Source organism: Tetrao urogallus, assembly GCF_951394365.1.
Source record: "Tetrao urogallus genome assembly, chromosome: 2".
Taxonomy (NCBI): Eukaryota; Metazoa; Chordata; class Aves; order Galliformes; family Phasianidae; genus Tetrao; species Tetrao urogallus.
Window position 1 is genome coordinate 9,486,781 of NC_136814.1, and position 121,896 is coordinate 9,608,676.

The 121,896-nt window shown below is 40.6% G+C and overlaps 1 protein-coding gene across 1 annotated transcript; it reads left to right on the forward strand.

Moving 5' to 3' along the window:
* Positions 1 to 44,381: 44,381 nt before the first annotated feature.
* LCLAT1 (lysocardiolipin acyltransferase 1) lies at positions 44,382 to 116,233 on the forward strand (the record flags this gene model as incomplete). The annotated part of the gene is made up of 6 exons (XM_079550826.1): positions 44,382 to 44,425; positions 51,575 to 51,743; positions 52,802 to 53,000; positions 63,414 to 63,560; positions 72,114 to 72,230; positions 115,725 to 116,233. The coding sequence occupies exons 2-6, from the start codon at positions 51,579 to 51,581 to the stop codon at positions 116,231 to 116,233; spliced, it is 1,137 nt and encodes a 378-aa protein (XP_079406952.1). The 5' UTR covers positions 44,382 to 44,425; positions 51,575 to 51,578.
* Between the last annotated feature and the right edge of the window lie 5,663 nt (positions 116,234 to 121,896).

Sequence of the window (121,896 nt, forward strand, 5' to 3'; positions counted from 1 at the left end):
AGCCTGTGGAAAAAATTCCTGTCTATTTTCAGAAATAGATAAAAGCATTCAGATTACAGAGTGCAAATCTCAGCTCGAAACGACTGGAAAAATCCATTCAGTGCCACTGTCACTGACCCCCGTGACCCCTCCAAGTAATGAATTTCAGCCGCTTCTCCTCCTCCTGTGTCCCTTCTCCCATCACCGCCTCCACCGCTGCTCCCAGAGCTGCATCTGCAAAATGTCAGCCCAGCGCCCAGCTGTGTGTCCCGTGGGGATGTGAAAGGAGCTCTGCGAAACAGCGCCGTTTGTGGAAATTATTATCGATCTCACTGCTCAAGACTGCTAGCGGGGGCTCTGTATGCCAGCATTCCCGTGGCTGACAGACTCAGCTGAGTGCTCTTTGCCTCCAACATCACACTGGAATCGGCTCCTTTGGACGAGCTCATCTCAGAGCCGTGCTCACTGCTGCACCTGCACTCGGCCCCTCCAGCCCTGGGAGCTCCTGGAGCAAACCAGCCTTTAGCGTCGCTTCATGAGCTTGAAGATTCAGTGGAGGAGATTAGCGCTCACTGAAAGAGGTTGCGTGTTTTAGGCAGCCCCTGAGGCTAGATGAATTCCTGCTCGTGGTGGATTTAGCAAGCAAAATATTAAATGCAACTGCAGTGAGCTTACGTTTCACTCATATTTCACTTTTATGGATTGCAGGGCGAGTCTTCATAATTAATACTGAGGAGTAGGGCACCCAGCTGAACTAATGCTTTTGAAAGATTAACCTTGACAGGATTTCTTTTTTGTTTTTTTTTAATTTAGAACTTCGTTTTCCTTTCCGTAGTGCTCAGAGCAGATCTGGGATGCTGATTGCTTTGTGCCCTGCTCAACAAAGCCTCTCACAGAAACCTCATGGCCCTCTGCTGGGACTCACCCAGCTGCTGAACACCATGCTTGCTTCTCCTCTGACAAACAACCTACTTTAGTGTGGGTGCTTCAAGGCAACCTGTAGCACATGGCTACACCCACTGGCTGTGTGGTTCTTGAATGACTTCAAAATAGATTGAGATCTTTGACTGAAAATCTTCACCATGGCATCACATAGAGTACCAGCACAAACATTCTGTAATCATGAATTTAGGTCTGGATTTATGTATGCGTACAAGCCCATAGTCATGCATGTGTATTTGCATGCATGTCCTTCCAAGTCCAAACAGAATCATAGAATGGCTTGGGTTGGAAGGGAGCTTAAACATTACCTAGTTCCAACTCCAGATACAGTCCATCTGGACATATAGGTGAACAATATACCTTGTATGTTGAACACAGGGGCCAAAATATACTGGAAAATAAACACATACTATACTCTCCAAGCTAAGACTGGAGTTTGTTTTCTCTCACTGTCTTATTTTTAAGTCCTAAAGAAATACACACACACACAGCCAAAATAATCTTACTCTTGAGCTCACTTCAGTGGTTTTCATTCTCTGCAAGCAGCTGCCAGATGAGAATTGCAGCATTTGCAAGTGGCTGCTGAAATTTCAAAAAACTGTAGCATAGAATCATTTAAAAATACAAAATTGCTCTTGTACAATACTGCAGGCATTTTTTATCATCTTTTACACAGGCTATTTTGGTATTATAAATAGTCTATCTGAAACAAGGAATACAATGTCATTATTTAAGAGAATTGGTACTCCAATAGGAATACTATGGGAAAGGCCATAATTGTCTCTAAAAGTTGATTCACCTTAAAGAAGTGTGAGAGGATATGTATTGATTCAAGGTTACTGGTTCCACAGATGTGCAGTACAGGCTGAGTGCATGAGCCAAAATGATACCTGTACCTAAGAATGAAGGTGTTTGTTAGAAAGAGAGAATGAATTGCAGGCTGTAAAAAGTTCATGTTAAGTATCTTCAGAAGATCCAGAGGTGTTTGTGTGCTTGTGATGAGCCTGAGTATCATAGCAACGCTTCCTCTGAGTAAAAAGCTAACCTATTGTGAGAAAATGTGTGAAAATCCAGAGAAAGAATCAACTCCAACTCATCTGGAAGACGAAACAAGGCTGTGATATCCTGTTCATTCAACGGGGAGCCATACTTATCATTGGATTGTTACATATGCTGTATGATCCAAGTGCTTAAAATTGCTTTGGACTGTTGACATCAGCTGAGATGAATGAAAGCAATTCACAGGATTGAGGATCATCCCACAGTTTGTAATGACCCCAGGAATATCTCTCCTTTACAGAACTCTTGCTCATTCCAGGAGTTCCCACAGCATTACACAAACTTTGCACAGGAGAGCTCACGTCAGCTCCTCTCGCCAAGCTGCCCTGCTGCTCAGTGCAAACCTGCTATGCTGCAGATGGCCATGGGGATGGGCCTTCCGGAAAAAAAAGAGATGGAAAGAACTGGCAGGGGGAAAGAGAGCAAAGATCAGAACTAAATGGAATTGTTTCGATACAGATGGGAAAGATGAGTCTTCTCTGAAACTGTCCAGACAGCCCCTCTTGCCTCAGCCCACGTCACAAGATGTGTTTGGACAGCCAGGAGGATGGCTGGCTGCGTTATCCAAACACTGAGCAGCGCTCCGCACAGCCCTGCTGTTAGCACTGACTTGTCCCAGCTCTCCTCATCCGGGTGTACGGATGGAGGGATGAACGGATCTGTCTGGAGAACTGCCTGTGAACATCTCCTGTTGTCTCTTTGCTACCGGTTGGGCTATTTCTCAAGGGTGCCAGCTCTGTCTTTTCCCTGTTGTCTCCTTCCTTGGTCCTGACTGTTGTTCTGCTCCTTGTTTTCTGGAGTCAAGGCCTTTTATTGTTTTAGTGAGGGACTTAAGGAAAGGAGAAAGAGCATCCTCTTAACCTCATATCTGGGGAAGGTAATTTGAAAGGGTCTCAGAGTCACTTAGGTTGTTTGAATAAGTTTCTAGATTTAGAGCGGGCACAAAGTATACATTAGTCAGGCAAAAGTCTATCATGTGCAAAACCTGGAAAATAGACAAATCCTCCAAACATTTCCTATCATTTCTGACTCTCCGTCTTCATCCCTAAGAGTTATGCTCAGTTTTGAGCTTACCCGAATACAGTGAAGAATCCAACCTAGAGTGAACTGAATTCATATCCAGCCCCTGTGTATTTCAGACCCAGTAAGTGGGTAAGAGAATGGAAGGGGAGAGCAGTACATTTTGTAATTAAAAAGCCATCCATCTCTTATATGATTAAGTTTGACTAAATGAGTGAAATCCTTTAAGTCTTTCAGACTGAAGATCAATACTTTCATCATCCCAAATCATGCATAAGCAGCTGCAAATGGTGAAATGCATTTGGAAATACCTCCTACAGCTGGCCTTGGGCACCACTCAGCATGGAGCAGTAGCTTCCAAATAGGTTGAAACCCAGCTACTGGGCAGAGCAAGTCATAGCAATCCAGCTGGCAGAAAGGTGAAGGTCCCGTCTCCAAGCTGGGATGATGCAACCTCCCAGTCATGCACAACTTTTGGAAATCACAGCTACTGCTGTCCAGCCACCTGAGAGCAGGAAGCCTCAGAGACTCTTGTCCCCAGGGCATACCAATGCGGACACAACTTTTATGATAGTGACTCTAACGCTGACTCCGTTTCGCTGATAACTGAATGGGGGTTGATGGCGTTCTGCTGCCTAAACCCCCACTCTGCAGCTCTGCACCACGCAGAGACTGATGTGTCCCAGGGATGTTGTGGCATCTCAGTGTGTGTTGTCATTAAGTGGTTGAGCAGCCAGGTGGAAACTCATTTATCAGCAACACAGGCAGTGAAGTTGGGGTCCTCCACCACTGCCTGGGGTGAAACTGCTCACCAGTCCTGACCTTGGGCACGCTGCTGGAGCTACGGGGCTCTCCTGGGGCAACTTCACTAGAGGGAGGGAGTGGAGGCAGGTGGACCCCTGCCAACAAAACCAAGAAAGAGGGGTCTTCTACTCATTATCTGCATATATATTGCCATTGCTGGTTTTGCCTGGCTTTATGACTGTGCTCCCCTGAGCCTAATAAAAAGCTGGGAATGCATGAGTGGTGGAAATCCATCTCTTTAAGAGCTCTCAGGGAGGGTATGTTTGGTTTTCTCAGGTTTCTAAGTGAAGACTGGAATTCAGTCCTTTATCAAAGGGAGCCATGGGTATATTAAATCCAGACGTTTTCTCCGCTGTTAACCACCTGGCAGAAAGGTTACACTAATTACATCAGATGCATTTTGTCACATTTTCCTGCTTCCATTATGAGTTGTGAGGCTTATGTCAGAGGAACTATTCTGACCACAAGGAAACACAACTTCTCCTATCTATATCTTTGTTCTCAAACAAAATACGTGACAAAGAGACACTCATGGGAGATGAGGCACAGTGACAGAAACATGCAGATCTTGGCTTTACATAATGAAGGAATAGAGCAGGGCAGAATTGATCCAACTCTGTTGCTGCAGTGCTCAATGTCTGTGTGTGTGGGGTAGTGAGTTGAGAGGCACTGCGCTAGTAGACAGTGCTCTAGATTGGGCATGGACCTTGGCTTTGTAGGAACAATGAAAGTCTTTTCTGCGCTCTGCAAATGGCTTGCTATCTTTCCCCTAATGCTTAACAGACATGTTTTGGAGTTATTGGGAAAACGACGGAAGCAGTAAAGCAGATGTTGGCTTGATCAGGATAGAGAGGAAAAAAAATGAGAACGAGAAGTGGGAGAGAAGCCACGTTCATCATACTACAGATGAGCCTTCGCATCTCTAACAAATCTGTGCTCCTCCAGCAAATGCTGCAGTATTGCTAGCCATCATCTCAGACCTCGCATTATCACTCTTATGAGCTGAAGCGTCTGGTCTTTTACTGCCTTTCCTTGTTCAGTGTTTTGGGCTATTTTTTTTTTCTTTTTTCTAAGGGTGCCTCAAAATTTGGAGATGTTAAAATGTTGGCCAGCCTTTGGAGGAAATGAATGGTGCTAGGATTCTCCTGGAAAGCACCAGGGTTAACTTTTATCTCCACTCGAAAGAAAATTGCCCAGAGGTGGAAGTGGTAAAAGCTGTTTTTAGTAGAAGAGAAAATGGATGTCACATTTAAAAGAGAGAAGCACAACAAAAAGACACAGTTAAAAAGGGAGAAAACTAAAGTATGATTTGATTCTATTCTTTCAAGATGAGGCCCAGGCGTGAAACTGCATTGAGAGACAAAACTCTTAATGACAGATCTTCTGACACGCTCCCACCAGATGCTTATAGAGACTGGAAATGAGTAACAGGGAAGAAATATGGTATTTTCTTACATGATGCAATAAGATGTTGTGCTTCCTGGCCACATATAAAATTAATTTATAACAGAAACATACCAGAAATGCCTGAGGGTAACACTAGCCATAGCAGAACACTGGGGCTTTGCCTTATTTTTCTTTCTTTTTTTTCTTCTTTTTTTCCTCAGCATTGAATAATGGGGACAGCAAAGATCCATGTTTCCTAGGGTACACCGGGAGAAAGTTATTGCCTAATAAGATCTTGCACATACTCAGGTACACAGAAGTCCTCCATCTCACACACTAGAATAAATCTTGAAGTTATTTTTACCACTATAATAACAACATAATGAAATTAGTAGTATTAGTTTGGAATAATTATATTATTGTCTTTGATTTCAGTTGTTCTTTTCTTCTAATACATGCATGTTGGTGGTATCCATTGCTAGGTTGATTGGGAACATGTGAAATGGTTTGCAGTGGATAGATCTAATGTCCTGTGAGCAAAGGGGACAAATACTCTTTTTGGTCCTAAAACTATCCTGGGCTACCAGGTATCTGACAAGTTTACATTAAGCTATAAAAAGTCTCCCACTGATTTCAGTAAGCTTCACCTTTAGGAGAAAAGACCAGAGCAATCAGAGTTGTGTATCAGTACAAAGAATGGGAAAGATGGATAGCCAATCTTGTAATGCATTTTCAATAGTAAATTGACTTGAACCAAGACTTGTGTCTCAGAGGTTGGAATGACAGCACGGAGTGGTTGGTGGCGAAGATCCACATGGGGAGAGAAGCAGATTCAGGTGTTGGTTGCAGCAGTGCAAATGTGCCTTCCTGCAGAAGACATGCTTTTCCCCTGACAAAGCGAGCAGAAGAAACCACCATGGAGAGTAGGTTAAGAGGTCGTGAAGATGTAATTATTTAGTCAAGGGCTCTTTGCCTTAGCATCAGCTCTTCCACAGTGATGCACATACGCATTTCTAAGTGCAGGGCAACCCAAATGCTCCACCTTGGTTAACATTTCATCATTCACACTCTAAGAATTACCATTTCCTCTAGACATGCTGACAAAACTCATTGTTTATTGCTCACAGCATGTCAGAACTGCTGGTTTTGCTTTTTCTGCAAGATGTTTGGAGAGCCACATGCTTTTCCTGCAGCCAGCTTGGTCCCCTCTCTGCCAGCCTCAGCTGTTTGCAATGAGACAGAGCAGAGGAAAATAGCAGCTTGAGACAGACCACGGGCATTCCTGGGGTCTCGCCCTGGCAATAGTAATGCTCTGCAGGGATTATAACTGGGAGGAGGCCCGAATACAGCACCTGACTGTTGGCTTTGCTCTGCCCCTCCAAACAGTGAACAGGGTGGTTGGAAAGAGAAAACTGGGAGAAAATATGTGCAGCAAAATGAGAAATTGGGGTTGACTTGGGTGAGGGTTGTGTATATCATGAAATAAAGACACAGTCAGGCACCCCATTCTACCCAGAATGTCAGCAGGTAGCATAGATAGGAAGGTCAAAGTTGTACATATGAAAAATGAGGACAAAATGTATTGCACACTCCTCATATAAAAACAAGCAAGCTTTCGCAGCTTGCAACCTCTCCCAGAAGAAATGGGCTAATGCCTGGCTGGCCACTGAGCTGTTACCATAGCACACTCATTAATGGCTGCTAATGTTGAAGCCAGAGAAACACAGACGATTATTTATTAGTTACTGAATTTCATATGACTGGACAAATCTCTCTCTCTCTCTCTCCAAGGTGGGGAGAAAATTCCTGAAGGTCCCCAGCACCAATGGCAAGCAGCAGCTTGTGTGTGAAGACCATGGGCAGGAGCATGCCACTGGGAGAGCTGCTCCTCGTTCCCCTGCAGCAGCTCACTTTGCCTCAATTCACTGCCTTGGTCTAACAGGCCCCTGTAGATGAGAGCTGCCTCTTGCAGTTTGTTATCCCACATTTTATTTGCATAGTGCTGAATCTGGCCAGGTAGTTAAACAAAAAGCATCTTTTTTATTATTGTTGTTGTTTTTACTGTGCAATTGCTATGCTTTTTATTAGCCTAGTTTTCCTCTGAAGAATCAACTCTGGAAAGTTGGATGTGATCCTTTGGCTCACGTTAGAAAAAGATAATAAAATCCTGGGAATGTTTTCACTAAACATCTTTTCCCATCTTGAAAAATGTGCTTCTCTCCTCTGATTTGCTTCCTGATTTAGGGAAAATTTCTTCCTAACTTGCCGGTTTTACTTCTATCCAGCAGCCCCGAGCTCTCCGAGGGCTCCAGGAACATTACTTCTGCTCCCCACCACCCTTCTGACTCTCCTTCCACCTACAAGGAAGTCACCTGCTTCCGCATCGCTCCGGATTGTCCATCTGTCATCTTATGATATAATATTTACTTACCTTTTCAAAGCATTTTAAATCTCTGTAGGAATGCATTATAAAACTGCATTAGTATTATTCTCCATTGTGTAACTCTGAGAAATGACTTATGCAAGGCTGGCTCCTCTGCCCCCTTTCTGATCCCCATCCATTGTTCGGGTTCTGCTGTCTCCTCCAGGGACAGCATTAATCCACCCCCAGTTTCCCAGTTACACCCTTAGGCTCCTACCCTGACCCTAGGGAGCAACCGCCCAGTTCCCTGTATGTTGCTCCAGAAACAAGCAGCTTTGTATTCAAAAGTTGCTGCTTCTCTTTCTGCTCTGCTATTGAACATGCCTGCATGTGAGTCCCAGTATACGTTTTTAGAGGCTCCAAAATGACTTCTATGATCTTAAAGCAACCTTTTGTACGATGAAAAAACTGAAGAACGACTTAGCTGAATGCTGATGTGCTGCTTACTCTGATGCGTTTTCTCTGCCGCATCATTTTTCTCCTTAGTACCAAGCTATATCCTTTCATTCCTTTTGTCTCCTATCATGCCCAACTGCTTATTTTCAGTGAGACAAAAGGCCGTCAAAACAGCAAGTATCTGAACTGACAGCACGTGTAGTTGTCATAGAAGCTTCTACTAAACAGGCTGATGACAGGAATGCAAAAGTAGTGAGACTCTTCCATGTTCTTCCCCCTCTATCTCTTCCTTCGTTTCTGAAACATACTGGTCAACATCCTTACCATTTGACGTTAAACAGCTGCCATGTTTCAAGCCAGAGGTGGCTGCATTTCAGAGACAAGCAAATGTACTTCTGTACTGCTGCCAGACAGTGATCTCATGTACATTAGCTTTTTTCAAAAGGCTCCATTGGATGTCAGTGGTGCAGCTCCGGCCTGACCTCAACATAAAAGAGATCGGAGCCTGTTTGGCTAAGTTTTGGCATTCAAAAAATGTTAAGTATGTGTCTTATGATAACGGACCCATACATTCTGCCATCCTGTTAACTCCTGTCACACGAGCATGCTCTCTCTTCTAACCAGCTATTTTGACCAGAACCAGTGACTAATGGAAGGTATTTGTAGAAAGCATGCTGTTCCCAACTGACCAGCAGTAAATTGCCAGTGACTGACATCGGAGTGACTGTTTTCCAAAGAGGAGTAGTTGAAAGCCCACTGCACACAGCACCAATCACATTTAACATCAAAACAAACCACTAATACTGGCCCCTGCCATCTATCCTGGCTACTACTTGCCTTCTTTCTCTGGCTCATCTGTAAGACCACACTGAAACACTGCAAACATGTATTTGTTTACACAAACGTGAAATTTGATTCAAAACACCTTGGTAATGTGACCTTCTAAACTGATGGACAACATGTTCAAAATACAGATGCACTGCACAGAGCAGTTCTGCAGTGTTCAGGAGATGGATTGTAAGACTTAATAGATCATTTCCATCTCTGAAATTTCTGAGTCATGATGAATGGGATATTTTAGTATTTTAAACAAGAGGGAGGCATGTTTAAAAAGACTGAGAGGGATGCAGTGTAAAATCTTTGTACTGTAAAAAGGCAGTCTTGGTTTTTACTGCCCTTGTGGGAAGTCTCCTGTGAACCAAACAGCCAATAAATCAAACAAATATTTCTGAATTAAATCCATTTTCTCTTAGGCTTTGAGGAGTTAAAAAAAAATAATCACACACACACACACAGAAAGCCCACAAAACCAGCAATGTATTGAATTACCTTTCATGGTTATACCTGCAGATGGCTTTTGAATTTGAGAGCAAAAAGCACTTAAACTCATGGTGTTTCACAAATCACCTAAATTCATTATATCACCTGTGCCAGTTACTGTATTTGTAGGGCAGTAAATAGTGGCCTTTGTTGTTTGCTTTTCATGGGACTGTGCAAAAGAACAAGTTTAGTCTGTCTCCAGAGATACATGCCTACCTTACTGGCACCAGAAATATCGTACTAGCTTAAATCAGTGCAGTCTTTCCATGCTGTCACTGCCTCCCGTTTCGATGCACACTGCTGTGCTGATACCCTTTGAGTCACGGCCCCTTCTTGAAAAATTTAACAAGTGCAGCTTAGGCATGTTATGAGCAGCTAATGAATTTCCACACCTAAGAGGGTATGTGGGATCTGGTATCTGGTTTCCTTTATAAGCAGATGGAGAAGTGAAAGTCCTTATGTTGGCTTGTCAATTCCTTATCTCTAGCTCTCCAGAAAAGCAGGAAAACGAAGGCAAGGAGGTGAATGAACCAGATATCCTGTAACTCAGCTCTTCTTACAAGCAGTTAAATTTGCATAGAAGCTCAAGAGAGAGGAAAAATTCAGGTGGAGTACTGCAGTTTTTGCAAATGAGCCACATGAGTTGTGTTAGGGCACATCACAGGGATCAGCACTAAGCCGTTCTGAAGGGGTAACAGAGTACACAGAAGCCTTGATGGCAGTATCTCTACTGCTCTCTGGGGTGGAAGTCTTTGGGGAGAGCATCTCACAACCCCTCACCTGTTGCATTTATGATCCCTACTCATCCTTCCCTTTCAATCACACAGTCCTTTCCTCTTCCGATTCTTCTCACTTCTTCAATTTACCATTTTACAACATGAGTCTAACTGCAGTTGCTTACATGTGAAAGGATTTATTTAGGAGCTGGAAATAACCATGTGAATAGCAGGTTCTTGCCAGACACATAAGGTGCTTGCGGGTCACAATTTGAAGACATTTTGATGCAAGCATAGCCCAGAATATATACAGCATGAGCTGCTAGAGTGTTTTCTCAATCAAGTCACTGAGGATTTTGCAAGGAATGGGACAACATGAATTTTTTTACCTGCTGTTTATTGGCAGTTCTAGGGGGGGGGGGTGACTGGCTGCTTAAAGATATTTTCCACACTCCTTATCTTTTTTTTCTGTTTTTTTTTCTTGAGTGCCACATGGTCTGTCATTTCCCTGGGCACTGATAGAGGCCCCAAGGGGGCCTTATCTGCAAGTAAAAGACAGAGCTAAGCAATGGTGATTAAAATGCAAAATGTTAAAGGTGTGTTGCTGTTGTTAGAGAAGCCAGCTTCAAGCTTCTCCTCCTCTCTGTCATCACTTTCTTAGCGCTTTTTCATGAGCTCTATGATGCTACTTGTAAACCCCTGCCTACAGATGACAGATTGAAGAGGCACATAGCAAATCATATCACTGAAAACCTTTTACAAATCCTGCCCTGGGTATTGCCCCAAAATATTCTTTTGCTGTGTTAGTACTGAGGTCTTAAATTCTTAGCTCTTCATCTATACATTTCCAAGCCCTGTCAGTGGATGGACGATAGCTTGCCTCACCTCTTTTCTCTTTTCACTTTCTACTTTTCAGGTGTTGCCCAACTACAAAGTCTGAATCATTTTCTAATTCCAACCCCATCCAAAAAGATTCTCATTGATTCCACAGTTAATTTCTCTCTCTTTTTTTTTTCAGCCATGCTGGCTTTTAGCCTGGCTGCAAGTTCTCCTCCAATAGTTTGAGAGACAAATTTCTGTCAGGTGTGATGGAAGAGCAGTGGTTTCAGAAACAATTACCTTCCTAGAAGATTTGTTAATACCAACAGCATCTCAGAGGAGAAAGAAATAAACTTGTGCTCCCAGTGAGAAAACATCATTATTGTTCTTGGCAGCTGGTACACTCTGGCCAACCTGTACCTACCACTTTTTACCTAGCGGGGTTGATGATCACGGTGTGGGGAGGAGATGAAATCAATGTAGTAGGGAAGGAGGTGAGCCGAGGGATGCAGGGAATAAATATGTCATAAATCAGGCCTCCTTACTGCCAGCTCTCCACACAGGAACTGTTTTGGGCCTAAATTAAATCTAAGTTGTTTTATTTCAAACATGTCAAAAGCTTGACTGCAGCTTCAAACAGCATTATTTTTGCAGAGGTAAAACCGGTACCTAATATTATTTTAACAAGGCCTTTTAAAATGTGCATACATTTCCAGTCAGCCAGATTCTTTCTTTTTGCTGAATACTGAACATTCTTTTCTTCCCCTCACTGTTGTCTTTGGCTGTCGAAATCGTACTTTCCACTTTTACAAAAACTGTGGGGGCATTATGACTGCATGTATAGATTCAAGTAGACCATTTGCTTTCTAACAAAATGACTATGTTAACTCACCTCAGAGAAGTTCAAGGGCTTATATACAATGCCTGTGTAGCTGTGGCTGGAAATGCAATTCCGTGCATTTTCTAGTAGATTGCTGTGGTGAATAGCTGAAAAGAGCAATGTTCTTCCTTACAGGAGACTGCACTTCAATGACAAAATGATGCCTCCACAAACTACACAGAATGGGGTCCTTGAGGAAAACTGGAATGCAATTGCGTGTTATAATCTGTCTTAACAAACTGTTTTCTCCACAGGCATAAGTAAAATGTTCTGCCTGGAAGTTCGTATAGCTAAGTGTTTTCCACCATAACAAGCAAAGCTGCATAATGTTTCACATTTTCTTATCAAATTATGAATATTAATTAGTATCTTCTGATAGCACTTCCAGGAGAAAGTGTCATTATTCCTGCTTGTGCAAGAAGCAGAAGGAGCCATTTGTCCGGAGCCACAATGACAGAGCAAGATGGTAAGTGTCTGGGCTCCTTTTGCGCAAATAATTAAACGCTGGTGTGTGAAAAAGACTTGCTTAGCTACAAAATCTACTTCAACATTTTATTAACCCATTTTAGCATGGGTTTATTCACAGAGAACTTCATCCTATGACATTAAGTCATAGGCATTTTTACCCATTACTAGTTTATCAAGCTTATGAAGAGCCATGGTTTCCCTGAGCTACAAATACAAAGAGCCATACTTTGATTACAGGCTCAGGTTTTTTGCCCTGGCACTTGTGCTTTGTAGGTTTTCCAAGGGATTTGTTTGCTGTGCACACACAATGGCTGGGGGGGTCAGACGGAGAGCCCAGGTCACGTTGGTCCTAATGCAGCACATCCATGGAGTTGGACACGTTCCGTTTGGTCTAACACAGCATAAAACTTCACTTGAAAACTCCTGGAGTTTTCCTTTTTGGGTTGGGGAGGTTTCACCAGATCCGTTTACCTTATAAAAACACATATGTAGAAAGGGTATAAAATGACTAACTGAGCAGCAGTAAAGTTCGGTGCAATAGAAACTGAAATATTGCCAGTTTCAGAGAGAGTTCAGGGCAACCACCCCCAGCCCTGCTCTCCTAACGATGGAAATCATTCCGTGGCCCCTTGCTGCTGCTTTGGCTCTTGGCAGATTATTTGATGATAAAATCTGCCATTAGCAGTAGCACAGCTTTTTGCCCACCATACGGCACTCAGCGGCTGATTAGCCATCGTCCTTTTTAAAGCTAATAGCAAAATTAAGAGGAATGCTTGTTGTTTCTGTTTTGTTTATCGCCGTTCATTGCAGCCCTACACGCACTGACCAACCCGGCCCTGCTCAGAGTCCCAGCCGAGCTGCCCTGCTTTTGGGGGAAAGGCCTGGCAGCGGCAGGACAGATTTTGCAATGCGAATTCCTGTCATTTCGATCAAACCGTTGCTCACAAGGACGGCACACGGCTGAACTGTAAGCGCTGCGACGCGTCGCGTCTCTACGTTAAATCCCCCCTGCCCGAGCCCAGCAGCGGCCAGCAGGGCTTCGGGGGGCGCGCTGCCCCTTTAAGGCCGGCCGAGGCCGGGAGCGGCGCCATAACAACGGCTTGACGGCCGTGACCGGAAGCGATTGGGGGTCAGAGGTCGCCGCTGGCAGCGGGAACATGGCGGCCGTGGCCGCGGCGGCGCTGGGCGCCGTTGTGGCCGCGCTCGGCGGGGCGGCGGTTCCGTGAGCGAGGCGGGAGCCTCCCGCCGCTGCGCTGCCCCTTTTCAGGTGAGGGCGGGCTCCGGGGAGCTTTCGGTCGGCGCGAGCCGGGGCTCTGGGCCTTGGTTACTGGTCGAGCAGCGGGCAGGCCGACTCTTAAGGCCGACGTGCGGCGTGCCGGCCTGTCACCCTGTCACCTGCACCCCGCTGCTCCGCGGGCGGGGCCGCCTTGTGGGGGATGCCGGGCAGGGAGTGGCTGAAGTGAAGTGCTTGAGCTCGTCTGGGAATACGTTCTCTGTGTGAGAAGCCTTGCTTTAGGGGTTGTTACGTTTGTTACATAGATGAATAAACGGAGGGTTCCTGCTGTGGTCTGACCCTTGTTGCTTTTTCTTTCGGAGGCAGTGCGATCTCTTGCTGACTTGTATGTACGAAGAAATCAGTCAGGTTTTCCCAGCTGTAGCTGCGTGCTTTGCTGTAGTTACTTCACCTGTTGTTACTTCTGCCAGCATTGCTGGTTCGTGTGCTGCTATCTCAGCTTTGTTCACTCTGTAGCAAAGCTGAACTTTGACCTGAATGGTCCCTAACGTAGGATGGGGAGCTCCATCCCACTGGCAGTCAAAGGCTCTGGCAGTCAAACCACGTGGAACATAACTGCCTGCTGAGACCTGAGTGCTGGAGTTAAGCTGTGTGTGCTAGCTCATTTTGCTGCATATGTATATTGATGGTGATAAGTGGATGTAACTAGTCTATTTTTAAGCTGTACTTATGCTAATTCATGGAGTGGAGTAAGCTTATGTAATGGGCAGCTTATTGATTGCTAAGTGTCTCCGTAACTCATTTACTTTGTGGTAGGTGTTTCTCGTTTCAAAAACACTGCCTACACTCTGCTTTTGGACTATGGACTTTTCAGTAGTGATTATTACAGCCGCGTTCTAACCTTTATCAAAGCGCAAATTAATTCTGCTGTAGCATAGGTTGAGGTGGTTTTTCTTATGACTGTACAAACGGGGAAACATGGATTAAAAAGTGTCTTAAACTGAGCAGAGAAAGCTGAAACATGTTGGCTGCCTTTTTTATCAGGTTTCATTGTATTTTCTTAATGCTCTGAGTATAAGCTTTGGTGGCAGCCGTGCAATTTTAGCTTCTCAGCAAGTTAGGGTACAGTTAAGTGTGAATACATTGGTTGATATGTGGGCTGCATCTAAAAAGCAGTCTCTGTCCTTCACAAGCACAGGTTACAGGTTACTGCTGCTTTCTTTGTAATGGATCTGATGGTTGCAGGGACAGTTGATCCAACAATTCCAAGGGGGTGTTCTTCTGTCAGTAGGAAGTTATTCTATTGAGTGTTTGATACCGTATGAATGAGAACTTTCTCCTTTTGCACTAATGTGGGTTAAGGTGCAGTTGTACCTCAAAAAACCGAATCCCAAAATGCTCATTCAGTAGAGTAAGGACTATACTTTAAGCTGCTGAAGTTTGGATTAAAAAACAAAAAAAAAAAAAAAAAAGGCAGCCCCTATGTAGGAAATAAGTGGTAAGAAGGCAAGGATTAAAAATCTAAAGTGACTTTTAGTCCCACTAATTCTCTGTGTGTCAAAGAGCTCTTGTGCAAAAGAAGAGAAACCCCTTACAAAATGTTTTTTAGACTTTAAGGACAAGAGTCATGGGGGGAAACAGTATTGTGTCTTCCTGCAGAAGCCAAACTGAAGTTACACAGAGAACCCTTGATTCAGGTACATTCTGACTCCTCAGTCTTAGCAAATTTTAACTTCTGTGGAGTTCCCCAGTTTTTTCACAGAAGTAATCTGAAAAGAAAATTAAAGTGTTCACTAAAACATTCATGTGGAGTTTTAGCAGCATTAAGGTTACTTGATCCAGCAAATCTTTTTTCCAGTCTCACAAGTGGGAGACTGGCATGTATTTCATCTGTTTCTGCAGAGCCTCTGCTTCCTCAGCTGCTATTTCTAATGATGCCAAACTAAATTCTTAATCACCTGAGCTGCCCTAAGCACAAACCCTGTGCTTCTGCTGGCTTCTGCTGTCCAAGTCTTCTCCCGGTGGAATTTCACTTCCTAGTTTTTGCTTTATGGGTCTTAATTTATTTTCTTTCTTCCCAGTCTTGCCTTTGGCTGGCGGGCTGTCATCTCCCCTGCCCCACACATCGCCCTGCTTTGCCAGAACATGCACCTCATTGCTTTTGCTGTCTTCCACTGCAACTCCTTGGGACACACAGGATACCTGTCTGGGCTTGTGCTGATTGTGTACAGGTGATGTTTGTTTTCCTTTCTCCTTTTTTCTTCTCTTAATTCATACTCTTCACTGACCCATTGTTCATTTGTTTCTTCAGGTTGTGGTGTTGAGAACAGGCAGGTAAGATTCCCCACTGTCTGTATCTGATATTGAGTTGCGAAATTTGGTTTGATGTTTTATTAGTTATGGATTGGTGGCAGCTGACTTGTTTGTGCTATGTGTGTTGGTCAACACTTGGAGCTATTGGAGGGGAAAATGGAACCTTTAGAGAATTGACTTTTGAAACAAATCCCTTCTGAGTGTGTGAGAAGGCCTGCAGTTTGTTTTCGTGTGCCTTTTTGTTGATCTGTTTGGAAAGCTGACCACCACTGAAGACAGTTCTGCTTTGTAACGGCCCTTGTTGCTGCTGCAAGCACAGTGAGTCGCTAGAGGAAAATGTTAGCAGACTTCTTTAAGCCTAGACATCATCTCTCTCTTTTCTTCTAGATATTTTTTTCTTTCAAGTTGAGCTTGTTTGCTTGTGAACTTGTTCTGCTATTAAAAAAGTATATATCCCTAATTCAGTTTGTGTTTATTGGGGTTTCTTATATGCTTAGAAGTACAGAATGGGGGGAAGCTTTCTGATCAATATAAAAACAGTTATTCTGCTTAGTTCACTCACTGTCTTTTAATTCATTTTCTCAAACTTGTTTACTTTTAATCTGACAATGGATTTATTCTTTTCTGGGATTTAATTGATGCAACTGTGGTGTTGTTTTTTTTTGTTTTTTTTTTTTTTCCTAAATTTTACTGCTTTTAAACATGCTTTTCCAAGGCTGCTACTTTGTGGTCCTGAGACTTCTCCACTGTTGAGTGCTGCTGTCTTTTGTCACCTGTTGATATAAGCCTGCTATTGATGTCCTTTTGAGTAACAAGAGAGCAAGTAATGCTTTAGTTCCAGCAATTCTTGATGGTACAGCATAATCTTGAGTGCTTTGAGCTTGTAGCATCTGAGCTCTTCTTAAGACATTCACTGTTCTTCATGATTAAAATCAATGTGTATCTGTTTGATTGAATGAATAGACAGCCCAGTGAATCTATATGAGGCAGTTAGAAGGCTTTCCATGTTTTGCTTGTAGAAAGGGATTCAACTTTTCTGAGGACTGTTCTAATTTCTTACACAAATTAGTCTTTGAATTGTGGCAACGTCCTACAAACTGCTGTGTCCCCAGATGTGCTCACAGACTGTTTTGTGCTCCTTCACCAAGTCAGTGTAGCAGCTGATGTGGTTGTAACTACAAGAGTCAAAAAGCAACAGAACACCCAGGAAAACAAGAAATAAAACCAAGCACTTCGTTTCTCTTGCTCATCCAAACAGAAGCAGTAGTAAGCAGTGCAGGTTCTGGCAGGTCCGTGTAGTCCTGATCAGTTCTAAGTAGGTGGGGAGTTACTTTCATCACCTGGGATCTGGATTGAGAATCAGTCTAGTGATGGTTGTCTCAGACCAAGATTTAGGTAACTGTTCAAGGTACTTGGAATTGTGATTGTACATAAAATAAACATACAGATCTGAGGTTAGTGTGTGGAGTGTTGTTTTTTTATTATTTTCTTCTTGTGTGGATGGTATGATAATGAATTCACCCAGATACAAGTGTGAATTGGAAGTTAGAAAAGTATGTCATCTTTCAAATATGTTAGGAAGACCCTCCCTGGTATTGAAAGGTGAAAACATTACTGTCCTGCTTCACGTGGGAGTTTGCATGAAACACTTCATACAACACTGATACAGTTTTAAAGGTGGGGAAAACAATCACAGAACAGCCAGGGTTGGAAGGGACCTCAAGGATCATGGATCTCCAACCCCCCTGCCACAGGCAGGGCCACCAACCTTTCAAACATTTGATGCTAGACCAGGCTGCCCAGGGCCCCATCCAACCCGGCCTTGAACACCTCCAGGGATGGGGCATCCACAGCCTCTCTGGACAGCTGTTCCAGCACCTCACCACCTCATAGTAAAGAATTTCCCCCTGACATCCAACCTCAATCTTCCTTTCTTCAAAAACCTGAGAAGCCTTTATTCAGTTTGTTGAGCTCTCAGAGGGACAGAAGCAGTAGATGAAGAATCACAGAATCACCCGGGTTGGAAGGGACCTCAAGGATCATGTAGTTCCAACCCCCCTGCCTAGCAGGGCCACCAAACATACACAGAAGAGTTGAAAAACTCCTTTCCCTTCCTTTAAACAGTATTTTTTTTTTTATGTCTGAGTAATTAATTCCACATCACTTGGTAATTTTGCTCTTAGGTTTCATTATGGTTTCTCTTAATCTAGTGCTGTTATTGATTTTTAACATCGATTTGCTCATTTTCCTTACAAACTGCATTTGTTCGGATCAAGCATTAGCATTATGTGTTTGAATTCAGCAGATAATTGGATATCTTGCAAATTACTCAATGGGTGTTTCATCTTGAAACATTTAAAAATCCATTTTAGTTTCTTGTAATGTTTTAGTTAGACAGCAATCCAAACTTAGGACGGCGCTTTGGCAGCGATATGCTTATTTTTCTAAACTAAGCACAGTTTCTGTGGTTAAATTTTCCTTTCATTTAAATATAAGTTTTAATCAGCGTAGGCCAAACTTTTCCAACCATGCTTAAAATTAGCTTGAGCCATATTTCAAAAGATGTGTTCTCCTAATGTGATTGAACATATGTAGAGAGATGTACGCGGCAATGAATGTTTTTAAGCTGATTAATGCTTTTGAAGTGCTTTTATAACTTAAAAACATTTATAGACTGCCTAAATATGACTCGATACCAGTACTCTTTATGTAATTAATACCACTGAAAGCACTTCATGCTGTGTTTCTGAAGGTTGAAAGGTGGCTGTTTGGAAATGCGTTGTAAATTCTACCGGCACGCAGCCAAGTTACAACATGAGAACAAAGTAAAATGCAGGTGGTTTTGGAGATGGGTCGTGTTGTACCTCAGGCGAGGTGTCACTGCCATGTTCTGGCGGTGTGCTGAAGGTGCAAATGGGTCTGTAGCAGATGTTAAGCTTTGTGTGGGAAGTGCTCAACATTGCTGCTGTTTCTGAGGACATACAGAAAGAGTCTGATGCCAAAATTGACTCTCGGGTGGTTATTACAGCTCCATGAATTGCTGCCAGAAATTTGGTAGGCTCAATCTCTAGAGAAGTATTTAAAACCAAACCTGTTGCCAACCTTATAGCCCTTAGCATTTACCCAAATGTAGCTTAAAAAAGTGATGTGGGGGATGTCCAGAAGGAGGCATGTATGGAGGTGAAGGGCGCTGCTCTGCCGGCAGCCATCTTTTCAGGTTGCCCCTTGTTAGCACTTGCACTCAGGGTGATGTGCTCTCACAGAGAGTGGTGAAGGCAAATGTCGTGACAGGGAGATGTGAGTGGCATGGATGTCCATTACAGGCAACACAGTGGGCTTTTCTGAGACTTGTGGGTAACTTTGACCCGCTGGTCCTTTGGTGAGAATGATTTAGAAGTGAAGCACTGGCCGGGTTTGGACGTGGAAATGTAAAACTTTGTCAGATGTTTCACTTTATGGGCTTCAGTTTGCTTCTACTTCCTAATAGTTAATTTTAGAGTAAGTGTAGGTTTGCTCAGATGGTTAATTCCATTTGCTGTCACATCACTTTTGTTACTGCTATTTACGCTCTACTAGAATGTAATGAATGTGCTTTTTGAGGAAGCTGATAATATTACAGCAATAGTAAGCAATAGCAACTTTTTCATGATTATTTGTGGCTGCATCTTACACTGAATCCTATTAAACTTAGATGGAATAAATATTTTTGGATTTTGCTCCATGGTTTTTCTCATAACCAGGACTGTTACCTGGAATGGAGCATTGTGTGGAGCCTGGTAAAGTAAGGCGAGTTGTTTCCTTTTAGTGCCCTGCCTTGACAGGACCTTTCTTTCAGATTTCCCTCTTCAGTGTGAGAACATCAGTAAATCTGTCAACTTGAGCAGTGGTTTGCTTTAAAGAGAAAACAGTTTTAGGCATTTCTTCCAAGGTTTCTTGCCCGGGTTTGTCTTTGCAACAAGTAAATATATCGCCACGGAACTTATGTGTAAGCCATCATTAGACACTGGAAACAGTTAATGTTTTGGGAATTGACATACACCTCATATTTGGAAAGAGGGTGTTAGAACTGGTTTAATCTCTCTTAAATAACTGGAAGATGGAGTGTGGCGCTCTGGGAGTGTGTGATCTTTCTGCAGTTTGGGATGGACTGCTCCAGGAAAAGAAAATACAAAGTGATCAGACTTGCTGCAGTTTGTGCTGTCTCCAGGAGATGGATGGGTTTTGCACTGTAGCTTCCTCAGAAAAATCCTCATGTGTCACTGTGATTTACAGAAAGTGTTCTGCAGGCTCATCCATCTGTTTCTGACCGCTGGCAGTGACAGTGTCTCCCAGAGTTACGGCTTTGCTCAGAGAAATGGGTTCTTTTATTGGGAACATCAGGTTTAAATTTTCTCACTCAAATACCGAGTTTAAAATAAAACCCTGTCAGTTTCCACTATTTCCAGTGTTTGCATTGGTCTGCTGTACGCTACAAGATGAATACTTCATTATTTTGTTATGTATGGTTGTATCTTTGAGATCCATTTCCGTGATTTACTTTGGGCTGTCATTTGTGTGACTTTGTTCACTAAAAAGTTTTTCTGCTTTTGTTACATTGCAGGTTGTTGTACTTTGTGTATCTCAGTGCTACTCCGAAGGAAGGATCTTGGTCTCTTAAATGTTGAGAAGCAGTTGGTTTTGCACCTCTCCATTGGATATAGCACTATGTGTTGAGCAGTATTGGCTGTAATAAGCAAGAAAAACATCCCAAATTTAAGTCAGTGCTTTAAGTAAATGATGTATCTCATTTAGAATGTGGCAGTATTTATGTTATCTCTTCCCTACAGGACAAATAAATAGAATTCTTTTCTTGTTAAAGTAGTTGCAGTAGGTTATTCTGCTGCAGAACAGCACCATGTGAGACAGCCCCTTGTGCTGCACACCATGTCTGAAAATACACTAATAGCAGGTGTTTTGAATCAGTGAAAGTAATGTCATGAAAAGTTTAGAGGATTTAGTAAGCTTTGATTGCATCAGTCACATGTTAGCATGATTTCCTTAGGGCCTGTCCTCTCTTTGTGCCTTCAGCTTTGCCAAGTGTTGCCCTTGTGTAACGGCACTAAGCCTCTGAAGTGGCTGTAGCAAATACTTTCATAAGAATAAAAGCTAAAAGCTCTAAGCTATTCAATGATTCCTTTGTTTCCTGTGGCCCCAAAGTGTTCAGATTCTTGTCCTTTTTCATGTAGGTGGTGGCAGAGAGAAGTGGTAAGTTTGGCTTTTTCTTCTTGCTTTAGCTTTGCATAAGGCATCCATAAACTCAGTTAATATCTGCAGTGCTCGTTTGCTTGTCCATGGCTTTGATGTGAGTGCTAAGGCATGCAGGATGAATCTTGCTTTCAGAACTAAAGGTATTACTTTTGTGAGCTGGGTGCTAAAATGAGTTGGCCTGTTAGAAAGGAAGAACGTTTCCTGCATCCATCTTCTCTCACTGTGACTTGAAATGTAGAATTAGTTGAGGAGGGCATATTTTGGATGGGCTTTTGCTGAAGTTTAGAAATGTGCCAATTCATGAAGCAAAGATAAGCAAACCTGAACTTGTAGAGAAGCTTTCTGGTAACTGACTTTCACTATTGTGTGTGTGCAGTTATTAACAAAGATAATCACAAAAGGGCACGTTGGCTAGGAGATACCCCACCTCAAATGGAGAGTAGCTGCAAAAATACCATTGTGCATCAATTTGTATAGGCTGCAGAATACTGAAGACTGGAAATTTCGTGCAGTACTGACAATGGTCTGATCTGTCAGAGTTGTATTGTGATTTATAGCAATATATGGCTTTATAGCATGACGGAGGAAGGAAATTATCAAGACGTATTGCTTAATCAATTAAAGACTTGGAGAGCTACAGCAGTGACAGGCATTTGGCTAAGTTTTACAACCTTTCAATGGTGCAGGCACTGACTTTAGACTGAATGCCTCTGTTTGTGTGCAGTATCCTGTAAGGAGCCTTTCCAGGGGTCTGTGCATGTGAGACCTTAGTTCTCCTACATGCAGCTCTTGCAAGTCTCCCAGTGCTTCAGGGCAGTGGATCTGTTGTTAATGTAGAGGAGCGGCCCACCCATGGCAGTTGCATCTTCTTTTGTCAGGCTGTAGTGTCTGTCCTTCTCTTGAGAAAGACTGTGGTGTGCTTTTCTTCTCATTTCAGTGGCTTGAATGATTTGAATGTTTAGAGCTTAGTTATTGAGAGCTTCTTTTTCTGGTTAGGAAGCTATTTGATATGGAACTATCAGTCTCTTGCCTCTGAACAAGACAATTGTTTTCTTCTTACCTCTTTCCCCTAAGATACTGTCAGACTTCCACTGGGCTTGTACTGAAGAGCTAGAACATAAGAATGAAGTTCATGTTGGAATGTGATCTGGAAAGAAGCAAAGTTGTGGGCAAGTATTTTTCCTTTTTCCAAATGTTAAGCTACAGCCACATTAATAATGTTTCTACCAAGAAAAAGCTATTGGGCTAATTTAAAGCAAAACTCTAGAACTGTTATATCCCACATGGCATGAAACATTCCTGCTTTTTTTTCCTGCTGTATTAACGTCTTACACAGAAAGGAAATGAATTTTAGAAGGAATGTTATACATAAGCCATTTGAGACATTCTCTGTTAAGGAAATACCAGCTGTCAGGAAAGATGCAGCCAATGTTGAGTTATATTAGAAACATTGTGAAGGAACTATTTGTCAAGGAAAAGTGGATTAATTAAAACATTTTAAACTATTTTTGCTCTGGAATAGAGTTAGGGAAGTTCCATATGTGCCTATTCTAAACTAAACCTCTTTTTAAAAGCCACATTTGTTTTTTCAGAAGCAAGCTCCCTTAGGTAGGTAAGTCGTTCCCTAATGTAGAATAAGGAAGTTTTCTAACTGAAATGTAACTCATGCAGGAGGGAAAAAGGTTTAGAGTCATTTTGCTTTATCTTTATTATCTTCAAATTCTAAAAGTTTGCTTTCAGTGATACTCCTTAATGGACAGAATTTATATGGAAAAAAAATAGGCTGCATTTCAGAATTATCATATTAAGTTTTTATTCAAAGAAGTGTTTTTTTTATGAGCAGTTAATAGCAGCAGGAGGCATTGTTTTGCTTCTCCACAGGGAAATAGAGAAGCACGTGTAAAAGAAACCTGAACCAGGCTTGTGGAATATTAAATGGGATAGGATTTACTCTTTAATCCAGGGTAGCCTGCTGGCTTTAAGGAGTTGTACAGTGAATACACAGTCTTACTGTAATGGTTTGAATTGTAAGTGGTAATTAAACCCAAAGCTTTGTTCTTACTCTCATTGATCTGTTGATAACAGATTTTCCCTTGCAGAAAAACTTATGCCTTTACCTCTTCAGATTATGCTTCAGTCATTTATTTACATGAAGACCTTGCAGAGGATGCTTAGGTGTTACAGTTGTGTGCCCTCATTAAGTGTTGAGTTGGGATTTTTAATAAAGCATAAATATTGCACAAGGAAATGGCCGGCCTTCTTGCTGAAGCTGTCCAACTTCTTCATTATGACTGTTGGAAATCCAGGAAGAACAAAATGCTTTCTTCCATCCTGTGGAAGTAATGAAATTAAATTTCTCAAGCTGGTTGTTTTGACAAATTCTCTTTGCATTAGATTTGTGAATTCAGCCTGCATTATGGTATCATCAAAACATAGGTGTTAAATGACATTTTTTTTTAACTTTTTTTGTTTTTTTTACATCTCGTACAAATTAACTGCCTCTAACTCCATCAGTGTGTTATCTTTCTGCCTAATAGACTTACTGTTGCGAATGGCTTGTATTTTAGGAATGCCTTAAGCATCTATGAGCATATGATCTATAGAACCCATTGTGCTAGTTGTATGTGCTTGATGTTGTATATTGAATTGGATGAGGGATTGATGATGGTCACCTGGAAGTTCTTTTTAGTTGAATGCTGCTCTTAAGAATTGGATTTTGCTGTTTACATGATAGAGACTCTTAGCTACTGTCAGAGCAGTGCTAATTGTGATCTATTGAATGCTAAGATTTCAAATTGGACATCTATAAAATGAGCCACGTAAAGCTTCTACAGCTGAAGCTAAGAGTAACTTTAAATTTATGCACAGTGATAAACACTCTGAAAAATTAGACTGAGAACATTCCAGATCAGGCACACACAATTTGTATGCTCTGTGCTATGGATCTTGAGTTGCAAAAGCATAATCTGTTGTGAAAAAAATGGTGACATGTAACACATTCAGATTGTAATATCTTGAGCATAACATAGAGGGAGAAAAATAGCTTATTCTTTTTTTTTTTTTTTTTTTTTTTTTTTTTTCCTCTTAAGATTTGAGTAGTTTAGGCTAATTTTAACACTATACTACGAGAAGAGAAAATGAAGTTAAAAATAATGTGTCCCTGCTAACTGGTCTCAAACAGTGTGCTTTGGATGTGGCAGACACACCAGCTGGGAAGGAACAGCCTTAATTTTGGTGTTAGGTAATTTCTCTGCATTCGGTTGAATGATGGTGGTGATTCTGCCACTGGACGGTCGGAGGGCTTGGTGTCCCACATCACTGCGTGCAGCCTTGGCCTGATGATAGGATGCTTGATGGTAGGAATGTTAAGCATTTGCTTCTACCTGAACTTGGCTTCCCCATTGCAGCATGGTACCAAATTCAGTTGTCTCCTTGGTGATCCAGCCACGTGGCCATGAAGGCAGGTTTATTTTAAGGAGACCAGGTAGCAGCTAATAGGTGATGGAAATCACCTGGCATTCCCAAAACAGGCCCTTGTGGCACTTAGGGATGTGGCTTTTTGGGCAGTATGGCTGACACGTGGGTGGTGGATTGGATGGTCTTAGTGGTCTTTTTCAACCTTAACGATTCTATGATCATGTAGCTTCAATATCCCAGATGTTCACTGAATGTTTTGTAAAGGTAACAGTTCAGTAATGGGATGCTGATGAGTGCTGAACACCTCACACCCTTTAAGCTGACTTTAAAACTGACAACATTCCAGTTTGTTTCTCTAAAGCAGTTAATGATCATAAATGATCCTGCAGTTTGAATTGTACAGCTTTCTCTTCAAATTTTGCTTTTGTCCAGAGTGAAATAGTCTTTTATATGCATGATTGGGCATGTGGTTTGTTTTCCAAGGAGGAGTAACAGGAAAACAGCTTTTGTAATCGATCAGTTAATATTTTGAATTCTCCTTTGCAAAATTCCATGTTAAAATTGTATTGGCTATCTAGGAAAAAGCTATTTGCAGTTTCAATCTGATGCCTCTGCAGTCAAGATAAAGGGTGTTGGTTGAGATGCCTTTCCATTGGGAAATCAGTGCTAAACCACTATGCACTGATGGGCTTTTACTGCTTAATTAGTGAGCCACTTTGTTGGCTTTCACCGTGAAGTTTATACGGTGAAAATATACTTTGATTTACTTGATCTAAATACAGCTTCGTCTTTTGTGATATTTAGAACGAGACAGAGCTTACTTGATGAACTAGCTGATATCTCTGCAGTTGGGTAAGTTGGAGATGTGTGCTATGAGAGATGTGTGAGATGAGCGAGGCATGAAGTTGGGATTTTTAGTTTCATTCTAGCTTCTCTTATTTGATAACAGGTTGAATCTTTTCTTCAGCTGTTGGATGCAGTAATCATCTTTACACATATAGATGACTACAAGTTACAGTTTCTCTTAAATTCCTTGCTAATGAAAAATATTACTCTTCTATGCCTTCTGAAGAGCTTCAGAAAAAAACATTATCATTGCAGAGTAAACTCTGTCCTGCACAGTAAGAATTGACTAAAATAAACGATCAAAATGTGTAACATTACCAACGTTGCAGGTTGTAGATGCTTTTCTTTAATAGAGCATCTTGCGGCCATGTTGAAGTAATTGGAATTGGAGGTTTGGTTCTTATACGTAACGTACAGCAAAACCTACTTTCAGCTTATAAGGGTTAGTTATGATATATCGTGATGTAATTTTCCATGTATGTGCTTGATATCTTAATCTGAGAATCTGCAGATGGAAAGTTGTAAAGAGAAATGATTCGTCTACATTGAGTATTGTGGGACAATTGATAGATGATTCCCAGCTGCGTTGTTTTGAATTGCAGCCAGAAAATTTAAAGTATTTTCAATGTATACTGTGCCTGAAGAACTGTTAGAGAATTCTTTCAGAGCATTCTTTCTAAAAAGGATTGTAATTTATTTTTGTTATAGATGGGTTGAGGAATTTCAATGAAGTATCAGGAAACATTGCATTTTTTCTCAGTGACGAATACAGTCAAACATGACTTGAAGCTTAGAATCTGTTAGCAGTACAAAAGGCTTGCAGTGATGGTGGTAGATGTTTTAGATCACTTCAATTTTCCTTTTTCCCGTATAATACCTAAGATTCCGCCTGTTTCACTCATAAGCCATCAGTCTGTACACCTTCACTGTGTTCTGTTACTTTCTGCAAGAGTTTTTTTTAATAGGCTGTATTACGTGCAAAGCTGGTTTTGCAAGCCTTTTCTTTGTTCGGTTCATTAAGGCTTATTAAAGCTTTGCCATTCCCATAACCTGCAGTGTTGCTGGTTTACCAGCATGTTAGCTAGAGACATATTATTTTTTTTTTTTTTTTGAGATTCAGAGTGGTTTGAATGTCTTTGCAGTGTACAGGTTGAAATTTGTAGCAGCTGCTTGACTAAATTCTGAAACAATGCCAGGATGTATAGGCTGAGTTTCCTAGAGTAACTTTTCTACTTGATTTCTTGCTTTGTCACCGCTGATCGCTTTCTTTTTTGCCATGTTAGATATTAAACATGTTGACATCTGAAGAAATGATGTCATCAGATGGTCATTATGCCCAATCTTTTTCATCATCTTTGTCAGTGACCTGGATGAAGGAATAGAGTCTGCTAACAGCAAGTTTGCTGATGGTATGAAACTGGGAGGAGTGGCTGATGCGCCGGAAGGCCACACTGCCTGGACAGACTGTAGAATTGGGCAGAGAGAAATGTCACAAAATTCAGCAAGAGTAAGTGTAGAGTCTTGCACAAGGGAAGGAATAACTGCACGCATCAATACAGGTTAGGGGATGACCTGATGGGGAAGAGCTGTGTGGAGAAGGATCAGGAGGTTCTGGTGGACAACAGGTTGGCCATGAGCCAGCAGTGTGGCCAAGGCCGTGGTGTCCTAGGATGCATTAAGAAGAGCACAGGCAGCAAGTAAAGGGATGCGATCCTCCCCCCTCTGCTCTGCCCTCGTATGGAGTACTGTGTCCAATTCTGGGCTCACCTACTCAAAAAAAAAGCAGGGATGTGCTAGAAAGAGTGTGGTGGAGGGCCACAAAGATGATAAAGGGCCTGGAGCATCTCCCTGATGAGGAGAGGCCGAGAGACCTGAGACTTTTCACTTTGGAGAAGAGAAGGCTGAGAGTGGATCTCATCGCTGTTTATAAACATCTGAAGTGAGGGAGTCATGCTGATGGGGTTGGCTCTCTTTGATGGTGAGCAACAATAAAACAAGGGGCAGTGAGCAGAAACCAAAACAGGGGAAGTTCCATAGTAACACAAGGAAGCAATTCTTCACTGTCAGTGCTGGAGCACTGGAACGGGCTGCCCAGAGAAGCGGTGGAGTCATCTTCTATGGACATACTCAAGACCTGTCTGGAGGCTTAGTGACCTACTGTATGGAACTGCTTTAGCAGAGGGACTGGACTCCATCTCTTAGATGTCCCTTGCAAACTCTGATAATTCTGTGAAATCAATCTCGTTTTCTTTGCTGTATTATATCCTTTATGCATGCTGCAGGTAACTTTGTGCACGTGATATACAGGCTTTATTGATTTGAGATCACCCACAGGTGCTTCTTGAGGGAAGATGATTCTCTTTAAAATAAAAGATAACTTTAATTCCTTTAAAGCTTTCATCCACTTCGGAGGAGTTAAATACTTGGCTTAAAATAAGTCAGGGATGTTGTTCTGGAAGAAGGTTTCTTTCCTCTTTTAAGTCTTAGGAAGGGTGTGAATTGAGAACCAAAGTGGTGTTTTTAAACCTGCTGCTGTTAGAGCAGTTTCTGTGTGTTGTAACAGTGCTGCCAGAGGAAATAATTTTCCTTCCTGGGGGAGGAAGGAAAGAGAAACACTTGCTATGTACTCTTGTTTGTGTAATGGTTTTGCACTGTAAAAAAGGACAGAAGCACTTTTAACACAGGAAAATGTGGTTGTTAAACCCCCACCAACAGAAAAAAATAAGTTTCAGGAGCATGTGTGGTATCAGAAACAATTTATTGTTCCTGATTTTGCTTTCGTTTTGGGAGTGACAGTTCTAAACACTATGAAAGCGTGACTTTCTATTAGTTGAAGGAAACCTTCATGCCTTTTTGTAATGACAAATGCTCCCCTTTTTCAGCTGCTCACTTATTTTCACAATTTTGTTGTGCCTGTAAATTCAATGACTTCAAAACGTGCCTGTATACTTTATTTAACTGTCTTGGCACGCTTCTGTGGTTAAATGAGATTTCTTTTGGCACAAAAGCACTTTCCTCACCTGTTTCCATTTGTTAGTGGTGGGATCAGTAACGTTACAGGCTTTGTAAAATATGTGAAGTCATTTCCCAGCTGTTGTTTATATTGATTTATGCAAGAATAGTGGAAATCAGTTATGTTGGTTAACTTCTGGCATCTAAGTATTGAGTTTGAAGGCTGACATGAGTAAGCGTGCTGCAAGATGCAGATTTAGGCAGCTTACACATCAACAAGTTTGGCTTCCTCAGGCAAAAATTGGGTCTTGGATAATGACAGAGAGTGTTGGCAATAAAGGTCACATTTAGATTAAAGTAACCTGGAATACATTGTACTGAATTATGGAACAAAGGAATGTAAATACAGAAAATCTTCTCTCCTCTTCTTTTCAAAGTGTCCTGACCTTTATTGAGTTCCACTAGCTGACATTTTTAGAAGACTTTTAGTTCTAGTTTCTTTCATTATGAACGGCTTATTTAGGTATTTTCTTCCACACATTTCATTGTCATCTTCTTTGCCATTTGCTTTTCTTCAGCTACAATGGCACCTACGTTTCATATCAGCATGCTTATTGCGGTAGTGATGCAGCCCTATTTTGTATAAAGTTCTAGAAACACATTTGTCTGTAGTCTTCTTACTTTAGTAAACAACAGAAAAATAAAGCAAGCATGAGTGGAAAAGAATGGAGCAGCAAAATTGGTAAGCACCTACAAAAACGCTTTCTCTGGGCAGCCTGTTCTAGGGGTTGGCAACCCAACCATGGCAGGGGGTTGAAACAAGTGATCATTATGGTCCTTTTCAACCCAGGCCGTTCTATGATTGTATGAAAGGTAAAATAGGAGAAAATCACACAGTCGGTACATCATATCCACATATTTCTATTTCTAGTTTTAAATCATTGCATGCATTTTCTGTTTAAAGGTAGTGATATATTTAGTCAGACTTGGTGCAAGTGAATCATGGTATGTACGTTGTTCTTGTATAAAATAATGACTGATAGTTGCATTTACTATTTCTGTGTTTTGGTTGGAAGCTTCTTCCAGCAGTTCAAGGATGATTAAGTCTTAGTTGGCATGTTTTGTTGCTGGCAAGTTCAGCAAGATCTTCCTGGCTTGGAGAGGCACCCATTGCTCTATTATAACTATCCAATCCTAGAAGCAAGATCTAATTTTTTCCTTCCTACTTTCCTCTTCTTTAATAGTTTGTTCCCTGAAGCCTTTAAGTTGTTTTATGTAATCTGAGGTGCTGTTCACAGCTAACAACATGGCTCTCTCCTCACTTCTTCCTACCTGTTTGTTAGTGGTAGCTGAGTGAAGCTGGGTGGGATTTGTACCTTTGTTGCCCTGAATGGGCAAGTTGTCTGCTTGCTGTCAGTCACTCATGTTTGTAGATTTGGATGCTCAGCAACAGTGAAAAAGGCTTCAAAGTATGTTGCTTAAGCAGGCATAATCCCTTTGTTCTTATGGAAAACAAGATCCATCTGTTAATGAATGAGTGATGTTGGGAAGGATATAAGAACATGTATTTTATGGTTACAGATTAATGTCAACAGACTAAGAATAAAAGTGCCATAACTGCCTACTGCAGGCTTTCTTCCTGCCCCTTCTTCTGAAGGTTCAAGACATGGGCAGGCATACCACTGGGTGGGCTACTGTTATTACAGTTCCTCAGTTGGGCAGTTTTTATGCTTCTTCCACTGGTAATTTTTTTTTCCCAGCATCATATACAAGATACAAGGTATCTTAGGTCAAGACACTGTAAATACTCATTCTCTATAAATGTTATTCTGTTAAACACAGATTAGATCAGGATTTACAGAATCCGTCCTTTCTTTAGCCCGGGCAATCTTCCAATTTACTGAAGGCAGGAAGCCCAGCAAACACTCCCTCAGACAATTCCTCATCTTTATCCTTTTTCCAGAATAAAAATCCACAAATATCAGCAGTGGGGGCCAAAATAACAAATGAAGAGAGGGTGTTGCCACTTCTTGCCAGGTTTTGTGTAAATGTTGCTCTACTTCCTTGTCCCAGGATAACAACAAAGCTTCCCAAAGAATATGAAACAAACCAGACTCTTTTTCAGATCTGATTTAATTCACAGTAGGTGCAGCGACAAAAATGCCAGGGAACAAGAACAATGAAGGAGACTTGATCTCTCTATTAAGGTTGCAGGAAATATTAAGGCATATGCTTGCTCTTTGATACCATCCATTACTCTTGCAGCTGGAGCATCAGTTAGCTGCTTGGTGCTTTTTTTCTAATTGGTTGAGATGAACCTTAAATGGGGCATGGATGAATAGACCCTGTAATTTAGAACAGACTGGGGTGAAATACTGTGGTGAAGAGCTGGAAAACAGTGATGTACAAGGAGCCTCTGTCTAGAGAGCCTGTGATCTACACCTGCTTGTTTCTCCTCTGGCTTCAGTGATGTGATCAGAAGAAGCTGGAGTGAACTGGATGTGGTGTGGAGTGAGATGTAGGGGGTGGTGTTGAGTAGCAGACCAGAGACAGGGTGAGAGCAGAAGGCATGCAGGCAGGAGGAGGTGATAGGACTGGAGTGCCAAGGGCCACTGCTGAGGAGCAGGGTCAGAAACCAAGGCTGAACAATGTTCAGAGGGACAGGAAGCAGATTTTTAGAGCAATAATTCAGATATTTTCTGCAACTACAAAATAGCTGTTTGGGTTGTGTGTGTGGCAACCACTAATGGCAGTCACAAAGACAGCTGACTCTGGGAATGTTGGTGACTGACTGCTGTTTCACTGTCTTGAATTGAACATGTTGCTGTTTTCTGCAGGTCATTCTTTTTTTACATTCTTGGAGTCACAATGAATTCACTATTATGAGAGTTCAGAGAGAGGAAACTTTTTCTTTTCCCCAAAGGCATTCTATATCAACAAGTCATTGCTTCTTGTCTTGTTTGGGCACTACTGAGAAGAGCCTTGTTCCGTACCCTCTGCACCTTTCCTTAAGGTACTCATAGATACTGATGAGATTCTCCCAAGCCATCTCTTCTCTAGGCTACAGGATTTCAACTTTCTCAGCCTTTCCTCACTGAGAAGTTGCTCCAGTCCTGTCATCACTTCCATGGCTGTTCACTGAACCCTCTCCAGTATGTCTGTGCAGCAGTACTCCAGGTGCAGCAGTACTGCTGTTGAACAGAGAAGGACCATCTCTCTTCACCTGCTGTCAATAATTTTGCTTAATGTGTACTAGGATACTGTTAGAATTCTTTGTGGCAAGGGCACAGCTGGCTCGTTTTCAGTTTTGAAACTCTTGAAACTCAGAGTTCCTTTTCTTCAGAGCTGTTTTCCAGATCCATCAAGCTGGTCATTTTTATTATAGAAGCTTACATGATAGGTTAAGTGTGACTTCCTGCTCCTGATGATTTTCTTGTCCATCAGCTTGTGCCTGGAAATAGTGTCCTGGATTAGCTGCCCCTTCACCTTCCCAGAGTTTGAGGAGAGTCTGACCTGTCTGTAGTTCCCTAGGACCTCCTTACCCAGTCTCAAAAATAGGAGTGGCCTTTGCTTTTCTCTCATCTTTGGGAAATTCTCCTGGTCACCGTGTTTGGTCAAAGATTGTAGGTTGCCTTGCTATCGCATCTGCCAACTCCCTCAGCACTTGTGGGTGCATCCTGTCAGAGCCCACATGGGCTTACAAATGCTCAGCTTGTGTAAATATTCCCTAAGCTGATCTTTTTCCATCAGGTGTGGATCTTCCATGCTGCAGCCTTTCAGTTTGCTCTCTCAGCCCTTCACATCCTGAAGGCCTTTCTCGTAAAGACTGAGGCAAAGCAGGTGTTCGCAGTACCTCATTGTTTTCCCTGTCTCCCATTTAATAATGATCACAGATCATAGAACGGCCAGGGTTGGAAGGGACCTCAAAATTCATGATTCTCCAACTCCTCTGCCGCATGCAGGGCCACCAACCTCCCCATTTAATACTAGACCAGGCTGCCCAGGGCCCCATCCAACCTGGCCTTGACCTCCTCCAAGGATGGGGCATCCACAACCTCTCTGGGCAGCCTGTTCCAGCACCTCACCACTCTCTCTGTGTATGAGATACACCGTGACACATTCAAAGAGTCAGTAATTGATTCTGTGAAACCATTTCACTCAGTGTAAGTCATGGTGGGACTTGCAGCCTCTTTGAGATGTTTTTTTGAGGAGCTCACTGATTTTCAGACTGGAATTCCCAAACCAGGAGGAGCAGCCACCCAAACTGAGACAGTCTGGAATCTGAGGATCATTGTCTGTCAAAAAAGCTCTTTTCAATTCCTGTGCTGCTGCTTCTATTTAGCTTTCTTATACGGTTTCTGCTTTTTTTGCTTTTTGAAGAGAGCAAAAGCTAAAAATCTGGTTCAGGTCCATGGAAGGTCTCAGTGGAAGGCTTTTGGAAAACATGCTTGTTTTAGAGACAAACATGATATCATTTTAGTAGCAGAATCCTTTTGTGAGCCTACTGGAAACAGATGTTTTGCATGAGAACTCCATTTTTCTTGTTCTGAACACATTCAGACAAATTACCCTGCAAACTGTGTTAAACTTTATTCAGAAATGCAACCCTATTCAGAATCCAGACCAAATCTAACTGGATGTTTAGAAGCTGCGGAGGCTGGAAGTGTATAAGCAGGGAATTGTATCAAGCAGAGCACCGTGACCTGTGTGCTGAGAAGTTCCAATGTGCTGTGCTTTCTGTAAAAATAAAGGGAAAAAAAAAAAAAAGGAAAAAGCTATGCTGACCTAGAACAGTAAAGCACTTTGCTTTTCTCTTTCTCTAATTAAGTGATGACATAAGGTACTGACAGCAGAAAGGCAGAAAGAAGCAAATTTGCTTGAATAAAGCCTGTTAGACCTCTGTTCATGTATAGGGCTTTCCCCCCCCCCCCCCCCCCCCCCCAATTTTTGGTTTCTCTGTGTTTTACCCAGCAAGTGGCTCAGCACCACACTGTCATTAGCTCACTTCTTCCCCCTCCCACCCCCCCCACTCCAGTCCCAGTGGGATGGGAGAAAGAACTGGGGAAGAAAAGCTAAAAGTAGAACTCATGGGTTGAGATAAAACTGTTTGCTAAGAGAAAAAGAAAAGGATGATAATTATGCCAAGTATATACATATGTATATATGGCATGTGATACACGAGGAATTGCTCACTGCCTCCTGACCAATGCCCAGCTAGCCCCCAAGCAGTGGAAGAGAGCCAGATGAACTCCCATCCCCTTCAAAACACCTTCTGCTCGATGTCATACAGCATAGAATATCCCTACTATCCCTATGGCCATTCTAAGGGCTGTGCTACTTCTGTTCCCTCCCAGCTCCTTGGGTCCTGAGTAGTGCAATGGCCTTGGCTCTGTACAACTCTGCTTAGCAGGCAACTCTAAACATTGGTGTGTTATCAGATTGTTTTTCTCCTAGAACCAAGCCATAGCATCATACCAGATGATCTGAAGATGACGGTTCTGTCCCAGCTGAAGCTAAGACACTCTAAAACAGGAGCAAAGGTAGGAGGCTGACTCAAAGTTTCAGGGAGTGACCTGACATCAATTCCAAATGACCTTATGGGGACTTTGACATGTTTGCTTTACAGCTGATTGGAAACACAGCTGCAAGACAAATGTGCTTGGGAATTTTTCACCTGCCTGCTTATGTAGGATGAGAAAAGATACACGTGCAAGCTGGACATTCATTTCTCGGCAGCGCGTCTGAAAACTGAAAGTAGAATGGTTATCTAATGTGTTTAGAATTTTGGTAATCTGAATCATGGCTCTTGAATGCTTGTCACAGCTAGTTTGTGAAACATTATGAGTGTTTCGTTACTTTTTTTTTTTAGTTCCTTGAATGAAAAGATGCAACCAACATCAGGACATCAGAGCGTAACATGGTCTATTTTCTATTTCACTCTCTCTTTAGCAGCAGGAAAAATAAAAGCATTTCAAGGCCTATCCTCTGCCGTCAACCCTCTGGGAAGGAGGAGGAAAGAAAAAAAGCAGGGTGTGGGGGGAGGGCAGTGAGCATGGAAAATTCTACGAAATTGCTTGTGGGTTTCCTTTTCATGTGAAATTTCCCTGAAATCTTCCCCATGACTCATATCCTTCATGATCCCTTTTAAGTCCGTAGTTTGGGCTGATTTTAGACAAGAAGGTAGCTTTTTTTCCTGCCCAGTATTCCATGGATTTTGCAGAGGTGGATATTTGGTGTTATTCTGTGTTGTCTAAGTAATCAGGCCTTGTAGTCTGTTCTCCATAGGGACTGACTGCCACTTTTTTTTATAACCCTTCTTCTCATCCTGTAGACAAAGATCGGAAGTAAGGAATTTACTTCAGAAGAAAACTGTTATTAATCAGAGGTGTATTGTGTGAGGGAATAGCTGGGGGGAAGTGGGAGGCTTTATTTTAGCAGGTGTTTTTGATGGTTGCAAAGACCTGGCATTGACAGAAGGCAGTGAGTGTACTTGTTAGGATTTTGTGGCTTCTAACTCAAGTTTTCGTTTCTGATTTACGTTTCTGTTGGGATACAGCCTCTAGAACTCATTCCCTGAAGTGCCAGCTGATGTCTTTTACAAAGGTGAGGGTAGCTGTCTTCTGCCTTGACCACTGCATGACTAATTTCTTCTTATGGGAGAAAGAGAAATGAATACACCCCAGTGTGATAGATGTGAAAGTTTGATAGAAGGTGATCGCCGTGCAAGCCTGATACTTCTCTCACCTCCTCCACAGTTCAGATATGCTGTATTATTTACAAAACCCTCTAGTATTTTGAAAAACCCTGTGGTCTCCCTAATGAAAAGAATGAAATGATTTAATTTCTAAATGATTCATTTGTCAGAATGAACAAAACTTAAATGCTAGAAGTAAAATTCCATGCACAGATTAATTCAGTTCAGATATGGACTCCTAGCATCTTTGATTCGTATGAACACATACTAGTTTTTCTGTATCTTGCTGCTTGCTTTCTCTAAAGTTGTAAGTGACTGACTGAAAGGCCTGGAATCAGGAATGTTGCTTACTCTTTCATTAGAAACATACCTGTTTTACTCGTAAGCAACACAGGCCTATAATATTGAGAGTTTCATGGTTGGACTTCTTCAGTCTCCATGAAAGCTGGGCTTGTTTTGTCAAGAAATTATGCTGGCTGCTTAGTTTAGTTGGATCAGCTACTGCATCTGAGCCATGTTTGGGATATTTCAAAAGCAAATTATCTTGAGAACAAACTAAACACTGAAACTCAAAAAAAAAAATAAAAAAAAAATCAAAAAACAAACCCTAAATTAAACCAACAGCAACATGGACTATAACTGGAGCGATCTTCTCTTTGTTAACTTACAGCTATTATGTCATAGGTAACTTTTCAATAGTAGTTGGAGGAAGTGACCATTTCCTCAGCTGTGACAATGCTCACTTGGTTCCCCTTTCAGAGATGGAGGGAATTTTCCATGCAGGATTAGGTAGATGTGCAGCTCATCTTCTGTGTAAGCATGTTGTGCGTCTCCATATATGAAGTGTAAATGCTCAGCTTGTTTTGGAGTTCAGATATTCTGGATATGAGATATTTCACAGTTTGTTAGCCAGGTAGGAATCCTGAGCAAGAACTTGTTACCATGTTTGATTGTTACAATCCTGTTTTTGTATTCTTGTCTCTGAACGTAGACATAATGATAAGTAGTTGTTGGAGGGCCAAGTTCTTGTAAGTTAGATATGCGCTTGGAAAGTCCCCAGATAAACTAGAAAAGTTCCCAGTTAGGTTGCTGTTTATTCTTTTGAGTTACAAGTAATTTGCCTGGAGATAGATTGTACTGAATTGGGGGGGGGGGGGGAGGGGGGGATAATCTAGTGAATAAGTTTAACAAAAGAAAATTACTGAACTCAAAGTCTTACTGGACAGTGTCAGTGCTGTAGTGACTGGCAGTACTGCATAGTCTGTTATTAAGGCTGCCCAGAGCCGTATTCAGCCTGGCCTTGAGTGCCCCATCCCTGGAGGAGGGGGATAGTTTGCAAAAGCACGTTTCTAAACAGGTTTTTAAATTGCTGATGCCTTTTATTATTCATCATTATGTGTAGGCACTTCTGATATGTAAAAAGAAACAGCAGTTTTCATTGTCATTATTCATATATGTGTCTGCAGATCAAGACCAAAATTGTATCAGAACTGATCTCAAAACCAACTTGTCAGAGCCAAGTTTTGTATTTTGCAGCCTTTTAAGACAACAGTCTGTATGGGATAGCAGCAGTGATGTATTTTGTAGGAAAAGCTTTATTCATTAGTGGGAGCTCTTCCAGGGCATCCTGTACACCTCTCCTTTCTTCCCTTTTCTCAGAAGAAATGTGGAAGGATGTTGTGTCTCGTGAAGCATAAGGAGAGTTCCTGAGGCCAAGTGTCTGTTTAGATTTCCCTATTGTGCTCACCTGTTTTGCTCAGAAGATCTTAATATTAAACCCCTGTAGGTCAGGCGACCGTGAAAATAAGCTGTGTATGTATTTGGTGCTTCACAGGAAGGGAAAGTGGAGATTTCTTTTCTCAGGCTAGATTATAGGAACAGTCTAATGAGAGGAGAGACTTGAGACAGGAGAATGAGGAGGAAAAAAAAAAAAAGCAGCTGAACTGCTAGTCCAGAACCATAGCAATGTAATTGTAATGTATGTGCAAGGAGGTGATTTAGGGGATGATTCTTAAAATTACTTCTTTGACTTTTTAAGATAAAAATTGCAGGAAACGTGCTCCTTTCCATAAGAATGCCTTGAGCTGGGAGCTGCTTGTGGTGTGATGTTTCATCACAGTAATGGCAGCTTGTGTGTGCTGCCAAGAGTCCGTAGCTTCTTCCTCTTGTGCTCACACTGTTCCAGCGAAATATCTTTAAGGTGAGAACATGCGTATTTAACAAGCCATGTAATCATCTTCTCCTTGATGAGCGTGCTTTGTGTGTGAACTTCTTACTGCATCCCACCAGGAAAATTGCTGATGATTCTATGAGGCAAAGTGGTGGTTTCTGTTATTGGTTTTGAACTAAAAAGAATAAAAAGGAGCTAAATGTTCTGATGTTCTCATCAATATGTCAAAATTAGCAATGATATTTAAGTGCTCTGGAATTCTTGACATCACAAAATCCAGTCATTGATTCCTGCTATTAGCACTGGAGGAGCATAGGTAAGAGAAGCCTGAGAGGGAAACTCAGGGATGCTTGTAAGTATCTGCAGGCTGAGTGTCAGGAGGACAGGGCAGGCTCTTTCCAGAGGTGCCCAGTGACAGGACAGGGGGCACCAGCTGGAGTAACTTTACTGTGAGGGTGATGGAACACTGGATCTGGTTGCCCACTGCAGTTGTGTGTTCCCTTTCACAGACACTCAGAACCCATCTGGATGCTTTCCTGTGTCCTTGCTGTGGGGAACTGCTGTTGGGGGTTGAATTTCATGATCTCCAGAGGTCCCTTTCAACCGCTACAGTTTTGTGATTACTTCACTAATACATTTGTTTGATTCTAAAAGATCTTTTAAAAGTTGTTGTGGAAGCGTTTTTTGCACAGCAGTGGTTGAGTAAAACTGGTAGGGAAACACATTGTTATACCTTGTATTTTCTGCTGGAGGAAGAAAAAAAATCAATATAATAAATCTTAACTGTTGTTGAGAACTCAGTGCTTGTTGAGAACTCAGGAATCCATGTTCCTGACGTTGTTTTCAGATGTTATCCTTAATGCACCATTGAAAATTTCTTAGAACCAACTTTACCCCCTCCTTCAGTGATGAGTGATGAAAAACTCACTTGTATAATTTTGCTTGGCCTCTATTGTAACTGGCTTCTAATTGTCCATGTTAGAAAGCGTGCTGTTTTGTCTTGCTTAGCTGTAAGGCAGTACTTTCAAGTAGCTACGAGCTATCACTGTAACAGAACGTGTTCCATCGTTCCCACTGTTGCATTGTTTTGGTGCCTTCTGTCCTCTCTGTGACAGCAGCAGGAGCAAGCGAAAATGATTTGGGTGTGAGAAGAAAGTTTTGGATATTAGGCAGATTTACATAAAACTAAAAGTGATGTTTCTTACCATCCTCACATCAATCACTTATTTCATCCCACATGACATCCTTGTCTTAAAGATGGAGATATGTGGATTTCAAGGATGTGCCATTTGGTGGGTAAAGAATTAGCTGAATGATCATAAAGAGTTGTGGTCAGTGTTAATTCCAGTGATGAGTGGTATCCCTCGGGTTAGTTTTGGAGCCAGCACTATTTAACATCTTTGGTAGTGACACAGAATGAGGGGTTGAGTATGCATTCAGCAACTTGGTGGATGACACTATACAGTGGGGATGCCATCCAGGGGACGTGGATAGACTTGAAACGTGGGCCTGAGGTTTCAACAAGGCTGACTTCAAGGTGCTGCACTGGGATTAGGGCGGTCTTAGAAATGAATATTGGCTGGGTGATGAGTGAGTTGAGAACGTGCCTGTGGAGAAGGACTTGGGAGTGGTGGTGGCTGAAAAGCTGAAGTGAGCTTAATACAGGAAGACTGGGGATGACTCCTGGTAAGGAAAGGTAGGGATAGGACAAGGGGGAGTGGCTTTAAAATTAAAAGAGGGGAGATTTAGGTTAGATGTTAGGAAGAAAATCTTCACTCAGGTTGGTGAGGCCCTGGCACTGCTGCCCAGAGCTGTGGTGCCCCATCCCTGGAGGTGCTCAAGGCCAGGTTGGATGGGCCCTGGGCAGCCTGAGCTGGTGGGGGCAGCCCTGCCCATGGTTGGGGTTGGGGCTGGGTGGGCTTTAGGGTCCCTTCCAACTCAAGCCATCCTGTGGTTCTGTTCAGAGCATATGGCTGATGCTGTAACAGCCTGGAGTTTTTCCACATTGTTCTTCTAGAGATATCATAGTATAATTTGCATTTAGCTTGTATTTCAACTATGAAAAATAAATTGTTATTCTTTAAATAAAAGTCTAATTCTGCATTTCTGTGTAGCACTCCTAAGGCCATAAACATATAAAGAACTGCCCCCATGGAATGGACAGCTCTCTTGGGTAAATTAAGATCAAAATACATCCAAGAAAAAAATCAGTGTTAAGCGTGGAAGCACTCAACAGAAACCTCCAGAATGGTTAAAGGCCAGAACTGGGAGTTTTCAATTTAAGAACTGCAGTGTAACCTCTATGGAGGCATTAGTGCTTCAGTTGTTGCTCAGGCTAAAACTTCTGAGCGGAGAAGGCAGCGTTGCTTGTTGCTGAATTTGATCAGCAGCATCCTGTGTGTCTTTCTGGTTTTTTATGCACCTGGGAAAGATACCAGAAGAGAAGACCCAGATTCCACTTAGTTAATTTGTTGCATTTTAGTTGAAATGATTTTACCAGCCCTTGTTTAATGAAAGTCTGGCAACTTGAGTCGCTTGAAATAACTTTTGTTAGTGTTTATTTTGCTGACATAAACAAATAGTTTTAACAAACTCCGAGTAGTAGTGTGTGTGTTACCAAGTTTTTGTATTGCATCACTTGCCATCGCTATGCTTGCTTCTGTTTACCAAGCTGTTTACTTGAGGGGTCATTCTTGGCAACAGAAATGATGTCAAGGCTGTAGATCTCAGCAGAGGGGAACGTAGCTGTCTGTTCCACGCTCATCTGAGAAATGTCACTTAGCTCTGGGATATAAGAATATTTCACTGTCACTTCTGTTATTTTTAATTTTCTTGCTTTTGTATTCTGGTTTGCAGCTGTGCTTGTGATGTTTTTTTCTTAACATAGCAGCCCTTGCAGTATGGACTGATTTCTATATCGTCTCTCTGCGGGCCATTATATGTAAAAGGAAAATGTCTCAGTATATAAAGATGTACCCTGCTTTGGTTGTTTGGGAGTAGCAAGTGTTTTAGCAGTGTGTTCACTTTCATTATATGCAGGGAGAAGCATCAAAGTGACGAGGAAGAGAGGGAAATGGAATGTCATTAGTGTCTGTTTTTGACAAGTCCAGAAATTCTAATTTCCCAAACAAAAGTGTCACCTCTATAGCGCTTATTGGAGGCATCTCAAGCTCTTAAAGGGATCCATGACTGCATTTAGGAATTCTGCACACACAACTCGAAAAATGTGCATGTTTTTCCATGCATATCCTTATTAATGAGCTTATTTTGTAGCTTCAAGATAAGCTCTTCTGTGTTCTGTTTCAGAGGTATTACTGTGCTAATTGAAAAGAGCAGATCCTTTCCAGGAATTCCATGTTCTTTGTGTAAACATTTTAATGAAAGGTCAGGGCTCTTGCTCAAAATTGAAGCCAAATTGTGTCAGATTGCGTTCCCGCTTGGAAATAACTAAGAATTCTAGATTTTCTTGGAAGAGAAACTCTTCTAAAGAAAATAATGAATTGCTAGGTCATTAAATGTAGGTGCTCTACTCCAAGTACAGCTGATATTAGCCATGTTCCACAACTACAGAGGCTGTTAGGAGAATATCCATAGCTTAAATATTTCTGGTAGCATGATCTGCACTGTCAAATCTGGATGGTATCTTCGTTCTCTGGATATGATTTATCTAATACAAAGATGAACTCATAACCTTCCCTGTACAATGTATGCCTTGTTTCATGTGGGAGACATGCAACTGATGGTGTAGGTCTGGGTATTTTGCATTTCCAGACCAAGTTACAAGCAGCATACTTTTCTTTACCATCCAAACAGTTTTTGCTTCAGCAGTTGCTGCCTTTTAAAAGTTGTCCTTTCATTTTGTTCCTTTCCCAATTACTTTGAAGCTTTTAAGGCACTTTCATGGCAACATCAACAGTGCTGTGACAAAGGCTGGAAGCTGTTCTGTAGCAGCACCCAGTGTGTGTGTGTTGGGAGGCTCTTCATCTGCAGCTCTTGTGAGGCTTTCCTTCTTTCCTCCCCTTATTTTTCTTATTACCTCTTGTTAATTTGGAGCCTTCCTCAAGTATAAAATGTAGTAGTCCCCAAGTAGCTGTTATGGGTTATTACCCTGACTAGGTCACTCGCTGTTCTGTGATTATTTCATGGATACTTTAGTCTTGGATTGCTTAGCACCTATGTGTCAGCCATGGCATGTATATCTAATGAATTTGCAGCTGCCAAGTCAATTTGCAGCTGGCTTGAAACTCACTGTAATTTTGACCTGGTCTTTGTAATGGGAAATGCAATACCTATGAAAACCCTTTTAATTTTTTTTTATGATCTCTCTTCGGTTCTGGCAAATGTTATTAGAAGTGGAGGTTCTTTTTCATTCTGGCTATTACTTTACATAAGGCTAAAAATCTTAGTCTTACATGTTGTTTTTTTTCCATTTGCCTTCTGGATGCTTAGTAAAATATTGCATAAGCACTGGCAGTTAACTTCCCCAGTTGCTTCAGCAGTGAATTCTGTGATCAGCATCCTGTACTGGTAATTTGTTATGGGACAGAATGACCTTGTTAAGTGTTCATGCAAAACATCCTGTCCTTTGCATCAAAATGCAAACTACTTTTTAGAAATAAGGACCAAATGTTAGCTCCTATCTTCCTGTGCTTTTGAGGGACCAAATCCATTCAGCTTTAACAGGAAACAGCAGTTGCTTTATTATATTATCTTGGTAGAACACTTTTTTTACTTTGCCAACACTGAAAGTTTGAAGAAAAAAAAGTGTGTATTTTATAGAACCAGATTCAGTAGCCCTGGAACCAGGAGCAAAAGTATCAACATGGGCTAGAAATCCCTGCTGAGACATGGAGCTTTGTGAGCTTAAGTAGAGCTCATCTAACTCAGCTGTGCATCTTCCTGAGCAAACCTAGCATCTGTGCTAGCTGAATGGGGTTGAACTAGATGATCTCCAGAGGGCCCTTTCAAACCCTGCTCTCTGTGCTCTCCTAAGAGCTCTGGAAAGCACTGCAGAACTTTGCCTCTTGCTCTCGAGTCCTGAATCAGAAACAGCATTAATTACTAGTGGGGCAGTAGTTTGGCATCCTGTGTATTTTGGCTATGCGTTTTTTGGATATTTCATCTTCACCAAAACGTAGCAGATGGAGTACAGGATTTCATGTCCAGAAATCGCTCAAATGTAAATGAGCAGTTTGTAGTGATGCTGGTGGGGATTAAATGGTATTTTTTTTTCTGCAGAACCACTGCATTTTTCCTCTTTTTGCTTTCAAGCCTGCCAGGTAACTGATCTGTTTTTTCTGTTGTGCTTACCTTGAAAAGCAGCCAGCCTGCAAGCAAACTGAACAGAAAATTACAATTTTCGTGGATTTTAAAGTTATTAGAAACATGTAATATTTGCTCATGCTTAAGTACGCTTCCATGTGCTACGTATTCTTGATACAAAGGTGGCACTGCTAAATTTTAAGTTCTCTGTTGCATGGAATTTTCCATTTATGTGGCTAGAACATGATTAACATTGGTTATGAATGTGTTTTTTTGTTGATATTTGTCTTGGAAATATATTTAATAAAAAAAAAAAAGCCTGAGGCAGTAGCACAGACTGAAAGATTTGGCAGAGTTCTATGTGATTGATAATAGCAATTTATTATTCAAAAAAAAAAAAAAGAGAGAGGAAGGCATAAATCTGTCTGTAGGCACAGTTCTTCATCTCTTACATAAGGGCTAAACGTCCTTAAAGTATTTAATAGGTGTTTATAAGCAGGAGGAGAGCAATAGGGAATATAGTGGTAGGACAAGGAAGAATGGCTTTAAAATTAAGAGGGGAAACTTAGGTTAGATGTTAGGAAGAAATTCTTCACTCAGAGGGTGGTGAGGCCCTGGCACTGCTGCCCAGAGCTGTGGTGCCCCATCCCTGGAGGTGCCCAAGGCCAGGTTGGATGGGCCCTGGGCAGCCTGAGCTGGTGGGAGCAGCCCTGCCCATGGTTGGGGCTGGGGCTGGGTGGGCTTTAGGGTCCTTTCCAACGCAAACCATCTTCTGTGATTGTACTGTTTAGTCAGGATGCCTTAAAGCAAAGGGAAATGAAGGTAAGTCTTCAGTGGAGCTGACTTCACTGCTGAGTCTGGGTGAGGCCTTGGTGTTTGCCATTGGGATGGCTGGGGCTGGCCCTGCTGAAGTTTTATAGCCTGTAACATGCTGCCAGGAAATGAAGGAGTTTGGCAGTTGAAGTTGTTTTATAGGTGGTGGCTCTCATAGCATAAATAATGCTAAGTATACATCAGAGTCAAGTTCACTTTTTGCAACTTGTATTTGTAGCATACACAGTAACTGGAAAAGCAGGAATTATTTGAGTTAATACGTTCTGTTCTAAAGCAGAAAGATTTTACGGAGGATGACTACATTCCCCCTTTGTTTCCAGAACCGATCTGTTCAGAACAGTGTGAATTGGTGTGGGTTTTTTGTCACGCTGTTACTGACCTTGTGATGGCTGGTAGTTTATACAGCTTGTGAAAGAGGCTCTTTGGATTTTGTTCACATATTTGTCTCCTGTTTTTCTTCATGTTCTTAACCCAATGAGAAAGTTCTGTTTGAGTTAAGGATGTATCCTTAGAGAGAAGGAAGTGGTGCCTTAGTCTTCTGTAATCAGACTGAGCTAACAGTTGGAAATGGTGGGCACAGCAAAGGTTTTAGAGCCTTGGAAATGCAAATTCTTGTGAGTGTGTGTTGAGGCTCTGTTGCAGCAGATATGAATAACCCTGAAGTGCTTTTACTGTTCTCAGGGGGTGATGTTGGTTAATTCCAGTGGCAGTTTCGGATCCCCCATGGAATGCGCTGCCAGTTTTATCTTTATAAGTCTTATCTTATAAGTTTTATCTTATTCTCTCCTTTCTATTGCTTGCAGAACTTGATTTCTGTTCCCCAGTTGGTGGTTTTACTGCTGAACAGCTACTTCTGAAATTAAGAATGCCTTTTGCTAAGAGTAGCTGTGAACTGGAGTGTTGAGATGCTGTTACACAGGGAAGATCATTTGATTTAACACTTTGATTGTAGCATCTCCAGTCTCACAGAGGAACACTTTTTTCAACATTTTCACATGGATTTCTTATCTATCAAAATTGGCCAGCTTGGTTATTCCTGCAGCAGCCCAACCTGTCAATTATACTTGATTTTCTGAATATAGTAAAGATTTAAAGTCATTTCTTTTCCATAATTTTTTTTTCTTTCCTGGAAATAGCCATAGCTGTCACTTGATACCCTCTTACAAAGTATTTATAAGTACTTTTGTTGGTGTTCTCGTTCAAGCTTTGCTGGCTTCGTGGTTGTCTAGAGCAACAGTGGAAATAGTGCTACAGTGAACTACAGTGAAAAATCATCAGCCCGATTTGATGTCTGTACCTTGAGTGAATTATCTGCTTGCAGCATCTAAGGGCTGTGCTGCTGAGAATCTCAGCCAGGTTTTTTGCATTTGGAAAGACACGATTACTTGGAAGAGCAAATCAAATACTCCATTACATCTTTTATTGAAGTGTAATAGTCAGATTAAGTCTGGGCAAATAAAAGAGATAATAAATGGTAAGGTGCACACCAGCAGTCATATTTTATCAATAGTACTTATGGAAATTACTGATTAATTATTGTGCTTTTGATTTGTGCGTGTTATTGTTGGAGAGAGTCAGGGATGTGGTTTGTGATCGTAATTATCTTTTATTGTCCTCTTCTATATCATTTTATGGTGCATATATTAAATCTCCTGAAGGTTTTTTATAGGCAGGAACTGAGTAAAAGGGAAATAGTTTTAACAGTCAAGTGCCCATTTCCTCACATATGGTGTTGATCTGTGCCATATGCGTATGTTCCTTATGACACTGAAGACACGAGAGGCATGAGAAATAAAATGTAGTTCATAAATGGATGTGTGGAAACTGATGGGGCTTCTTGCGTGTATCTTATGTGCTACTAATTAGAGGGGATATCTATAATAATTACTATTATAAATATACGTAATATAATAATTCAGCTTCTTCAAACTTCTGTTGTTTCTGAAGTTCTTTTAACAGAGGGACAAGTGAGAAGTTATGTGATCGGAGACGGGGTGAGTTGTGGATCTGAAAAATAAGACCGAGTCAGTCTACAACAGATAACTGTAAGCAACTTTCTTTTTAAAATAGCACTATATAGAAACTCATTTCTTGCTCTGAGTGCAAGAATTGGTGAAAATTTCCACTGAACTGTTACGAGAAAAGCTGTAAAACGCTGTAATAGAAAAGGCAATCTGTTGGGCAGGAGGCATTCTGCTAGGACGTGTCATTTCCATTCCAGTTTCTCTGCCTACCCGGTGGTCTGTCACTTGGCCCACCTGGGCAGGGGCTGCTGGGACCCCTGTGTTGTTTGCCTTGCAAGCTGGGAAGGGTTTTCTCTCAGCATGCTCTCCTTTCCAGGCTGTTCTGTTTATGTGTTCACTGGTTTAAGGATATGAACAAATTGCATCATTAAGACGACCAATTCACTTTACTTAGGTGAAAGGTTTTAAAAACCTATCTTCTGACTTGGGAGCATTTTTCTTTGTGAGTGCATTGGAGAAAGACTGTATGAGTTTCTGCTCAATTTTAATTGAAAGTCGTGTTTACGTTTTCCACTGGTAATTGACTGAAAAAAAAAAAATTAAACTGAGTGCCTGGTATTCCTCATTCAGCTCATAAAGACTACTGAACAAGCAATTTTATTGCCTGTGGCTATTGAAGGGGACCATACCGACTAGAAACCACGCAGCATTGTTTTATTTGCCATTTATTTTGGTGCTGTAATAAACCCTGATTTGTTGACCGCATAATGCTAAACACTTGAAAATTGCTCTCGTTATCAGGAAGCTGGCTCTGTCAGGTAGTATTTTGTTTAAGGGGATTGCAGTGAGGTGGGAGTCGGCCTTTTCTCCCAGTAGCAGTGATAGGGTAAGAGGGAATGGCCTTAAGTTAAGTTTTGCCAGGGAAGATTCGGGTTGGATATTAGGAAAAACTTCTCAGAAGGAGCAGTGAGGCGGTGGTACAGGCTGCCTGGTGAGGAGGTGAAGTCACGGCCCTTGGAGGTGTTCAATAACCATGGAGACGTGGCACTGAGGGACAATGTCAGGGTGTGATGGGGATGGGATGGGGTTGGACTTGGTGGTCTTAGTGGTCTTTTCCAGCCTTAATGACTCTATGATTCCAGTTCAGTAGTGTAGGCTAAATCTTGTTCATTTGTTTGTTTTTTAATTGGATTTGGAAGACAACTAAACTGTACAAGAAACTCAAATTGTCCTGAAACTGTTCAGGAAATGTGAAGCACGTGTTGAGTCTACTACTGTGAGACTTCAAGCTTTAACTTTAGAGGAACCTTCTTGTTTCTAACCAAATATACTTGTGTGCATCTTTTGCACACTTCTAAGCCATAGGAAGAGTTGGGAAGAAAAACTTAAAAGCGTGATCTCTACAGCAAATTCACAGATGCTATTTAAGGCCTTCTGAAAACATCATAACAAGCCATGGTTTGTCTTTCCAGCTATATCTTAAATAAAATCATAAAGATGATAAATGAACTGAACCAGAATACGATCACAGGAAGATGCCTCTACTTTATGTTACTATGCAAAAACTGCATGGAATTGTGGAATAACTTCAAGAAAATATTTTAATAAAGATGAGCTTGACAGAAATGCAGCTGCTTTGGGAAATAATTTATCCCATCGTAGCCAAGAATTTTTAGAATTAACTAAAATGTAAAACAAAAACTGTATTTTAAGAATTACTGTTTCCTGTTACCTGGAGACAGAGCGTGTTTTCCTTCTGCTATGGCGACAAGAACACGAAGAGTATCTCGATAACTTGGAGTTCTGCCACAAAACAGATGAAGAGCTCTAAAGCCAGAACGTGGATGCTGTCTTTCTGTTTGCAGCTTTAAGCCTGAGTCTCAAAATAGTTTTGACCATCTTCCCACAGCTCTGATAGAGCTCCAACAGAGAGTGGCTCTAAAATGGACAGAAGTCTTTACGTATTCCAAATCCAGGGCTAACTACTGCTATAGGAAGAGAGAGTTGTCAACAGCAATAAGGAAGTACTTTTGTACTTTGAAAATGCTTTGTTTCTGTTGCTCAGACTTTCCATGTAATTGTTTGATTGATTTCTTGGGTATCTCATCTCTCGAATGAATCAGCTCTGGGTTTTCTTTGTTTTCAGATTTTCACTTTTGCATTAAGCCATTTGTACAAGCTCTCATGAGGTACCTTTCCAGTGTGGTTGCTTTTGCAATCATGTTTTGAAACTCTTGGTGTGTACTTTTGCATTTTTCATTAAATGCATATGCTAGACTTAGGGTAGGTGATGTGTGTGTACAAGAACACTCTGGTTCCAAGCTAGGTGTGAGATAGGAGGAGAGTTATCATACTCCTGGGTCGGGGCAGTCCCAAGCACTGATGTAGACTGAATGGAGAACGGCATGAGGGAAGCCCTCAGGGGAAGGATTTGAGGGTGCTGGTTGATGAAAGACTCGGTGTGAGCCAGCAGTGTGCACTCACAGCCCAGGCCAACCGTGTTCTTGGTCACATGAAGAGAATCGTGACCAGCAGGTTGAGGGAGGTCATTCTGAAGGAGCATTTTTAATCACATAACCTGTTGTCCAGGCTGTAATTCCATCGTGTGCACCCACAAACAAGAGCAAATGAATTGGGAGTGTTAACAATGTCACCTGGTTACAAAAATGGTCTTGCTGACTGCTGCGTGCAGGAGGCCAGCTGGATGGTTACGCTCTGCTGTTCTTCACCTTAGCACAGGGTTCTTTCTTTGCAGTTCTGCTTGAATTCATTAGGAGCCGTTTTTCTGTTTCTCATGTGTACTTTCATGGTATGTACTTCATTGTGCTGGAAGTTAGTCAGTGGCAAGCTCTATCCATTATTCTACATGAATGCATGTGTGCAAGTGTGAAGGTAATATGTTTTATTTACATACGTAATGAACAAAATGCAGTATGTATCACACTTTCAAAATGTACCTGCAAGAGATGAATGATAAAAACACATGGTATCTTTCTTCTAGCTGTGGGCATCCCTGTTCATTTCAGGGGGAGTTGCACTAGATGATATTTAAAGGTTCCTTCTAACTGAAATGATTCTGTGGTTTCTATGATCTTCTGTGTTTAGGAATAAGCATGGCAGTGTTCATCCCAGTGGGATGCAGTATATATTTATATACTGTTACAATGAACAAAATGCTGCTGGAGTGCAGGTGAAAGAAGGGAAACTTCAGAACTTCCCCAAGTCTTTACCGTAGCTCACATACTTCAATCTTGAAAAAAAAAAAAAAATTATGTTTACAAGACAGTCTTCTATATAAAATACAGAAAGGATTTTTCTTAAATATTTGGCTCCGTGCTATAATTTGAGGGAAGGAATAATGTAAACTGAAAAGCTCAGTCTGCAAGCAAGTGACCTAGATTGCTTTCGAAAAGACTTTGGGAGGATGGCAGAGCAGTGCCTTCTCTTAGGAAAACTGTGGGTATCTGGGTGCTGTCAGCTGTGTCCTGGGGCCGGGGTGCCAGACAGATGTGTGCGTGCCTGCTGTGCTGAGCCGTGGCTCTGAGCAGCCTCCAAGAGAACCTCTGCAGCTGGCTGAAGCTGACCAAGTGCTGTGCTTGTGCTGCTAGTGGGTTGGAAAGCTGTTTTCAGTTGTTTTGCTGTGTTTGTTCCTCAAAAAGTGCATGTGCCTGATCAGATCAATGATATTCAATTTTAATGCTATCTGTTCCCTTTTGCAGGACTCAAATCTGGGTATTTTAGGAAGAGTGTTTCTAGACCTGCTACAATTAGTGCTTTCCTTTGCCTGCTGCTATTTCTTTTATTCTCTGGGTTTCTTTTGCCCTTAGCTGTTTGTTTCAGCCTTCCTTCCTTCACTGCTGTACCACATACAAGAAAGCCTGTAGAACAGTTGGCACAGTGCTCTTCAAGGACCCTTTGATATGTTAAAATAGATCCTACTTAGTGTGTGCAGATGTGACCAGCTGGTTCTTCATGCCTTGCTTCTTGCAACAAAAAGAGGGCTGTGCACTCCAGAATGTAAACAATGTGTAGTTTTTTAAACAACTTCAAATTCTACTCTTTTCAAAATCTTTCTGATACAGCTATCAGCAGTTAACCTTTAGTGTTACTCTTCTTGCCATGCTGCAGAAATCAAGTTTGGTACCACTTTGTTTCCTTCATACGTTGACAAATCTGTATGGTCTCTTCTCTCAGCCTTCCTTCAAAAATGCACATGATGAAGCTGTTTAAACATAAAATTATCCCCAAATGCTGTTACTTTTTTGTGAGTTATCAGTGTCAAGTAGGAGAAGCAGGTTTCTGTGCTAGCGACAATCGGGATGCGATCTTTGACTTGGGAATACTTTGCTGTGGAAACAATATTGCTATGGACATGGCACAAAACAAGCTTGAGATAAATCATGAATGTACACAAGTCTTAATGGATTCAATCTTAGAGTACACAAGTCTTAATGGATTACTTTTCCATTGCTGACTTCCAATTAAGAACACCAGCTTCCTGTTTTTCTTCTTTTGAAGTCCTGTCCATCTGAGCTCTTACAATTTCTGAAATAGCCTGTCGAAACAAGAATTCAGTGAAGTGACTGGAAAGTGACTTCTACTTAACCTTTCATTTTATAAACAATTGGCTGGGCCGTAAATAGTTGAAAACAGTCTATATTTAGGCCCTAATTTAAAGAACTGATATCTCCACATCTGCTTTGTCATAACTGGTAGTAGTTGCTAAATTATGAAAGCTCACAGCTATTACAGTTGCTTGGAGGATCGCTGCGTGTTCTGCCATAATGCATTCAGAAGCTCTATGCGTTGTGCATGTATAATAAGGCAGTCTAGCAGCTAGCGTAGGCACTGAATTACTTCAAGTCTCAGTGACTTTCTCAAGCAAAAGCTATTGGCTTTTTGGAAAATAACTGAGAAGGACAGTGGAAGTACAGCAGACTTCAAAGAGTCAGAAATGCACTAAGAGTGAGCTGGGGGACTGCAGATGCTGCTTGCCTGCTCTGTTGCGTTGAAAAGGAAGATCTTGCTCAGAATGACTGATCAGTTGTAAGTTCAAATAGTTTCTGAAGGTTAGACATTGACCCTGGTTAGACAGTAAGGCAAACTTCTGTAATTATGGGCTTAGAAATAAGAAACAAGATGGAGAAGTAAAAAAGCAAAGTTCCTTATCTTTAGAAATTGCTAATGTTTGTACTTTACTAATGTCAAATACCTCATTGGTTGGTATTGGGACCTATATCATACAACATCTTTGGCGATGCAAACAGTGGGACAGGGTGCACCCACAGCAGGTTTGCTGACAGCACCAAGCTTTGTGGTGTAGACAACACAATGGAGAGAAGGAACCTGGCCAGGCTGGAGAGGTGGGCCCATATAAACTTCATGAAGTTCAGCTAGGCCAAGTGCAAAGTGCTGCATCTAGCTCAGGGCAATCCCAAGCACAGATATAGGCTGGATGGAGAATAAATTGAGAACATCTCTGAGGAGATGGGAGTTGGAGATGTTTATTGATGAAAAATGGCACATGGGCTGGCAGTGTGTGCTTGCAGCTCAGAAAGCCAACTGTATCCTGGGCTGCATCGAAAGAAGCGTGGCCAGCAGAGTGAGGGAGGTGATTGTCCTCCTCTGCTCCATTCCCTTGAGGCCCTACCTGCTGCACTGTGTTCAGCTCTGGGGTCCCCAGTACGGGAAGGACTGGGAACAGTTGGAACAGGGGCTCTGAAGATGATCGAAGAGCTGCAGTGCCTCTCTTGTGAAGAAAGGCTGAGGGAGCTGGCTTGTTCTGCCTGCAGAAGGCTCTGGGGAGCCCTCATTGCAGCCTTCCAGTACTTGAGGGAAACTTAGGAGCAAGAGGACTTTTTACATGGTCTGATAGTGATAGGAGAAGGGAGAATGGCTTTAAGCTAAAAGGGAAGATTTAGATTGGATGCGAGGTGGAAATTATTAAGAGGGTAGTGTTTGCCCAGAGAGCTGGGGGTGCCCCATTACTGGAGGTGCCCAAGACCAGGCTGGTTGGGCCCTGGTTGGGGGTAGCCCTGCCCTGGGCAGGAGTAGGGCTGGGTGGGCTTTAAGGGCCCTTCCAAGCTAAACTGTTTCACAGTAAGGCGCCTTCTGTGCCTTCCCATGTTAAAAATAGCCTTCTTAAGATTTCAGAATGGAACTGCATATTGCAGTAAGTGGTGGAAATTATGTTGTAGCTGGCACTTTTTGATCCCTATGTTAGTGTGTCTTACAGATTACTGTGTTTATGTAGTTGTTCTCCAAAAGCTACTTGTGAGGTAGAACGCTTTGTTTGCTTTTTGCTTTTACTGTCATTTTGTGGTGTTAGCTACGAAAAGAAGGAGGAATGCTACCTCAGACTGAACCTACAGGTCTGAAGAGTTCTATAATTACTTTGCCTCTCTAACATATTGCCGACTTTCTTTTTCAGAGCCATGGTGTCATGGAAAGGAATATACTTCGTAGTTGCACTGTTTTTGGGAAGTTTTTTTGGAAGTATTTTCATGCTTGGTCCTTTTCTACCTTTGATGTTTGTCTCCCCGGCCTGGTATCGCTGGATCACCGACCGCATTGTGGCCACGTGGCTCACACTTCCAGTGGTAAGTTACAGTGTGAACCAAGTTCTGAGTAACTGTTCATTTTGCTTACTAATGCTTTTTTTCAATAATTTGTTTTTCTAAACAGACTGTAACTTTATTAACCATCTATGAAGGGTAATACTTCAGCTCAGTGAATGTTGGCTGTATTCCTGTTTACAGTCCCTCTCTTCTACAGCTTAATGTATAGATAAATTACTGCTGTGTGTTGTTTGTACTCTTGAAAAGGCCTTTTCATGTTATCTTTATCCATTGTCAAATGCTGATCTGAGAAGGGTGGGTGAAACACTAACAAGCAAAAGGTTCTTTTAAATTGCAGAGATTCCTAAATGACTCTTCTTATAAACTTCTGCTTCCAACTGTGCTCCAGCTATCTAATTACAGAAATTACTTACTGTATGGTATGCTCTGCTGACCTTCGCTATTCTCTTACTTAATCCTCATAGAATTTAGTTCATCTAGTTATATTAGACAAATGGTCTCAGGTCGAAAAGAAGGAATTCCTTTAGAGATAAAGTTGTCCTCACAATGCATTAGCTTTGTAGCTGGGGGTCTCTTCTTTGAACTCTTCCTGTAGAAAGGTGATGTGCATAAGGTCTCTCCCTTCATCTCTTCTCCAGAAATCAAGGGACTTTGTTCCTCTCCTTTTAAGATTTGTTTTTCTGGAATAAGATACTGTATTAGTGCTCAGAAATGCATATCTTGTGACATAAATGAAGGTTTGTTACATATCAGATTGTTTTTTTTTTTTCTGTTCTGTTTGTTTTGAAGGGTTGTGAGGTTCATCTTCTAATATTGTACCCTTTTCTCCTTTACTAAATGCAATGAAATTAGGAGGTAAGCAATAATTATCAGTGAAGAGAACATAGGGACTGTAATTTCTTGCTGCGATGAAATATAGCTGAGTACTGATAGTGTCACAAGCTTGATCCTTGTTGAAAAGCTGTTTTTTTATTAGGAAACAAATTTGTTTACCAGTGATAGGGATTAATTTGCATTGATGATAGACTGTTGTTTTTCTTCGGTGAGTAAAGTCATAAAATTAGATGTATTATTTGTAGGCTTTGCTGGAGATGGTGTTTGGTGCCAAGGTGGTTGTCACTGGTGATGGATTTGTTCCTGGAGAAAGGAGTGTCATTATCATGAACCATCGCACACGAATGGACTGGATGTTCCTGTGGAACTGCCTGCTGCGATACAGCTACCTCAGACTTGAAAAAATCTGTCTCAAATCCAGTCTCAAAAGCATTCCGGGATTTGGTAGGTCTCTAAATGTTTTAATTGGAAGGGAAAATCTGTTCAGAAATTCTTTTGCACAGCATTGTTTATGCCCAAGTTTGAATTCTATTTCAGTTTAAAAAAAAAAATATATCTTCTCTTAAATATATGTAGTATACAAGATCCTTTGTCTTCAAAGAGATCCCTGGACTGCATGCTTAAGCATTTATTTGTAAAAATATTGCTACTTTATTCACTGAAAGTAAATTTCAAATTGTAAATTTGATAATTTCAGAGAAGATTTTAAAATTCTTCATGGTCTTTTTCAACACTTTAGCTTTGGTGGGACATGAAATAATCAGTATTTATAGTGGCGTAAGATGGGAACGGATCTGAGTTGCACATACTCAGAGAAACCATTTTAGATATGCCAAAAATTGCTGCCTAAGTGGTTTCTGAACAAATCAACAAACTTATCTGAAATAAAAGCATCCCTTTTGCATTATATTTATCTCTTAGATTTATTTGCTGTTTTATACAAAACCAGCTTGGGCAGAACATGAGTCAACTTTATCATGTTGAAAGAGTAACATTATTTATGGTTGCCTTTTGTCAGGTCATTTATCTGAGCAGATGATTCTGGCAGCATTCCATAAGGAGGAACTCTCATACTGTTGTGCTTATACTGCATTCACTTGCTGGGTATTTAGTCCTAAGTAAAAGCTGCAACTAGGTAACCCGCTTTTTTTCCTAATATTCAAACATGGTCAGTTTTGCTTGACAAAAGACATCTCCTCTAGCATTACAGGAAATGAGAAAATACGTATTTAGATAAATGTTTTCAGAACACAGTGGAGATGTTTTGAAGTCTTGGAATTGGCTGCACATGCAACTTTTAAAGGAAATATTGGAAGATGGAATCCAGGATAACGCTCTGCAAGTCTGATAGGTTAATCTTCAAAAGAAGCGTGTTTTTGGGTTTTTTTTTTTTTTTTTTTTTTTTTTTTTTTTTTTTTTTTGTAACTAAGCATGTGTGTGCCTGCTTAGTATTAAAATGCCTTTAATAAAACTCAAAGGTCAGCTCAAGAGTCTGGGATGTTATGTGTGCCTGGCAAAAGTTTGCTCCTGAAAATGCCTCTAGCTGCTCAGAAGTTTTTCAGTCCGCAGAACATAAACTTAGCATATCTAAGAGATGTGATGAATGAGCTCTGGCAAACACGGTTGCAGCAGTCTTACCTGCTCACAATAACATCTTGGTTCAAAGTTCTGACTTAGGTGCGTAAGCTACTGCTGGCATTCTGGATTTGTACTCCATATTGTTAACTGCGATGGTGGAGGTGGTACAAACAGACACTTCTTTTGTTCTTGTTGTGGGATGACGGTTCTTGGCAGTAGAGTGGATGCCTGGATCTGTAGTGTTATGAACTGCTAGTTACGTGCCAAATCCTTAAATATCCTCTGCAGTATATGTGCTTTGAGTAATTTTGATTGCAGCGTTGATATTTTAGCTTAATTTTTAGTAAACTATTAATCTAATTTATCACAGGAGGAAATTCAGCCAAACCACATCCTTAACTCAAGCCATAATTTGATAGTCTAAGTCATGAATGATAAGCATCTATTCAACTGCAGTATATCTAAAAAGAGGCCTTAGAAATTCAAGTCTCCCTGTTCAGTCAGCCTGTATTTTGGGTAGCAGATTCTTGCAAAAATGAAGTATTCCCAATAGATGGCAACTGAATGGTGAGACTCTGGGATTAAATGAAATTTGGCAAAAGATTTCATTATGAAATTACGTTTGGGATGGATGTTGATGCAGAGAATGGTGTCCATAAAGAACAACCCTGCAGTAAAAGTAGAGTTTCTTCTATTTACCTCTAGTGGCACTGCTGCGTTACGTGATAGACCTTCAGTAGGCATTTGCCAGATGTTGTTTGTTGAAGTGTGTTCTGTGGTTTTTACATTAACATTTTGCTCATTTTATAAGTTTTAAGGCCAGAACATAGCTTAAAAATCAGGTGGACAGTTTCAGTGCACTGCAGCTATGGTTCAATACATTATGTATTGATCATTAAGGTATGTATGAGATTCTCCTGCTCCAAGTGATATAAATGGTAGGTAGAGCAAGGCTGTGAATGGAAATAGATCCAGAGTCCTTGTCACCTCCTTTGTAGGTGAAAAGTGTAAAGGTATCGTATTTAATAAGTCTATATTGCAAGTAGGCAATTATTTCCAGTTAGTTATAATTAAAATCAGGAGAGAGTATTTCAAGGAGAAGCATAGAGTCACTTATCTAGTTGTTAAGTTATTAATTCTTTGCATTCCAATATATCCAAAAACTTTAACTTGATTAAATGTGAGCCTTAAATAAAGAAACCCAGCAGAAAAACAGATGGACCTTCTTTCCTGGAACCGTACCTTTGGCTTGATGAATTGTGTGCAGTAAAGTTTTTGAAAAGGGGTATTAAATTTCAGAAACATTCTTGCAGCGTTTCAGTACAACTTGCCCAGGCTGGAGTCTCAGGAGAGCGCTGCTCTGCTCTGAGCTGTTGCTGCAGTTTCTCATATGACATCATCGGCAATTACTGACATACTCTGCAATGTCAGTTTTCAAGGAGAATTTCTAATAGCGTTGTCAGTTTCCTGCACAGCTCACAAGATAGGACTTTTCTACAATTATAGATACGCACAATTTATATTTTCCATTAAAAAAGTAGCAGAGGAAGTGATAGAGGTGGTGATGCTCTTGTGTTCAACATACGCTGTGGAATACATAATGTCCAGATTGGTTCCAAGGAGCATACACAGTAATGTCAGATGACCAGGTAATGACTAAGTGATGAGTTAGTTGCATCTTTTCATGTTTTCTTCATAGTTTCATTTGTACAAGCCTTGATTTGACATGAATTTCAAAGGAACTGGAACTAGAGATGTATTTCAGTGATTGGCAATTTGGATGTGCTTGTTGTTGTAGGTTTCTAACTCCTGGTGGGCTTGCAGTCATACATCGATTTTAGTGCCTAAATGTGCCTCAGCATTTGTCCAACAAAAATCAATTAGTTTTTCATTACATTTGATCGCTCTCAGAGAAATGGGTGGAAAAATGAGAGGGTAACTAGGGGTAACACAACAATTCACGGCTGCTGTGTGAGATAATGTTCGTTCTGGTTTTGCTTAACGGAATGGAAAAGATAACATAGTATCTGAGTGCACAAATGGAAAGTATGAAGGTGCTTTAAGCACCGCTGATGGACAGATCTTGAAGACTTAACATTTTAAAAACTGTTTGCTAAGCCTGGAGCGTATTGTGGCAGAAAACGTCAAGGCGATAAAGGAAAAAAAACCCAACCAATAAAATAAGCAAAACTGGCAAACCTAGAGTAGTTAAGATCTGAGTTAACTGACTAACTCTGCCCAGATCTTCATCTGTGTATGCAAGTAATTGTATGACTAATATTGCTCTTACATAGACTGTAGGATGAAGGAGCTTTTTGGTTATTTACCACTTGTCTATTCACTCAAGTTTGTAACTCTCAAAGGGCCAAATCTAACTTGAGCCTTGTTTTGTAAAGTACCAGGGAAGAAGAGGATTTGCGATTTCTTTCAGCTCTAGGCTTAGCCCCACCAGTATTCTCCTTCACATTGTTGGATCTATTATAGCTGTCCATGTGTGTGAGCTTAGCCTGAAGCAAATTCAAAGAATTTGAGCCATCTGAGTTTTCCATGAAGCAGGACAAAACAGCTCCAATTATCCTGCCTTTGCCATGGGCTAAGAGCGTACATACAGTCAGTTGTATGTATGTGATGGATCAGCTATCTTGAAGTAAAATATTGGTGTAGCTAACCTTCCAAAATACTATCAGTTAACTCAACCAAAGTACAGTTACAGTGGAACACTGCAAGGAATCTGTACACATTCATATTGGCAAAGTGCTTGTGCTACTTGCAGCTGCTTCTATAGGTGAGATTGTAAATACTTCAGCGTAAAGCATCTTTGTTCAGGTTACAGTGGATTGGCATTCACATTCTTATCAACAGAGCATACTGGTTTTAAAAATTAAAACTATAACCTATTGAACTTCCTAGTATAGCTCATGTTTCAGGTATCTTTGTTATGATAATATAGTCTGAAATTAGAGTTTTCAGATGTGACATCTTGTCTTGTGGAAATTCAATTATGAGCTGCCAGACTTAATTACTTTCTAGTTTTTATCCTAGGTGATTTTGATAGTGGAATTTAGAGAGTATGCTCTCTAATGGAAAGCACAGTTATTATTCACGGGTGTGTATGGCAGTGGGAGATCCTCTTGCATTCATCTGGAGATCGCTGCAACCTCTACTCTCTTTTCTTCTCTGAAGTGACTGGATACCAATGCATGTAGCAGGAAGAATGGTCAGAAAGAATTAGAGCTCAGTGTGTAGCCGGAGGATCACGATCTCACTGCAGTCACGGAGACGTGGTGGGACATGGTAGTGGAGTTGCTCATTATGATGACCTGATGGAGATGAGGACCTGGGAGTTGTGGCGGACAACAGGTTGGCATGAGCTAGCAGTGTGCCCTGGTGGCCAAGAAGGCCCATTGAATCCTGGGGCGCGTTAAAAAGAGCGTAGCCAGCAGGTTGAGGGAGGTGATCCTGCCCATCCTATAGTGCCCTGGTGAGACCACATCTGGAGTACTGTGTCCACTTCTGGTCTCCCCAGGTCAAGAAAAACAAGGAATTCTAGAGAAAGTCTGGTGGAGGGCCACCAAATGGCTAGGGGCCTGGAGCATCTCCCTCATGAGGAAAGCCTGGGAGACTTGGTTTGTTCAGCCTGAAATAGACTGGGAGGAGATCTTATAAATGCTCATAAATACTTAATGGACAGGAGTCAAGAAAATGGGGCCAGGCTCTTTTTGGTAGTGCTCAGTGACAGGGCAGTAGGCACAAACTGGAGCAGAGGAAGTTCTGTGTAAACGTGAGGAAACACTTCTTTCCTGTGAAGTTGGCAGAGCACTGGAACAGGCTGTCCAGAGGGGCTGTGGAGTCTCCTTCTATGAGGATACTCAAAACCTGCCTGGATGCTTCCCTGTGCAACCCACTGTAGGGAGCTGCTGTAGCAGATGTTGGACTTGATAATCTGTAGAGGTCCCTGCCAAGCTCTACGATTCTATGATTTATTTACAAAAAGACATGTGGAAGACTTTCTTGGAGAAGCAGCATTAGGAGTGAGGGAACGATTATACCTGGTAGCAAAAATGTAACTTAATTTGCTCGCAATTCTGCATGCCTTTTTCGTGTTGGAAGAAAAAAGTCTTAGGTTCCCTATCCCCAGTTTGATCTGGTTTTTACTGGATTACTCAGTGAACAAATCATAGGAATGTTTTCAGATGTATGCAGCAGAAATTCTCCCAACTCTATCAGGAAAAATATATGCTGTTGTATTTCCATTAAAACTTTCCTTATCCTTTATCTATAATAAAAATTCCAGTCTCTCTTTGCCACCTTTGCCTCTCCCAGACAAACATCAAAAGAGTGAGATCAGATTATAACCTTTCTCATTCTCTCCGTTGTACAAATAGCAGTTGGTGAAGAGAGTGTTTACTTTGTCTGAGCTCACCTAATAAATACAGCACAATTTGCATGGCATGTTTTTCCAATTTACATTCCTTTGCTGTTATCACTAGGTTATGCTGCTGGACCTCTATGGATCAACTCTTCAGGCCCTGTTACTTAGGGGTAAGGTCTTTCTCTGCCCATCTCAGCTTGGCTGGTCCTACTCTCACCTGGCAGCACTGGACACCAGCTTGACTGAGAATGTGGGTTGAGAAAGCTCACCTTTGTGGAACCCAGTGCAGAGATGCAGCTTGAAAAGTTAATTATGCCCTCTTCTGCTTTCAGGTTAGGCAGCCAGTACTTTCTGTAGTCTTTACTTGTGCAGTCTTCCCTTAAGGAAGTAGAGCATCTGAAGAAGATGCCAGCCAATGGAAAAAGTATTGAATTGTGAAGAGAAAAACATCTCTGTCATCCTTTTGAATACTTAAGTTTACATGCACGATTTGACTGTGTTGCTGTATTTTTATAAAGCATTACAAAAAGCAGCCTTTCTGCCAGTCTAGCTGCTAACCCTTTGCTTTAGTTGCAAATTATGTTATTAACGATTTCATACAGAACATCAAATCACATTTGAAATGTTATTTTAAGATAGATGTTGTAACTGAATAGGTTTAATGTTCCTTCACAGTAACTAAAGCATTTTAGTGCAAGGTTTATTTGGAAATAGCACTAATATAGTTGTAGATTTAATAGGTCATCTGATTGTCTGTATTAAGTAAAAATAATACAATTTAGAATGAATATTTGAGTGCTAAGTGTCCAAATAGGATATTTCGGAACCATGATTAAGGGATTGAATATTGAAAGAAACCTTTGTATTTACTGTGATAGATACTGTGCATCTATTTGGATCCTGTCTTATGATTCTGTGTTTCTAGCATCGCCATTTGTTCACTCAGTCGTTGAAGAAAAAAAGGTTTGTTTCTCCTGTGTTGTAATAGACTGTTATTTGGTCCAAGTAATAAGCAGGCTGTGAAGTAAATACCTGTGTAAAATCTGAGTGTAAACTGAATGTGACTACAAACATAACCAAAAAACCAGATGCAGATTAAAGTAATATACAAAATCTGAAAGGGCAAGGTAATAGCGAAAGCATACCAGTGTTAAATAGATACTTTAACACAACTGAATCAGCTTTTTCACTATGGAGCTGGGAGTGCTAGAATGGATATCCGTGAATTTTATCTCTTAGCTAGTTTTATAGTTCTAATTTGCTCAAAGAATGCATCAAATCAGATGGTCGTTCAATTCACACCACTATTAACTATGTTATTGTTAATGAGTGTTGTTAAAAACAATTGCAAGGAGTGGAAATTGTGCATTGCAAGGCTATTTCAAGAAGCATTTCTTTAATTACTTTCCTAGTTTATGCGCTTAAACCATTATGTGGAAAAAAAACTTTTAATTTTTAATTTGCTTTCAGCTATTAGACATAAAACTATCCAGAAAAGTGCAGTAAAATGAATGAGTCTGATTGAACTTTCAGAAATCTGTTCAGCACACTATAAAGATCGAAACTTAACCCTGTATATATAATAACACTAACCCTGTTTTCCAATGTAATTTGCTGCGTGCTGACATGTTTTCCACACCTACAAAATCTGCAAAATAAGGAGTACTTAGAAGGTGTGCTAGTTGCCTTGTATTTTATGCAGTGAAACACTTGGAGTACCAAACTCTGATTGGACCTGTGATTTGTATGCATGATCATGAGCTTCCAAGTGGTTTCTCTTACTAACCCTGGACATGTGGTTCACTGTTATGTCAGAAGCCTGAGCAAGGCTATGTCCCTATTGAATATACTCACTGAATAATGCTTTTATTTGACCAAGAGAACCCTTGATATGAAAAGCAGTGAAAAATCTGATGGAAGAAAAGAGGGAAGATGAATGGGTAGAGTGAGGAGGCCCCATAGCTAGTAGGCCTTACACTTTCCTTCTTAGTTTTATAGTTCTGAATCATTTATTGGATGTGCGTGTGTGATTTAGTTTAGCAGTTGTAGGAAATACATGGATACTATTGCTGGTTACCATGAAGTGCATTGGAAATGTTATTACACCAATGTACTCAGCATGAGGAACACGCAAGAGCAGCTAGAAGTCTTGGCTCAGTCCCAGAGCTGCTACATCCTTGGCATAAGTGAAACCTACTGGGAAGAGTTCTCCTGTGACTGGTGTGTCATGTGGATGGTTCTTGTTGGTGGCAAGTGTCCCTTGGCAGACCAAAGGTTTGGGGGAGATAGAAGTGTAGTCTTAAAATAAAGATTTGTAGTTGCTGTTAGCATTTTTAATACAGTGCTGCAAACACTCAACCTGTATAAGCTGTAATTTTCTTTATCCCCAAGGTAGTAAGGAAACTCTTAAGTACATCTTACTTCTCTCGTTCAGAGATTTGAAGGTGCATCTTTTATTTATTTATTTTTTTTCCAGCTAAAAAAAAATGGTTTAAATGTCACTGTGGCTAGGTATTCTACCTAGTAAAACTTTTGTGCTGCTAACCATTTTGCAGGTTTCATTAAGAGATCTACTGTTGTATGCTTTTCCAAGCTGTACTGGTTAGCGTAAACGTTGAATGTTACAAGATGTTTTTCTAATCCAATATTTCTCAAAAATCTGCAAACAGAGAATGGTTTTTCCCCGTTCAAGTAAATGCTGCCTTTGGTTGGAAAATTCTTCTTGCCCAGCACCTTCTGGATGACCAAAACCACTGTGCAAGCAAGCACAATGTAATTACTTTTGTCAGACAATATCTTGTCCTAAACTTAATCAGCTGAACAGCATCTCTCCCTGCAGGCAGCACATGAGAAGGTACTTCCTTCTGCTTATTTTTAGATCTTGCTTATTGGCAAAATCTTTCCTTTTACTCAATGCTATATTGAATTCCTCCACCTTCCTTTGTCCTCCCGTTTGGACCTCACATCATGTCTCAGACTGGTTCTGCGTTGTTTTTCCAGCAGCATGATGCAGACAGACTGTGGCATGGAAATCAAAGCAGGAGCCTGTTTTCATTCTGTTTAAAGACATATGTCGGCCAGCTTGTGCCACGTTTCCTCTCTTGAATCTAATAGAACGGTGAGCCATGCAAACGGCAGACATCGCCGTCACTGGTTGTATGGACCAGGACTGTGACTGAAAGCAGGAATTCACATTCATGTCACACTCCACTGGAGGCTTTAGTGCTGAACAAATGTGGAGGATTGTTCAACTTTCATAGAAGTCAGAATAGTTTGGCCTGGTGTGCTGTGCTGGAGGGAAACCAGGATCCTTTGCTATCTGTCATCTGACTGTTAGATAATCTGCTCTTGTAGGAGCAGTCAAGGCTTTTTTATCTAATTATATACACATTTAAATATAGAAAAAACCTTCCAGTACACTGAATGTTATATTTAGATTATAAAATCAAACCTGTGGTTATTTGTGAAGACTAGATGCCTCCCAACTCATTTCTGTCTTTTGTCCTTCTTCCTTGACACTGTCATTATATCACTGCCTGTTTAATTTTTCATGGCCTGTATATAACACCACCACTTAGGATAGCAACGAGGAAATGTTGGATATCTTCTGCTTTAAGGGATGTTAAGCAAGTAAAATACAAGTCACCCAAGCAGCTTTCTTGTTAGCTACAAGTGTTGTGTAATTTGATGTTCTTGGTGATGTTGAAGAAGGATCACTGGAAAGAGTTTACTATGGAAGCTTTCATGTAATTTAAAGCCTCGTGCTCCTTGCGGAGATCCAAGGGAGAGGATGGAATCTGACAGGTTTGTTTTTTTTTTTTCCATGGTCCCTCTCTATTGTGGACCAAAATCACGTTTCCTGAGGAGCTGCTGACCTGGGACGATATCAGCGTGCTTCCCGACTGATCACTTATTCTGCTTCTTGCTTCCCTTCCTTCCACCCACAAGCTGTGCTGAGAACTTGAGGACTAAGTTATTTAGATCTGATGTGTGATACCAAACAATGAAATGGCTTAGCACAGTACAGTTTTTGCATAAAGCAATTCAAGGGGACTGACTTGAGTACATAAAACATACAGAAAGTTTAGACAGTATGGTAAGAATGAGTGGAAGGAACATACCAAAATGGCTGTAGAACTTTCCTAAAATGTGTTTTGCACTCTGTCTGATGGAGCTTGCTGTGTCCTTACAGTTGTGCCTGGGAGAAGGCATTTCTGTTACAGCTTAGAGGGCTTTTTTTCTTTGCTGTTTTAAAGAATTTAATTTCAGTTGGGGTGCCCCCTAGAATAACTGAATGCTGTGGTACCGTTTGGTATTTGACATAATTTTGTATGAAAAGATCTCCTCTTTGCACTATTGTAGTAAAACATGTTGTAATAATAGAAGGTGGTTAAATGCCAGAACAGAGCATATTTCAACTGTGGAAGTCGCATTTTAATTATTTCAAAATTGATCTTTATTTTTCCCTGCAAATGATTTGTTCAAATATGGATGGCCTATACTGAAAAAGCTGTATGGGCAGCTACTTAAAGATGTGGGCTCACGGTATGTGCAGGGATGCACATCAGATCTGGTGGTGAACATATTGGGTTGTGTACAAAGGTTTTTTAACAAGACGCAGTTTAGAAATTTGCCAGGATTTGCTGAGACTGCATCCCAAGCATTTCCCTTCTTAATTCACGTAACCCTTTCCAGGATTCAGCTCTCTGGATATCGTTCATAATCTGAGTATCTGAGACTCATTAGGTCCAGATTGCAGAAGGCATGTTGGCTGTGTGGGCTCCATCTGCTTAGCTGATTTTAGATAAAATGTTGCGTCTGACACAATCTGTACAGTATTTAGGAATAACAGACACTGTGGCAGTATGACCATGAAACATTACTAAAGGTGTATTTTTAAACTACAGGCTGGGCGATGCAGGTTGCTGCCTTTATTTTCATTCAGAGAAAATGGGAAGATGACAAGGGTCACTTTGAAAAAATGCTGCATTATTTCTGTGACATTCATGAGCCACTACAACTCCTCATCTTTCCGGAAGGAACTGATCTCACAGGTAGGATAAATTTGTTGTATTGTGTAGTTATTGATATGGAAATTCCTCGTTGTTTGTGGAAATAATTGAAAAAGCATCCAAGCTAGGAGCAATACTGCATTCTCTCAGACAGTAGAAAATGTAGTTAACGATCTTGATGTGCTAATATACCCAAGAAACACAGGCATGGTTTCACTAAGGGGTTTACCAGACTTCCAGAAATAACTGTTAAGTTTCAAAAGCATACCGTAATTGAAAGAGCTTAACATTGGTTAATTCTACCTTTGTACTGTATTGGAAAAATAGTTTACAAGACCTGGAATAAATTACTTTTATGTTCCTATTTTCCATGTGACTGGGATGAACAGTGCAAAATTATGAAAGGTGATTGAAGATGAGAGCTAATGATTCTATTAGATTTCTTGCTTCATGTTTTAAGAGGAGAAAATGGATATGCTTCTTCATTAGGCCATGTTAGTTGCCTGCATCTGCATCTAAAAGAAGAAATGTTTCCTGAAAACAAATGTCAGTGTTATTGTTGTAATCAATTTAATGAGTTAAATGTTTGCTTAATTCTTAGTAAAAATATCTGTGTTAATGCAGGTGTATTTTACAGCAGCGATAGCAAGCTGCTAACTGCTGTTGAAAAAGACTCAAATGCCAATAAAAGAAAGCATTTTATGAATGTTCTGTGGTTCTTCATGCCTGCAGCACTATTTGATAAGCATCAATTTTAAAACAGAAAACCAATTACAACTAGACTTTTACCTTTTAGCTTATTTTAGATCTTTACTATACATTCCTTTGCAGCTATTCTCAAATCATGCCTTATCGCAATGTCAGATCAGTAAATACTAGTATTTACTGGTGTGAAAATCCATAATGGAAACTGCTATTTTCTTCTTCATGTTCCCAGTATCCTTAAACACGGATATGTAATGTTCAGATGGCATCACACTGCGGGCAGTTGTTGTCACTCTATCCTTCTTCCTAAAGGAGGATAGATCATTAAACATTCTTGGGCTGCATCACGTGATATCTCTTGCTGAATTAGTAATTGTATCTAAAATTAGGAAGGGGGATGGAAATTATCTTTTTTTTTTTTTTTTTTTTTTTTTTTTTTTTTTTTTTTTTGAATTAATGACTACCTGTCTTCTGGTTGTTCTGAGTTAGGACAAATTCTTAATCTCACTCAGTGTCAGAAAATGTCTCCTTGGGTCACCCAAGTGTTTCCATTCCAAGACGGTTAAAGAGAATTGGGTTGTTCATAATTTACCCACAAATTATGTATGCCTTCCAATCTCTCCAAGTATTGCTCAGAGACAACAGATTTTAAAGGACTGAAGAAGTTCCTTATTACAATTTTAAACAAGAACTACCTGAGGACTAAGGCAGCGGCAGAATGTTAGCAGTTGTGCTGTGGAGTCCCAGAGGCGCTGGTGGGAATGTTTCCCACCCAAACGTGGAGTTCCATAAGGCAGCAGAGGGTTGTCTCTTCTCCACTGTAATTGGTTATAAACAACTCTGCCTAAATTTAGGTATATGCCATCAACTCGGAAGTTGATGCAGGTGGGATTCTTCTTTTGCTCTAGTTGTCACTTCTTATGCTCACGTAATGCATGTTCCTCTCACCTTGCAGTATCAAATAGATGTCTGTGCTGTGTTTCCTCCATTCTCCTGATAGCTTCAGCTACCACTAATTGATGGTGCTAATTTCCCCCCAGTCCACTGGGCAGCCCAGGGAGGAAGCAGTGTGGTACTTGTACTTCAAGGGAAAGGAGTATTGCTGGGTGGCCCTTTGCTACTGTAATTCTTATCCTCTCAAGCCACCTGGCAGTGATAGATTTACTCTTCTTGTATAATGTTTTCAAATATTCAAGAATGAAAGATCTAAAAGAAACACAAAGTATATGTGGTCTGCTGCCTGAGCTCAAGTTGAGGTACTTTGTGTTGGAAGATGATGCTTAAGTAAGTTTAAAAAGTAGTAATTGAACCCTGAACAATGTGTTTGCAATCTGTGTATAAAGTTGATGATTATTTCTGGTCGGTTGGTCATCTTTTCACTCTGGAGTGCTTGAAGCTTAAAGCTAAATACACCAAAGGCATTTTATTGTAATTGTTTAAGAAGTCAGACTTTCTGAAGACTTGAAGAAAACAAACAACTCGTGCAGCCCACCATTTTGCTCATTTTTTTTTTTGTTGATGATCTGTGTGAGGCTCTCGTAGTAACTTTAAACAAAGTAGTAAGAGAATAAAAAAAGTTGCTGTACTGTTCTGGGTCTGTTCCATAGGATCCATTGCCTGTGGATTTGTCTGCATCCCTAAACGTGGTTTCTTCTTTACTTCAGTTTTCCCTTTTTTTTGGGTTTCCTTTCACGTGACATTCCCACAAATCTTTCTTGCTGCTGTTTCTGCAGGAGGCATTATGTGCTGTGGTTCTCCTCTCCAGCAGCCGTGTTAACTGCTGCACGCTGTGCTGAAAGCCCCATCAGGCCCACTGCCTGCGGAGGATATGCCAGCTTTTCCCATTACTAAGATCTCTACTGCTGGCAGTTCCCCTTTGTTCTGCCATTCGTTTTTCTGAAAACTCTTAGGGCTTAACTATCGATGAATCTCTTCTCTATGCCAAACTGTGATTCCACAGACTTTTTTTTTTTTTTTTCATAAGAAATAGCTTAAAAACCAAACAAAAGTTGGAAAGTTTGTTGATGCCAAAATTTAGGCAGTTGTGATGTGGAACTATTTTATCTAGAAGATAGCATAGTACTGTAGTACTTATCTCCTTTGTAGTAAATGTCATGTGCTGGAGTAATGCACAAACAGTTACTCAAGACACGCTGGTAGAGTTTAAGAGGTAATAGTTTGAAAACAGTACGAGCAAGAACTGCTTAATTTTTTGTTAAAATGATAACTGTGAGCCAATATAGCTATTATGCTCTCTATGCAAACTTCTGATAAACAGATGAATGAGAAATTGTTTAAAAAAGAGACTTTTGGACTATCCACTTCTTCTTTCCCTGTCTGGTACCGGTGGCATTTGGGAGTACTTGACACCATGGGAATACGTGTGTGCTTCTATCATAAGCCTGATTAAAGAAAAGGAAGTGCATGATATCCAAATTTCAGTGCTAATGAAAAAGGAAGAAAAGAGTTGAGAGTTGTAATGAAGATGTCTGACTTAGCATTGCAGTAGGATGATGAGGGTAATGTATCGTTCTTTTGAGTGATGTCCAGCAAAATGCATCAGCTGGAAAATGCTGGACGTAAATGCACGTGAGCTTGTTCTTTTGAGGTGATTTCATGCTGCTTACGTGTTTTTTGGGAGGCACGGACATACCTCCTTCTTTGGCACAGATTATGGAGCTGTAGTTCCAAATCTTTACATTAGCAAGTGCAGCTCATTACTGTGTTATGGCTCCCTTCAGAGTCAAATTCTGGAGGTTTTTGTTTTAATTCAAAACTGCAGTATAAATTATAATGGTTTTAAAAGATTAGGAGTTTGTTCACTTTTCCTTCTCTGGATTTCATGGGTATAAAGCAATTCTAAGTTCCTGAAGTTTTATAGCTTGAAGACAAAGGAAACAGATTAGCGTAACGTCATCTTCCAGTTCACTTCAAATGAGATTCTGAGATATGGTGCCTCCGTGATGCTGCTGACATCTGAGCTTTTCCAGCAGTAATGCAGTTAATGGGACTTCCCAACATAAATTTTGAGATAAGTGGAGGAAAAATTGCATAATTTGACAAGTGCCCTGCAGCAGTGTGTAAAGGCCTCAGGTAAATGGGTCGTCTTGTGCTTGCCACCTGCCCTCCAAGTAGTTGCATGGATCAGCTGAGACACTGGAACAGAAACAAGCACAACTATTAAATGTTACCTTGTGAAATAATTGTTAGCCTATATGACAGGACTTAAATGAGGATGTAGGGAGGTTTTATGTTTGAATATAGCTATTCTAATAGGGGTTACATCTGGCTGATAGAAGATCTGTTTGTGAAAACCAACATTGTTTGCCATTATTTACCTACATCATCTGAAGTTCTTTCTTCAACAGTGTAGGGTTTGATACAGTCCTAGTTGGGTGTCTCTTAAAGGTGCACATAGCATAACCTTACCATGAGAATGAATACCTTACTGGACATTTATTGCCTTTATAATTTGTACTCCTTTTGAAATCCATATATGAAGTTTTTTCATAAGAATAGATCATTTAACCTATTCCTTCTTATTGGAACCAAGGCGTTAAAATAAAATGTAAAATTCATCTAATAGGAATGATGAGTGAAAGCTTAGGAGGTTGATTTGCTTTGTCTTAATTCTTAATTGCAGAGGAAAAAAACGGAAATATTTGTTTATAGAAAGCAATATGTTTTGTGTGTGTGTGTGAGTGAGCAAGAGGGAGCGTTACCTTTTTCCAGATTATGTGAGTGGCGTTTTGGGACTGGGAAGACCTGAACCAAGTTCAGTTCCGGTCCCTGCTCCAAGTGTTCCTTTATGCAGCTCGCATTACACTTGCATTTCCCCTTTTTAAGGAAGTGTCTTCATTAACAGGCTTGCGAAGGCATCCTACAGTTTTATTTCTTCTTCTTGCTTCCACCTACAAATATTACAAGTTTGCCTGCAGAATAATGAATCACCCACGCAAGTTCTGCAGTGTTGAGTGCTGACTAAGGGGTTTTATAGGAGGTGACTGTTGTGTAAATTCACTTAGGCTGGAGAGGATATAAAATAAATGTATTTTTAATTTCCTGCATCATTTTTTTTTTAACCTCTAAGTTTCATGTAATATGGAACATCCAATTTTCTGGCTTTTGTTGAACTTTGTACTAAGCAGATTTGTTCTGACTTTTACTCAGAAGGTTTAAGCACGGGTGTCTCATGCAGGGATTGCAAGCAGCAGCATGCACTGAGATGCTTGCATCAGATAATGTAGCAGTCAGTTCATTTATGCAGAAATAATATCAAAATAACATACTGTTTTTTTTTGTTCTTTTTTGTTTAAAAAAAAAAATGCCAGGTGAGGCAGGATGGGGAGGAAGAGTGTGATGCTTACTTTTTGGTATAGTGGAAGTCTATCCTGCGCTTTCAGGATAGCATCAAAACCCCTTTGACCTCCTTAACTTGTTGTATTACAGTATTGTAATAATAAATATAATGCAAAAAGGCCCGTGGCTTGATAGATGTTACAAATTGCAGAGGAAAATATTTCTTCTAGAAGAGAATGATCATTGTGTTAGCTGTGTCACTTTGCTTCTAAAATCCCATTACACTAGGCTCATGAGAAGGAGGATGGAACAATCCATTATATAAATCTTACAGTCCAGAGACAAGAGGGGCACAAACAAATGGAATATAAGGAAATAGCTGATGAGTGTTGGCTGGAGCACCAGTGTCCAGCTGTTCACATTTTTAGAAAGGCATTGTAGTAAATGGAAATTAAGAAGATGCTTTGCAGATGTTTACAGTGAAATCTCTCCAAGTACAAGGAGGTGAGTGTGAGTTTTATTTCAACGCAGTGAGCAGCAGAGGTTCTGACTTTTTTGACAGGGTAAAGAAAAATAAGCTGCCTATTTACTCATTGTTTTGTATGTTGTACAAGTAGAAGTGTTCAGCAGACAGAACTTGTTTTCGTGCTGCCCTTTGTAACAGAAGTGCTAGTGAGCAGGCATATAGAGGAGTAGTTTCTGGGTGCACACAAACACTGTGCAGTTTAAGATGCTTAAGGTTTTGATTGTTTTAAACTGCTCAGCTAATGTGGAATTGCATAGCACTTTTGTCTCAAAGCTTTGACCCGATTTGCAGATTTGAAAGCTTAATTTGCATATGCAGAAAATGAAGTAGAAGCTTATAGTGTCTTTTGGAAGAAATAGCACAGTAGCTTAAGAACTTTGTGATAAACTGTTTTTAAGCACATTACTTGAATCATCACAGAATTTGGAAAAGAGCTTTAGAGCTTTTGACTTGTGTATTTTTTAGAGGAAACCTAGTGGTCATTGTCCTAATAGTACAATACAGTTATGGCTGTAAGATAGAACCCAGCTTTTCAGATGAACATTTAATACTTAGGGGATTATTCTTTCCTTCGCTGCCATTCCAAGCCTTGCTCATGACTCATTTTTCAAGTTTTGCCACAACAGAGGCAAGGATCCTACAGGCAAGTTCCCTTCACTGATTCACAATAGTCTATTTTCAACACTGAAATAGCAGTCTAGCAGTCAAAAATAGGTACTCCAGTCACGAGAGCCATCATACATATGCTCAGGGGAAGATGAGTTTAAGTTATGTAGCCAAATGTAATTTTAGAATTTCAGACATTCTATGATTTTTACAACACTGCTGTAAGATGTAATATTTTCAAGTATCTGTAGGTTTTGACAACTTGGCAGGAAGTAAATCTTTGGCTGTTCCTTGTTGAACCATTTGGCTACTGTGCAGTAATAATTTCCTTTCCTCCAAGTCGCAAGGTCAGGAGATGTTGTGCAGTAAATCTTGAGGAGTACAGGTCTGTAAGGCGTGTAGGTAACATGTTACCTTATACAGGTAACAATAGGCCACAGTGGAAAAGTACCTTGTTACACTAATATGATATAGCACTTACTGATAAATAGCTGATAAATAGTGGAATACTGATAAATAGTGAAAGAGAGACCCACATTTGTTGATAAACGATGAGCTTGTGCAGTTTAGAAATTAGAAAGATGTATACATGCAAAAAAGGCATCTGTACTACTGTGCTGATTTGTCAGCATGTTCTGTTGCCCCTTTATAGGGTGAAGTTTTGAATGTAAGGCAGAGAACTTGCCTATATGTAGCAGTTCTGTTAAATTATTAAGCATTGGTATGATTTTCCAGTAGTTTATCTCTCATCTCTGGTAAGGTTAACTGTGGGCACTTAGAAAAATGAGCTGTTTCTGCTTGAGAAAGATTATGAATTGCTTAGGCAATGATTTTCTTCCATAGATGTGTGCTAGGATTTCATCTTCTAAAACACCATGTGGGACTCTATAAATACTAGTTCTTTAATATGTTAGTTATGTAAAATGATTTCTTGTTGCCATGGGGAAATTCTATGAGTCCTTTGCCTTTTGGCCCAAAGCGAGGTGCAGAAGTACCCACAGCAAAGGATAAGCACAGCCCCCAAGGCTGTTGGACTTCTGCTTTCAAGTTGCCTACGTGTGGGAGAGAACAAATTGCTGCTTCTCCACTTGTTTTGAGGAGTTTCCACGGTATCTACCTCTCTCTCCCTTAGTGGGCTCTGTTAGCAATTGGCTCTTAAAACTTCGGTTTGCTCTGGGTAGAATTCTTTCTGCCAGAGTTTTGATCTGGTGAAGCTGTACCAGTACTTGATATTGTGTTCAGTTTTGGGCCTGTCACTGCAAGAAAGACATTGAAGCCCTGGATAGTATCCGAAGAAGGGCAGCGAAGCTGTGAAGGGTCTGGAGCATAAGTCTTACAGGGAGCAACTGAGAGAGCTGGGATTGTTTGGTCTGGGGAAGAGGAGTCTCGGGGGAAATCTTATGGCTCTCTACATGCCTGAAGGGAGGTTGTGACAAGGTGGGAGTTGGCTCTTCTCCCAGGTAATAGAGGTAGGATGATAGGATGGCTTTGAGTTGCTCCAGGGGAGACTCAGATTGGATAAGAGGAAACATTTCTTCTCAAAAAGAGAAGCAAGGATCAGGCTGCCCTGGGAGGTGGTAGAGTCACTGTCCCCGGAGGTGTTCAGGAACCATGGAGATGTGGCACTGAGGGACGTGGTGAGTGAGCATGGTGAGGATGGGCTGGTGGTTGGAATTAATGGTCTTAATGGTGTTTTCCAACCTTAATGATTCTATGAAATCCATGTGTCCTGGGGTTTGGCCTGGTGGCCTTCCAGGTCCTAGCCAGTTCTGTGTCTGGCAACAACCTCGTGTTGTGATATTGGGCACTAGGTCAGAAAGTTTAAAATGGGGAATGTATGTGTAGAGCAGATTGATGAATAATGTGTACCATGTTCAAAATGAAGAACTAGAGTACTGCTTCAGTGTATTTGATTAACTATTTTTTTCTGCTTAATGTTTTCTTTACAAAATAAGTTTTACATGGTTAAGCTGATATAAAATCAAACCTGCGTTACTATACATCATGGTTGTTTTTTTTTTTTTATTTTAAAAAATGCTAGTGAACTCATTAATACATTTTACTTTAAAAATGGGTATTGAAGTATCTAAAGAACTACTAAACTTCAGTTTCTAGATTTCAGGTTGCATTTGATAAATATGAAGGATTTACTGAGTGTTTTCTTAGAAGAAATGAGCAAGTAGGAAGGCTGTTTTTGCAATAGACATTGTTCTTTATCATGCCACAACATACATACATACATACATACATATATATATATAATATATATATATGTATGTATGTATGTATACGTATATATGTATAACCAAAAGCATCTTGCAGTTGGCCCCCAACTGAAAAGCTGTTGTACATTTGTGCTGTGTGAATTGTTTTTCTACTTGTTTTCCTAACATATCATGATTATTCTTGCTCTGCATGCACACTCATAGAAAATTGTGCTTTTTTATTGTCTCCTCCAGCCAATACCAAAGCTCGCAGTAATGACTTTGCTGAAAAGAATGGACTTCGAAAATATGAGTATGTCTTACATCCAAGGACTACAGGATTCACTTTTGTGGTGGAATGTCTAAGGGAAGGTAATCCTGCTCTCCATTTCTACATACATTTTTGTCTTGAATATACCTACTCTCCCCAAAATGGTGGAAGTCAATCTTCACAAGCTTGAAGTGTTTCCAGAGATACTTTACATATGCTGATTACCAAAAAGGTCTTGCTTGCCGTTGTACTTAAAATGATTGTAACGTGGATAGATTTGAGAGTTGATATGGAATACTGAAGAGGCATAATGAATGACAACAACAACATTTTTGCTATTTTTTTTTTTTTTTTTTTTTTTTTCAAATACTGTAGCTTGCTTGTCAGTCTACTTCAAGAAATAGTGGAAAAGGTCCCAAGGAATTTCAGCCTTATTGTCCGTGCCAGTCCTTAACCTTCATGGGGTTGACACTGAACACACAGATGTGTATTTCAAAAGCTGCCGTGTTCAGCTGTGAAAAAATTGCTGTGTTCAGTGAACATGGGAAATGCTCAGCAACATGCAGATGCAGCAAATCAGCTGCCCAATGTTGTCAGCTTTTCCAGGCAGTGCTGATTTGGAGAAGCTGTGTAAAACATGAATTATGTTGCTTGGCATGGTCAGCGGGTGAGAGAACGTGTGATGCTCGCTTTTTAGCTAGAAATGATCTTCCATTCTTGTATTAATCTGGTGTTAAGAGACTGATTCCGTATTGTCAGGGGAACAGAGTATAGAGATGCGATTGCTTGTTAGAATGAAACATCTGGGGGATGTTTTGGAAATGGGCATTTTGATGAGATTTCTGCCAGGCTTTAGGCCATAATGGTGTAATCGCTGTAATAATACTGATATGGCAGTGATTCAGATGCAAATGAGTGAATGTTCTCAGGATGTATGAATGTATGATTGAAGAAAATAAACGTGTACAGTAAATGTAAAGTGACTTATTTATAGGCTAGTTCTTCTGGAATAAGCAATTCCAGATCTTTAACACATGTTGGTTATTCTGTCTGCCAAAGGGAGAAGTTTGAGATTATTAAAAAGAATGAGGTCCTGATGGTAGGTTTTTTTTTTTTTCCTTGCTGGAATCCTTGCTTGGATTTTAAAAGCAGAGCTGACTTGCATTTTGCCTGATTTCTACTTGAGCAGAAGCAATATAAACGCAGCTAATATTCAGTAATTTGTCTGACTGGATATCTTCATAAAGAATTGTGTATCTGTATGGCCATATATTTACCCAGCAGTTTGTGTTGGACATCTTAGATTTTCACATATCTTGAAAGTTTATTATTCATTTTGCTGTAGTGAAAAACGATACATGAAATTTCAAAACGTGTTTTACTGGGAACTTTTCAACATTAGGTTAACCTGGTTGTCAACAGTTTACGGGCTGGTTTGACCCTGTTCCGTGACCAGCGGGGCGGAGGGATTTCACAAAATCTGCGCCTCTGGAAAAAGGGGACCCCAAAATAATTAAAAACAGCAGCAATCTGAGGAGAAACAAACTAATTTACTAAATGTAGTATCAGCAAAATATAGTCTCACCACAACGCTGAGGTGAGAAGTGCAGTCCAGTTGAGCCGATGAAGAAGAGCCGATGCAGGCGAAGAAGAGAGCATCAGGTGACCTTGCCAGGAGTTGTGTCTCCTCGCTGACTGCAAAGCCCCTGGGGAATGTAGTTGTTCTTCTCCTGTGGACAGGCACCAGGAACTTGAGCATCAGCAGTCAAACCCCCAGTGCATTACATGATGTTATGGTGTGGAATACTGATAACCCAAATCATAAAACCATGACATAGTGCAGAATGGTAATTCTAGCCTGGAATAAATTTTCAGTTAAAGAAACGTTCTCAACCTGGAATGTTATCAACTTAACAAATAATAGATTCTGTAATTACCTCAGAAATGAGCTTCACACTTGTACGGTCATTTTCTAATTTTTTTCTCTGGTACTCTTTTATAAAAGGTCTATGCAAATTAGATAGATGTTGGGTTATAAAAATGGAAATATTTAAAGGCAATTAGCTAATTTTACACAGCACCAAGCTAGGGAAAATGCCAAAAACATTTCTAGATATTTTTTTTTAAGCTTTCAAATGCTTTAAGTCCTACTTTTATTTAAGTCAAGCAGATATTACGTGAAATATTAATGTCCCTCTAGCGTTTGGTACATTGCTAGGCTTTGTATGCTACATACACGATGACTGTGGGTTATTATGTAGTATTGTATGAGTGAGAAGGTAGTTCAACCAGCATTTTCAAATACTAAGTTATCACGTCCTCATGTAAGACTTTTTCTGTTGTTGCAAGTGTGCTAAGTATGGAACATCTGTGGGGAAATATTTTTATGGACAACCAACCTGTAGCTGCTTTACGAGAGCATTGCAGAGTATTACGTATCTGCATGCCTTCATCATTTTGTATGTGAAATATTGATGTCCAGGTGGATTTTCAGATCCAAATGGCACATTTGATACCAAACATTATCATGCAGTTCTGGTTTGACTCATCTGTACTGTTTTCTTACAATTCTAATTTCTGATACCAGCAATGATAAAGAAAACCAGGAGTGGTAAGGGTAGGGTGTTAACACTATATCTGTGTCTCAGGAATGTCACTGTGCTACAGTAGTACCAGTAATCATAAAAATAGTGTTGTTTCCTTTTTACTGGTTGTAATGGCCTGCAGAAGATGGTGTGTGTGACTTTAACACTGAGGAGGGAGTGGTGGAGACTTTAACATCATACTTACATGTTTGGAAGTATCTTTGTGCGTAGATGACAACCTTATTGCCCTACAGCTCTACTGTGAATACATTCTGGCTCGTGGCTGTTTTCCATTCCCAAAGCTCGGGTGTCTACTTCAGGCCTTCGCTCCCAAAATAGGCTGATGAAGTGAGGGGGAAAAATGTCATTAGTAGTTTAACTGCATTTTGAATGTTTAAAGAAACTGTAATTATGCAAGAACACTGATTAATATGCATCACGAGCTATAGCGTGAAAGAATTACCTGTTATTACATAAAATAAGTGACCCATCTGAATAGGAAATGAAAAAATAACCTTCAGCTAAACGTGGCTTCTATCTCTACGGGAAAGTTTCTTCCTGGAGGAGGCACTATCTGCATGCTGACAGTATAATCCTAGCAGTTACCAGTCCTTGGCTTTCCACGGGTAGCACAACCTACTGAACCACCTGAATGAATTTTTGCCAGTGATGACCAGCACACAAATTCCTGTGACCACCTTCTTGCTCTTGTACGGTCATTAGTTCAACTACTTGATCTCTTTTGCCCAGAGATGCTGCTAAGGTGTCATTTCTAAGATTAAAGAAGCTTAAAAAAAATAAATCTATTTAGCCTCCACCAAACAGGCTGGCAATAAAAATAGTTCAGGCAGTGCATTTCTTCCTTGGCTTTTGATTCCCTCTTTTTCATTTATTTGCTTCCCCCCCACCCCACCATATCCTAGCTCTCTGTAAGTGGTAGTGCTTATCTCCCTGCACTAAATCTTTTAAACAGAAACCCAGGTAAAAGCTGACTGTGTTTTCTTTTGGTTGTGCTCAGGTGCCACAATAGTGAAAGTACGTGCAGGTAAAGGTCATACTACAGGTTTTCACTGATACAAACCAAAGAACCACCCAAGAGTGAGCACAGAATGATGAACGTGCTTTAGATGGGTAATTAATAATGTACTGAGTAGAACAAGGACTACAGTTGCTGCTGTTTTTTAAGCAAGAGAAAGACATAATTTTGATTCAGCATTGATTATTTATTTATTTTTTTTTTAAGAAGTGTGTTCCTTTGGCTCAATAGTAAATTTAAATAGGATGATTTAGTATGGTGTTGTTTGTGTGGTAAGGGAAGATGCTGTATGGACATGTGAAGGTGAAAAGACCACGTGGTTGTTGCATAAGGACAGTTTGCCACCTGATAATGCAGTATAGTAGTGTGTTACCTACGATGTGGGAGTTGAGTAAGAGAGGAAAAGAAATTTCAGTAAGGACTACTGAAGATGGAGAGGCATTAAATATACCTAGGCTAAATATAGATTAACAAAATATATGCATTTTTCACCCATGTGAGCTGTTCCTTCATGGAAACGGCTATTGAATTTCTATTTGCAGGTTTGTGAGCTACTTCATTAATCTTTACTGATGCACGTTGCTCAGAATAGTGCCAGCCTTCTATTCCTTCTGTGCTTCTCTCTCCTTTGTCTATCAAAATACTTAAATTTTATGAACTCGCTGAATTCTACACTCTGTCAGCACTGAAGCCCATTAGTTTAGTTGTCATGGCAGCCAGAGGAATTATCCTGTGGAAGACCAAAGCGCGTTTGACCAAAATGACTTCTGTGATCCCGTATACTTTATTCACATCAGCTTAGTTGGCTATTGATAGGAAGCAAAGAGAAATGAAATAGTTGATTTGCTGCTTTCCAACTCTTTTCACATGATTAAGTGTATCATTTGTCTTGCCTCAGCTGTTATGAATCCCAGTTTCAATGAGCACCTGGTAAAAAATTATTAGTGCTTTCCACTGTATTTCCTTGGATAACAAAGGGGAGTGTTTTTGGAAAGACAGTCGCAGTATATTTTGATATGAATAAGCAGTGAAAAATGAATTCTATACACCAAAATGAAGATTGGTCGTAATTTTATATAATAAAATAAATAATTGTTATGCACCGCTCTTTAACGGTCACCTTAATTCATATCAAATCCTTTCAGACTTGAGCCTTGGAATAGATGCTGTGTGTGGAGTCATTTTTGGCAGAGTTCAGCTTAATGGAAATCATCCCCTTTAATAACCTGTGCAATCTTGAAAATGACAGAAATAAGCAGGAATTTAAATGAGACGTTTATAAAGCATTCCTTTAACAAAGTTAATGAAAAACATTTCTGGTTTATATAATGCTCTTGGTTTACATAATGCTCTTGACGATCTGGTTTGTCAGAGATCAGAGATCCTTCTCTGGAAGGTCAGGAAGTTACCCAGAAATTGAGTGTAGGTTTTCAGACCTCGTTGCGTTTTATAAAGTTTTCCTGAAGTGCCAAATGACACTGAACGTTCATATGGCTCGAATGCTCAGTTTCAACAGGGTGGGAAATAATCCCAGTTGATTTGATTCAATATGGAATGAATTCATTGGATTACACATTATCTTGACATAATATCTGCAGCTGAAGTCAAATAATCTGTCAGGAGAAAATAGTCGTTGATAAATGTGTTCTTAAAATTGCTTCTTGGCTTTGAAGTATTTTCGCAGGACTGTATAAACGGCACATGTGAAGACAGAACTAAGGTTTTAAAGCATCATTAGAAGACTGTTCATACTCTTGGAGGCAGTAATTTCTGTCAACACTAAGTTTGAACTGACCTCTTTTTGACACTTTCTATATATCCATCACCAGCCTTTAATACCTGGATACATTGGGCTGTGTGTTCCTATAACGGTTCGCATTTCACTGGCTTTGCAGTATGACAGAGTCAGAAGTATTTGGATTATTACAGTACTTCATTCAGCTTCAAATTTATTTTGGGTCATAAATTAGCCAACAGAAGAGAATACTGCAGAAAAGAGCTGCCAACTTCAGCATCCGAAAATAGAAAAAGAGAAAAATCTAACATGCTTGCCTTCATTGTGTGTTCTTAGTGACAGAAATAAGCAGCAATTTGCATCTTTTTTTCTATTATTCATTCAAAATTGATAGTTGTGCCCCAAAGTAAATGTTTATACACACAGTCATAAATCGGTCTATCTGCTTTTGTTTAAATCTGTGTTGTACAGTGCTACAGCATTTCAGTAATTGCAGATATCCCAATGTATTTCATTGCTGGGCAGGAAAATTGTATTCAGGTATTCCATACAGCCAAGCAATTACACAGCAAAGCGGCATCCAGATGTCCTCGCTTTGCACAGAGCATACAGTAAGCTACCACTGAAATCCCTACATCTCTTAGGACTGCTGTGGTGATTCTGGAGTTGTTACATGATGCTTAAGTTTGATGTATTTGTGTAAATGGTGATTGAAGTCAGGACTCCCAGTTTAGTGATTCATTATTGTGACCCTCCAACCTGAAGGAGGTGATGTATCTTATATCTCCCAGGGCTGCTTCTCTGTGTGGGTGCAGTGTTGATGGGTGCTGGTACCGTGATAAAGCCAAAAGCTTATCTTCTGTTTTAGGTGCTGCTTCCAGTCTCTGCTCTTAGAGCTTACAAGATGGATGTGATTCATTCTTCCAAATGTAAATCAAATACTAAGCTCTAGGTGCGTTGAATTTTTCCAATTTTTATGGGAAAATTGAAACAGGTGTAAAAAAGCAAGCTGTAATAATTCTCTTGATTGACTGAACAGCTCAAGCTGTTTAGAGTTAGGGATTGTGTGGCTGAAGGTGTTAAGTATACTGCTTTCTATTTTCATGTACAAAGTTTGTTTTCACCTATACTTTGAGTGCAGCAGGCAGAAGTGATAGCAGAAGCAACTGCTGAGTTACCTTCAGAGGAAGCAGGAATCAGCAATTTCCAGGTTTGTGCCCACTTTGTGTTCTGCATAACAGGGATGCAGAACATGAAAGGGCCCCCTGTCACATTGCACTAAGGGTGAAGTCTGTTGTTTTAGTGAAAACTAGCCTCCCTTTTTGTAGCTGCACACACGTATGACTTCCAGAATGATATGCAGGACTGCTACCAAAACCTGTATGCGTTTTGTGAGCTTGCACACTGAGGAGCACTGCAACCTCTCCGAGCAGCTCTGACATGGTTGTCATAGTCGTTCTGTGCATGTGTGAACTGGAACCACTGTTCTGAGAACAGGAAAGTGCAAGTGTAAGTCCTCTGTCACCTAATTTCACCTGTATGTCCATAGGATTACAGATCAAACAGCAACACTGAACAGTCATTCCTTGATGCATGGAAAGTTTCTCCCTGTCTTGTTTTGCTCTGTGTATGTCTGCCTCCCAGAGTCATCTTACAGATAAAGACCAGTACTTAGAAATTGCAGAACTATTATGAAAGTACTCATAGCATTCCTTTAGCTGAAAATAAGCTTTAATGTTTGCTGTTATAATTGAAAACGTGTTTTCATAAGAATTGGAAACTGTGCAGTAAATAGCATAGCCTCAGATATAGAAAAATATCTATAAATTGAAGACTGCATGTCTCTTGTGCCTTCATAACAAATTAGTTAATGAAGGCAGTCAAGGACCTTGTTCACAAATGCATTTTTTATCACTAGGCACGTCTGTGAAATTCAGTAATGCAGAAAATACAGGGCAGGCTGCTATTCTTCTTTACGTGTCCTGACAATCTTTGTCATTTGTAACATGGGAGAGAGGGCAGCTTGACTTCTTCCAGAATTGTCTGTCGATAATTACGGTGTCTTGCAAACTTCTGCATGTGCACACGTTGAAGTACTTCTCAGAGCGAGCACCAGCTTTCTGTCAGATCGTTTCTGCCCTCTGTTACACACTGAAGTCTTTGTTCCTCTCTCTTCTTTCTTGTATTCCTGGAGCAGTATTCACCTCACCTGTGTGGCAGACAGCCCATTCCCTCAGTCATCCTTGGAAGGAGTTGGTTTTTTCCAAGCTGTGCTCTTCTCTCAGATGCCATTCTTTCCATCCTCCATTGCTTTTGAGAATTAAGTGCAGCATTTCACTGCAGTGTTTACAATAGATTCATGTCAGAGTCACTATCTGTGGGTTTGCAGCTTGGCACGTTTTTGTTACCTGCACATCCGTGCAGCTAATTGGAAATATTTCAGGTTTTATGACCAAGAGCCTATCAAGACCCATCAACTGCAGTAATCTTCTTAAACTCTCTTACATGTGAGTCATGGCTTGTGACAAGCAGATATACCATGTGGCAGATCGTTTTCCATTTATGTCCTCACAGGTTATTAGTAGTTGCTGTAGAAACCATATTAAAAAGTTATTATTTGCCAGCAGTTAACCCACAGTGGTATTAGAGGTTTCCAGCGTTTTCCCTTACCTTGGAATACACAGTATCTGTGGTAACTGTGTGTAATGTTTAATGAATGTGAACATTTTAATTTCTCCAGCTGCAGGCATGGAATTATGTTAGCCCATCACATTGCATACATAGAAATGAAGCTCTTGCTTGTCCATAGATCAGAAAAAAATGACTAAGTACAGACTAAATCTCTTCAGAATTAAACAGTTCTTGATGTTCTCTATCTTATGTTTGTCACCTTTTCAGGATGCTCTAATGAAAGGTTATGCTGGTTATTAATGCTTTTTAGCTCGATGGAGGACTGAACATGTGAAGTAACGTATATCTGCTGCCCTAGTCAGCATCTTTCTGGATGTAGGTTTCAAAAGGTCAGTCATCTGCTTGGAGCATTTAATTGGTTTGGTTTTTTTTTCCTATAGCATCCTTCACAGCAGTACAGTAAGGTCAGTGCAGTGCCTTGACATACTTCTGATGCTCCACTGAGTCCACACAAAACAAAAACCAGTCCTTCTTGTGGCTTTGTGCACGGTATCCTTTTGAGTGGCTTGATGCTGAGAAAGCATGCTGAATACTTTAAGAATTATCAAGTGTTTTTGGTATTTGTGTCAGAATACTGAATGTTTTGGGTGTGTTTAAAGACTTATGGCGGTAGGACAGACAATAGGTGAGCCTCTGATGAAGGTCAGGTTTATTAGTTACTACTTGTTTTTGTCAGTTCATGACCTGTAATTTTGCAGGTGATGTTGGTTGGATTTGTGGCATACTTTATTATTGCTGAAGTTGAAATTAATTCCTCTGAAATAGACGAGTAAAATCGTTACCTGTTTATTTTGCATGGCCTTACCAGGTGCTGTGCATACCATATCCATTTCTCTCTGCTTGTTAGTAAGACAAATACTATCTTCAAGCAGTCTTGAGTGCATACTTTTCCAGGACAAAATACTGCTTTGGTTTTACTTAGGAGATGATGTTTCCTGATGTGTTATATTAGAAAAATAGCAGCATCTACTGGCTGAATAGACTAATCCCAAATCAGTGTTCCATTGTAGTGGAGATTCTCAATCATGTTTAATGGATTCCCCACTCTTCCACTTTTCGCAGATGCTGGCTCTTTTCACTTCCAGCTGCATTAAAGTTGCTGCAAATGTATTTTGTGTATTTCTGATATCACATTTCTATACGAGTAACTGCTGGCAGGGGAGAAGATTCACTTGGAGTCACTTCAGTTACTGAAAATGCTGGAATCCTTACACTGTTGATACATTCACCAAAGCTGTAAGATAGTAATAAAACTTTAATCTCCTCTAGTTATGGAATTTGCTGCTTATATGTTGTTAAGCTACAAGCAGATTTTATTCTTTCATTCTTCTCTGCTGTTGCAGCGTCAGCTCCTTCCTTTTGCTCTCCTCCCAGTCCCCTGTCACTGTTTTGAGGGCATACAAAAATTAGCCCAGCATCTGATTTCTCCAGACTGACTCGTGTCCCTGAGTTTGGCAGTCATTTGTAAGGCTCTACTCCAGAGACAGAGAGCAGTGCCACATTCATGAGCCCTGGATGTTGCCCTGGATGTTGCTATGGTACTGATACTGAAAACTGGAAAACATAAGAGGGCAGAGGAGCTTGGGAAAAACTGTAGTAGAGTATAAATGCTTTTTAAAATAGATTTTTATCAAAACACAAACTTCAGCATGAACTCAACTCTCTACTTCATTCATCACCTTGTATGTAATCTGAAATATTGTTGTCTTTGCAACCTATTTTGTCAACCTTTTCCTGAACTGCAGGATTCCAGAGGGCATTGCTGTCGGTGTTCTCACCAAACATTGGTAGATATAGGAAGGGTTTCCCTGTAGTGTGTATGTTCTGTGCCAGTTATTTGAAGAACTATGCAATGTGAATTAGCTGAAGTATACACAGTTATAGTATAGACAGATTCAAGTAAGAATGGATTTTCCCATCATTTCATTTTCCTGTGGAACGGCTGCCATCTGAGAACTGCAGAACTGTGTTTGACATACATTCTCTGTAGTAATCTTTCTCCCCAGTCCCATTTCATACTGTTAAAAGCTAGTTCTCATGTCTTAGAAAAAGCCTCTCTGAAATGCATATCAGCTGCATTTAGACAGATGCAAGTCTTTGGTTTTGTTTGCATTGCTAGTCGTTGTTGACCCTGCAGTACAGCAATAAAAGTGAGTGCTCTTAATTGTTATAAAGCACTTGCAGAAGCAGGCACCTGAGCATCCTTCTGGTTGGCTTGCTCTGATAACCAGTCCTTCATTGCTCTGAAAGGAGCTGGCTTGTCCTGATGGTTTAAGGCGTTACATAGACAGTGAGCACATCTATTAGGAGGAAAGCATAACATGCACAATAAATAAAAAGAGAGACATTTTCAGAAATGCTTCAGACGCTTTGGAATTTGTGAGCAATGGTGCGTTTGTGTTGCCTGGAAGTTGCTATGGGTACTGATGTTGAAAAGCCAAACAGACAGAGAGCAGACCTTAGGGACATAAGTCCCATTTAAAATCCTATAAGAATGACTGTTCTTAAATCTGCTTGGATGCTTTTAAAAAACCTTCCCTCAAAAGGATTGTTAGCCGAAGTCTCCAGGTTCATCCCATCAGCAGCGCTGCTGTGATTTAACCAGTCCTTTTTTTTCTGTCTTTACTTACCCAAAAAAATATTCCTTCCAAAAGATCTGAAAGCTCCTTGGCTTTCTGTGTGAACTCTTTGCTTTGCTCTTCTTGCAGCATGAATCAGAGAATTAAATGAAATGTGTGCTCAGCAGCTATGTGGCTTCTTCCCATTCACATATCTGTTCAAACTGTGTTTTGTTGAAGCTGAGATTTTGTTCTGGAGTGTCTGAAACAACCATTCACACAGGTACATTAGTATTGTTGAAGCAAGTACCAATGAAGTGAATGAAATGCAGCTGCTGCAAGTAGTACATTCTGCATGTCCACAGCTTTGCAGAAGTTAAACAAACCCATTAACAATGCCGAGAAACCACAGAGGTTTATTAGGATTTCTGCTACCTGTGGTGCTAATGAACTCAGTAGATATTACACACTAAGACGTGCACACAAGCATGCAGTCAAATTTAAACTATATACACAATTCCTGATTTATGGTAGCACTGCTGTACATTAGGAGAGAACATTTTGAAGGCTTATTCACCTCCTTGCAGGGATGAATTGTCTCGACTTACAGTCTCATGCCTTTCAGTGTTATCTGACACATTTTATAATCAACCCGTGGCATATTCTTTTTCATGTTTTGTTTGTATAGCACTGAACAGTACAGAACTCATGAAAATAAAACAGATAAATGCTGATAGAATATAATGAGCCTATGGCTTGCATGGCATATTTTTTGTGTAAGGTAGACTATATCGTGTACATATAAACTGTACGCATGGAGAGATGTATGTACATATATATAGGGGTTTTGGTAGCTGTTTTCTGGTCTGTCTTGGCTAACTGCCTAGGATGAAGATTGCATTTTAAGATCTTGTTCGTACAGCAACTGTTTCTTACTCTTTGTGATTTTATGCAGTAAGAACCTATCTGAGCTGACAGAAAGCTCCATCACAAGATCAGGGCAGCTTTACACTCGAAGCAAAAAGGCTGTGGTAATGAAGCCAATTAGTAGATTTCTCCTAGAATATGAACAAAGTGAAGTCACTCCATCTGCAAAATATCTTGGGGTGTCCTAACCCAGGATGTCAGAGCTGTTTTTCAGAAGGAGTTTCACTGACTTCTTGCTCCATTGCTTCCTCATAGCTGACAGAGGAACTCAGTAGGTGTATATGACTTGAAAAAATTCCAAGATTCACTATCTGGGTGATCTGTCCTGACCTACAAGTCAAATGGCCTCATAAGGCGTTGCAGAGTAAAACAGAAGAGAAGCATTGAATGCTCAGATTGCATAACAAAATGCCCAGAAACAGGAATTTCAATAAATGAGATTGAATGCAGCCCTCTTGTGGTGTTTGCTTTTGAGTGAGAGAGCAAGCATTGTTTTGCCAGCCTGGTAATTGTATTATTTTAGTAGAAAAGTTGTGGCAATTACAAAAAGGATGGAAGTTCTGGAGACAGCTGAAAGAAGGGTTTTGAGGATGTATACTGTGGCAGGAGATTCTCAAATTCAGATCTTGCAAATGTAATATGTTTCATATCTACATGTAATCCAGAGTAAACTTAGAGAAGCAGTGCTATATTGGATGGGCTATTGGATAGGTTACATAATAAGCATTGCCCATCTTTCAAATTTCATTTTCTAAAAAAAATACACAGTTCCAGTTAAGTGGCATGTTTTTTTCAGTGACTTTTCTAAATGGCACTTCTGCTTTATGGAACAGAAACATCGTGTCATTTTCTCCATGGAATTTGCAATGCATATCTGGTGTGGAGAAATAAAAGAGCAGTTATTGTGAAAAGGACATCAGCATAGTTATAGTCCCAGAAGTACAACACAAAAATTTTTCTCTTAGAAAAATAAATGCAGTAACAAGTGAGTTATAAACAAGTAAGAACATGCTGGTCAGTTTTTGTCACAAGACAAAAGCTATTGAAAACTGCATGTAATGTATATTTTGTCAGATATTCAACACATGCTATAGCTAAAATGGAAAGTTCTGTAGAGTCGAATGATAGCACTAAGTGAATTGGTATTTGCACTTAGTTTTCCAGTGGTTTGGTTGGTATTAATAATGCAGCAGAAGGACAGGATATCCTTCAACTAAGTGTGAAAAAGGGGTTGCATTAGCATTCCAGTGAACTCTGGAGAACTGGGTATGCTTACTCATTAGAAAAAAACAGCAACTGTGGGGTAGCAAATTTCATGTTTGAAAATGTTCTTTGAATTTCAGAAAATATCCAAATGTGACTGATCAGAAATTGTTTTCATGCACAGTGTAGGTATAAAATGCCTTTTTAGGATGCCACTGTAATTCATCAGATGCTATGTTCAGCAGGGTTTGTTAGACAGCAAGATGTTCAGAACCAAATAAATACAGCGGAGAGTCTGGTTAAATAGGAATAAGCCAGAAGAGTTAATTGAAGTTACAAGAGAAATGAAATGCTGAAATAGATTCAGATAAACTGTTCTTTCTGTTGTTTTTCCACGATAGTCTACACTGGTTAAAACCAAAGAACAGTTAACCAGCATGCTTATATACCTGTGGTCATGTTTAGATGAAGATCACAACACAAATGTTCTGATTTATCACTCAAGATAAAATGAAATAGGTGTGGAGGACGTGGTGCTTATCGGTGGAACCTTGGAGTTGAGAGAGGTTAATTGGAAGCTATGAGGTGCAAGTTAATGACTGGATAGATCAGAAAGCAGTATGCCTTGTTATAATTTTTGTCACTGCAGACATCAGAGCACTTCTGTTATCAGGACAGTCAAATTAGTCCAGCCTTCAAAACAGAGTGTGCAGTTCTGCTGAAATGGAAGGTGACCATCTGACAGCCTACAGTAATTTTAGAACTCACTGCCTTTTCTGGTGTTCCTTATCCAGAGCTCTGTGCTTAGATTCCAGCTTGATGTCCAGCTACATCTTTATCAGCCCACAATTTCTTCAGGTGAATTACTGTTTGCAGTATTACACAACAGCTCGGGATCATCCAAATTCATGGTATTTTTCCCTTTTGTGACTTTTTTGAAGGATTTTCTTGTACACATCCCTGCAATAAGCATTCAAAATGCACTTTCATTTCCTCCTTCACTGAATTATTGCAGTTTTATCCTCCGTGTGCCATGCTCAGAAAAAGTCTTAGGAGAGTGTTGTAAGTTGCCTCACTAATTCTCTGGAAGCTAAAGTCAGTTCTTTAGGTTCCTTCTCTGCCATGCCACTCTGTCTTTGTTTTTTGTTTTCATCTGGGTGTGGAAGGAGGCAGCTTTCAATTCTGATGTTCAAGAGAAGAAAGAAGATTCCAAGCCTTCATAAACTCGTCTTTTGGACATTTCTTCCATGTATGTCTCTTCTTCGTGCGCTGTCTGCATTTGAAGATGTCTTGGTGAGCCTTCTGCCAGTTCCTTCAGTACCCTTGGGTTGATCCTGTCTGGCCCCATAGGTCTGCGTGTGTTCAAGCGATGTGTTATGTCACCAACCATTTCACCTTGGATTATTCCCTCTGTCTTCCAGCTCAGCAGGCTGAGTACCCTGGGAACAATTAGTGTTACTAATAAAGACTGAGGCAAAGGCATTAAGTACCTTAGCCTTTTTCTCATCTCTCAGCATTATGTTTCCATCCTGCATGCTGTAAAGGGTGGAGCTTCTCCATAGTCCTCCTTTTGTCATCTGCATATTTATGAAACCATTTTAAATTGTCTTCTACTGCAGTGGGCAAGTTAAGTTCTAGCTGGACTTTGGCCCATTTAATTTCCTCCCTGCTAAACCTCAGAACTTATTCATGGTAGTTCTTTGTTGTTTGCCCCAAAGGTCGTTCATTCTCTTTTCTTTCCCCCAGTTCCAGAAGAAGCCGTCTGCTCAGCCAGGCTTGTCCTCACCTCTGCTTGCTTGTCTTTTAGCACATAGGGATGACCTGTTCCTTGAATATCCAGCCTTACTGGACTCCTTTGCCCTTTAGAGCTTCCTCTCAAGCAAGAGACACTGTCAACCAAGTCTCTAAATAGGCCAAAATCTGCCCTATGAAAATCCACAGTGGCCGTTCTGCCGACCGCTTCCTTGCTTCACCAGGGATTGAGGATTCTTACCATCTCATGGTCTCTATGCAGTATCTCTATCTTAGCAGTATTTCTAGTTCAGCATTACTGAGGGCTTTCTTACTTGGCTGCTTTGCCCACCAGATATGTGTGGATCCTTCTTTTGTCCTTCATTGTCCAGAAGAAATTATACAACCCCATATTTCAAGCCTATGGGGCGTTTCAATTGAAATTCAATTAGCAAAAATGCAAGTGGGGTTGGTTGAGTTCAGTAGTTTCCTGTTGTTTACCAACAGAGGACGGTCAAGATTACAGAGCAGAGCCAGTTAGGATTTGCTGTTTTCTATTGAATAAACAGTCATGAATAATAATGCCCCAACTGCCAAACGTGCAGCCTGGATGACATCGGGCCAGCTGGTGGCTCTCAAAGCAGTTTGTTCCTAATGGGCTATGGGCTCAAATGATCACATCTGTCAGATCTGAAGGCAGGTCAGTGCCGAGTTGCTAGAGGAATTGTGAGGGACAGGAAAATGTGTACCAGAACTCTGAATGGCGTGTGGAGTGCAGAGAGCTGGGCTAACGGGCCCTGGCTGTGCATACTGCTGTAGCTTTGGTGTAAATTCCTGTCTGTACTTGAAAGTAAATGGCTGTAACACCAAGTCTAGAATGGAAATAGAAATTAATCCCCATTGGCAAAAAGAAAAAAAAAAAAAAAGACTGTCCAACAGATAGCCTCCTTGCCAACCAAAGATGAGTTTTGATCCCAAGTGTGTAGCCAGAGAGCAGCAGAAATGAGCAGAACTTAATCTCAAAGCTCTGAACTTTAAGTATCTTAACAGGGGCAGAAATGGTAAAGTTGTTGCTATCAAACCTGTGCCCTGGCGCTCTGGCTGTTGTCGGTATCTCAGTATTGCTTTATCCTATCTTAGTGTTGTGAAGAATAGAAATATACAGGGTTGGTGGTTTGTTGTTTTTTTGTTTTGTTTTGTTTTTTGGTTTGGTTTGTTTGTTTTTTTGCTTGTTTGTTTTGAAAATATAATGGTTCTATCTTGTTTCATGTTTTAGATAGGAATTCCTTTGCAGGAATTTCTGCAGCCTTTGGTGCAAGGTTACACTAAGATAATTCTAAGTGTCTAAGTGTCTCTTTAGTTGTTCAGCTCTGGCTACATCTATCAATTGTTGAAAATTGAATACTGAATGTTTCCAATAGGATAGTGGTATGTGTTACTGTGCAAGACAATATGTGTATAATGTTTTTACACAAAAATGTTTGAAGTCCTGGTGTTTCCAACAGCTGCTTTAATTCTTAATCTCGGTGAGGCTTCCTAAGTGCAGCTGTTTTATATGTCAGTATGTTGTAACGGGTAGTATGATTTGGATTGAAGGTAGTATAAAAGGGATGAGAAAAGGTCAGCAATTCATCACTTGTGTTGAATTCCTGGTTTAACTTGAGTAGACTGGATGCCTGTGAGGTGTATCTTCAGTAACTGAAATGTGCATAGCCTTCATGTGTAAAACATCAGAAAAAAGTATCAAAACACGGAAGATGTGAAGATGGGTGGGAAATTGCTACTCATCTGTTGAATGGAAATTTGATGTTGAATAAAGACTTCTTATGTTTCACTGTGTGAAACGTGGTAAAAGTTGCATGAATAATTATCTAGCAATTAATAGTGATATGGAAATATATTAAATATACATAAATTGCTAACCATGAATGCTTGATGCTTGCAGAGGAAGAGCCTAATTTTTATGTTAATTAAGCAATTTTGAAAGTGCAATATAATAAGCAGCAGCACTGTTTTGCATTTGAATAGAACAAACTAGCAAACTTATGCTTGAAATAGACTCTTTCTTCTTAAGTCTTCTTTTCATGAGTAGGTATTTTATATATACTTTATATATGTATATTAGGTGTTATATACATATTAAAATTGTAGTCTTCAAAAGTATAGTCTTGTACAGAAGCAGTCAGACAAGTACACCTTTTAAAAGCTAATTTAATTCTGTGTTGGGTGTCATGTCACCATCTGTCCCTTTCAGTGAGTAATAGGGCTAGCATTGAATCAGTGTGAGAAGCAGTTAATGCAGTCATTGTTCACAACACAGATTCCCAAGGGAAAGTCCTGTATAACCAACTCAATCTCCTTTTGTGACGAGATAACTTACCTAGTTGACCAAGGGAAGTCAGTTAGTGTGATCTCTGATTTCAGCAACTATTCTGCTGCTGTTTCTCACAGAATCCTTCTAATCTACTCTTGAGTTTTATTAGGTTTTATTAGTTTAGCCACCATTCGGCTTTCTGTAAGACAGTGATTCCTTAATCTGAGGTAAACACACTGCCACAGTCATGCAGAACACAAACGTTTGCCTGTATGGTTATGCAATGCTATGAAGCTTTGAGAGTTTCTTCACAGATCAGGTTTGACTTAGAGTTTAAAAACTAATGAATGCCTTTGTGTTTGAAGGCTTAATGTATCCTTTCACAGTGAGGCCAAATTTCATTTCTTTACCATCTTTCAACAGCAAGTATAGAATAACAGAATCACAGAATCACCAAGGTTGGAAAAGACCTACAAGATCATCCACTCCAACCATCCACCCATCACCAATAGTTCTCACTAAACCATATCCCTCAACACAAAATCCAAACGTTCCTTGAACACCTCCAGGTCGGTGACTCCACCACCTCCCTTGGCAGCCCATTCCAGCTCCTAACCACTCTTTCAGAGAGTCATTTTTCCTAATATCCAACCTGACCCTACCTAGTGCAACTTGAGGCCATTCCCTTTTGTCCTGTTGCTGGCAGAATGCTTGGAAAATTTGGCATTCAGAAGTCCACTAACATCATAAAGTTGTTTGTTGAATCTTTGTTTGGTTTCCTTACATGTGTATACGAGATGATCTTGGTCTTTAACTAGATGATTGCATGTCATTCTCTCCCCACTCGGGCCCTTTGCCTCACTGAGCACTCACTGAAGGAGCAACTTCAAAATATTTTGTTTTCTTCTCATCTTCAGTGTGTGGCCCCACTGCTGCAAGATTCAAGCTCTTCTCCGAAAACAGAATTTCCTTATAAGCATCTCTGCTCCTTGCTGCTCTAGTACAGAAGTGCTTCATATTCTTAAAGGAATTTATTTTCAGTGTGTCTGCATTTATCTCATGCATGTCTGAAATTGAAGTCCAGCAAGACTAAGGTCCATGTGCTACCTGGTTTTAGACACCTGTGGGCTTATTTTTTTCAGTCATAGTGTTTCTGCTGGCTGCATCTGGGAATGCAACAGAAAACTGACCTTAGAAACTTCCAGTTAGCCAAATCAGAAGATGAGAACAAAGTTTATTTGTGAAATAAGCAGAAATAGTATATATACTTCTTCAGGGTATCATTTAGAGCTGCAATTGGGTTGGGACTCCTAAAGTTGAGCTTGTTCCGTTTCCCCCACTCACACTCTGTTTTGTTCACTGCAGACTTTTCTGGTCATGCAGCAAATGAAGCAAAGCTCCTGCAATCTGTTGTTACATAATCCTGACTCACTGCAAGTTCAGATCTTGGGGCAAAGCAGTATATCATCATGAAACAAAAGATAATGTCCATTGTACAGTCAGAGATGACCTTAAATCAGGCGTTTTCCTACTTCTCAGTATTGAACTTTGCAACCTAATGTTCTTTACTACGTTTTATGTTATTCTGAAATATTTTTAAATGCTAAATCAACAGATGGTCACACAGCAGACACTGCCGCCATCCTTCCTCAGCCTGTGTCGTTTCTTTGATTACCAGATTCTCTTCCAAGAGCTATCACATAGTTGTCCCCTTTGTATTTGAGTCAGGCTGTCTGCTTCCCTGTGCTACATGGGTGGTCACACTCAGGAAGATGAGGGGCTGTAGCATGGTTTTTTGACTTGCAGGGAGTGGTGCATGAACCGAAGGCTGGAAGTTGAGAACACTCGACAAGGACAGATTCTTCTTAAATTTCAGCTATAGACTTTATAAAATGTTTGCTGAGTGTGTGCAAAATTAAGATTCTTCAAAGGCTCGTAGTTGTTGGCCAAATTTGGGATGTTTTCTTGGAAGTTGGCAAAAAAGCTTATTGCTAACAAAAATACCATCTCCTGCCAAACTTTAAGTCCCATTTTTAGGGTTTGGGGATGCTTGTCCTCTCCAAAGAAGAAACCATCTGATTTTATTTTTTTTCAAATGGCTTTTTAAGTTACAAGGTCATCTTTTCCATAGCTTTAGTCTTTAATATAGCTGAATTGCTTAGCTGTGATTGTGGTACCCTTTCTTCCCATCAGCTAAATTAATCTGAGGCTAAAAGAGCCTGGAAATTTAAACCACTTCAGTCTAAGTGGTTTAAACACGATGGTCTACATAACAACTACAGAAGGGTATTGTAATGAGAGACATGGTCAGTTGTAATGTGGAGGTACTAACACTGCTTTGCAGGAAAAGAAATTGGCTGTTGCTGTCTGAGTTGTTTCATAATAACATAAAATTGGTATTCAAGAACTTTATTTTTATCCAAATAACCCGATTTGGACTGGACAGCTTGTCCTACTTTGATTTTTGCTTGATCAGGAGAATGTATGATATGTTGGCATTATGCTGTGCAGACTCAATCCAACCATCTAAGGTTAGTTTGTTAGGATATCATCTTGCAATATGAAATGTCTTTTTATGAAAAGAATGTGAAGAATTTTATTACTAATAACATCTTACCCTTTATGGGTAAAGTTATTTTGCTCCTTTCCAAGATGAATGCAGCTGTCACTGACACAAGGGAAGATCTGCTGCTTTTCTGTTTGTCTGCTTTTTCGAGACTGGATCCTTAGCTGGGCGCTCAGGAGAAGTACATAAAGCTTTCTGATTTACATCCAGTCAAGTATTTTCACATAACTGAGGATGCATTTATTTTAACCATAATGTTTGGGTTTGCGCTGTGGAAGTTCAGGATTTTATTTTCCAGCTGAACTTCAGTAAAACAAAGCAGGAGGCAGTTCTCAAGTTAGTTTGCTTCTTAACCAGTTGCACAACTCAGGGAGAGATGATAGAAGGGAATTTCATTCCGTGCCGTCTCTGTAACCAGCACTGCAGATTTATGTATGTTTAAAACAGCATTGCCACCAGGGAAAAATACAGGAAAAGAATTTTTTTTTTTTTTTTTTTCAAGTGCTGAATTTTTTTATATGATTCACTACTTGGCCTGCAAATGCTTGTGTCATAACAGTGGTAGTGGGGGAAGAAGGAGCCATGGCATGCCGGAGTCGGGGAGCAATTTCATTTTAATGCCAATGTCAGATTAATTACTACAGCTTAACATAAGCAGCAGGGCAATTGGGCCAGGTGACAGAAGAAAAATAATTAGTCCTTACAGATATAATACCTGGATACCTGACTCAGTTTGACGTGCCTGAAGAGTCTGAGGGCTGGTTAACTTCTTGACTTTGAAGAAAAAAACATTAATTTGTTAAAAGTCAGTCTTGGATATTAGGTGTCAAACATTACTATTTTTAAATTCTTTGTATCTTATTGATAGAATTCGAGGGAAAAACCAGGAGCAGTTGAATATTTTCCCTTTGTCCAGATATCCTTTGGAATTTTTTTTTTAAGCTTAACAAAAGCAGTGCTCTTAGTATAAAATAAACTGGATAAAATACCGGTAGTCTGCTTTTCCAGGTTGTTTCTTTTTGAAAGTGACTGCAGTAGTAATTCTACAAGATACTTACCAACATTGCAAAGAATCGTCTCGTGTTGTCATTTTGTGTACGTGATTTCATGTACAAATATTACAGATACTGTCTGATTTAATTTCTCCTGTTTGTAAACAAGAGGGACAAGAACAAAGGAAACAAAATGCTCCACCCTTTGTGGATATTATCCTTTAAATAACAACGTTTAACTTGAAATTAGTAAGATAATAGCAGCCTATGTGTTGTAATCACATGAAGAATCGAGTATGGCAAAGTTGTGACGTGGTTTGTGCCGTTCTGTATTTCATTTGAGATAGCTGATAATCTTGAAATGATCCTGTCCTCCTCACACCAGAAAAACAAAAATCCTTCGAGAGAAATGACATAACCTCATGTACTTTAATGAGACTGTTTGGTAGCTTTACAGCACTTGCAGTTTTTGAAATACAACAGAAGAGAAGCTAACTCATCCTTGAACAACAGTGACAACCCTTGTTTTCCTCTGAATTTTTGAAACAGAAAACAGCCTTTTACTTTTGTTTCTTTGAAGAAACTTGAAATGCAAAGCCTCAGCCACAGAAGGGCTTCCTCAGAACAGTGTCTTTTAAAGTCCCTTAATCCATCAAAGGTTTTGATACTGTTTCTTGCATGACGATTTTGCTTGGGAAAATGGCTTTTTGCCAGTTTCAGTTCTGTTTATCATTCTTTCCTCCTTTTTCTCTCTTATTCTTTAGGACAGAGAACATACAAGTGTTTGGTTAAGTTGAAGCATGTACTAGTGGTTTCTTGAACTAGATCTTGCTTCCCTCTCTCTGCTACTCCACCCAGCTGTTTTCTTCAAGTTAACTTTTATGTTCTAAAAGTATTGGAATCTACAGATGATCCTTTCTCCACTGCCTTTTGTGCGGGTCTGATTTCAGACTGGAGTGAAATGTATCCGTGAAGCTCTTTGCAAACTGGTTGGTCTTTGCACTCCTCATCTCAGTAACTCCTGGAAAGCATGGTGCATCTGGGGGCCATTACACTGTTCTTTCTGTGGCGGTGGATTTTACTCCATTCCGCTGCAGGATTAAATGCGGAACCAAATAGTTGACATTAAAAATTAAAAGGTGAGGCATCAAGCAGAACAGCACAAAGAGATGGGCTAACAGGGAGTCTCCTGTGCTCAACGTGAAGACTTTGGGAAGCAGAACACTGCCTGCTGAAACTGTGCTCGAGTTTATATTGAAATCAAGCAAGGATCAGATTTGAGAAGACATTGGAGAGTACTGCTGAGGCTTTTTTTATAGGGAAGTAACTTGGTAGGCAAAACCTGACAGTCAGTGCATCCAAACTTCTAGTATGTTCTTCAGCAGCTGCTTCAGGGAAAGATTCAAGGCACAAAGAAATTATGTAATATCCAGCCCAACTGTGAATCACATGAAGAAGTAAATACTTGAGACCTTCCACTGTGTTCAGCTGAAGTCATTACTGTTTTGCTTTTGAGAGAGACATAGATTTGTATATGCTACAAATGGGTGTTCAGCAGAATTTGCTTTTGTATGCTGTGGCAATGACGTGGGTAGGTAAACTGGAGGGACTCACTGAGCTCTCCTCCTCTAGGATTTTGTATGGAGTATGTGGGGAAACAGCTCAGTTTAAAAAAAAAAAGAGATTTCAAGTAAACTAGCTGCAAAATGTCTATCATAGTTCGGCAAAAGTACTTCCAAGATCATGATTTTTTTTTTTTTTAACTGTATGAAATGTTGGTTCTCCTATCATCACTTACAACTCTGCAAGAAAAATGAGATATCTGCGCTTTTTTTTTGTGGTTTGTGTGTTTGGAGTTTTTTCTCTATTCTTTTGTTACCTTAAATGGGACTTCAGTATTTGTGTATTGTCTGTTTTTATTCAGTCTTAATTCCTCTGAGTTTAGTTTTTTTGGATTCCTATTATTGATGCATTAAAGAGCATCATGGACAGAGGTTACCAAAAAAGGGTGTGACTTGGGAGTGAAGTAAATTTAGCATATCCACATTTTTTAAATTTATGACTCATAAAATGCTCAATATTTCACAGAATAGCCAACTGACCCTCATTTTGCTTGTGCTGATGGATGTCCTGAAGCTTTGCCAAATAGTTGTGGAATTATATCCTCCAGAAAATATTATTGTCTATTAAAAGCTTGAATGTGACCTTTTCTCCTTTTTCTTCTCTCTGACCTCTATCTCTGGACACATCCCATCTTGAAATTCTTCTCTATCCACTTGGCAAGAGGATGACACCTCCTGCACACCCTCAGTTGTGTGCTGGTAGACATAAAAATGGACGTTTTTTGCATGCCGCACCATCTGCAGCGTGACATCTGTCTTTCTGCATCTTTGTTTCTGATAGTTTTGTACATGGATATTGAGGAATTGGTGCTTCTCAACCAGAAACTGTTGAACTGTTAAGGGTGCTTTTTAAAATCTTGTTATGAAATGTTCCTTTTTTTTTTCCTTCCCTGCAGCTGTTGGTATTGTAAGCTGGAAGTTTACAGCATATATGTGTCTGCAGCTTATGATGGTGTCAGCTCTTCAGTAGTTTTTCCTGTTTATTGACTGGAGAACACTTTGGGTGGAGGGAGAGTAATGTCAGTGTACCCTGCTGGGATTCTGGCCGCACTAAATTCCATTAATAAAATCCAGGATCTGTGTATCAGCATCATGTAGGATGGAAATGTGATATGATCACTTCTTAGTACAAGCTGAAAGATGGACTGTAAGATACAGCCCTGAACACCTGCTGCCTGCACTGTTTCTGATACAAGCCAGGATGCCATTGGCCTTCTTGACCACCTGGGCACACTGCTGGCTGGTGTTCTGCTGAGCATCAACCAATACCCCCAGGTCCTTTTCCTCTGTGCCGTCTTCCAGCCCCTCTGCCCCAACCTGTAGTGTTGCCTGGGGGTGTTGTGAGTGCCCAGCTTGATGTAGGTGGGTGTACAAAGATGTATTTTTCAAAATGGACTCAGATTTGTGCTCTCACCTGCCTTGCATCCAGATACAGCAGTAGCACATACAAACAAAAAATGCATCGGGTCTGTGTTCCTCGTTCTGTATTAGTGTGCCTAAGAAAGCCAAGTGATGTTTGTGAGAAGAGAATAACATGTTATATAATATTCTGTTGTATAATGTGGTGCTTCTGTTATTCACTTACTGTCTCAGCAATCTTATTTGGCCACTTTATGGCTTCCTTTGCTTGCACAGAACGTGATTTGTGGATTGCAGGAAATAAGGAGAAATGAAAGGTATAGGTGACTCAGTGAAAATGAATAAGGATGCACAGAGAGGCTGTAAATTGTTCAAGGCATTGGTGCCTGTACATATGAATACATGGGCATGAGAGGTTACAGAAGGTCCTTTAAATTTTAGATCCTAATCTAGCAATTTCATTTGTGGTCAAAGGACTGCACAAATACACAGGGCAAGCTATGCAAATCTGATTTCAGCCCTGTTAGTGCATTAGGTTTCTGAAAATAAAAATAAGTAATTTAGATGAAACCCAAACAGCATTCTTTGTGTAATGCATCTTCTGCAGGCATCTTCTTTCTTTCAAACATGTTGAAGCACAATATATTTTTATTACTTACCCAGTGCACTAAAACAAACATGCTTGATTTTTGTTTTATAATATTTTTCCACCAAATGGATTTTGCAGATTTAGTAGAATCTGTCAGCAGACACTTTCTGTCCAATTTGAATAATTTTTTACTTGAAAACAACAAGAAAAGCCTAAAACCTGCTTCTTAAAAACATGCATGAATACAGCAATATGTAGGTGTATATATATATGTATGTGTATATATGTGTATGTGCAGTATCATCTCAGGAGTTGATATTTTCAATAGTAAATTTCAAATACTTGACTTAATTCTTTTTTAGGCTCTAATATGGAAATATTTTGCTATATGGAAAAATTATTTCAGAATGCCCAAGGAAGTTAAATGTGTCAGAGCTTTTCTCTCTAAACCAAAATCAGACAGCTTGCTGTGCAGTGCCTGGCTGGAGGTCTCCTTCATACACAGAACATACAAGGCTGTCATGTGGGTATGGAACAAAGACTTGGACCCAAATTCAGTACGTTTATACTCTTGTCAGCCTCATTTCAGATTGTCTGCATTCTACTTTATATTTTTCCAAATAGTCCCTTTCTGTTTTGGACTGAAATATAGAACTTGGATGATTTCACCTATAACTGCATGAGCTTAACATTTAATTGCAATTCTCTGCATGGGACCAGAGGTGAAGCTATCATTTTGTAACAGTGTTTCTACTTAAGAAATGGAAAAATACAAGCTAAGGATTTGCTTGAATATGACATCTTTAAACTGTTGATTTCCTTAGTTAAGCAACAGAAATAAGTGGATTTACTACACCAAGAAGCTAATTTTCAGAAGCAATCAGTGAAACACCACAGGAACTGTTTAAGTGTCTGAAGGAAGCTTTTTCAGCAGCCAGCACGGATATTTTTAAGGTAAATCATGTCCCATGCCCTTGTAAGAGGAGTCCCTACAGTCCATTTGAATGGTCTTGAGATTCATCCATAAAACTGAAAGTTATTATAAAGAATGGCACTATAATAACTCATACAGGTCTCAACCAGGACTAGTGTGTTTGATTCGTGTCTGCCAAACACAGAATACACAACAACCACACAAAGATATAAATCCCTCCTAGAAGATGATATATTTCATACAGAATTGTTCTATACTGTGCTCAAGTATTTCCAAAGTGCAGCATAACAACATCTTTCAACTTCACCGCTTTGGAAAGTGGGGTGGTGGGTGGGAGAGGAGGGACTGAGGTCATCGACATACGGTGTTGCCAGCAATGTGCCTGCCATACAGTTGACTACAGTAAGCAGTTCTGGGCAGATTACATTTACGTGGGTGAGTCACATCGTTTATAATAAAGAATCTTGTGTGTAATTTAGGATGGAAATTCTAGATGCATTTCATAAAGGTAGAAAAGATAATTAGACAGGTTTAAGCACGCACGGGTTTTGTACTTATTATGTATGGAGAACATGTACCTAAAATATCCTGCAAATTCCAGACATTAAATGAACAAACTGCAAATTTATTTTGGGAAAATATGTTAGCTACCATTTATAAATCCTTTTACTGTAGCAAGAGTCATAGAAGAAAGTGCCCCGTCTTGTTGAAGGCTATTATTTTTATGCCATTTTCACAGCAAGTCTTTCTTCAACTGAACCGGGTTCTTTTCAGGGACACTTACTCAGAGCTTTATTATGGAATAGGTACCTGACATGGTTTCTTGTCAACAGCCCGTGATGGGATTCAGTATTATTTTTGTCTCTGCAATTAATTCCCTGGTCAAGCACTTTGCCATTTGTAAGGCAGTGAAAAGTCAGGCAAGCAAGAGTAAAGGATGATGCGAAGTCTTGTCTCCGGTACAGTATTTGATGTGCCGTGGGCTATTTTTAATTTTCTCAACAAATGTGTTTACTCTGTTTCAACAGCATTTTTTCTGACAGAAGTAATTACATTGCATCAAATTTAGCACTATTTGATCAGTCAGTTTACAAATGTATGCATTAAGCATTCAGTAGAAATTCTTATTTTGAAACTGAAAAGCACTGGAAGCTTGAAATGCAGTATTTACTAAAGACAGTACTGCCTAATAGTGTGTCATTAAAGTGGCTTTATGGATCTTGTATGGAAATAAGAAGGAGAAGTGTTTGTGAGCTCCTTATCACTTAAGATCATCCTGAAAGAGCTGGGTGAGTGATGGGAGGCAGGAAACATCTTGAAATTGCTATACCAAAACACAGAAACTCAACCTTAAGAAAGAAAACAAAGAACCTACTCTCTCAAATAATAACAATAAGAAACTATAAATTGAAGCCATTTCTGACTTTTTTTGATAGTTCAGAGGAGTGAGAAACTTAAGGAGTGCCTCTGCTTATGATTCTGTTTTCAAGGTGAGCTCTGCAAGATTCAAATGTTTAAGTCCGTGCACATCTGGAGGAGGTCGTGTAGATCTGGCTTCCTTCTGTTCTTCTCCTGAGGTACTGCCCAGTTTCTTAACCACATAGTGTGGTTGTCCAGGAGTTTGTAGTTTCAGCAATCTGTTGAAGTTGTTGCTGTTCTGGATAAATGAATGCATCAGGGTGCTGAGGGAGACACTAAGAAGTGCTGAAAAACACAGTTTCATTTCAGTTTTTATACAGCACGGTTGTTTTATTCTCACCTACCTTAGAGTTGTTTGTGCTAAAGCATGCAAGGCACGTACCTCTTCCATAATCAGAACAATTTTGTGCTTTGTTGGTGATGAAGAACTTTGGATCTGAATGGCAGCAGCATGTCTAGCTGATGGGCAAAGAGCATTTATCTGGCAAAGCTCTGTTAGTGCCTGCTCTTTCAGAGAGAGCTGGGAGGGTGTGCTGCTTGCTTCAGCTGGAGCTTGCAGTCCAAAGGTTCTCCTGGGTCCTTCACCATTTCAGAAAAGGAGCAGCTGTGGTTCCATGCCTTTGTTTTTTCCATCTGTTGCTAGCCAGGAATTTGTGAGCATCCTCCTCGGATGTAGATCTTGCTGAGGTTATTCACGTCTTCATCATCTCCTAGGATGAAGTACTGCAATCCATGCTTGGAGCAAACATTCACAAGCCTCCAGAGCATTTAGCTGGTGTGTAGAAAGCAGGGGCATGCATGCTGAGTGGCTTTAATCATCATGGTTGTTTTTTTTTTTTTTTCTTCTTTTTTATTTTTCAGAAACCTTTGAGCTTTTTAATTCTGCAGTGTATTTGCTGAAACTGCAGGTGTGTTGTATCTCTGAAAATCAGGTCTTGGGAACACACTGAGCTCATGTCTGTTACTCTCTTCTGGCCACCTAACTTTTTCCAGATGCTGTTCGAGGTAATAGCAGCTAACAGAGGAAAATGCCGCACTAGGCAACGGTAGAATAATGAAGAAAAAATGTTCCAAGCCTTGGCCCAGAATTCATGCAAATTACGGGAGGACGCTGTGTTCTGAGTAATCTTGTTTTTGTATCTTACCAACACAACAGCTGTGAGCTGCAGGTTGGGTCTCCTGCCCCACGAAGACATGCCTACACCCACCTCTTGGATGGAAGGGAAATAGAGAGCCGATCCTATTTAGTGAATGAAGGACAGGCAGGACTAGCTTCTGCTGGCTTCATCTGCTGCATGGGCTCACCAAGGAGTGTTGGGAGCACTCACTGGGAGGCGGTGGTCAGGCAAGCTCCCTTCTTTTGAGATGGATTACTACTGGTTTGGTTTAGCGGTGTCATCAGCATCCTAAGAACAAAAGTGGTTTACAAACAGCTAGCTTTGGGTAGAAAGGTATTTGCCGCCACACTTAACAGGTTGCGTCTCTAATTCTGTAGCACAGTGAACGTGCAGGTACCCAACCCTTTGTCCAGATCAGTCAGCTCAGTAGTGCAAATAAAGCAAACAGCAAATCCAAGGCTGTCCTAAGGGCCAGGTGGCAGTTCTGATCAGATGTGTTTACTTGCCCACAAGAACGTGGGTCATTCTGCTGGTGACACAAGCATCACAAATCTGTGTTTGCCAGCTGTTCTTCCTGCTCCAGCATTCCCATGGCAGGGCATGGTGAGTGGTCCTTGATATCCTTCCAAGCAAGGGAAATAAAATATGACTTCTCCTTACTGTTCTTTAGCTCTAGGTTAAAGACTCAGGAGAAGAGCTGAGTTGGGAGGATCAGTTCTGTGTTTTCTGCATTTCTCCTGCCCTGCTCTATTCCCTGGTACTGAGCTATTATACCATCTGGAGCAGGCTTTATGTCAAGACATCTTATGAAGTGAGAAGTTGGACTGTGGAAGTCAGATGTATGAACAAGAATGGATTGAGAATTAGATTTATTTTACTTATTTGTATTTGTTTTTCAATACTGTAACAGTGGTAGAAAGTGGAAAAGATACTACACTTCTTCACTGGATTTCACAGAAATTTTGAGAAAATGTCTCCATCATTACTGTTATCTCATTCTATAAGTAGAAACGTTATATTTAAAGCAAAACCAATATTGATTCATTACTCTAATGGGAAATAATGGGCAATATTTATGCACGTCTATTCAGTGCTTACAGTGAAGGCAGAAAATGAAATGCACTCTTTCGGTGGCACTTAGGAGCAATGAATTGATGGTATGCACTAATTCCTTTTCAAGAGTGTTTCACGATATATGGTGGACTTGCATTTCCATCAGTTGACCTTAATGTCTAAATGCCTCTGTTGCCAAACAGTCACAATGTGAGTTATCCACAGACTACACTGGATTTATGATTTCCTGCTTCACCGGTGGAATCCAGAATGTTTTTTTCTTCTTGATAGATAAACGTCTTGCAGTAAAATTTTTGTATGGGGATTCCTGGAGCAACCAATACAAAAGCTCTGGTGGCATTCTATAGAATTAATGGTAAAACTTTCGCTTTGCATTTATTCTGAGTTATGGAAGTAATAATGAAATCTCTTTTCTTTACATAAAATCAATTTTAAATCAAGCATTTATTATGCCTGGATTTGATAAGGCTACTTACCAGCCTAGACTTGTTTGTACACAGCAGTATCTTCTCATTTAAATTCAATCACAGTCACAAAACAAGCCTGGCTTAGACTAGCTGAAGATATAAACTTCATTTTCATCTCATTAGGCCACCTGGAAGCAGCAATCAGTGAGTAGTCCTGACGTCAATGGTCTCTCTACTTCATTAAAATGTTAATTTCATGGCTTTAATTCCCTTTGTAAAGCGTGCTGCTGCAAGACACTATATGCAGATTTATTCTGAACCAAACAAATCTGCATGCCATATTCCCTTTTTAGTTCCTTAGGTTTCTTTGGATTTTTTTATTTCTTATTTTTAGCCATTTCTATTTTTATAAACTGCTGTGAAAAGATCACCATAACAACCAAAAAGTAAATATTTTCTTAAAACAGCCTGTTGAGAATGTATACTTAAGAATCAGGAATTCAGGGCATTATGCATTTAGTGGTATTTGTTATGCTGTTCCCCTTTTTGGTATTCAAAAAGGAGGCAGGTATTGTTACTGGCTTACCATCTCAGATAAAAGATCCCAAGGAGGAAGCGTGGTAAAGTACACCAGAATTTCTTACATAGATCAGCTGTAGTGTCAGCATTCTTTCAGGATTCTGTCGGGACAAAATGACAGACTCTTCATCAGTTTTCAAATCCCTTCTTGTTGTGGAAGAGTCTGAGTAATCTTACGTTCTTCAAAGCATTATACAAGCTAATTCCGTTTCAGTATGTCTGTGCTATTTATAGGTAGATGTAATTTATATTTCTATTGCAGATGTTGAATCTAAGGTGCAGGGTCTGGGCTTCTCAGGAGCCATTGGTGGTTACTGAGCCGCGTGTCTCAGGAGTGCTGTGCGCAGTCAGTAGCTCTCGTGCCGCACTTACGGCTGGGAGAGGAGCACAGATACGGCTGTATCAAACAGCTGCATCTGTCTTTGGGGGCGTATTGCTCATCTCGGTGAAGAAGTTTTAGGAAGTCAGCGAAGACCGATGGACAAAAGCCACTTCATTTCCATCTGGGGCTATTGTCGACAGAGTTGTTTCGTCACACACAGCGGCATAACTCACTGTACCAGTCGATTCAAATTGCCCGTGTGTGCCAGAGCTCTACTCTACCGATGGAATCATTCATTCATGGCTGCAGCTAGTGAGAATGAAGTGATGTTATGATGACTTCTCAGATTGCAGGTTGACCTAGAAAAATACTCCATTTTATAGTCTCTCTGTGATACTGGCTATTATTACAGCAGCGTGTTCACTCTTCTAACGCTGTTTTTTAATTTGACATACAATATGTCTTATAAACTAACCAAAGAATACTTCAATTTTGGTATGCAGTACACTTAAACATGTCTCACCACAGGTGTTTAAACAGAAATTGTCAGCTTGCTGAATGAGTTTTGTTGTTAGAAATGCCATTTCTACCATGAACCACCACAGCTAAAATTGGTTTCATCACTTAACAAAACTATGACTGTAGGTTGACATTGCTTTGGGACAAGAAAAATATTAGGTCTCAATTTGTTTTGCATTTCTTTTGTCTTGGTCACTAACTGTGTTTTTGCAGAGGTATTCATGTGGTGATTGCTTATTGTTTCTTTTGTTTGCTTTCAGAAGGTAGTGTATTCAGAGGAGTTGTTGGGAGTTTGTTTTTGTCACTGTTGCTTAGGCAGAAAACACTGAGATGGGTTGGCTTTGGGTTTCAGCATTCATTTGTCCTGTTTTCCATATACAGCAAAGCAGCTCAAGTTCTTTTGTCTTGCTGGGCAAGCTCAGTTTCTACCAAGTACCTCTTACAATTAAGCTGTCTATGAACTCAGTGAAGTTGCAGTGGATTTTTCATCACCCCATCATTTATTTGCAAAAGACCAACTGGTGCTTTGTCATTTTGCAACTCTTGAAAAGTTCAGTATAAGCTGTTTCTCAGATGGTAGATGCTCTTCAGATAAAATCAGACTTTTCTCCCACCTTTGTTGATGTGTAATAGGAACCTGTGGCAACTTCTTTGTTCCCATTTGTAAGCATGGTCTTTCTCCTTCCCATTGGGCTGGAAAAAGGGAGACATCCAATTGTACCTGGCTGTTAAATAAGTTCTATGCCATGGGAAGCTTTCCTGCAGGCAGATCAGAGCTCTAAGTAGTGATTCTACCAGCCCTGAGCCAGTTCGCTTCCCTGACCTTCCTTCTTCCAGGGCAGAGGCATGCTGGCATTTGCCCATGGCAATTTGCCCAGAGACTTTTGGCCCTTCTGTCGTGGCTGAAGGTCTGTACACCTGGTTGTGTCCATAAGGCAAATAGTGAGTTTGAGTAGCTGTTTTCATGTCAAGTCATGGGCATTGAGACTAGCAAGGCGTCAGCAGCAGGAAGCTGGTTAGAGTGGATTATGCTATGTATGCAAGCACTAGAAGGGGAAAAAAAGCAAGTTACAACCAAGGAAAGTGGAGTTTTCTGAGATCTGTTACTGGTACGTGTGTTTCACGTCTCTCCATTTGCTTCTCCAGCGTGATTCAGGATCTCAGAGTGGAAGAAGTTGTGGAGTAAGGACCATGCCTTTTGTGCTTGCAGTGGTAAGCCTGGGGAGGTGTGCTGAGAAATTGTTCAGGAAAACTTGAGGGAGTGTGTTTCTGAACTCAAATGTGTTAGATCTATTTGTTTCCTATAGCAAAGTGTCCTTAGGGAAAACATAGCTGAAAGGAATTTCCTGCAATGGCAAGTACTCTTCCCTTAATTAAGCATTGTCCTCTCAGTGCGCTGCACGAAGCTTGGGGGCTTTCATTTTTCTCTAAACCAAAATGCTGAAGAAAAACAATTGCCTGTTGACAACAGTGGACTTTCTTTCTGTAAGTCCTATGAAATAAACCGAACTGCCTTGGTTTGTTCCTTGTGAATTAGTTGTGTACAAACTCATATTTGTGTCAAAAATCAATGTTCAAAATGTTAGTAACAACTGCTTTCACTTACCAGCATGGGATTACAAGACCATGGCTTTCTGCTTTTCCCACACTTGTCACTTCCAGATCAGGCAGCACTGAAATGCTATGTTCTCAGCCCACCTGTGAAAAAATATCAAAGGTGTAGGTTGTCTGGTGGAGTCACTGCAAGGCGCACCGTGATCTTCTGCCTCACAAAACTCCTGTGGTCTGTGAATTTTGTGTGGTGCTGTGTAGAGCCAGGAGTTGCACTCAGTGGTCCCTATGGGTCTCTTCCAACCAGGATTATTCTGTGATTATCTTCTGATTTGCATTAAAAAGGAGCAGATCATTGTCATCCGTGGCTTTAACAAGAAGGTTGAACATACAGATTATGAACCTCAACCTGTTCTTACTTGCCTTGGCAGAATGCTACATTTGGCTCAATACTGGGTCATTGCGAACTGGGATGAATGATCTTTCTCAGCCTCACTGTGGAAATAATGAGACCAGATCTGAAGATGAACCACTGTCCCCACATCATACTTTTGCTTGAGATAAGAATTGGGTTTTACTTCTCAGACTGGCAGATTGATAGCATCACATACATGGAAGTACAAAGATGGGTATTAAGAAGTCAGCATCCATCTAGACATGGGAATGTCTGGGTCGGCACTCTGCAATCTTTTCTCATTTTCATTTGAAGGATTGACTGACATGATTTTCTAAAGCATCCCTATGAACAACAGTAGTTGGAACAAAACCATAAGCTAATCTTATTTCTGCCCTAGCAGAAGGGAAGATTTATGTTGGATGTCGGGGAAGTTCTTTACAGAGAGAGTGGTGAGGTTGGAACAGGCTGCCCAGAGAGGCTGTGGATGCCCCGTCCCTGGAGGTTCAAGGGCAGGTTGGATGGGGCCCTGGGCAGCCTGGTCCAGTATTAGGTATGGAAGTTGGCGGCCCTACCTGCAGCAGGGGGGTTGGAGCTTGATGATCATTGAGGTCCCTCCCAACCCAAGCCATTGTATGATTCTGTGAGGGTGTGTGTGTTACATGAGGGTACTCTGACTGAGGAGAGTCCAAAGACCCTTCAACTTGATGGCTTCTTTTGCAACATGGAGCTCCACCAAGTAGCTGCAGTAGGGCTTGGGTCTGATCCCACGTTGTTAGGGAGCAAAGGAACTGTGTAATCATTACTACCCTTTTAAAACACTTTTAACCACAGCCTGCAAAGGCATGGCAGTGCTTTATCTGACAAGCATGTCGCTATCTTTCATCAGCTGATTATAATCATCATCGAAGTTCCAGTTTGTCTGTTTTTCCCTTTTCTTTTTTACCATTGTGTTTTGTTTAACTTTCCCTAATGAGCCCAGTGAAAAGCAATTGTTCTAAATAAATCATGTGCGCTACAAAGCAGCATATCACAATTAGGTTTCCATTATACTTTAATTAGGCATTCCATTATTAAATTGATGTCTTTGGCTTCTTCCAGGTCCTCAGACTAATCCTGAAACAAATTCTTCTTTGTGGATAAATATTAGTCAGTCGTAATTAAAGACTATTCATAGGAGTTGCGGCTTTTCATTAAATCCCTTACTGATTAAGATGGCTCCCCCAAGTACCAGGCTGATTAAATTTAATGAGATTTGTCCACTTGTGTGTTGTGGTCTGGTGGAAAACTGTTTTAGCACCAGGGGATTGGGCACAATACGTCCATATCTCTCAGTGCACGCAGTCGTGGGCCTGCATGCCTGTTATTCGCAGTGCTGTGTTTAGTGTTGGGGGGGTCTATGTTTTGTTTTGTTGGTCAACAGGGGAAAAAAACATGGAAATGGAATTAGTGGTATTAGAGTTGAATCTCAAGGGATTAAATCCCATTAAATAACGGAGTGTATAAGGTTAGAGGCTGTGTTTTGTCGATTAATTCAAGAGGCTGTGCTGGTTAATTGAAGCCCAAGTGCCTCTCTGCCCTAGACTGATACCACCTATTGAGATGTATAGATGAGCTTGCTTCTGTGTAAATATGCCTCAGCTGCACATTTAGATCATAAAACACACATTCTTGGCAGAAGTTCCTCAAAAGGTAGCGTGTGACATGTTCTCAGAGCAAAATCCTTGCCCTGCATTTTAAACCGGGTGGAGCAAATGGATAATGTGGCTTTCTTGTGTATCAATCAGAAGGAAGTTATAAGCCTAACAATTTTCTCTGTGCTGAAATTGTACCTTCTTGTCGGACTGCTGGTGCTGTTCTGCATTCCTTTCACTTTGTGCGCTGAAAGGAAAACAAACCACTGTGACCAAGAATGGCAATAGCACAGACCGGTGAGGCATGAAATGGGAGAGATTGGCTCAGGATGTCTGTAGAAACACTCCATTCAAATATTTGAGGTGGCTGCTAGCAGGTGTTTTTTCAACGTCTAGTTTATATTCTATTTCTGTTGCAGGGTACATTTTCATCAATTATTTTGGACTGGTATAGGCCCTATTTGTAACGCTGAATCTCTCAAAAGTTTTGAGTGAGTGTTTTGAGTTTCTTCTCCTGTATCCCAGATACAAGGGCTGTGGGTGTATCATCCAGCCTACCTGCAGCCTTGCTTCAACCTGAAGTTTATTTCTGATGCCAGGTTGCTCCAACTGGGGCTCCTGGAGGGTCAGTGACCATGAGTGATGCCAGGGACAGTTTGAAGAGGGCAAGTCTGTCTAAAAGTAGAAGGTCACTGAGCAGCTAAAGACTACTCTCTAGCGGCTGATTCTGGGTAGTGATAAAAACAGCAGCATGCACTGAGTTAACAGATTGTAGCAATTAAGAAGGGAGAAGAAGTAAGGGGAGGCAATTAAGCTGAACCTTTATCTTGATCATAGAAGAGATTGAATGTAATTCAGTAGAAGCCCTTGTTTATTTATTTATTGCTACTGTTGCAGTACAGTTGGATAACGTTATGCTACTCAGTGCCATTGTTCCATTGCACGAACTAAGGGTCTGACCAGAACTGACAACTCTGTGGCATTCCTGAAAAGATAGGATACACTTTGATCAGATGATTACTGTGCAACAGCTGCTTTCTTCTGAATATTTGTGGTGAATTATTTTTTAATCCTCATGCTCCATCTCATGCTGACTTTGCAACCACTTCACAAAGGACGAGACTCAAAATGTAGGGTCAGTCTGCAGATCAGCTGGAGCCTAATGGTCCTGCATTTAAAACAATTTGAAAAACATTAAAAACTGTGAGAAAATCATGAGAAATTCCTACTCTACATCCTGGCTAATCCCAGATTCATTAAAAAAAAAAAATTGTTTGAAAAGAATATAAGCAAGGGCTTTGGAAGACAAAGAGGAAATAAATAAGTTGAACAGGGAGATGGGGAAAGGCAGCCCATTGAATGCTTTTATTTTAGTTGGGATGCTGAAAGCTATAACGTGACAGTTGATACATACTGCTGTTCCTGACAGCTTTAGGAACGTATCACTGTTTTATTCCCAGTACTCACAGACTTTGAGCTGGCTCAAAGGTGAAGTGCTGTTCACGTAGCAGTGATGTCCTGCAATTCGCAACATCACTGGTATGGCAGTTGTGTATGTAAACTGTTCCAGAGTGTTTTGTTTGACTGTTAACTCAGTGAGGCCAGTCGTCATGAGAGTGGAAATTTCAGATGCAGCGGCTGGATTGTAGCAGGACTGGATTGCCTCCAGTAAGGATATGGTTTTGGTTCCAGAGATTGATGCTGAATTCCATCGGTGCTGCAGAGAGATTGTTCATCTAGGCAGAGTGCAAAGAAATACACGTGGATGGATTGCCTCTTTCTCAGATTCTCAGGGATTTCAAATGCCTACCAAATAACTGAGAAATTAGGAGGATAGCCTGTTGTGTTACAAGATAAGAATCAGCTTGAGTTGTTTGTTCATGCATCATATATAGATGGGATGTATTTTAAGGTTATATGATACCTTACTTTTGCTTAATTGTTATGATGCTTAGCTTTACTGAAGTACTTGTACGACTAATTGAACATCTTTGGTTTTAACAAACAACTAAACAGCTGTTCAGCTCTTTCCTGGTGAATGTAAATTTGTCTTTCTGCAAAGATACCTTCTGACAAGGCAGACTGCATGTGATGCTTCTAGAAGGATTTCACTGCAGTACAGTAAATTATCTTTATTTCAAACATAATTGTGATTTTCATGTCCGTTTGCCAGGAAATTCATGTTAAAGCTCAGTGGAGCTGATGGGTGGCGTACCAGTGCGTCAGAGTCTGTCTCTTACATGAAACATCATTTACAAATCAGTAATAGTGACTTAGAAACAATATGTTTTCTCCTTTCTAGTGTGTAACGTGCATTTGAAAACCAAATTTCATGTTTATATCGTGGAGCAGACATGAAGTGTGGGAAGCTAGGCAGGCAAGGGAATAAATATGGTATATTTGTTATCTGGATTTGATAAATATAGTTCAGGAATGATAGAGTAAAGAGTGGTGAGTCAGTTGTGCCTGGTCATCCCTATTGACTGAAAATAACTTATTATTCCATCCCTTTTATCCCTTCGCTCCCTCCTCTCCACATATTTTGTATTTTATTAATAGCACAAACAGCTTTCACTTTGCAGTTCCTAAATAACCCTTTGGATTCTAGGAGGGAAGACTGAAGGGCAGCCACCATCTGGCAGCCTTGCAGATGGAGCCTTCTGGTCAACGCATTCCTTATCACGATAGCTGGGTCCTTCACTTCCCCTGCACAGCCCTCCTTCGTGTGCTCACACACTGAACACACAGCAGATGAGGCTCCTGAAATCACTGGAATAGTGGTTGCAGCATCACCCAGTAGTGACACACAGCATTTCACACCTGACTTTGATCCCAAGGCCAGTATCCAGAGAGATGGTGAGGAGGGTTGGAGCTGTAAAATGTTAATGCTGGTTCTGAAGTGTTGTGAAACAGGTGAAATTCAGCACCGCTGCCTGTACTCTCTGTATGTTTAGATGATTCTAGAGCAATTTACAAGGTTGGTAGATCAGACTAGCACTGCACGGCCCGTTTTATTTAACAGAACTCTATGGTCAGGAGGTAAAAACAGTTCCTTCCCTGTTTCCTCCCTAGACAGCTTCAGTTAGTGATGTTTTCTTGCACGTTTTCGACACGTGGCATCAGACTGCAAAACTGTGGTTTGAATGTGCTGAACAAAACACCTAAACTTGTGTAATGTATGCTGACATTTTTGAGGATGTCCTTACACCTCTCAATCTCTGCACTATCAAGTGAAAGGTACCTTGGGACGGTTCCCAGCAGACCTCTGCTCCCATGCACAGCACCCAGAGCGCTGCTTCTTCCTGCTGCTGACCAGAAAACTTGGCTTCCAGCTTCAGGGACAAGAGGTGCTGGTGCCTGAACTCCATCTTCTCTGGGGGAAGGTCTCTGTATCTCTTTTTATCACAGGGCCAATAGAAAAAGGGATAGCTAGAGTAAGAATTGGTATGCAGGATTACTGTTCTCTGTTAATCAAGGTCATCATTATCCTTCTGTCTTTTTTTGTTTGCTTATTTGATTGCTGCACTTAGCCAAAAAAGATTTCCAATAGCTACTGAATTGAAAGTGATTTAGGTGAACCGTGGTTGACACTGCTGCTTTAGAGAGGGCTGCCTGAAGTTTTAAATCTCAGCAAAGATGATGCTTCCCAAGAGAAGATGTAAGTTCTTGAATCTGCTCCATTTTGGTACTCTGGAATGTATTTTTCTCAGAGAAAAATGACTGAAATCTCAGGAGCCCACACAGTAATATTTCTTAGTAAGCTGTTTTAGGTAACTTTTGTTTTAATGTCCAAAAATGTATCTTTGTCTCAAAGCTAGCATAAAAAATTAGATACTGAGCAGTGTAGACAATCTGTTCTACTCATTTCTAGCTTTGCTTTCATTATGTTTGTTTACAGATGCTGAGCTCCTCTGCCTGTTTTCCTAAGGAAATATATATAAATATATTGCGGATAAAGTTATTTAAAGAAATGCTGGTGAGGCACTGGCACAGGTTGCATCACAGGGAGGTGACGGGTGCCCTGTCCTTGGAGATATTCAAAGTTGGGCTGGATGGGGCTCTGAGCACCTGATGGAGCTGTGGGTGTCCCTGTTTATTGCAGGAGAGTTGGACCAGATGGCCTTTAAGGATCCCTTCCAACGCAAACGACTCTGTGCTATTGAAGGGAGGGTGAAAAAGCTACAGGTGATGTTTATGGAAGTGTGAAGATGTGTGATGCATTCAGAGTTGTGTGATTATGGGATAGGTATGCTGCAATTACACTGTGGTGGGAGATGGAAGGCACAAGGCTCAGGGGCCTTGTGTATATTCACAGAACGGTTTATCTTAAGTTTATCATGACTGTTTTGTTGTGAAAGCACCTTAGCATGCCTCTCTCATTTTGACTTCACCACTCATAAGCTCACTGCTCTGTGATGAACTGCAGTTAAGAATAGCATCTTCTCTACTGAATTAATGCAAGGGAAGAGACCATATAATCTTCGTACGATTTAAGGTAGTGTCAGTGGTAAGTAAAGTGGGATGAAGTCCAGCTGCTTAGATCCTCACTAGAAATGGAAATGGATAATAGCCACCACTGCTAATGTTGAGGAGACTCAGCTACCTGTTCACCTTCCAGACTGTTGAAAGCCTGAGTAGTGCATTACATGGATTTACCTCATTTTTGGCACAGTGATGGCCATTTTGGCTTTTAAGAGCTGCTGCTCTGAATCATCATTTTGGCCCTCAAGTCACTGCCTATATAGATCTCACAGTGAGCTTGCTCAGCATTGCTCTGTCCCAGGTATGAGCAAGAAAATGTCCTTGTCACTAGCGTGAGTCATTGCTGAGGAATGAGCAGCGATCCTTAAACTGCAGGGGATGAGGGTGTGCGACCAGCCTTCTTATTTGGGACTGTGTTCTTGGGCTGAGCATCAGTTCTGGCAATTTTCATCAACTGCAACTTCAAATGTATTTGAAAGAGGCTTAAAATAGTTTAATCCTGGCTTTATATTCAGACTCCTTTTTCCCCTAGAAATATGTTGTGCTGACCTTGGATTTTTTTAACACACATCATTAAAAGAATTCAAAATTTACCTGTGATGTCTTTACTTTGAACCTAAGAAGAGACTCTTGGTTATAAGGTTTTATAATATTGGGTTGTGAGATAAAGGGCTGATCTGTGCACACACAAAGGAGCACAGGGATGTAATAGCAGGCAGGAAAATCCCAGAACACGGAGAATTAGAGTCCTGTCCTGCCTCCTCTTAGGGTTGTCATGGGGCAGCCATCAGCCATGAGCTGGGGTGGGCATCCATCACAGTGTGTCAGTGAGGGAGGCACCTGCCCATCACCTTGTAGACCAAGGGGGATTACTCCTTGCAGGACTTTAGGGATCACTGTGGGATGCAGAGGAGAGTGTTTGGGGATTATATGGGATTTATGTGATATTCGGGAGACAGCTATTGAAGCTGCTGTATGTATGAGTTGGATGCTGGGAAGATCAGATGGTGACAAGTTGGCTATTAGAGGGATCAAAAGGTTCAACCCAGCAGCATAGGGCCTGGGGTCAGCTGAGACCAGGTTGTATGTATGTCTGTCTGCGTAAAACTGGTGGAAAAGAGGGCAGCCTCACATCTACTGGGCTACCACTGCTGACTGTGTGACACAGAACAACAATTCTGATGGAACAGCTGGTGTGGTGAGAGAACATGTCCTAACTTTTTGTTGGAATTTTTTTTTTTTTAAAGAAGGCATCATTCTCTGATGTATTTTCTCTTGGCTAGGATCCTGGTAAATTCTTTCTATGCCACCTGTAAGTTCAGTGCCCATAGTAACCAACTATGCATTGTGGTTGCTTAAACTAATGTTGTGTATCAGCATATCCTGAAACATCCATCACTTTGACTGGTGGACAGAACATTTAAAGAGAAAAATAACTTTGTGGCTTTTGTGCCATTCTGTCATCCCAACATAGAGATTGCAACATTTATTAATCATTCACCTTGTATTTGTAGCTGCTTAAGAATAATTACAAACAAATTTTATAATCGTTCTTGGGCACAGTAGTAACCTTTCTTTTTCTGAAGTGCTTCTGTAAAGCATAGGGCAGAATAATGTTCATAGGTCTAATTCTGCAGAGTGAAAGCAATGAGGATGTAAAGCTACTGAAACTCATGTGTTTGTCCGGAAGGACTGGGCTAGCTACCTCACATTTTTGCCTTAATGGAGGTTTCTTAGTTAAATTAGATTTCAGAGGCAACATTGTGAATATTATTTGATTTTCTCTGTCCTTGTCACCAGGACAGGTTCTTTGGGGATCCCTGGCAGTGACTGGCCGCAGGGCCGTGGTTATAATTAGAGATTTATTATTACATAAGAAAGAAATAAGCAGCATAGCTCATCATCTACAGTTTTTAGCACTTGGCTTACAGTTGCACTGAATTTTTAGAAGCCTGAGTTACAACACGCTTTTTAGGTCATTTAGGAAGATGCACTGCAGGTCAGGTCACATTCAGTCAACAGCACACAACACTTGGGGCACAAGTCTTACAGTGAGTGGAAATGGGTAAGAGCAGAATAAAGAAGATCGTGTGGACATCACAAAGAGCAATGTAAAGAGGGGCTTGTCCACTGGCAGCTTCTCTAAAACAAACACATTTAATTCACTTCATTTTTTGATCCAGTGGAGAAGTAGAACGGGGTGACTTCCCTTAGGGCGATTTCTTCTTAAAATGTACAGAAATAGAGGTTTTAAATGGATCTTTAAATTCAGTCACCTCAATGCATCTCTAGTCAGGATCACTCTTTCACTCACTGTCCTCCATCTTGCTGTTCATTTGAAGCATTTGCTGTTAGCTATCTTCAGGCTGCAGAGGGAACCAGCTTAACTTCAGAGAGCAACAGAGGTGGTAAATGTGCTCTAGCCAAGGATGCATCTTCAAAACTGCCGGATTAAACATAGCCTAAGGGAGTTTTGTCCTTGTTCATGGATGGTGTGTTTTCATCTGCTGCAGTAACTTTTCTAGCAGATTCACTTGTAGCACATTTGGAAATGATGTACAGACCCTGGCCATATTCTAAAATACTGTTGACGTATCAACAGAGAATATGCAGAATTCTTTTGTTCAAGTGTATGGTGTGGATCCAGCAGCTTCACTGCACATAACAAATGGCAGGGCATGCTTCTTTCAACAGCTGTAGAAAACTGATTGAAGCTGGTCCTTTTCACCTGCCTGCCTCGCCAGGGAATTAAAGTTTCAGTCTGCCTTTTGTGTGTTTTTAAATATGTATGACCCAAACAAGGGACCTGTTGAGAGGCTCTGATGCTCTTGCATGTGAAACCCGGTATTCTAATCTTTTCCTTCTGATGTTTCAGTGCTTCCAGATGTGATAAATCTACCTCTGAAATAACCGTAATTTCTTCTAGAGTAAAATTGAGTTTAATAGGTAAACTTTGCAGCTGGCTGTTAGAAGATGCTGATTCAAGTTGGCCACACTGAGCGGATCACCCAGGGGGTGGTGATGCACTGGAACAGGCTGCCCAAGGAGGCTGTGGATGCCCCATCCCTGGAGGCATTCAAGGCCAGGCTGGACGTGGCTCTGGCAGCCTGGTCTGCTGGTTGGTGTCCCTGCATATAGCAGGGGGTTGAAACTAGATGATCATTGTGGTCCTTTTCAACCCAGGCCGTTCTGTGAGTCTGTGATCACCTCATCATCATTTGCTTTAATTTCCCTGTTTGTGATGCAGAAAATATAGAGCTCACCCTCTTGTATGCAGCTCTGGGAGCTTTGTTCTGGGTAGCTTATTTAGAAACCTTTGTGTAGTGTAAACATTTTAGAATGTGGTGAAGTCCTGCTCCACATTCATAGGTGGGGATTTCTGAACAAGGGACATCCATAAATTCTAGATACATCCCAAGCAAGTTTTTGAGCTAGGAAAGATACCATGATCAACCAGATGTGCACGTATAAGAAGTATGTTAAAAGCAATAGTCTGACAAAGAGTTAGTAAGATGTACAAGACATAAATGTTTCTTTATCAGAATAATCTAGTACTAAGCTGTTCAGTGCTTAACACAATTCTTATGATGATGTGGAAGTTTGTGTACAGCTTTGATATTCCAAGAACACTTGCACATCATGTAGAGTAATGACAAACTGCCTGTTTAGCTTCAGAGACACAATGACTGCAAGGTGAGTGAGACACTCAAGTAGCCCAAAGAACTTTTCACAGAAGACTTTTTTTCATATGGGGATCTCAGGAAGACTGCACCTTTTCTGGGTTGCTCTTTAGAAACCCAAGACACAAAACTCTCTTGAGAGAGACCATTATAATATGCTACTGTTGTAAAATACTCTGATGGATGGCATAGGAGTTTTTTTTCCTCCTCTCTTGTGATAGTTGGAGTTGAAAACTTTAGATAACTTATTTTGAATATGGCTATTTAAAGTCTCTGTTCTGTTCCTGTCATTTTTGAAGATGTGAGGAAGGAGAGCAAAAGGAAAGGGAGAACAGAGCTAAGAAGAAGTTGTTGTATTTGTTTTTGCAGGAATTAACGTAATCTATGAGAAAAAACGTCTTCAGACACTGCAACTACAGACAGCATTTAGTCTCCAATTCTATTTTGCCCTGAGACAGCCAGCAAAATAGAAACAGCAACACAGGATAAATCACTGCTGGCAGAACTTAACAGTTATGCAATGTCCAGCACACCATGCACCTATTTTTAGATCAGCTTTATACTAGCAGAATTTAGATTATGAAATCTGAAAAGAATGTCTAGGCAAAGGCTGAGGGCAAAGAAAATATTGGGAAGAGCATCCGTGTAAAAATGGTTAGTACAGAGACATGCTTGTAAAAACAGCTTTGGCAATAGTGCTGTCCATTCTAGAGTGTTGGCTTGATCAGGCGTGGTAATGCAGATCCGTTTTTTTCATCAGTATTCCTTGAATTTCTAATCCGAAGTTGCTTTTCAAAGAGTTAACTCTGGCCAAATAGTGGTATGTGGTTTACATAAAGCTCCGCTTCTCCACTGTTTGCACTGCACTTTGTGTTTACCAGCTCTGGAATGAAGCAAGCCACAGCTCACCCCATTGGAGTACCAGGTCAAACATAAAGAACTGCGTTAGATGGAGTGCTCTGCAAAGCTGGACGAGCTACAGACAGGCTCCTCAGCCTTCGTCAGTCACCCTAGACTTAATGAACCTAGTGGTATTTAAACTGGTGTGTGCTCCATGTATGTTCTTGCAGATCTTTGGTAAATTAGGACTATGTGTGCTGTTTGCTTCAGATCAAAGTTCAGACTAAATATTTTGCTCTGTTCGCAGGAGTACATAGTAGGTTATGTTTGATGAGTTAAAGATATGTTTGCAACACACATATGACTGTTTTGGAAATGTGTGTTAGTGGATTAGATGTGCATACTCTGTTCTTCTTCCAAGATCAGATTTGCATCTTTTCTCCTTCTGATTTGACTTTATCCCCTTAGTCCCCGTGTTGTAATTCTACATTAGCTTGTGCAAGTGAGTGTCATTTTGTTTCCAAAGGTTTTGCTCAATTCAGAAGAGGTAGTGAATGGGAAATATCTGACCTCTCAGCCTTTGGATTCCAGAATATAAAACAATTTCTGCATAGCTAGCGTGTCTTTGGGATTCCTTCTACAATTTTGGCAGTTTTCAATGTGCCTTGAAGTGAATTAGCACTCTGGTTGTTGTACGGCCTGTATTGATCTTTTTCCCCACATCTTTCTTCCAGGTAACAATCTTGATGCTATCCATGACATAACTGTGGCATACCCCCAAAACATTCCTCAGACGGAGAAGCACCTTTTGAATGGAAACTTCCCAAAGGAGATTCACTTTCATGTCCAGAGATACCCCGTAGAGACAGTGCCCACTTCTAAGGAGGAGCTGCAGCTTTGGTGCCAGAAGCGTTGGGAAGAGAAAGAGGAGAGACTTCGACGCTTCTATGAAGGTGGAAAGTGCTTTGATGAGACGGGGCAAAGCTTTATTCCCCCGTGTAAGTCTGAGCTCAGGGTCCTGGCAGTCAAGTGCATCTCACTCCTGTATTGGACGGTGTTCCCAATGGGTACGTTTGCACTGCTGTACCTGTACAGCTTTGCACGATGGTATTTTGCAGCCGTGATAATCATTTTTGTTGTGCAGCAAAAGATATTTGGTGGGCTGGAACTAATTGAACTTGCTTGTCATCAATATTTTAAAAAGCAACAGAAACTTAACGACACAAAAATTAAAGAGAAGTAGCTTCTTGCGTAAAGAAGGGCATAATAATGGGTGGCTTTGGGACATACTGCAAATTTTTATGGACAGGAAAGAATTTTTGCATGAGAATTGTCTTTTACTATTGTCATTGTTTGCTAGACATTTGCACTTAATTCTGTGACAAGAAAGAAAACCGTTAGTTATCACTGCGTGTGAAAATGATAGTTTTTATCTCTGAATGTAATTTCAGCATTGCTCTTGCGAGCAGCTAGCAACTGCATTCTGCTGTAATTAAGAAACACGTTGCTGGATTATTGAACAATCAAAGGGATGTTAATAAATATGACGTGCACTGAAAGTCCATGTACAAATCCCAGCTGTCCGGCTAAGAAAGACAGATGTGTTACTTCTGTACAATCACGTTGTCATGAAGCACCGGATTGGAAAAGCTGCTATGTTTAACAGTGGTTTGATGGTAGGTGGAAGCTGGAAGAGGATGTTCCATTTCTTTTTGTTGCTGTTTCAAATAGTCACACTTACTTTAAAATGCTTTGACTTCAGCTTCTTCAAACACTACTGAACCTAGCACGCTATTCAACCTGCTCTGCCTCAGTCAGTCAGAACTTAAAGGGTTTTTAGGCCTGCCAGTGTTGTGTTGTGGTCTGAGAAACAGTGCTGGCTTTGCCTCCAGTTAAGTCTTTGCTGATTATTTAATAGATCTATGCAGCTAGGTTTTGATTTTTCACTGTTGGTGCTGGTTTGGTGTCCCTCTTAGCTGTGGGAGATGTGTTCCTGCTGTAGTACGTAGAGCTGCAGGATAGGGGAGCTGGCTTTTGTTGTTTTATTGGTGGTTTTTTTTTCTGGTAGAGGCAATAATATGTGTCTGTCTCTGGAGTAGCTGGTAAATGGTTTTTCAAAGAGGTCTCATTATAGACACTATTTGATGATTTTTTTTATTTTATTTTTTTATTTTTGGAGAAGGCAAGGTATCTTTTTTTGTTTTTTGAAGGCTTTTTTGGTTTATTCTCATGTTACTTCTGTAGACATTTCAGTTGTCCAAATGCATAAAGAAGAAAATTGCCTTTTCTGTGCAAGCCAGCCAGACCTGTTGGAATGTATCCAATGCAATGGTCGTCTTTGTATGAGTATTAGAAAAGGTGGGTTTCAGACCATGACAGCACAGGGAAACTGAGTTTCAGCTTGTTTTTGCAGAATTATCTTGCATTGCCTGACTGCATCACTTCTTTTCCATACTTCTTCACTTTTAAGCTTTTATTATTTTGGGAGGCTCCCACTGTAACATGCTTCCTTCTTTTCATGATATTGAGGCTTTCTAAATATCATGAAATCCAAATTAAACTCTGAAAATGCACTTTGCAAGTGTAATGAATGTAATATCTACAGTAAAAGGTACAAACATTGCCAGCACTTAGGAGACACTTCAGGTTGGACTTGTTCAGCCCCAGCAATGTTAGATCACTTGGTCAAATGTATTGCTGCAGAACTTCCTGGACTTTCTGAACATTTGTTGTTTATCGCATGGAGACTTAATTGAGCTAAACCAAAAGAGCCTGACTGTATGTTGAGTTGTTCTGCTGTGAAATACGAACTGCCTATTTCAAGCACTGGGTCAGCACTGTAGGTACATTTGTTTCTTCTACAACACTGAACATGTTGTCTCCTGTGTTTCTATCAAAGGCCATTTCTGAATGAATCACCAGCCTCTATTCGACTGTCCCTCGCAAGGTGACAAGTATTTTTTAATCCGTGCTTATAATAACTGTTTATTATGCACAAAGTACTTGAAGCCATCGGTTTTATTCTAATTTTTTAATCCTTTTTTTCTTAAAAGATAAATAAAAGTAGGTTTATATTTAGGATTATGTTTCTAAATGATATTTCATATTTATATGGGAGTCCCTAAAGTCGGGTAACTGTTGTTTTGTTGCAGTTCTTCTGTGGTGCGGTGATGTTCCTTAATGTCATTTTGTGATATCAAAGGCATTTAGACAAAAGCCTAGATCTGCATAGCTGGTGTTTTTCCCTTAGTATTCTGCTTTGGTGCAGTTCCTTGTATGTCCACATAACAGTCACCACAAGGGAAAAACTAAAATTGGCATTTATAGATAAGTAGAGGAAACCCAAAGGCTTTGAGTCTGTCCTGAGCCATGGCTGTGCTTTCACACCAGGAACAGCCATGGCTGGGGCACACCAACAGCATTAGAAGTCTTCAGGAATGACTTCAGAGGGCAGCTGTGACATAAATACCAGCTACACTTTTTCAGTCATTCAGAGAACTTGGTGACATCATAAAGCATACCAGAAACATCAGTGTGAGTCCTGGTCATGCAAGCAGGGAAAGATTTCTAGAGTATTTTGTATCTGTGTTTGATTAGAGTTGAATTCTGAAAATGAAATATAATGCGGTTCAGAGATGACCCTTACAAGTTTTCTGTCCGGCTGGAGCCAAACGTGTAACTAATGTAATGTGGGAAATGTCCTGCAAATCTGTAATTCATCCTCCTCTCCCGTGGATTCAGAGTGAGCAGAAATAATCTTCATCTTGTTAGCTCTAAATGCTGCATTTTCACTGCCTGGCTGCATACAGTAGGAGAGCCCATGGTAAGGGAGGAATCCTCCTCGCAGGGAAGGCTCTTGACTTTGAGACAGGCAGGACTTTTCGGACGCCGTGCCTCATTTTTCAATTAGAAATGCAAGACAAAAAAAAAAATCAGCTTTTGTGTTTAAAAAGTCGCTAAAGTGATGAGGAAGATCCTTCTGTGTATGTTCTTTTCCTATTTGGTCAAAAAGAGCTTTTACTCGAAAGGTTTTAATATGCATATTTTGGGGAGAATACTTTGTTGTTATTCACCATTTCCTTTTTCAGACTCCAGTTACTAAGACATGCTGGGTGAATCACTTGAAGTGTTTTCAGTGCTGTTAGATTAAAGGTGCTAGTACTCCAGGAATCGCACATCTACCTTTTGTGGACCTCATATTGGCACCCAGGTTTATCTTACTGATTAGCCCAGTTTCTCATGGCTTGTGTCCTCTCGCAGTCCCGGTAGACAGAGCACGTCGTTCAACCACGACTACTCCTGCTATGGGGCCTCCATCTCTGCTGTCTTCCTTATGTTATTTGAGAAACACGACTTGCTTTTCCTGCCTTTGGAGATACTCTTCGTTTGTTCCTTCAAATGTTTCCTCATCTGTGCTGTGGGTTTCTTTCTCTTTGCTCCGAACTGAAAGTTGAAGTCCTCTCATCTGTGTTTGTGCTGAAACTCTTCTGGCTAACAGAACATCAAACCAAGACATTTCTCTTGTGTTCAAAGCTGTGGGGCTCCAAGCTGGTCTGTAAGGTGTTGTCTTGATCATACGAAATGTAGTTTCTAGCTCTGTGCATTGCGTACATCTCTGTTGTTTAAAAAAGATGAGTGTTTTTATAACTTGATTTTATATGTACATTGTATGAAAGAAAATGCCAGGATACTACAAACCTACAGAAAGCCTTAGTTTTCAAAGTTCATTGGTTATATTAGAGTATTTTAACCATGTATCAATTACTCTACAGCAACAATAAAGTCTTGAAGCATTGCACGTGTTTAACTTCACTGTTTTCATTTTACTGTCACATATTCGGTATGCATCCTTAAGGAGCCTTGTCTTCACTCACACTGATGTCTTGATCTGCAGGTACTTGGTTGCTGGTTTATGGCTGTTATGGTTGTTGAGGTGACATTTCCCTTCTGTTCCTAGGAAGTGGAGAAGATTGTACACTCCCTGCTGTTCCCATGAAGTGGTGCAGAAGCCCTTGGGCAGGCCGGAGCTATAGCTCAGTATTAGCCTGGCTTGGTTTCTTAGCCAATGTTGCTCAAGAATTGGCTTGTAAAAGCACGTTAAGTATTGATATGTAGATAATTGCTCACCTTTTACCATCAGTGTAATTAGACAAAAAGTAGTTTGTGGCAAGGTTCACTTATAGGACCTGTTTTGATATGGCTTTGCAGGCTCAGTGTGATTTGTTTCTCCATTGTCTGGAAACTAATTTGGTGTGGAAGGGTAAGAGCTCTGTTTCTTAGGAGTTGCTGTGGCCCTTTTACCAAACAGAGTAACAAGGGTAATGACTTTAATGTGGCTGCTTCATTGTGGTCAGAAAGACTGTAATAAACAGAGACTTTGGTAGCTGTTTTTACAGCTGGAGATGATGTTTGGGATTTCTGTGTATGCTCTGAGCATTCAAATCAGTCTCCAGAAGTGGAAGTGTGCTCTACTCTGTACTGAGTGGCTTGTTTCTCTGAAAAGGCTGTTGTCACTTCCTTTTTGTTTCCTCAGGGCTCAAATATGCACTGAACAAAATATTTTATGTCTTACCTGGCATTAAAGAAAATAGTAGTGAAGAAAGCTAAAGCTCTCACCTTCTGTCTGCCCTCAGCACACCCCGTTTGGTTCAATACAACTGGCAGAAGGTTCAGTTTTGTTTCATGAGGACTGTGAATCAGATGGCAAGTTACCTCGACCAGAAATTATTAGCACAGTCAGTGCTTATAATGTGCTCGAGTGACTCTCGTCTTAGAGTGCAGTTGGAAGGGAACGGTTGTGCTGAGGCACAGCAGAGGCAGAGGGCTCATGTCTGTCCTTGCTGAACCTCTCAAGAGTCCCGGCTCAGGGTGTCTCGTTCTACACTCCAAATGCCTACTCTAGCTTTTAATTAAAAAGCTGAAGCTCTCAGGCTTGCTGTGACTCTTCTGCAGCCACAGCCAGACCACATGACTGTACAGCAGCTTAAAAGCCCACCGGGGCGCTCAACAAGCCTTTCCTGCAGCAAAGAGCAGTAATGGAGACAGGAGCCCAGCCGGAAGCGTATCATCTGTTGTCTTCATTTCCACACTGAGGTTATCTGCAGAGCGTCTGTCTCGGGGCTGCAGCAGAGCAGCTTGGGCCCTGATGCTGGGTGAGGGCAAACCTGACCTTGCAGTCACTCGATGGTGACATGGAGTGTGTGCCTTCTCCAGCCTCCTCTGGATGGATGCCGACCTCTCAGGAAGGTTTGTCTTTTATATCTTTCCATGCAGAAAGAGGAGGATCTTTGCCATAAGCCCCAAAATGCAAACATAAGGAAGTGTGTAGGCATGATCACAGCAAGGGCTTGGATCTGCCTCTATGTGAGGTGTGAAGGTTAAAGGCAGTCTCTCAGCTTTCTACCACAGCTAATGACGGAAAGTGCTACGTGAGAGAGTGCTTAATTAGGGATTAATGAGAAAGGAGCCTGTGGTTTTATTATCTGTTGGATATGAGCTCTGTGGATGAGCGGGAGAGCTTGCATTAGCTGCTTCCTGCAGAGTCTTCACATAAGAAAAATCCTTAGCAGGCCCAGAGGTGGAGGAGGGAGCAGTGCTCAGCATTCCCCTCTGCAGGCTCCGGCAGACCCCAGACCTGTGGTCCTGTGGATTTCTGTCAGCAAGGTGACGCTACATTATTTTGTAGAACCTCTTTGAGGGTCAAAGGAGCTCCAGCTCCATGACAGCAGCGTGCCCTTGTGTTTCGGCACACACGTCCCTTTTTGTCAGCCTGTTGGCAAGCCGTTACATGTCAGGAGAGGGCTGGTCCAGGAACAAAAGCAGTGTTCTTTGCTTCATTGTAGGACCATGCCTCCTCTCCTTTCCGTGATGAAGCTGCCAGCAAGAAACACAGGTGACTGAAAGAGG